The sequence below is a fragment of the Zingiber officinale genome, chromosome 2A, assembly GCF_018446385.1.
Source record: "Zingiber officinale cultivar Zhangliang chromosome 2A, Zo_v1.1, whole genome shotgun sequence".
Lineage (NCBI taxonomy): Eukaryota > Viridiplantae > Streptophyta > Magnoliopsida > Zingiberales > Zingiberaceae > Zingiber > Zingiber officinale.
This window is the reverse complement of record NC_055988.1, coordinates 35,206,266-35,350,444: the sequence shown is the minus strand read 5'-3', so window position 1 is coordinate 35,350,444 and position 144,179 is coordinate 35,206,266. Positions and strand designations below refer to the sequence as shown.

The following is a 144,179-nucleotide window of genomic DNA, read 5'->3' as shown; positions in this document are numbered from 1 at the left end:
GCCAAGAACAATATGAATGTAAAAACACTAGTTTGCTTGCCTTCTCGTCGACTGTTGATGAAGCAGCAACTTCACGGATGCCAACCACAGCAGCAACTGTTCAGTTGGAGACCCAGCCGAGGGAAGCTCACACGAAGCTTCAGTAATGGAGAGCTCAGCAAAGCTCAGATCGCAGGAGCAAGAAAAACTCCACTTCACTGCCTTCAACCTCGATTTATAACCTGAACCTGCGAAGAAGACAAAGAAGACACAGAAATCTAGCCGTTGTGACTCAACGGCTAGGCCTGGACCGATCAGGTTATGGCTTGATCGGTCCAGGAAATACCTGATCGGTCTGTGGACCGATCAGGCCCTAGGCTGATCGGTCCCCAGACCAATCCCAACTCTCACAGAGAGTTGGTTGCAGAGCCCTGATCGGTCTGTGGACTGATCAGGCCATAGGTGGATCGGTCCACAGATCGATCCCTCCTATTCCTTCTCCCAATCTGTTTGGTTACTGATCGGTCACCAGACCGATCAGATGATCCACAGTGAGAATCAGTGTATCACTGGATCGGTCAGCAGACCGATCCAGATACCCATAGTATCACTGGATCGATCAGCAGACCGATCCAATTTCCCAGCCTTAAACCCTAAAAGCCTTCCTGATCTAGCGAACGAGCTACCGAGCCCTCTCTGACCTAGTCCGGAGAACGAGCTACCGAGCCCTCTCCGACTTCCACGTCCGGTCCAGAGAACGAGCTACCGAGCCCTCTCTGACCTAGTCCGGAGAACGAGCTACTGAGCCCTCTCCGAATTCCACATCCGGTCCAGAGAACGAGCTACCGAGCCCTCTCTGACTTCTATGTCCGGTCCAGAGAACGAGCTACCGAGCCCTCTCTGACCTAGTCCGGAGAACGAGCTACCGAGCCCTCTCTGACCTACCATGCCAAGCTTCCATACTTGGACTTTTCCCGTGCCAAGCTCCCTGCTTGGACTTTTCCGTGCCAAGTCCCATACTTGGACTTTTCCCTTGCCAAGCTCCCTGCTTGGACTTTTCCGTGCCAAGTCTCCATACTTGGACTTTTCCGTGCCAAGTCTCCATACTTGGACTTTTCCCGTGCCAAGCTCCCTGCTTGGACCTTTCCGTGCCAAGTCTCCATACTTGGACTTTTCCCGAATCAGGTCAACTCAAGTTGGGTCAACCAGGTCAACCTTGACCAAAGGTTGCACCCACAATCCCCCAAGTTCCTATTCTTGTCAAACATCAAAATATAACTTCTCCATTCTTGTCAAACATCAAAATATACCTCGAGTCAGGTCAACTTGAGTCGGGTCACCCAGGTCAACCTTAACCTAAGGTTGCATCAACAATCTCCCCCTTTTTGATGTTTGACAAAAACCATAATCAAGTTAGGTTAACCCGATAACCTAACTTAGGTTTTCCAATAGTTCTCCAATGTTCTTCCTTGAATATTCTCTGAACATTCTCCCCAAACTCCAATGTTCTTCCTTGAACATTCTCTGGACATTCTCCCCTTTTTTGACACACGTCAAAAAGGAGTGAATCAAGGTCAAGAGTTTGTTTCTAATGAAAGTCTCATACCTTTCATTAAAACCCTTAATTTCCCCCTTGATACTAAAATCAACAATCAAGTTAGTGATAATCACATATCACTCATCCTCAGAAATCTTGACGAGTAAAAACTCCCCCTAAAAGTCAACTCCCCCTTGACCAATAGGTAAAACTCCCCCTAAAGGTCAACTCCTCCTTGACCAATAGGTAAAACTCCCCCTAAAGTTCAACTCCTCCTTGACCATTGCACCAACAATGTCTTGGAGAGTTTCAACCCTTTAGAAATCTAAAGCACCAACTTCCATAGCTGAAATTTCAGACAACAGTCGAAAATCAGCATTTTGGCACGCTCTGATCGGTCACCAGACCGATCAGGACTCCACTGGATCGGTCACCAGACCGATCCACACTTCCCTGGATCGGTCCAGTGACCGATCCAGACTTCCCTGGACCGATCAGAATCTTCTCTGATCGGTCCACAATTCTCTGATAAGAATTTCTGATTTTTCTCCCAAAATTCAGAAACCCCTAAAAAATTACAGAAAATTCCAAAAATTGTAAAATTTTGAGGATACATTCCTCATAACATATATTATCATGGAAAAATAGTTTTCTATGAAAATAACTCCCATTTTTAATCTTGATACAAAGTTCGAAATACTTTGAAATAGCTCAAGGTTAATCCATCTTTGTATCAACTTGCTCAATGATGAATGCTATCACTAGAAAAGCTTCATCAAGGTTTTTCAAATCAATTTTGAAATGATCTTAAACCATTCAATTTAGGACCACAATCTTAGGGCTAAATGTACATGACTTGTACACAAGTTTTCCCTATGATCCTCAAATTCGAATTAGGCTCATCTAGGTACAAGAACTATGCACCTTGATCCTAATATCTCACACATATCTAAGGTGTATCAAGCACATCCAAGTCAATTTTGATGTGAGATATGGGTTTAGGTCATCTTAAGCTTAGTTCTCATGCACTTTCTAAACAACAATTTGATCTCCATATCAAATTGTGTTTCTATCCTTAAATCAAATTAATTGATCATAAATGCAAGAGATGATGACATGACATAAAATAATATCATAAGTGGAAATATGTGCCAATGTCATGATGTCATGGAATAAAGTATGAAACTTAAATAAGGCATGACATATAACTAACCTAAGCATTATCATGACATTTCAAATGATAATAAATATGATGTCATGACATGGCATATGACAAACAATGTATGGCAAATAGCATATAAAGGTATAGAAAATACCTAATTCTAGCCTTAGTTGCCATTTTTGGTAATTTTGATCATTTTACCATAAATTCTATATTCCTAAGTGTAATAGACCTAAAATCATATACTAAAGATTTTTAGATCACTATGTGCCAATTAGATTGACCCTAGAAAACTCCTCAAATGTGGTTGGCACATCCTAATCACCTTAGGAATAATTGTTAATTTCATTTTCAAGGCTTGAACACACCTTGAAAATTCCTAAAATGCCACATTTTGCCATGAGTAGGTTAGCTACCTATCCAATTAAGGTTGGCACACCCTAAACCATCTAGCGTGAAGGAATCACGCTCCTAGGAACCCAATACCTATTTGAGCTCATTGGGTTCACTAAATATTCACTAAGGATGACTTCCCTAGCAACCCTCCTAATGACCCTCCTAGGCTTTAAAGCCTTGGTCATTTGGGACTCATCAAGATCAACTCTAGGGGTGACTCCCCTTGTGACCTTGGTGATGGTTTTCTTAGCCCTAGGTCTTGTTCCATAATCGAATGGAACATTATGGTAAGCGGGCTTGACCACTTGAGACTTAGGTTTGTGACCCAAACCTCTCATGTCCTTGGGCTTTGATTTTTGACCCTTAGACCCTAGAGTTGACTTCTCCAAATCTTAAGAGCCTTTTCTAAAGTGTCAAGTCTTGACCTCAAGACTTGATTTTCCTTCTTTAATACCTCAAGCTTTAATTTTTCATTTTTCTTTGAGGTATTCCTAGGCATATGTCTAGTTGTTTTAGGATTCCTATCTAGCTTTTCCTTAACCTTAGATGAGTTAACTCTAGGGTTGACATTTCTAGCATTGTCCTTATCTAGGCTAACATGTTTGGCACCTAAGCACATGTATCGGTTTCTATGGTTATCATGCTTATCATTATTGACAATTGCAATAAAACTACTAGCATGTGTCTTATTAGAATTGCAAGAATGTGCCTTAAAGGATACCTTAGGGTTTGCCTTAGCTCCCCCCATAGATGTGCTTGGTCTCTTATCCTTGTGAGGTTGCCTCCCCCTTGGACATTGACTCCTATAATGTCCCCTTTGCTTGCATTGGAAGCACACCACGTGCTCCTTGCCCTTGCATATCGGGACTTCGGCTTCCTTGACTTTTGGTGCCGGTGGAGTCTTCCTAATCCTCTTTGGACATTTACTTTTGTAATGCCCATATTCCCTACACTCAAAGCACATTATATGTAATTTACTTGAAATTAAGTTGCTTGAGTTACCTAGGGTTGAGGATGGATATAAGCTCTCTCCTTCATCCCTTCCGGAGGTAGAGGCTTCTTCTTCTTGCTCCAGTCTTGAAGAAGAACTCTCCTCCTCTTCTTCCTTAGATGTTGAGTAGCCCTCAACTTCTAATTCCATACCTCCATGATGTGAGCTACTTGGCTCACTTGACTCCTCTTCATGACTTGAATTGGAGCTCTCCTCATGGAACTTAGCCAGGTTGTTCCACAATTCCTTGGCATTGTTGTATCCACCTATCTTACACAAGATATCATTAGGTAATGAAAATTCAAAGATTTTCATTACCTCGTCGTTGATTATGGATTGGTGGATTTGTTCCTTCATCCACTTTTTCTTCTCGAGAGGTTCTCCTTCTTTATCCACCGGAGGAATAAAATCTACTTGTACACAATTCCAATATACTAGGTTAGTCATAAGAAAATACTTCATTCTTACCTTCCAATACGCGAAGTCGTCGCGATAGTAGAAAGGTGGAATCGTGACGACTTCTCCAAGTTGATCCATTCTCTAGCTCGTGCTCCCCCGAGTGTTAATCCGACGAAGAGCGACCTCGCTCTGATACCACTTGTTAGGACCTTCGGACGCGGCTAGAGAGGGGGGGTGTGAATAGCCGACCCCAAATTCACGTTTCTTCCTACAATTTTAGTTAGCGCAGCGGAAATAAAAGATAGAAACGAAACGGGAGAATATCAAACCTCAAACGCGACGATATAACGAGATTCGGAGATGATACTCCTACTCCTGGCGTGTCCGTAAGGTGGACGAATCCTATAATCCGTCGGTGGATGAGACCCCGGAAAACCGGCTAATAAAAACTCCTTCTGGGTGGAGAAACCTCGCCACAATTTCTCTTGCAACAGCAAGATTAGAGTACAAGAAATATAGCAAGAAGCCAAGAACAATATGAATGTAAAAACACTAGTTTGCTTGCCTTCTCGTCGACTGTTGATGAAGTAGCAACTTCACGGATGCCAACCACAGCAGCAACTGTTCAGTTGGAGACCCAGCCGAGGGAAGCTCACACGAAGCTTCAGTAATGGAGAGCTCAGCAAAGCTCAGATCGCAGGAGCAAGAAAAACTCCACTTCACTGCCTTCAACCTCGATTTATAACCTGAACCTGCGAAGAAGACAAAGAAGACATAGAAATCTAGCCGTTGTGACTCAACGGCTAGGCCTGGACCGATCAGGCCCTAGGCTGATCGGTCCCCAGACCGATCCCAACTCTCACAGAGAGTTGGTTGCAGAGCCCTGATCGGTCTGTGGACCGATCAGGCCATAGGTGGATCGGTCCACAGACCGATCCCTCCTATTCCTTCTCCCAATCTGTTTGGTTACTGATCGGTCACCAGACCGATCAGATGATCCACAGTGAGAATCAGTGTATCACTGGATCGGTCAGCAGACCGATCCAAATACCCATAGTATCACTGGATCGGTCAGCAGACCGATCCAATTTCCCAGCCTTAAACCCTAAAAGCCTTCCTGATCTAGAGAACGAGCTACCGAACCCTCTCTGACCTAGTCCGGAGAACGAGCTACCGAGCCCTCTCCGACTTCCACGTTCGGTCCAGAGAACGAGCTACCGAGCCCTCTCTGACCTAGTCCGGAGAACGAGATACCGAGCCCTCTCTGACTTCCATGTCCAGTCCAGAGAACGAGCTACCGAGCCCTCTCTGACCTAGTCCGGAGAACGAGCTACCGAGCCCTCTCTGACCTACCATACCAAGCTTCCATACTTGGACTTTTCCCGTGCCAAGGCTTGGACTTTTCCGTGTCAAGTCTCCATACTTGGACTTTTCCCGTGCCAAGCTCCCTGCTTGGACCTTTCTGTGCCAAGTCTCCATACTTGGACTTTTCCGTGCCAAGTCTCCATACTTGGACTTTTCCCGTGCCAAGCTCCCTGCTTGGACCTTTCCGTGCCAAGTCTCCATACTTGAACTTTTCCCGAATCAGGTCAACTCTAGTCGGGTCAACCAGGTCAACCTTAACCAAAGGTTGCACCCACAATCCCCCAAGTTCCTATTCTTGTCAAACATCAAAATATAACTACTCCATTCTTGTCAAACATCAAAATATACCTCGAGTCAGGTCAACTCGAGTCGGGTCACCCAGGTCAACCTTGACCAAGGTTGCACCAACATTTCTTGCCTAGTCGTGGCTAGGGCTTTCCTAGTTGAGTAAACAGCCTGCACACTTGGTTAACTTGTTAAATCACAACAAGACTTAACTTGAACCTTTGGCAACATCAAAACTTAGGTTTGATTCTGGTGCTACCTGCACTAATATTTTCTAGAATGTCAATTAGGGAGCCTCATCAGTTTTGTGAGATAGTTAATTTAAATTCAAATCTAAGGATTGATTTACATTTGAGTTAGACCAAGGTTTGACAGTTAGTCAATTAAATATTCATTTCAATAATTGACTTCCAGACTATGGCAAGGCACTAGGCCTTCTTGGGTATTGGATCATCAACCACTTCTAGACAAAGTCTTTTAAAAAAAATTAAATATTTAATTACCTTTCTGAAAATCTTAGGTCTAACTAGTCAAGTGTGAATCAAGCCTAAGTTCTTATCTACCCTAATCTAAGCATGAATAATGAAAAATAGTAAAGCAGACATCAAACAAATTTATCTAATGAATATGGTCTTTCTATTGGCTCTCTCTGAATCATAGGCTCGATAGGGTCTATCAAGGTAATAGATTTGACCCTTGGGGATCCAATATTGACTAAGTCCAACTTGATTAATCAAGTTAGACTTGGAGACCCATGCTTGGACTATTTTTCTATTTGTTCAGTTAACAAGTGATAAATAAGATCTAAACTTGTGGTTAGCCTTGTATCCAAGTCCAGATCGATTATATATGACTCTTTATTTTCCAAGAATCAAATCAAGATTCTTGGAACCCACAGTGAATTGTTCCAATATATCCTTCAATTCCTTGACTTGACTTTTCAGACTGAAATTTTCCTTCTCAAGCTTTTGGACTTGAGTTGAAGTTCCAGTCTGAACTGATTAAGTCAAGGAGCTTGGGTTAGTCACTTCCTTAAGGGTTGTTACCTCCTTTTGGAGTGACTTGACCCAAAGATTGGACTTAGCTAACTTTCTTGATAAGTAAAAAATTAAATTATGTGATCTAATTAGAGAGGTACTTACATTGGTTTGAGAACCTTCTGAACCAGATACAGATCCATGGCTTCTCTTGGACTCGGCTTCTGATTTTATCTCGGATTCGATGACTTGCTCTCGGGCTGGTAGTGGGAGGAAGCTAGTTTGTTCGTGGTCTTCGTCAGAGTCTTCGGATGATGATTCGTCCCATGTTACTTGTAGCGCCTTCTTTTTTCGTTGCTTCCTTGCTTCCTTCTGATTTGGATAGTTTACCTTGATGTGTCCCTTTTTGTTGCAACCATAGCAGGTGACTTCAAACTTCATTTTTGAGTTGGGACTTGGTTGCATCGTCTTTGCCTGGATCATCTTTTTGATCTTATGTTTTGAGAAACCCTTCTTTTTCTTGCATAATTTTCGTACAAGATTGACAAGCTCAATGGTAACTCCGCCCATGACGACCGGTCATGGCCGGTCCCAAGCTCGAATAAAGGAGGAGGGTTGTGTTAGGTTGCCAGCCACCATCAAAACTATGGCAAATATTCAATGAATGGATCCATTAAACTATTGTGCTAATGCTAGGTTGTTCCCCGAAAGGAACATGTTGCAAGGTCCGATTGTAACGTCTCAGCAAGGACCGCTACATCTATAGAACTTGGGTGTAGTGCTAAATATGCAAGAGTTCGCGTTACAGGGTTCGACTATATGTAACGCTCCGCCTCCTACTGACTAAGCTGTAAGGCCGGGGTTACATTATGCTAACTATTCTTGTGCGGAAAAGAAAAAGACTGAACTAATTAAAAGTCTCTACTAATTACTATGAACTCTGGAAATCATTCTCAGAGTACACTTCTGAAGTTATACATATGCTAAAGAAGGGAACTTAACTTCCTTTCGGTCAAAATCTGAATTTTGGCGCTTCTAGCTGAAATCAGACATTCCAATCGATCGGTTGATCGATTGGAGTTGTCTGATCGATCCACTGATCGATTCAACTCGCTACTGTACATGGGGTCAAATCTGGATCGATCGGCTGATCGATCCAATCTGGTCAATCGATCTAGAGATCGATTCAGAAGCTCTCTGTTCGTGGATTTTAAATTCCCAATCAATCAACTGATCGATCCATGGTCGATCAATCCGTTGATCGACTCATCAGCTCTCTGTACGCGACAGATCGCATTTCAATCGATCGGCTAATCGATCGAGGGTTCCTCAATCGATCAGCTGATCAATTCAATAGCATTCTGTGCACGGGGAGTTTCTCCCAATCGATCGGCTGATCGATTGGGATTCTGATTTCAGCATAAACCCACCTGAACTCATTCAAAACCTTCAGAAATCACTAAACCATGAAACAATACTACTAGACATGACTTTATACATATTTTACTATCTATCAGCAAGACAACTAACAGTCTACGCATGACATAATTCGTAGAATCACAATTCGTGATACTTAACATTCTAAGAGTGAAGAAAGTATCTAAAAATAGAAATTCAAAGTCTTTAAATGGGCTACTCCCCAAGGGTCTTTATTTTAGGTTCCTTCACACACACATCACATCGCATTGCCCTCCAGCCTCCGCTAATCCATCTTCCCTTTACCTTTATCTGCAGTATAAGGAAAATGAAACTATAAGCTTGGGAGCTTAGTAAGAAACCATCTACCTCACAAAACATGCATCTAATGAAATCATGCTTTCTTTTAAAATATGTTGTGCTAATAAACATGATGACAATCATATTAGAATACTGAAACATGACAGTCAACTACTAAACATAGCTAATTATGTATCAACAAGAAACTAAACTGATATATATAAGCTAAGCTAATTGTTATCAGCATAAGAACTAAACTGAAACTAAGCTGGAATCACCTATTTGTTTCGTGAAGTTCGAAAACTAAATTCATAAATAGGTAAAATTACTAAACATGTTGCTGATGGGTCCGGCAATTGTACTTGCTGTGCGCGCATCCCTAACTAGGCCCGAGGTAGCAAGTCCCGAATCTAGTAGGGTTACTAGGTTATCTAAACCTAGGGACGACTATGGGAGCCCAACCCAAGGACAACTGAAGTCCAGAACAGTGCCACTGATAAAGTAAAATATTGTTTATAACTGATTTATCATATCTTGTTTTTTATTAGATTATCTGAACCTAGAGCTAGGTTATCTGAACCTAGAGGCGACTGTGGGAGCCCACCCATTGGACCGTAGTCCCATATCACTGAAGCAAGGTTATGTACGCTATTTAAAATGCATCTAGGGCATTCAACTGAGCTATTAAAATGTCTATTGTATCATTTAACTATACTAGGCATTTTATCGAGCACTTGGTGTGCTCTAATTCTCCTTAACTGAAGGATCATGCGTAAGGCTGAACTAAAGAAACATAACAAACACGATTAACTACTTATACTGCAGGTGAGGGGTTACTTACATCCTGCACTAATTATTCTTACAATCCGATCGCTAGATTTCCGGAGACGATGATCGTTTCGTCGATCCTCTTGCGTCTACGCTTCCTTCTCGCGGAGGGAAGCGTCCTCGTGCCGGAATTATCGCCGGAAGGTGCTCCTACGACCCTAGGGATGGAACCCTAGGTTTCCTTGGGCTTGGCGTGAAGAGAGGGTGCGAGAGAGAGAGGTTCGGCGGTGAGGGTTTGAGGGTGAGGAGAAGTTGTCGTTAAAAATAAAATCTCCCACTTAAGTTCCCTATTTATATTAAGTGATAATTACACCCCAACTAAATCTTAAATATAATTGCTCTCCTTTCCTTTCAGCACACCCCTGCTGGGGCCACCTGGTTACTAAAGTCATCTATAAGGTGTAGAGTTCGCTAGGTCTCGGGTTCAATTCCCGCTTAGGCTATTTTACGTTTTTACTTAATTTTGCTACTTCTGCTTCTCCAAAAATTCCATAAAAATATTCTAAAATTCCAGAAAAATCATAGAATATTCTAAAATTACTTTGAGAATTTTCGGACATTACAATCCCCCATACCTTATAAAAAGTTCTTCCTCGAACTTAGAATAACTCTGGGTACTTCTGCCTCATACTAGCTTTTGTCTCCCAAGTTGCCTCTTCTGTTGTGTGATTTTGCCAAATAACTTTTACTAATGGTACCTCCTTATTCCGCAATTTCTTAACTGCTCGATCTATTATCTGAATAGGCTGACTGTCATAGCTGAGGTCTTCGCGAACTTGTACCGACTGAGGCTCAATCACCTGGGTGGCATCTGGGATATGCTTCTTCAGCATAGAGACATGAAACACATTGTGAATAGCTGACATATCCTGGGGTAGCTCTAGTTCATATGCTACCTTGCTAATTCTTCTAGTGATAAGGTATGGTCCCACATATCTGGGACTTAATTTGCCCTTCTTCCTAAAACGCATTACTCCTTTCATGGGAGCCACTCGGAGAAATACTGTATCCCCAACAGAAAACTCTAAGGGTCGACGCCGTGTATCAGCATAGATTTTCTGACGGCTCTGAGCTGTCTCTATCCTCTGCGGATCTGCTGTATAGCTGCCGTGGTATCTGCTACTAGATCTGTCTGAAGTTCTAGCTCTTTCTATTCACCACTCTCATACCAGCAGATTGGAGATCTACACCTCCGCCCATAGAGAGCCTCGTAGGGTGTCATGCCGATAGTGGCCTGATAGCTATTGTTGTATGCAAATTCTGCTAAACTCAGATATTTGCACCAACTTCCCTTGAAGTCTAGGGCACACGCTCGGAGCATATCCTCAAGTACCTTATTTACTCGCTTCGTCTGACCATCTGTCTGAGGATGGAAAGTTGTGCTAAATTTTAACTTGGTGTCCAATGCTGACTGTACACACTCCCAGAAGTGTGATGCGAATCTACTATCTCTGTCTGAAATGATGGTCCGTGGGACTCCATGCAGTCTGACGATCTCCTTGAGATACAACTGAGCTAGCTGCTCCATGGAGTAGGATATCCTGATAGCTAAGAAGTGGGTTGACTTAGTCAATCTATCGACTATTACCCAGATGGCATCAAAATCATTTGTGGTTCTGGGTAGTCCCACTATGAAATCCATGGAAATATCCTCCCACTTCCATTCTGGAATCTGAATAGGCTGCAGAATTCCTCCTGGTCTCTGGTGCTCTACCTTGACCCTCTGACAGGTCAGACAGGTACTGACATATCTAGCGATGTCTCTTTTCATCCCAGGCCACCAAAAACGTTTCTTTAGGTCTTGGTACATTTTGGTGGAACCAGGATGCATCGCATAAGGAGTCCTATGAGCCTCGTCTAGGATCCTCCTTCGTAGTTCCTCCTTATCTGGAACACATGATCTGTCACCAAAATACACTACCCCTCTATCGGACACTCTGAACTCTCCACTTTCTGATTCTGCTAACCCTTGCTTGATCTTCTGAATTTCAGAGTCCTGATCCTGAGCTGTCTGGATGTCATCAAGTAGGGTAGATGTTAAGGTCATAGTAGAGAGCTGCCCTACTATAAGTTCGAGACCAAACTCTGTAATTTCCTTTTGTAGGGGTGGTGACATGGCTGATAGGGATAATAAGGTAGCACTGGACTTCCTGCTAAGTGCGTCTGCCACCTTATTGGATTTTCCTGGGTGGTAGAGGATGTCTATATCGTAGTCTTTGACCAGCTCGATCCATCTGCGCTGTCGCATATTCAGATCCTTCTGTGTGAAGAAATACTTCAGACTTTGATGATCTGTATACACTCTGCACTGAGCTCCATACAAGTAGTGTCTCCAAATTTTGAGAGCGAACACAACTGCTGCAAGCTCAAGGTCATGAGTAGGGTAGTTCCTCTCATAGTCCTTGAGTTGTCTGGAGGCATAGGCGATCACCTTACCATTTTGCATCAGTACTGCTCCTAGTCCCAATTTAGAGGCGTCACTGTAGATATCGAAGCTGTCTGTGTTTTCTGGCAGAGTCAGAATGGGTGCACTAGTCAATCTTCTTTTGAGCTCCATGAAACTGTTCTCACAGTCCTCTGTCCACTGAAATTTTCTGTTCTTCCTAGTGAGAGCTGTCAGTGGGGAGGCTATCCTGGAGAAATCCTCTACAAATTTTCTGTAATAGCTTGCTAGTCCCAGAATGCTTCTGATTTCACTGGCGTTTTTAGGTCTCTTCCAGTTACTCACAGCTTCTATCTTACTGGGGTCTACCATGATACCATCCTTGGAGATGATGTGACCCAGAAAGGATACCTGATCGAGCCAGAATTCACATTTTGTGAACTTGGCGTATAGCTGGTTCTGCTGAAGGGTCTGCAATACTATCTTCAGGTGTTCTGCAGGTTCTTCCTGAGTTTTGAAATAAATAAGAATGTCGTCGATGAACACGATGACAAACTTATCTAAGTATTCTCTGAATACTCTGTTCATGAGGTCCATGAAGGTAGCTGGAGCATTTGTCACACCAAAGGGCATGACTACGAACTCATAATGTCCGTATCTGGTCCTGAAAGTCATTTTGGGTATATCACCTTCTTTGACTTTAACCTGGTGGTACCCCGATCTGAGATCTATTTTAGAGAACACTGCTGCTCCCTTTAGCTGATCGAACAGGTCATCTATCCTGGGAAGAGGATACCTGTTCTTAATCGTGACTTTATTTAGTGCTCGGTAGTCTATACACAGGTGCATGCTCCCGTCCTTCTTCTTCACAAACAATACCGGCGCTCCCCATGGTGAGTGACTAGAGCGTTTAAAGCCCTTGTCGAGTAGCTCCTGTAGTTGCTCTTGAAGTTCCTTCAGTTCTGCTGGAGCCATGCGATAGGGTGCTTTGGAGATGGGATTTGTACCGGGGATAAGTTCTATCTCAAATTCAATCTCCCTGTCTGGTGCTAGGCCTGGTAACTCCTCAGGGAAAACTGCTGGGTAGTCACATACAACTCGGACCTCCTCTATCTTTTGGTCCTTGTCCTGACTGGTACTGACTACATGTGCTAGGAACCCCGTACCTCCTGAATCCAATAGTTTCTGTGCTTTCAAAGCTGAGAGAAACTTCTTAGCCTTTCTCTTTGGTTCTCCTATGTACCCAAACTGTACTCCTGCTTCAGGTTGGAATGCAACTCTCTGTTTACGGCATTCTATGGAGGCACCGTATTAGATCAGAAAGTCCATTCCCAAGATGATATCGTAGTCAGTCATATCTAGCACTATCAGTTCACCAAAAAGCTCTCTATCTACTATAATGACTGGCACTGCTCGAAGCCAGTGCGTGGATGCCATGATTTCTCTTGACGATAGTGTTGTCAGAAATTGGCCACTGAGTACATCTGGAGGTATTACTAACTTTTCGACGAATGCCCTAAATATATAAGAATGGGTTGCCCCAGTATTGAATAAGACAGTTGCACTTTGCTGTAAAATACTAATCTGACCTGTAACAACTGTCGAGGCATTCGCTACGTCCTCTCTGGTGAGTGAGTAGATCCTCGCATTCGTCGTGGCTGAGGGGGCTTCTAGTCGGCCCTGACTGATGTGTGGACCATCTATAGCAGCCTGCATCTGATGTAATTGTGCTGGGTTACGTCCATACTGGATCGGCTGTGGTGTAGGGAGACTGGTCTTGTTCGGGCATTGCTTAGCCATATGCCCTTCCTGGCCACATTCGAAGCATCCTCGTGTGCCCTTGCGACAAACTCCAGGGTGGAATTTCCCACAAGTAGAGCACTTGGGATAGCTAGGTTGTTTACTAGCTGGTCCTCCTTTTGGGTAACTCCCTGATTTACATTTGTGACTGGAGTTCCCTTTCCAGTTAGAGCTGTGGCCCTGGTGTTTCTGAGTACCTGAGCCTCCTTGGCCTTTTGACTCTGAAAAGGCTTGCTTCTGCTGCTTGATGCTGTTCTGGTAGTGCTCAGTGATCAGAGCACTGCTTACTAGTTCTTCTGTAGTTTGTGGCCTATGAATGCCGCTAGCCACATTCATTGCTATTTCTGGCCTTAACATCTTGAGCATCAATCGGACTCGTTCTCTTTCAGTGATGACTAATTCAGGGCATAGACGAGCCAGTCTGTTGAATTTCTTTACGGCCTCCTCAACTAAAAGATTGCCCTGACGAAATTCAGTGAACTTGTCGTAGTGGCGGTTTGTAACCCGCATGTGAAAGAACTCCTCAAAGAATTCTCTCTTGAAGTCAGCCCATGTCATCTGGTTCATTGGGCGCTTCACTTTAATTCGCTCCCACCACATACGTGCGTCCCCTGTCAGGCAGAAAGAGGCACATTTCACTTTCTCATGTTTTGGCCAGTCTAGAAGCTCCATCGTACTCTCCAGTATTTTGAACCAGGCTTGGGCATCCCATGGTTCACTGGTGCCTGAGAAATTCTCTGGCTTGATTTTCTGCCACTGGATCAGGTAAGCTTCTCTCCTTGCCCCTGCTGCTGGGGCTGCAGGTTGGACTGGTGGAACCTCTATCACTACTGGGGTTGCTAGGTTAGGTTCTGGAGTGACAGTGGGAGTGTTCTGCTGATTAGCCCTTAGGGTGGCTATCTCCTATTGCTGTTCAGGTAGTTGCTTTTATAACTAAGCCACTACTGCTGCAAGGTCTGGGGGAGGCACTGAGCTGCCTACCTCTTGCTGGGGTTCAGTAGCTGGGCGTCCTCGTACCATTTTCTAGAGAAATAGAGGACATACATAACTAATACAATCATGTTTACATAACTACTATTATCTGGTTAGATGCTATCATATATAAACTAAACATGCTTTAGTTATCCATAAACATGAAAGCAAAAACATAAATAAAGTGAGAGGTATTCTTACTTGGAAGCTACAGGTTCAATGCTGATGTGTGCGTGAGGAAGTATGGAACTTGCTCTAATACCACTCTGTAACGCCCCGCCTCCTACTGACTAAGCTGTAAGGCCGGGGTTACATTATGCTAACTATTCTTGTGCGGAAAAGAAAAAGACTGAACTAATTAAAAGTCTCTACTAATTACTATGAACTATGGAAATCATTCTCAGAGTACACTTCTGAAGTTATACATATGCTAAAGAAGGGAACTTAACTTCCTTTCGGTCAAAATCTGAATTTTGGCACTTCTAGCTGAAATCAGACATTCCAATCGATCGACTGATCGATTGGAGTTGTCTGATCGATCCACTAATCGATTCAACTCGCTACTGTACATGGGGTCAAATCTGGATCGATCGGCTGATCAATCCAATCTGGTCAATCGATCCAGAGATCGATTCAGAAGCTCTCTGTTCGTGGGTTTTAAATTCCCAATCGATCGGCTGATCGATCCATGGCCGATCGATCCGCCGATCGACTCATCAGCTCTCTGTACGCGACAGATCGCGTTTCAATCGATCGATTGATTGATCGAGGGTTCCTCAATCGATCAGCTGATCGATTCAATAGCATTCTGTGCACGGGGAGTTTCTCCCAATCGATCGGCTGATTGATTGGGGTTCTGATTTCAGCAGAAACCCACCCGAACTCATTCAGAACCTTCAGAAATCACTAAACCATGAAACAATACTACTAGACATGACTTTATACATATTTTACTATCTATCAGCAAGACAACTAACAGTCTACGCATGACATAATTCGTAGAATCACAATTCGTGATACTTAACATTCTAAGAGTGAAGAAAGTATCTAAAAATAGAAATTCAAAGTCTTTAAATGGGCTACTCCCCAAGGGTCTTTATTCCAGGTTCCTTCACACATACATCACATCGCATTTTCCTCCAGCCTCCGCTAATCCATCTTCCCTTTACCTTTATCTGCAGTATAAGGAAAATGAAACTATAAGCTTGGGAGCTTAGTAAGAAACCATCTACCTCACAAAACATGCATCTAATGAAATCATGCTTTCTTTTAAAATATGTTGTGCTAATAAACATGATGAGAATCATATTAGAATACTGAAACATGACAGTCAACTACTAAACATAGCTAATTGTGTATCAACAAGAAACTAAACTGATATATATAAGCTAAGCTAATTGTTATCAGCATAAGAACTAAACTGAAACTAAGCTGGAATCACCTATTTGTTTCATGAAGTTCGAAAACTAAATTCATAAATAGGTAAAAATACTAAACATGTTGTTGATGGGTCCGACAACTGTACTTGCTGTGTGCGCATCCCTAACTAGGCCCGAGGTAGCAAGTCCCGAATCTAGTAGGGTTACTAGGTTATCTAAACCTAGGGACGACTATGGGAGCCCAACCCAAGGACAATTGAAGTCCAGTACAGTGCCACTGATAAAGTAAAATACTGTTTATAACTGATTTATCATATCTTATTTTTTATTAGGTTATATGAACCTAGAGCTAGGTTATCTGAACTTACAGGCGACTGTGGAAGCCCACCCATTGGACCGTAGCCCCATATCACTGAAGCAAGGTTATGTACGCTATTTAAAATGCATCTAGGGCATTCAACTGAGCTATTAAAATGCCTATTGTATCATTTAACTATAGTAGACATTTTATCGAGCACTTGGTGTGCTCTAATTCTCCTTACCTGAAGGATCATGCGTAAGGCTGAACTAAAGAAACATAACAAACATGATTAACTATTTATACTGCAGGTGAGGGGTTACTTACATCCTGCGCTAATTTTTCTTACAATCCGATCGCTAGATTTCTGGAGACGATGATCGTTTCGGCGATCCTCTTGCGTCTACGCTTCCTTCTCACGGAGGGAAGCATCCTCATGCCGGAATTGTCGCCGGAAGGTGCTCCTACGACCCTAGGGATGAAACCCTAGGTTTCCTTGGGCTTGGCGTGAAGAGAGGGTGCGGGAGAGAGAGGTTCGGCGGTGAGGGTTTGAGGGTGAGGAGAAGTTGTCGTTAAAAATAAAATCTCCCACTTAAATTCCCTATTTATATTAAGTGATAATTACACCCCAACTAAACCTTAAATATAATTGCTCTCCTTTCCTTTCAGCACACCCCTGCTGGGGCCACCTGGTTACTAAAGTCATCTATAAGGCGTAGAGTTCGCTAGGTCTCGGGTTCAATTCTCGCTTAGGCTATTTTGCGTTTTTACTTAATTTTGCTACTTCTGCTTCTCCAAAAATTCCATAAAAATATTCTAAAATTTCAGAAAAATCATAGAATATTCTAAAATTACTTTGAGAATTTTTGGACGTTACACTATAACATCTCAGCAAGGACCGCTACATCTCCATGAGAACTTTGGGTGTAGTGTTAAATAGGCAAGAGTTCTTACACCATAGGTTGGATAAGAACAAATATGATAGGAAAACTAATAATCTAATATTTAGAACATGGAACATAGGAACTCTCACTGGTAAATCAATTGAGGTAGTGCATATGATGATTAGGAGAAGAATTAATATTTTGTGTGTACAAGAGATAAAATGGGCAGGCGAGAAGGCAAAGATGATAGAGAACTTGAGGTTTAAATTATGATACACTGGAAAGAGTAAAGCAAGAAATGGAGTGGGTATTATTGTAGATAGTTTGTTAAAGGATGAAGTTGTAGGAGTAGTTAGAAAAGGGGATAGAATTATAACCCTTAAGATAATAGTGGTGAAAGAAACTATTGTTGGTGTAATTGACCCAAGTTTGATCGGTATGATCATAGTTTTGATGTGTGTGTCAAAGAGTTTAAGTTAGACTTTTATATGTGTTTGATATGTGTTTGAGTCTTACAGGACTTGGTGAAACACATGAGGAACTTGGTGCAGCTAAGATTGGAAAGCTCATCCAATGGCTCAGATCCTTGAGTCGGTGAAGGATAGTGTGGAAGAGATCTGAGGGACCGCCGGATGAGGAGCAATGGAGTGGAGCCGAGGGAAGTGGACTTCAAGGCAACGTGAAGGATGACACGGAGAGGAGTCGCGGGCTCGGGTGTAGCTAAGGGACGAAGGCCAAGGAAGAGGACTTTAAAGGTAACTCCGAAAAGGATGAGTGTGTGAGAATGTAATGGACCAGTCGACTGATCCAATTTCACAAAAAGCACAGAATGCTTCTGTGCTCATCGACTAAGGGGACCAATCGATTGGTCCCATGACCAGTCGACTGGTATATGGTCGTTGGCAGAAAATGGGTTCTGCAGAGAGCCGTTGGTTGTGTCTAACGGCTACATCAGTCAACTGGTGCATGGACCAATCGATTGATGTCAGGTTGAGTTGATTTGATGATCAACTCTCTCCACTTATAAAAGAGGAGCTTTGGGGCATGAAGGAGGTTACTCATGCTTGTTGAATAACTCCTAAGTCATTACCCAATGCTTCCAAGCCATACTCTTCTTCCTATTCTTAATCTCCATCTTGTAAAAGAAGAAGAGTGATTTGTGAGAGGTTATACTCCACCGAGAAGGAGTAAGCTCTAGTCGGAGATTGCCAGGGATTGATCCACCGAAGGATCAAGGGTTCATCCACCTCAAGGACACACCGTGGAGAAGGAGCAAGCAATCTCCGAACCACGTAAAGGAATTGTGTTAGCGTTTATATTCTTGCTTTGCTTTCATTGTTTTAGTTTTAGTATATTCTGCTTGCGCACTAACCTTGTAGAGAAGAAATCAATTTGGGGGTGACCTAGCTATCCAACCCCCCTTCTAGCCAGCCACCGATCTCTTACAAGTGGTATCAGAGTGAGGACACTCTTGATCGGACTAATCGCCAAGAAGAGCAACATCATCAAATGGTCGGCTCAAGCATTTATCCACCCAAATTTGAAGGAGATTTCTCTTGGTGGAAGAAAAGAATGGAAGTATTTTTCGATACCGATTTTGATATAATGCTAATCATGAGAAGTGCTTTTGAAGCACCTAAGGATGAACGCAATGAAACAATCGACATAACAAGATGGACCAAGAAGCAAAAGGAAGAGCATTTAGCAAACTCAAAGGCAATGCATCACCTACTAAATGTTATTCCCCAACAAGAAGTGACTAGGATTGGAAACTACACAAACGCCAAGGACTTGTGGGAGAAACTAGTGGAGCTTCATGAAGGAACATCGGAAGCAAAATTAGCAAGAAGAGACCTCCTTCGAACTCAACTCTCCAATATCAAGCTTGAAAAAGGAGAAAAGGTATCAATTTTGCATTCTAGAATTAAGGAAATTTTAAATGGACTAACAAGTGTAGGAGAGACACTTACAAATTGAGACATCATAATGGAATCCATCAATGCTTTCCCAAGAAACTCAACATGGAGCTCAATTGTAGACTCGTTCTATATTTTAAAGGACCTAGAGAAGAGCTCTCTAGATGAGTTCTTTTCAACAATGGAGTTTCATGAGACACGAGTTGAAGGGCTAGATGGAGAAAGATCAAGAAGAGTAGCCCTTGTGGCAAACAAAGGAAAGGGGAAGAAGAAGAAAGCTCCATCTCCATCATCTTCCGATTCCGAGGAGTCAAGTGCCTCAATGGATAGCGATCAAGAGGCATATATGATAAGGAAGATGAGAAAAGCATTTAAATCTTTTTCTACTAACAAATCACATGCTAGAAGAAGTTCAAGGGGCAAGAGTAGAAATAGGAAGGTCATTTGCTATAATTTCCAAGGAGAATGACACATGAGGGATGATTGTCCTCTCTTGAAGAAGAAAGAAGAAAAGAAGAAGGAAGAGAAGAAGAAGTCAAAAGAAAAGGGGAAGAAGGTTAAAAACCTAAAGGCTACATGGGATGATCCATCATCATCGGAGGAAGAAGAGCATCATGTGTCCCATTTTGCTCTAATGGGAATTGATGATGTAGCCTCCACCTCATCCGAACAAGAAGATGGAAGGAGCTCAAGTGAAGATGAAGAAGGGAACTCAAGTGAAGGGGGAGGTCAAACATCGGATTCGAACTTCTCGGTAAGTGAGGTACATAATCTTCCTCCCCATGTTTTAATTAAAATTATTACAAGTACAAATGATGATTTGTTTAAGGCTAAAAGGAAAAATAAGTCTTTAAAACATGATATTTGCATGCTTGAAGAAAAATTAGAATCCATGTGTTCTAAGGACAATGATATGCATGCTTCTTTTTTAAACTCAAATGATTTATATTTATTAGAAGAAAAGAAGGCCTTAAGGGAAAAGGTAGAATACCTTACTAATGCCCTTAGAAATTTTGAAATTGGCTCTAAAACCCTAAATATGATTATTGGGAGCCAAAGGATAAGTTTTAAGAAAAATGGATTAGGATATAATGAACCCAACAATGAAAAGATCTACCATTGTCTACTTGCTAGGGGGCAATCAAAAACCAAAACTATAGATAGAAAATGGACCCCCAAGGAATATTTGGTTAACCCAATTAGAAAGAATTTCTATTGGGTGCCAAAGTCAATCCTCAAGGGTTAGAGGATTTTGGGTTAGTCAACCATTGAAATCATAATTCAAATCTTTAAAAAATGGCTGACTTGAGACTTTAAGGGGGAACACTTAGCCTTGATAGAAATTCATGATCAAGAGGGCTAAATAGATGTTACCTTTATTTCATCTCACAATGACTTGCATTATTGTCCAAATATAAATGTGAGATGATAGGATGATATTTATAATTCACTTATGCTTATGGCATTTTGATGAGTTATGAAATGTATCAAATTTTTGAGTAATCATAGACAAATAATAGGGAAAGCAAATATTTAATTAATGGGCATCTTGCCCATAGATTATACTTGGATATTTCAAATGTTTTGAAAAAAATTCTATGTTTTATTTATAGTGAATAGTTATTTTGAAACATATGATTGCAAAACTGGAGTTAAAATTGATACATAACTTGCATGTTTTGTGATTTTTGAGATTTGGTCAAAATTTTAAAAATACTTTGACTTTTCATGAAAACATATTTTTCCTAGTTAAAATACATTTCAAGAAATATGTTATCAAAATTTCATGATTTTTTAAATTTTCTATAAGTTTTTAAGCATTTCTGAAGTTGGCTGTAAAAGGTTGAAATTTGATTTCAAAATGTACCAGTCGACTGCATCAGTTACCAGTCGACTGGTACCATCTTTCCAGCATATTGTTGTGTTCTTAAATCAAATTTTTTGTCAAAATTTGGTCATACTTGATGTCATATAGTGTATGATTGTGTGGTACAATTTTTTGATGGTGTCAAAGGGGGAGAAATGGGTAGATTTAAGTTAGAAACCTTTATTCCCATACTTGTGTGCAAAACTTGAAAATTAAGGAAGAGAACATATGTTTAGGGGGAGTTTGGTTTTATGCTTCATGCTTACATATTGCTTGTAATTTTCAAAGTTATTATTTGTGCCTAACTTAAACATATTGTCACACATCAAAAATGGAGAGATTGTTGGTGCAATCGACCCAAGTTTGATCAGTATGATCATGGTTTTGATGTGTGTGTCAAAGAGTTTAAGTTAGGCTTTCATTTGTATTTGATATGTGTTTGAGTCTTACAGGACTTGGTGAAACACATGAGGAACTTGGTGCGGATAAGATTGGAAAGCTCATCCAAGGGCTCAGATCCTTGAGTCGGTGAAGGATGGTGTGGAAGAGATCAGAGGGACCGCCGGACGAGGAGCAATGGAGTGGAGCCGAGGGAAGTGGACTTCAAGGCAACGTGAAGGATGACACGGAGAGGAGTCGCGGGCTCGGGTGTAGCTAAGGGACGAAGGCCAAGGAAGAGGACTTTAAAGGTAACTCCGAAAAGGATGAGTGTGTGAGAATGAAATGGACCAGTCGACTGATCCAATTTCACAAAAAGCACAGAATGCTTCTGTGCTCATCGACTAAGGGGACCAATCGATTGGTCCCATGACCAGTCGACTGGTATATGATCGTTGGCAGAAAATGGGTTCTGCAGAGAGCCGTTGGTTGTGTCTAACGGCTACATCAGTCAACTGGTGCATGGACCAATCGATTGATGTCAGGTTGAGTCGATTTGATGATCAACTCTCTCCACTTATAAAAGAGGAGCTTTGGGGCATGAAGGAGGTTACTCATGCTTGTTGAATAACTCCTAAGTCATTACCCAATGCTTCCAAGCCATACTCTTCTTCCTATTCTTAATCTCCATCTTGTAAAAGAAGAAGAGTGATTTGTGAGAGGTTATACTCCACCGAGAAGGAGTAAGCTCTAGTCGGAGATTGCCAGGGATTGATCCACCGAAGGATCAAGGGTTCGTCCACCTCAAGGGCACGCCATGGAGTAGGAGCAAGCAATCTCCGAACCACGTAAAGGAATTGTGTTAGCGTTTGTATTCTTGCTTTGCTTTCATTGTCTTAGTTTTAGTATATTCCGCTTGCGCACTAACCTTGTAGAGAAGAAATCGATTTGGGGATGACCTAGCTATCCAACCCCCTTCTAGCCAGCCACCGATCTCTTACAACTATGAACATAATTAGCGTATATGCACCACAGGTAAGATTAGATGAAGCTACCAAATCAAGGTTTTGGGAGGACTTAAATGAAATATTATAAAATATTCCACCAAATGAAATGATTTAAATAGGAGGTGATCTAAATGGACATGTCGGAGTGAAAAATGAGGAATATGTGAGAGTACATAGGAGTTATAGGTTTGGAACAGGGAATGAGGAAGGGAAAACTATATTAAATTTTGCGATAGTATATGACCTTATATTAGCTAGTACATTTTTTAAGAAAAGAGAAGAACACTTAGCCACATTCAAAAGTGGGAATAATAAATCGCAAATTGACTTTCTTATGGTTAGGAAGAAGGATAGAAAGATTTGTAAAGATTGCAAAGTCGTCCCTGGAGAAATCTTAACTACCCAACATAGGGTAGTAGTATTGGATATACGCCTCAAACATAGTATCAATAGAAAGAAAATATTTACGATTCCTAGAATTAAGTGGTGGAGGTTAAAGGATGGGAAGAAAAATATATGTAAGGAGAAGATAGAAGTAAAAGATTAGATGAAATATACAATAACTCTAATACAACATGGGATAAGATGGTATCAAAGTTGAAAATAGTAGCTAAGAGTGTACTCGGTGTGTCAAAGGGACATGCACTACTAAGTAAAGAATCTTGGTGGTGGAATGAGAAAGTATAAAAGAAAGTGAAGGAAAAACGAATAGCTTATATGGAATTATATATTTGTAAGAACGAGGAAAACTTAAAAAAAATATACAATAGCCAAGAAAGAAGCTAAGAAAGTAGTGAATGAAGCAAAAAATGAAACTTTTGAACGATTATATCAAAAATTGGATACAAAATAAGGGGAAAGAGACATTTATAGAATAGCTAAAGTGAGAGAAAGGAAAACAAGAGATCTTAGCAAAATAAAATGTATTAAAGATGAATGTAATAGGGTATTAGTAAACGATGGAGAAATAAAAGAGCGGTGGAAGAGGTATTTTCATCAATTTTTTAATGAAGGTTTAAGTGACCAACTTAACTTAGGTAATTTAAGTAGGTCAAATGAGCATAGAAATTTTAATTTTTATCGTAGAATTCAAACTTCAGAAGTAAAACAAACTTTAAATGAGATGCACAATGAAAAAGCCGTTGGACCAGATGATATTCCAATAGATGTATGGAAGTGCTTAGGGAAACAAGGTATTGAATGTCTTACAAAATTATTTAACATAATATTGAAAACGAAAAAAATGTCTGATTAATGGAGGATAAGTACTCTAGTTCCCTTATATAAGAACAAGGGAGACATACAAAATTATGCAAACTATAGGGGTATTAAACTAATGAGTCATATTATGAAACTTTGAGAAAAAGTAATAGAAAAAAAATTAAGGAAGGAGACCACAGTGACAGAAAATCAATTTTGGTTCATGCTTGGAAGGTCGACAATAGAAGCTATACATCTTCTTAGACAATTAATTGAAAAATATCGAGAGCGAAAACAAGATCTATACATAGTATTCATTGACTTAGAAAAAGTTTATAATAGAGCCCCAAGAGAAATTATATGGAGAATTTTAGAAAAGAGAGGTGTTAGCGTAACATATATTGAACTAATTAAGGATATGTATGAGGATGTAACGACCAGAGTAAAGACTTCAGGCGGAGTAACTGAAGCATTTCCAATAAAGATAGAGTAACATCAAGGATTAGCTCTAAGTCTCTATCTTTTTACATTAATTATAAACGAACTCACTGCGCACATTCAAGACACAATACCGTGGTGCATGTTGTTTGCAAATGATATTATTTTAGTAGATGAAACACATCAAGGAGTAAATGCTAAACTAGAATCTTAGAGGGAAACACTAGAAGGGAAAGGTTTTAAGCTTAGTAGACTAAAGATAGAATATATGGAATTTAAGTTTAGCAAGATTAGAAGTAATGGAACAATTGTTAAGATAGGAGAGGACGAGTTGCCTGGAATCGAGAGAATTAAATATTTAGGATCATTTTTGTAAAACAATGGAGGGATTGAGAGAGATGTCTTACATAGAATACAAGCAGGATGGGTAAAATGGAGGGGAGCGTCGAGTGTTTTATGTGACCGTAAAGTACCTCTTAAACTTAAAGGTAAGTTTTATAAAATCGCAGTTAGACCTGCTATGTTATATGGAGCTGAATGTTGGGCTATAACTTGAGCACATGTGCAGAAGATGAGAGTTGCAGAGATGAAGATATTAAGATGGATGTCTGGACATACGAGGATGGATAAAATAAGAAATGAGAGCATTAGAAAGAAAGTCGGAGTTGCATCTATTGAGGAAAAACTCCGAGAGACACGTTTAAGATGGTACGGACATATACTTAGACGTCCAATAAATCATCCAGTTAGACGATGTGAAACTATGATAAACATGCATATCAAATGAGGAAGAGGAACACCAAAAAAGACTTGGTTAGCAACAATAAATCAAGATAAAATTTATTTAAATATAGATGATAATATAATAGGAGATAAAGCTCAATGACATAAAAGGATTCATACAGTCGACCCCACCTAGTGGGAAAAGGCTTGGTTGTTGTTGTTGTTGTTATTGTATTAACAAGCTCGGTGGTGATTTCATCATCGTCTTCTAACTCTAATTCATCTTTGGACTTAGGTTTGGTTAGGCGCTTGACTTTTGATTCCTTTATTTTGTTTGTACCTGCGACAAAGGCAATACCTTTCTCGACCAAAGGTGTATTAGTATGTTCATGTAATTCAAATTCTGAAAATAATTCATCTATTCTAATTGTTGAAAGATCCTTGGATACTTTGTAAACATCTAGCATCGATGTCCACACGGTATTCCTCGAAAAAACATTTAGTGCATAACTGATTACGTCTCGATTCTCCACTTTATATCCAATCGCATGGAGTTCGTTCAGAAGATCTTGGACGTGAGCATGTAACTGGCTCACTGACTCACCTTCCTGTATTTTTATATTATATAATTTGTTTAATAGTATATCTCGTTTACTTACCTTCGTGTTGGAAGTACCCTCATGCAGCTCTCATCAATTTTTCCCACAGCTCCTTTGCACTTGAAAATGGGCAGACTTTGCTCAGTTCTTCTTTTGTCAGGACGCATTGTAGAGTACATGTCAACTTGGCGTTGGATTAGATCTTCTTCATCAAATTTGTGTCTCAGTTCTCGCATGATACTGGTTTTTCGGTGTCATCAAGTAGAAGTACCAGGCCGGTCTAGATGATCATCCACATCTCGACTTGCGTCTAGAGGTGGTACTCCATTTGACCCTTCTAATAGCCGAAGTCTTCGCTGGAAAATAGTGGAGGGCGTGCAGTGCTATACCCTTCTTGGTGGACCATTTAAGAAATAAATCTTGCACACAAAAAATAATGAAACTTGTTCCAAGACTTAGTCTTGGATTTATAATCCAGGAGATAAAGAAATTACTCGAGTAATATTTGCATAAATTTCAAGAAAAATACTAAAATAATAATAAAATATTATGATAAAATTTTGTAAAATGTACTATTTCACAACTTTTGACTAATGATGAAAAAATGAAAGTGAATTTTTTGAAAAAGCAATTTGGAAGGAAAATGAAAGGCGTAAAAATATTCTTTAAATAAACACGATATAAAATTTACTTTTTCAAAAAAAGACCCCCTGCTCGATTGGTGGTTTCACCAATTCAGAGCGGCCTAGTTTTGATACCAATTGCAGGATCGATACGTGCTAGAAGGGGTGAATAGCACCCGTGGCTTTTTCACTCGTTTCGGAAAACATAGAATAACACAGCGGAATAAAGAGAGAAAACAAAACTAACACCTTTGGTTTTACTTGATTTGGAGCATGTGACGACTCCTACTCCAAGGCCTGCAATCGTTGATCACTTACGTTAGGCAATCCACTATCAATTCATAAATTCTTTACAAATATACAAGTACAAGTATTGAAAAGAAAAAGTATACTGACAATAAATGATTAGTAGTTATTCGGTGATTGTCATAGCAGTGTCTAAGCGATGTTGAGTTGTTTCGGAGCAGCGCGCACATAAGATGATCGTTCTAAATGTGTTGTCCTGAAGCTGTTGGTCGACCCTCCTTTTATAGCCGAGCTATACCTGATCCAGATCCACTGATCTAGGGATCAATCTTTGACTCAATGTTGATCGGGCGACCGATCCAGGTGTTCAGTCAACTAAACCCTCTAAACCTATCCCGCTTCTCGCCCACATGCTTCTGCTCGGATAAGAGCCTTCGTTCGGTCGATCGATCCCACCATTCGGTCAACCGATCCTGCTGACCTCGTTGGCATATCTGATCTGATCCACCCGGCTCGACCACGTCGACGCCTATCCACCATTCGGTCGACTAAACCCTAGGTTCGGTCGATCGATTCTTCGGTCAAACCCGATCAGCTGGCTGGAAATCTACTCTGCTTGCTTGGAGGTTCGGTCGACCAATCCCCGGTTCGATTGACCGATCAAGGCTAAAACTTCAACCTGTAAAATGTTAGTTTCCCTGCAAAACAGAGTTAGACAAATAATAAATAATAAAGCAATATAACTTTTGACAGTCTTTGGACTGTCCGGTCCTGACTTTGAGTTTCGCTGAAACTCTAGGTCGGATCGACACTTACTGTTCCTTCTTCGGGGAACGCGTCCTCACCTACTCATCTAAGGAGAGTTATCTTTTGTCGGATTGGTCTTCCAGATCGACTGGACTTTTGCTCAGTGCCCGAGACTTCAGGATTTTCCCGCTGGACATCCAATCCCCGACCCGTCTAATCTTTCACCTGGTCCACGACCACCAGGATTTTCACCTAGAGTCCTCGACTCTAGGATTTTTCCTAAAGTACACGACCTGCCAAGACTTTCCAAAACCTAGGGTTGCCACCCCCTATGACCTAGGATTACCTCCCCCTGTGGTTTTCTACCTGCTTAGAATCCACTAGGACTTTTGCCTAAGTACACTTAGGACTTTCCTGCACACTTGGTTCAACACTTGTTAGATCACAAGACAACTCAACTTTGAACTCTTTGTCATTATCAAAACACATGTTCGATCGTCTGATGCTTCTTACACCAACACAACGTACAACAAGTCCGCAAAACAGTTGAGGATGCAGTTTCGACAAAGAAACTCAAAGTGAGTCTATGCCTCTACTATACTGATGGTATGAACATTAGCATCCTTAACATGCGTGGAGGGTCCTTGGTCAAGAACTGAGCCAGATTGAGTGTGATCAAGTAGAAGAGCATCTTCTACCGCCACCTCTTGAAGTTCAATCCAATGAACTTCTCTGGCTTTTTCCCATGGTTGATTGGCATAGTTTCAATCGGGGCGGAGGGAGTATTAATGTGTTGAGTCTGTTGCACCTTAACACTTTATTATATAATCATCTCAATAGAACACCAACTAGGTTATCATTCGAGAAAGCTCCACTCAATTCTATCAAAGGTCATACTCATGTCTAGTTTTAGGAGCGCATGACCGTTCTTCCTATGGCTATGATTCCTGATCCAATGCATACACTCAAACCTAATGATAACATTGTCAGGAAGGAGCCGACCATGGACAAAAGCACGTTGCAATTGATCAATAGCTAGACAAAGCATCCATCTGAAATGTTAATAATCACCCTTGAGATTATTTTGTAACTCGTGTTGCAAAGACTGATGGGCAGAAAATCTTTGGGAGTGTGAGGATTGTTCACCTTCGGGATCAGAGTTATAAGTGTTGAATTGATTGGAAACATTTTTAATGTTAAGAGAAGAGTGAAGTGATTTAGCCGTTCAATAAATATAAATCTAAAAACATAAATATATTAACAATATAATTAATTACTAAATAATCAATCAATTATAAAATTAATTATTATTATTAATTCAATTAATAAGTACGATTTAAAATTTTAAACCTTATCCTCTACTAGAATCCTTAAGGCTTACCAATCTATCAACCCTTCTCCTACGAGAAAAAAAAATGATAATTTCAATTAACCTTATTGACTATCTTTGAAGTGACTGGTCCGGTCTCACGAAAATTTCTCACCGGCCACCAGGATAAATCGGGAAGTGCATGCGACGGTCAACCCAGAAGCCCAGCATCCTTTGATTACGCCCCCCATTTGGAGAAAAAATTCCTGCAAATACGCCGTAGCTGAGGTTCGAACCGCGGGTACCTGGAAAATAACCTAGATATCCTACCACGACACCATGACCCCGGAGACACCCTTCTCCCATGAGAGAAATAGGAGTGTATGGTTTATTTGACTCAATGAATAGGTCAAATATATGTTAAGGAGTTGGTATGTATGCTAATGATAAAATTAGTTGTGTTTTTCCCTAATAACATTGTCATTTGCAACAGGGTAACCACCTTAGCTAAAATGGGTCAAGGTTCTTATTTGTTGTGACAATCTTGTCTCAAAAGATATTCTATTATTTTGTACGAAATTTCGACAGAGTTTCTTGTATATACAATTTATGTATTTCGATATAATAACATCAACAATCATATCATATGAAACAAACACATTAAAACCATCATATCATAAGTTCATGACCATTGATCATTAGGTCCCTATAAGATATCTAATTAATTAGAAGATGACAAATTTATTATAATCAGATTAAGAAAAAAAATGTTCACAGATTCATTTTTTTAAAATATTAATAAAAATCAAAGTCTAAAACAACGGCAAGATATATTTGTTAAAAACAAAATATAAGATTAAATATTATAAATTTATTACAGATTTGACGATGATGTTTACAGCTAACATATTTTTGCAGAATCAGATCTCTACATTTGATATCGTGCCATGAATAATATTAGTACAATGCAATAGATGACAAAACAGAGGCACACTTGAGAATCCCTCTTCATGGATGCATTGGTGATAATCAAACAGGTTCTGTAGGTCTCTTCTAGTTGCCTGACACGGCATCATCTTCTACCTGTGAATCAAGTATTTCAAGGATGTCGAAGAATCTAACCACTAATAAAACTCGCATAAGAAAATAAGTGTTGCATCAAGCCCCTGTGTGTCAAACACTCGAGAACTAAGTGCCATAATACTTTATGAAGTTGGTAAGATAAAATATGAATGTTGAATTTGTTTGCATGCATGTTTGCGCATGTGTATGCCATTTACGTGCATGCATGGATGCACATGTGTGTAAACGTACATGCATATGAATCAAGCATGTCAAATTAAGTGTGAATGAATTGAAGTTTTACCTTCATGCATGCAAGAACTTGATTAAACACTCAAGAAGCGAGCACAGTGGACTTGATAGGCTTGAAGAAGGAATGTTGAACTTGCGTGTACATGTGTGTTCTTTAAGCAAGTCAATGGGTAAAGGAAATACCTTCAAGTATCTCAAAGAATGAAAGGGTGGTTTAAACCAGCATGTAGACAGTCAATAGGATAGTAGTAATACTAACTGATAATATATAAACTTGGCAAAATAGAATCATGGTGTTAAATTCTCATGCGTGTGCTTACATGCATGCACGTGCACAAGTGCATGTACAAAGTACCTTCAAGCATGTCAAAGTGCGAAGAAAATACCCACACCTGCTTGTCAAACACTCAAAGGTACAGAAACACAAATGATATTAGATGAACTTGGTAAGACAGAAGCGTGAACATTGAACTCTCTTGTGCATGTGTGAGCAAGAAAGAATCACACTGCTTGTCAAAAACTCAGTAGAAAAACACAGTAATGTAACACAGAAAACAAGGTAGAATTTCCCACACCTGCTTGTTGGACGTTATATGAACTTGGTAGATAGACATTGGTGTGCATGCCCACCAGCATGTGAACGTATGTAATGCCAAAGACTCTCATGCACAAGAGTGTGTCCGACATAATGCGTAGAGCCTCTAACTTTGTCAAACACTAAACGAGGAATGCACAATAACATAAATGATACCATATGAACTTGGTAAGAAACAAGCATTATATTAATGATGAATTCTTGTGTAGGATTGCAAATGAAAGTCTGCATGTCTGTGAGTATGTCTTTCAACTTTCTTGTAGACTTGTAAGAAGTAATTAGCTACTAGAAAAATAGTGATTGTGTTAAACCATACTGGGCTACAATGGTCAGGACATATATTGCATGAAATTCATGCTTCTTTGTAAATGTAAGAACCATGCTATGATGCTATGGAGATGACATGGATAGCATGGCATTTTGCTTGGTTTGCTGCAATGTAAATTGACAATTTAGATCATGCGGAATATGATCTCCAAGATTCAATTTAGTACCTGAACAGAAGCTAGGAAATTCACTACAACTTTAGCCAGCTCTTCCTGATGTTTGGTGTAAAAATGGTTGGCACCTTCAATGATGTGCAGCTTGTGGTTGGGTATCACCTTTGCAAATTCATAGGCATCTTCTACAGGATTGATTTCATCAGCTGAACCATGAACTGTGAAGATCCTAAAATAAACAATGAAGCCACACTTACATGACAAATCTAAACAAATTAAGTTCCATTATATTGCTAAATAAGAATTGTATTGGTGAGCAATGAGGAAATTAAGGCAATTGGACAAACTTTCACTTGAGACTTTTTGGCTTCTTTTGGAATTTAACTATAATTATCTAATATGACATTGTAGTTTGGGTAACATGTGATTGAACCTGATCAACTTTAGTCTAGTCAATAATCTGACTTTAAGATTGTGATTCTTGGACCAGCAATATCAACTAATATCCTTTATCATGCATTGTACTATAAAAAGGGGGTAAAGGTAGTTCGTCTTGAGCAAACATAAAATTTGATTGCCTATGCTAATTTGCTAGATTGAGTTAATCTTACCAGATATTAATAGTTTTTATATGAAAGGTTATAAGTCCGTGTTGTCTTCAATGTCAAACCATACTTGTCCATGGCTGTATCTCTAGAAGTCAATACGTGATAATATAAATTGGCAAACTCTTCATTCAGAAATAAAAGCACTTGGCTGACTAACTAAAGTCTAATATAAGAAAGGTTTTGCTCCTTCAAACTAGACTTGACGACGGTTCGGAACCGACGGTCTGACAGTTCGGAATCGACGGTCCGACAGTTCGGAACCGACGGTCCGACGGTTTGACGGTTCAAAACCGTCCTAACAACCCTTAATTTTAACTGTCCAAGACAATTACGGTTGACGGTTCGAAACCGTCGGTTCGCTACAGTTCAAGATTATTATATTAAAAATTTTAAATTTTAAAATTTATTAAAAAAAAAAGGCTTATACTTATTTAAGTTGTCTACGTATCCCCTTAAAATATAGGGGAATCAAAACCCACGTAGTTCTTTTACATTTTTACTCTTTTACATTACGAAGTGGCGTTGTTACTCACTTTCATTTCCTGTTCCCGTTGTATTTGTTCCTTCGGTATTAAAATCTTCAACTTCATCATCTAAAAGTTACATTCCTTGAATTCTTTTCTCGACTCTAGTCCAATTCTCGAGTAATGTTTGAGCTTCCATGAGTTGGGAGACAAAGTAGATCACCTTTTCTCTAATATGTTGCCATCGGCACTGAACGTCTGCTCCACAGCAACAATTGACATTGGACAAGCTAAAATTTCTTTGGTGATCACGGAGAGAATGGGAAAGCTTTAATTTGAACCTTTTGTGACCACCACTTTACGATATCGAAATTTTTGTTATCTGTTTTAATAAAATCAAAAGAAGTCATAAATTAATTCTCAAGTTCCTGTGTAGAACTTGAGGATTTTTATAGACATTTTATCCATTCTTTTAATAAAAGTTATGATTTTGTAAGTTTTAAATTACTACTAGAAGTTTGTTGTGTTTCAGAAATATTAGGTTGTATTCCATATTTTACATAATATTAATTATAAATATCATATAAATAAATTATAATATTAATATTAACTTGGATCAGGAAAAGAAGAATCTTTAATTAAAATTAAAGTGTCATAATATAAAATTAACATTTCTTGTAAAACTTCTAATTTAAATCTAGGACCTAAAGTAAATACAATTAAATAAATTTCAATAATAACATAAAAATATTTTTTCCATTTAGTTTTTATAGCTATTATACAAGAAGATAAAGATTCGTTATTAATATGTTCATTTAAAACTAATACTATACTAGAAAAATTTTCTAAAATTAAATGAGCAATTGGATAATAAAGACTAGAAAGTTGTTCGGTTGCATCGTTAAATACTTTTAAAATTTCACAAATATTACTATAAATATTCCATTGTTGTGAAAATAGATATATATTAATATTAGTATTTTATGCAAAAAAATAAACATAATAATTGTTTATATTGAAATGATTATTGTAATAATTGATTTGTTGAATTTTAATGTGTTGGTACATCATGTGGAAATATTTTAGGTCTCATTCCATTAGTTTTACAATACCTACCCTATTGTTTTATTATAGATGGATGCCACCATAAATAAGAGATTATAGTTCTAATTGGTTTAATATGATTTTCTAAAATCTTTAATCCATCTTAAACATATAAATTTAAAACATGGCAAACACAACGAATATGAAAAAATAAATAACCAATAACAGGTTGACAAATAAATTTTAGTTTTTCTATACAAGTAGTATTAGAACTAGCATTATCTAATGATATTGAAAATATTTTATGAGTTACATATTCTTCTAAAATTAAATATAATAATTGTGCAATGTTATAAGCAGTATGTGATTCATTAAAAACTCTATAAATAAATAATCTTTTTTTTAGAAGTTCTAAGAGTTATTGATCTAATAGCAAGTCACACCCATATACAAATGTGTTTGCCGATGATCACTCTAAATATCGGAATATAAAGAAACTTTATTATTTAATTTACCATATTCATCAATTAAATTCTTTTGTCCTTATTTACTAATTTTTTAATTGTATGAGAAAGTATAGTCCTAGGAACACGTTTACCACATGGATTAAGAGATTCTTTAAAATAATCTTCAAGTGTACATAAAGATTCAAAACTAAAAGAAAGATATTCTACGGAAATAAATTTAACTAATGATTTTCTTAATTTATTATAAGAATATAAAAATAAATCTAAATCAGTACTACCGCTAGTTGAAGAAAATCTAGATAATTGTGTTTGAGAATTGTCAAGTCCATATTCCGTCGGGTACTTCATTCTACGTGTCATTTCAACGACCTATAGCACCCACAGGCTTGGAATTTGTAGGAAGTATTGCAGTGCTTAAATTTTGCATGCAATTCTCCTGACGGAAGAGTGACCTTCTCAAAATATTTAGTGAAAATAGAAGATTTTAAAGGAATTTCCCAAACATTAATTGCATCGGTACTTCCTTGTGTTTCAGGTGTTGGAAGGTGTTCGGTTTCATCATCGGTGAATTGAATGTTGGGGTCCTCATGTGGATTCACTATTTTCTTTCCCCTCTAAGATCAAGATAATGAACCTCCACGACCTTTCATTGTAGTTGAAAGTTGAAAATGAAAGTGTATAGAAATGGAGACTTGGAGTCAAAAAAGTGTAGAGAATGCAAAATTGAGAATAAAAATAGAGAAGATGTGTGTGAAAATGATGAAATGAACTTATAGAGTTTGGATAATAACAGACACTAATTTATAATCATTGATAAAAAAACAATTAAAATGATCTTAACCGTTGAAAAAAATATCCAAAAAAATCATTCCCATCCCCTCAACAGCTAGGAATCGCTAGTTAGTTCACTAGGAACTACCGGCTTCCAACGGCTAAAAAAAAGAAAAAAAAAATTGGAATCGACGGGCCGAACCGGCAGTTTGCTGATTTTGAGAGCCTAAAACCGTAACTAGCCCAGCAAGATGCCAAGCTAGTTATGGTTCGGCCTGACAACCCAGGTGATTGGACAACTGGCTTGTTAACCCGGTTATAGGCCCAGGTCGGGTCCAGGCCAGACCCGGCCCGAAGTCAGGGCCTACTTCAAACACTCTAAGCATCTAAGTGTGATGACTAAGGAAAAAACATTCACTCTGAGAGAATTTAGGTGCATGATTTGAGGTCCTCCTAAGAACAGGGTGCAACATGGCTAGTCAAACAAAAAACAAATTGCCAGAAAAGAAATGATGGCATAGAAGCATATATACTTTGAGTTCAACATTTGGAACCTATAGTACACATCAAGTTAACGTAGGGTTTGGTCTATAGTTTAAAAGCATGGTCAAATTAAGTTCACAATTCATGAAGTGCTAAACACCACAACAAAAAACACTGGTGGTGCATTTGTTAGTGCATCTGAAATGTTGGCTAAACTCTTGCAAGAATGAAGTCCATTTACCGAGGCTAAAGAAAAAAATGTGAACTTGATAAAATGTGCTTGATTACTTTAAGTGTGGAGCAAGAGGAAGTAGCAACCTGCACTTCTTATCAATTGAGAGGCATGCTGCATGCATATCAAAATTTAGTATGTCCATTAGACTTTGTTCAGTTACTCTGAATGCAAATTTACCTACAATATATTCAAATTGAAGTCAGTGTTAACAGCAAAACCAAGTAGAAAAAAAAAAACAGAGTTGAAGAAGAAAAACCTACCAAGTGTATGCTAGAAAGTTTATGAATATGTCATCATCTTTTATTAAGTGGTCCCTAGCATGTTACCTTAAAAGCAAACAATCATCTTCAAAAGTAACATGCTCACATTGAGATAGGAGATAAAGAGGATCATGTGTTCTCCTTTTAGCATATGGGATTGATTTTTTGGGTAGCAAATATCATTATCCTTTTAACTTTACACCAAACAAAAAATTCCTATAGTCGTTACCCTGGATCAGTAAGACAAACATGGGCTTCAATATACCATTAAATGACTGAAGTCCTACAACAACATATTTCAAATTATTATCAATTTCCACCGAGATTTGCATTATTCCTGAACTTACACATAAATATAAGATGAGCTGACTTTCTATTAGTATTCTCAAGGATGAGAAGTGGGAAGAGATAAAACCAGAACTTAGCTACATTCCAAAATTTGGGATGTCGTAAATGACCAAATTTAAACAATAATCATAAACAAGAATTAAATGACAAATTAAGAATGTGCTTACTCTTAAAAGTAATAATCAGTAACCTAACCAAAACTTTTATAGACCGTCTTCAGCTTACCATTTTTGTCCATAACATCAATGAAACCATCAATTTTAATTCTTTGAAGATAATCTTGGCCCAAGACATTTTCAATTCCTCTTTTAAAGTCAAAGCAGCCAGAAATATTTATGACTGTATGAGCATCTGCATACTTAGATGCATACAAGACCACCACAGATCCCCCTGTAAGAACCAATTCCACTTAGAGTCACACATAAACGTGTAAGGCATAACTGTTCTACATAAAACTATATATAAATTGATGCAAGAGTCGACTTCAGATTCTTCAGTAAAAAAGTTGAACAAGTAAATATCATTATGGATACTAGGAAGACAACATTGTGTCAATAAAATTCAACACGAAAGACATATATTAAAGCTTGACAATAGGTGAAAAACTAAAATAGACTTAATAGTCACATGTGCAACGAGCGTCTACCTTTACTATGACCAACAACAGCACTTGTTTCATAATCTTTCTCAGAAAAGTAGAGGAGTACAGAATGTAAATCATCAACTTCTTTCCATAAGTCGTCATACTCAGAGGTACCATCACTCTCACTGGAAATATAAATAACATCATCAGTATATGACCAAATCAATGTAAAATGGTTGCATGAATGTCATGAAAAGACACATGAGAATCTAGAGTAAGAAAGAAGTTTAGCATGGATCATAGTTGCCATCGAAAAAATTTTCCAGGATTGACAAGAAACGTGAAATCTTATAGTGGTTCATCTAGTTTTTTTGGAGCATAAGTAGAAGACTAAAGTATAACTTGTTGGTGCAATCGAATTCTAAGATTTTAATATCCGACAAATATGTTTAATGGAGTTTGATCAAAGGAAGTCCTAGTCGTGGCTAGGCAAAAGTGAGAAGTCCTAACTACGATTAGGTAAGGAAAGTCCTAGTTGCGGCTAGGTAAGGCAAATCTCGACAGATTGTGGAAGCCGGGTACAAGGATTCGATAGGTCTGGAGGACTTGATATCGAATCCCTAGTGGGCCGATCCGATGCTGAGTCCTGATGAGTGAAGTCAGATGGAGAAAACCCTAGAGAGAGGTAACACTAGATTCTAGTAAGTGAAGCAAGATGGAGAAAATCCTATGGGAAGGTAACCTTAGATAACGAGAAGTCTTAGAGGAGTGAACTCCAAGAAAAGTTGATCAGATGATTTTCGGTCGACCGCATGCAATCCACCGGACTAGCGGATATTGGTAAATCTAAGATTAGTTTCATCATAGTGTTTTGTATTACTATTATTGCTACTAGCTAATGTAGTATTGCAGGAAAAGTCTTAATGAATCAGGGATCAGAAATTGAGCAGAGAAAATCCAAACAGGTCTGGAGGACCCATGTTTGGCAGGTAGGTTGAGGTAAACAACTGGAGTGGAGCAACGGTGAGGTCATGTTTGGGAAGGAATAACCTTAGGTTGCTGATCCAACTGAAAAAATCGAGAAGATTTCCAAGTTGAGATCAAGACAGTTTTATTGTCAATTACTACTCATGCACATTATACTCATGCATCATATATTATCACTGTGCTAACTTTGTTTTGTAAGAGTATTTGTTTTAACTCTATTTTGCAAGAACTGAAGTTATCGGTCGACTGAACACCATGATAGGTCGACCGAACCAGGGTGTACAAACTAGAATCATTTCGAAGCAAAGTTTAATAAAGTAACTGATCAATCTACCGAACCAGCAAATTGGTCGACCGAACAAAGGGGAGTTGGCAAAGATCATATCGAGCCGAAGCAAACATGGAAGCCAAGTCGATTGGTCAATTGAACCCAGGGATCAGTTGACCGAACAATAAATACAGTTAATGGAGAATTAATGGCTAATCTCGACAAATAGGAAAACTGCAAAGATCAGTCGACTAATCAAGGGGATTAGTTGACCGAACAAAAACGCACTGTTTGGGAGGAGGTGAGAGAAGGGGAGGGAAGGGTAAAGAAGGGGAAGGGAAACTTGAAACCCTGTTTGAGAGGAAGTGATGTACGGAAAGGAAAGGTAAGGAAGGGTAAGCTTTAACCTTCTTTACCCATGAAACGAAAGAATTTCTTACACCCCAATTGGGGTGTAAGGAAGGGTAAGGGGAATTAAAAAAAATTTATGTTCCAATTTTATCCCTATTTTATTATATTAATTCCAAAAATTATTATTTTAGATATTCTTTGTGTCGTGACGAAAAACACTCACACCGCTAGACTCCCACCACCCGACGCTCGCACTCCGTCAATGTCGACACTGACTTTGACGCCGACTTCGATGCCGACTTCGATGTCGACTTCGATGTCAACTTCGATGCCGACGCCAATGCCGACGGTGACTTTAACGTTGACACTGACTTCGACGCCGACGCCGACTTTAACAAATGAGCTACAAATGTTTAAATGGCAAAGTCTTAACAAATAAATGTATGTAAGATGCACTAGGTTCTTGAACGCGTAAGTTTTTTAACAAAAGTGAGGGTAATTTTGTAACTTTATATATTTAACCTTCATTACCTTCACTTTCCTCCCAAACACAATAACACATGTTACGTTAATTAACCTCCCTCCCTCCCAAACAAGAAAAATATAAATACTTTACTTCCCCTCCCTTCCTCTCCCTTCCCCTTCCGTTAATGAACCTTCGCTCACCCCATCCAAACAGAGGGTAAATAATCATAAATGCGTGAAGATCAGATCTCGATGAATAAGGAAAGCAAGGGGTTCAAGGGGTTCAGTCGACTAATAGAAAGATCAGTCAACCAAACGGTTTATTGGTCGATCAAACAAGACTTATATAAGGGGTGCTCAAGGTCCAAGCCGAAGTAACTTTTCAATATGTTCTGAATCAGTTCTCTATTCTTGCTCCTCCTATTATGCGCATCATCTTCACGAGTAAGCTGCTACGTTGAGAAGTGCTGATGAGCTTCGCTTCTTACTCTTTGTCAGTATAATTTTAATTAGCTTACATCTTTTTAATTTAAAGAACATAGTTATGTGTTACTATCTTCTAGTTTCATTTGTACGAATTGCTTCTTTCCAAATGTTTCGGAAAGAAGAGTTATAGTGGATTATCCATCGGTGCGATCAAGGATCACGAGTCTTAGAGTAGGAGTCAACATAGGCTCCGAATCAAGTAATTGAACAAGTCTTATTATTTTTGCTGCACTCTTATTATTTTTATGACACAAAAGAAAAAAAGTTAACAAGAGATATTCACCCCCTCCCCCCTCTATCACTTTTTGATCCATCATAACTACTGAGAAGAGAATTAATAATTAATTAAATGTATATATCAGGTATTGAAATGAATAGACAAAATAGAAAATGATCAACTATAGTTTTTATCCTAGGAAAAGGATGATTATAAAATAAATAGAAAGCACCACTTTAAATTTATGATAGAATCAGGCACCCAACATCTTGACTTGTATCAGATATTCTTACAATTAGTCAAACCTCAAAAGTGAATGAGATATAGGATAAAACTCTACATATTGTTGATATGTTTAGCGAAGGTTTGGCAAAGGCCTAAGTTAGGTGATATTATTGTTGCTAATGTTGTGTGTCTAAGTGTGCACATGCAAGTTACTAGACATCGACATTACAAGTGCATAGATGAATGAAGACCAAATGGTCAAGGTTGGCCATACATTTGGAAAAGGAGATGCCTATATAGTGTTGGCAAATAAGGAAATCCAACAGGCCCAAAAGCAAGGCCTCCAAGTAGATGTAAGTTCTGATAGATTAAGGACAATTGGAAACTCAACATGTCGAAGATGACCAAATACCATATCTAGTAGATGAGAAGTTCTGATAGGTTAAACAATTAGATACTTGCAAATGAGAATTCTCGGTAGGTCACGGAAGCCCGAACAATAGATGAGAAGTCTCGATAGTTTAAGAACAATTGAACAGCTAGCAAATGAGAAGTTTGACAGGTCAACGACTTATATTCTTGCACACGAGAAGTCCAGAGGTAAAATCTCTTAGCATGTGAGTTGTAAGAGACTAAGAGTGACCTTTATTTAGTCATAGTGAAGAACTTTTACTTAGGTAAAGTCGTGAACAATGAATAGGTATTAGAGGTTGATGTGATGACTTAGTCGACTAATATGGTTAGTCGACTAGGAAGTCTAAAAGTAACTCATAATATTTCTTTTTTATCTTGAGCCGAGTTGAATGGATGAAAATGCCATTGATTAATGCCCAATTAGTCAACTAGATAGTTGACCATAGATGCATTTCTTGTGTCTACAATAGGCGACTACTCAAGATCAAAGAGTCTTCCACCATTGCTTTTAATGAATCTACTCGAATGTATCTCAAATACTCCCTTTGGGCAAGGACATAATGGAGGAAACAAGCAAGATAGGGAAAATAAATCCACTCATAGAAGGCACATCTCAAAAGGAGTAAAGGGCAAGTCAAAAAGTGAACCAAGCAAGAGGACAAGGGAGATAATCTAGAGAGATGACATAACAAAATAGGACTCACAAGACAAGTGCATTTCATCCAATTGAGCAAGTGGTGGGAGATACCTCCTACAGGATAAGAACTCGTTCTTTCATAAACATAAACTCTAGACTAGCAACAATCTCCCAAATTAAGCCAAAGAAAATAGATAAAGCATTACTTTGAGTCAGATTCAGTTGTAGCAACGTAAAAGTAATTATCTTAATTTAAGGGTAGTGTATAAGAGCTAATTGCAAGACTCGAAGATTGCTTATTTATTGACAGTTGTTGAGTTTCTAAGAATAAAATGGATAACAATGGATCCATAGATCAAACCAAGGGTAGACTAATGGCCCAAAGTTTCAACCAAGTAAAAGCATTTGATTACCACTAAGACTTATGTGTTGGTGCGGGGTCCACAACATTTAACCTAGAGTTGTGATGTATGACTAAGGTTAAAATTAGGTTAGTTGTGATCTGACCAATTGTGTCAAGTGTGCAAGTGCAGATTCCTTAACACGTGTTAAAGTCTTGACTGAGAATCAAACATGAGCTATGTCTTCTTTGAGACCAAGCAACAAATTCCTAGCCGGAGGCTAGGTGAGTCAAGTCCAAGTGATTAAAGATTGGTAGACACATTCCTAGCCAGAACCTAGGTGAATCAAGTCCAAGTGATTAAGGCTTGACAGACAAAGTCCTAGTTGGGTGCTAAGTGAAATAAGTTCAGGTGGAGTTAGCTAGTAGCTAAAAGCTTGGTAAACAAGTTCAAGCATGTGGAATCAGCTGAGAAATGATTGCTTAGCACAAGTCCAAGTGTGTGAAATCAGCTGAGAGCTAATAGCTTGGCAACCCAAACTAGATGGGTCAAAATCTAGTCAAGTGAGTGCGAGTAACTTTAAATTCTATATCCTACTCAATATGTGCAACCATTGCATGGAAGTATGTTCGACAGTTCTAAGCAATCAAATGGAGTCCGAGGGCGACTGGCTGGTAATAACTCTCAACTAAAGGATTTCAGAGGGTCCCAACTGGTCCAGGCGACTGTATAATACGAGTGATCGGAGGGTGTCCAGTTGACGAGAGAGCTTTGTTAACATTATCTTATGGATAAATGTTGTAGCCACATCAGCACTGATACAAGCGATCGAGAAGGCTCTAAGCGACAAAAGGAGTACTATAAAAGGAGCTTTGAGGCAAAGTTTGGAAATCTCTCAATCATTCATTCACACATTCTCTTGTTCTCATGCTCGTGCTCTTGTGCTCTCTCACCTTCAGAGTTGTGACACGCTACGACTTGTGCTTCATTTCTGATCAATAGCACCTAAAGTACATTCTCATTTCTGTTGTATTGCCTCATTTTATGATTGTGCTTAATTTTTATATTCTTTTTCCGTAAGGTTTCTCCACGTAAGAGAAATTTAAAAATAAGAATCATATTATTATTATTATTGTTGCATGTGTCTTTCTAGTTTGATTGATTAACTGCTTGTATGCTTAAACTATTAGTTAAATCTATTGCATGCTTATATTGCCTTGTCTTACTTGATTGAATAAGTCTAACTAATTTTTATTTTCTGTTGTGTTACTCTACCTGATCTAATTGGTTTTTACTATCTACTCATTTTAGAATTTGTAACGCTATTCAACCCCTCCCCCCCCGGCTCTAGCATCGAGTTCGATCCTACAATTTGGTATCATAGCGGGTTGAGATAATAGTACGCTAGGAAAGTCTGGTTGGGTGCATGTCTAGGCTGGGTAAATAGTACCCTATCTGATGCATCTACATCTAGTCAAGTAGAACTAGAAGAAGCTAACTCACCTCACTCTAAATCAGTTAGACCAAGACATTGTATTAAAGTTGATTTAGCTCTAGATTCTTAAGCTAGCTTTGTCTGAGTAAGTGGTCATTGTTCTGATATTCAAGAAGACCTATGTGTCTCACCATGACCTGGAAGCTAACTTTGGAAACTCTTGCTCGATTAGCCCAAAGCAAAACCTAAATCCAACATAGGGCGAACTTTGTGCTTTGAGTCAAGAACAAACAAACCAAATCAAACTCATATACTATCCTCAACCTTAATACAACTTGAAAAAAAATTCTTTGAGAAATGTTTTTGCAAGAAGAATTCAACACAACCTGTGCTCCTCTCTTCAATGACGACAATTTTTCTTATTGGAAGGGGAGAATGAAATAATGAACGACATTGAAAATTATCTTGTAATCAAAATAGGCTTTGAGTTGCCCACATATTCAGATGACACCCTAGTTCTTTTTGAAAATTGGTTAAGCGACAATAAAAGAAAGGCTCAAGTCAATAATAGAGTCATAACTACATTGCAATTGCAGGCTAACACAAGAATAGACCAAAGTTGACCAATTCAACTATGCTAAGCAACTCTGGAAAAAACTAATTGAACTACATGAAGACTCACGAACTTCTAAAAATGATATTATTAAGCCAGCTTCAAAATATTCAAATGAAAGAAGGCGAAATTCATAGTCGCTTTAAAGAAATACTAAACATTATTCACGCAATTGGTGAACAAGCCGACAATCGCAACTTGATCAGGTATGCATTTAAGGCATTTTCAAGGGTCATCTTGTGGGCATCAATGGTTGATGCATACAAAGTATCCAACGATCTATCTTCTATTAAATTAGATGAATTTTTTTTGTGATTTTAAACTTCATGAACAAACTAATCTTGATCAAAAAGAGAAGGATATAGTTTTAATTGCATGAAAATCTAAGCCAAAATCCAAACCAAAAGAAGAGATTGAATTAAAATCCAAGTCTGAATCAACATTTGACGAAGACAATCGCTCTTCAGAAGTCGCACACTTAGTTAAAAGGATGATCCAACAAAAAAAGTTCACTCGAAGATTCGTGAAAAAGGAAACTTCCAAGAAGGATCTAGTGAACGTTCAATGCTTTGAATACAAAAAGAAAGGGCACCTCAAAACCAATTGCCCTTTACTAGAAGAAAATGAGGGAAAACTTGAAAAGAAGAAGAAGAAAGCCCTAAAAGCAACTTGGGACAAATCATAATCTGAATAAGACTCACACCAACTTACTTTCACTAACGACAATCAAAGAAGATTTAAATTTAGAGTCTAAGTCAGAATACAGCTCAGAATTATACTCAAGTTAGGTCAGCGACTCAAACGAGTCAACTGATAACAAATCCAATTAGTGAAAAGTTATATGTTACTATTGCTTATTTGACTAAGACTAAATACAAGTCTAAAGTTAAGACTTTGCTTAAGGAGGTCAAAAACATTAAGGAAAGGACTAACTTAGACTCACTAACTTAGGTAAGTCATGTTGGAACCTCAACACAGGTGTCAAATCTTGAGGAAGTGAATTCTAATTTGAGAACCCAAGTAGTTAAAATCCATCTTGAGCAAGTTCACATTTGGATCTAAATATTTAAATATGATGATTGGGACTAAACTAGTTGTTTATAACAAAACTGGACTTGGGTTTAGTTCAAATTAAAATTATGTTTCTTACCTTACCTTAGTCAAAAGAGATGCTAGAAATAAGATTGTTTGAGTTCCTAAATCATACTTAATCAATCAAAATAACTGCTATTGGGTACCCAAATAATATATTTATGTGGTTAATGCTAATATTTGCTATGCTAACCCAATTGCTAAAATGAAATCTGTTAGAGCTCCAACTTAAGGGGAGCTATCTCTTTTAGACTAGGTTGATTCTAACTAAAGCATGTTTATTATTTTCAAATATGCCTTCAAAATTATAATATTTTATCTTCATAAGTATCTTGTTTTATTCAATTCATGCATAAATGGATTTAGACTAGGTCCTCTTGTAGACAGCATGTACCTATAGATTTGGGCAGTCAACAAGAAAATAACTTGCTTGTGTTTGAAAAATATAGAAAGGTGTGAGATTTTTAGAATTACAGCCTTTAATTCTATATGCTTATATTAGTGCATCAATACAAAATGGAGACTAAAAACTTTTCAAATTGATCGAGTTAAGCAATTTCCATATGTTAACAACTTAGTTTTTCATAAGATTAAGCTAGAAACTCTTGCTTAACTTGACTAACCGATTGTCAGCTTTTATCTTATAGATAGACAAGCTTGAAATCAAGTTGGACATTTCAAAAATGGTTTAAAAAATGTATTTGGATAAAAGCTTAGATATTCTCATAAAATGTCTTTCATCTCTTTTTAAGTTTCTTGTTAACTTGCTTTTGAAAATTTGACTTATGAACCTAAGGCAAGATTTAAGAACTTACGTAGAAAGTTAATAATCAAAAAGTCAACATCGTTGTTGGACGTCCGGACAGGGTTACAGGCGACCGATAACGAACCAGCCTACATTCAAATCTTGTTGACTAGGTTAGGTGAAAAATCCATACACGGTTGACCTTATCCCTACACAATCACTCGTATTCGAAAAGTCGAATTAATTACAGCGATAAAAATTAGGTATATAGTCGCCCGTAAAAATTAGGCATTCAACCGACTTCATTTTCGAGCCTTCTTCGAGCCCGTTCTTTACCCTCTTCGCAAGCTCGAGTTTCCCGACTTATTCACCATCCTGAGGTATATGTTTTGACTAATCTATTCCTTTCATTTAAGCATAATATTCCTTGCTTTCTTAGTGTGCTTAAATATTTTATTTAAATGTTTAAACCTAAACGTAGAGCGATCGAGGCTAGTACCTCTCAGCGTCCTTCGACTGACCACAGTTTTCCATTTGAGGACCATAGGATTAGACACAATCAGTATACCTACTTACCCATGCACACTAGATATTTATGTAGAATATTCTTTACTGACCACTGCGCTGATGTTATAGAGATTGTAGCCTATTAAGGTCTCTCCAGGCTTGTTTAAGTAGTAAACCTGCCTTTTACCAACTAAAAGCAACTCATAAATAAAAAAAATTATTTTGAGCCAAGTTGAATGGATGATAGTTCAATCAATTGATGCCCGATTAGTCGACTATGTAGTCAACTACAAATGAATTTCAAGTGTCTACAATAGGTGACCACTCAAGATCAAAGATGTTGGCGATCTAGTGTGGCCGGCTAGAAGGGCGGTTAGATAGACGGCGCCCCCAATAATTCACTTCCTATGTATTTGTTAGTTGCGTAGTGGAAATCTAATACTAAATACAAATACGAAAGTGAAACTAAAGATAAGGAAAGAAATGCAAACCACTAACACGACGATTTATATGGTTTGGAGATAATTTGCTCTTACTCCACGGCTATCCGTAAGGTGGGTGATCCCTCAATCCGTCGGTGGATTAATCCCCGGAAACTCCGGCTAGCTCACGTAGCTCCTTGTAGGTGGAGAAACCTCACAACAACTCTCACAAGAACACTTGAGACGCTAGGGCACAGGTAGACTACTAATAGGGGTTAACCACCTCTATTTCATCAACCTTAATCAAGCTTCCAAGCCTTGGTTATATAGGCCACGGGAATCGATTGGTGAAAGTGTCAGTCGACTACCCTCTGTAGAGATTCGACTGTTACAACCCAACGGCTCGATACCAGTCGACTGATAAAAGTACCAGTCGACTGCTCCATACTGGCCGAACGAACAGAAGCATTATGTTCGCTCCCAGTCAACTGCTCAGTCGACTATACCAGTCGACTGCCATTTACATCAATCGACTAGTACCCCGAGTACAGTCTCTCAGCACTCGAGCCCTCACCCTTACGACTCACTTGACTTTTCGTTGCAGTCTTAACCTCTTGCCTTCAAGCCTACTTCCTTTGGCTCTCGTCCCTCGGATGCACCCAAGCCCGCGGCTCATCCCAATGTCATCCTTCACGTATACCTCGAAGTCACTTCCTTCGACCCTTGTCCTTGCTGCATTGTCCACGGTCCCTCGGATGCTCCATCCTTAACCGGACCCGAAGCCATCAACCTGAGTCATATGTGTATCCTACAAACCTGCACAACTTAAATACACATATCAAATACAAGGGTTAACCTAACTTAAACCCTTTATCCAAACAACAAACACATGGTCGCACGAACCATTGGGATTGCTCTAACAATCTCCCCCTTTTTGATGTTTAGCAATACGTTTAAATTAGAGAAAACATAATAGCAAAACAATATGCTAATTCAGCTAGGAATTTCATGCAAAGGCATTTACGATTTTCCCAACTAAACATTACTTCTCCCCCTTTGCCTAATATCAAAAAGCTCCAACAATATCCCAATTGTTGAAACTTGATCACCAAAACTGACCCTAAACTCGTGTATTTATCCCCATGGATCTCATACATCTAAACGAGTTGACCTGGTCACTAACCAAGTGCTGAAAACAATTTCAGACTAGTATCAATAGACTGCCACAAGTATTAGTCGACTGCTCCTATCGAATTCAACACACTAAACCATTCTGTGTTCGAAATACACTGTTACCAGTCGATACTGTTTTCAGCCCAAATAGCATTCTGAACCTAACTTCAAAAATGCATAAAAAATTCCACAAGCATCTAAAAATTCCTAAATTTTGTGGAGAGATCTGTTATACCCATGTCTACCTTGGAAAAATATATTCAAAAATATATCTATCACCAATCCCAAGATTCACACAAACCCCAAAACTAGCTAAATGGTTCAATTGAACCATGACCTAAAGTCCTAGTTTTGGCTTCCTCTTTATGTATTTACCCATACTAAACCACAATGCATCCCTAGCATTAGTTTATATGACATCTATACATCCAAAATCAATTATCATGCAATATGACCCCAATGGTATATTTTCTTACATGAAACACACCCTTTGTGTCAATTCCCTAAGGTTGAGACTCAAATCCGTCTTCAAACCTTTTGGCATATTTCATGACCCAATCTAGACTCCCAAGTAAAATCCACTTGAGATCCATTTACCATGGATCTCAAATTGACTCTTAGAGCTCCCCCTAGAGCTCTTAGCCTTAGCCGCCTCCCTAGGTAACTCATTCACAATTGCTAGGCCACATCGGTGCACCTGCGGTGACACTTGACCTACAAATCTAACCTTCTTAACCTTGGACACCTTATCCTTGGTTAATTTCTTCTAACCATTAAATGGCGTTCCCTTGCCATTTATTGACTTCTCCTTGTTATAGTCATATGCAACCTAGCATAAGACTTTCCCTTAGCATTGGAGACATTAGATCGGTATCCCAAACCCGATCTATCATTGTTGGGTCTTTGACCACCCAACACCATACCTAAACCTTTAGACACAACATTGAATTTATCTAGGATTTTCTCTAATTGATCAAGCTTTTCCTTCAAAACTTGATTTTCCCTTTCTAGGTTCCTAACCCTAGAATTGACTTGTCCACATTGGACATTCCTAGACCTACCCTTCTTAGGCATGTGTCTCCCTTTCTTGCTATTGATGCCTAAGTTCTCTATTACCTTCTTCTCCTTAGGTAATGAGAGTTTAAATTGTCTAGGTCTATCATGCATAAATTTCCTAGGATTTTGATCTACATTAACCCTATTCCTATCATGATATTTAAATCTGAAATTTTACATGGGTAAATAATGGAAATTATTTCTAGCATACATGAGAGTATAAGAATTATAATTGCAATTCAAGTTAGGGTATACCTCTCTTACCCTTGAAGTTCCCCTTGACTTTTGCTTCTCTTCTTCTCTTCCCACTTCTTCAAATGTGCAAGCTTCTTAATCTCCCTTTTCTTGGGGCATTTGGTGTGGTAGTGACCCCGCTCACCACACGTGAAGCACACTGTGTGTCATTTCTTCTCCTTCTTCTTCTTGGCACCATCATTCTTACAACCCATATTAGTATCTAAAATAATTTGAGTAGGTTTAGGAGTTACCTCTTTCTTACCCATAGGACATCTACTCTTGTAGTATCCCTTTTCATTGCACTCAAAGTATATTATGTGATCCTTTGACTTCACTTCGGTGGAGGTGCTTGCTATGCTGGCTTCCAAGACTTCCTCTTCAATTGTCTTGGATTCTTCAACCCTTGAGGATGTAGATAATACCTCATCTTCCTTTTCCTCCTCAGATATTGAGCATGACTCAACTTCCGTTTGCTCCTCCTCTACTTGAGCAATTAAACTCATCTCCTTGGGTTCTTCTTCTTCTTGTGTAGGTTTAGGTTCTTCTCATAGAACCATCTTCACCTTCCTCCACAACTCGTGGGTGTTCTCATACTCACCTACACAACTCACAACATCATTAGGCAAAATATCAATTAAAATAGATATTATCTTTGAATTTGCCTTTGACCGTGATCGTTGCTCTTCCATCCAATATCTTGGTCGGAGTCTCTTCTCTTTCTTGTCTTTTGGGACTTCAAACGGCTCCTTGATCACTATCATAGTGTCCCAATCCTTGTCGAAGAAGACCTCCATCTTCATCATCCAAAATGTGATGTCCCCTAGGCTTCCTCCTTCATACTTTGGTTGTTCTATCAAGCCGGTCATCTTTTTGCTTCCTCGGTGATTAGTCCGAAGGACAGCATCCTTGCTCTGATACCACTTGTTGGCGATCTAGTGTGGCCGGCTAGAAAGGGGATTCGATAGACAGCACCCCCAATAATTTGCTTCCTACGTATTTGTTAGTTACGCAGCGGAAATCTAATACTAAATACAAATACAAAAGCTAAACTAAAGATAAGGAAAGAAATGCAAACCGCTAACATTTACGTGGTTCGAAGATAACTTGCTTCTACTCCACGGTTGTCCGTAAGGTGAACGATCCCTTAATCCGTCGGTGGATTAATGTAAAATACCGGAAATAGGCGGATATGAATAAGGGAATTTTCCGGAATTTTTTTGGATATTTTTCGGGAATTTTTCGGAGCTCGTACGGATAAGTTCACGGGGATAAAAACTGGGCCCGGAAAAGCTTGTTTAAGCTACCCGAATTAAGCGAGGAAAAGATTATATTTATATATCCTTTTCCTTTTTATTTCTTTATTTCTTTCCCTTTGCTTTTGTCGCCGAACCCGAGCCGTCCCCGCACCCTTTCCTTCTTCTCCCCGACGCCGCGCACCTTCTCCTTCGGTGCCCTAACCGCCGGCCACGGCGGTTCCTCCCCTTTATCTTCTCCTCTTCTCGGTGAAAGCCGATCGCCACCTCAGCCGACGACCTCAAACGCCGGTGCCTTAGCTTCTGCCCCGACGCCAGCGACGCCGGCCTTCTCCTTCCCGACGCTGTCTCCCCCTGCCCTAACTGCTCGAGGCAGTTCTTCTCTTCTCCTCTCCTCTGCCGCCACCACAGAGCTGACGCCGACCACAGAGGCCGAAGCTTTCCTCAGCCCTAGCGTCACTTTTCGCAACGCCGACCAAGGTTTGGCTACCCTATCTCCTCCTTTCTTCTGGTACAGCATTGCATACCTTTCCTTCCACTCGCGTCGTCCCGATTGCAATGGCCGACACTGGTCGGAAAGCCACCAATCACCTCACTGTGGTCACACCTGATGTGCTTTGCCTTCTCCACAGGGAAGACAGATTCAAGGATAGAGAGTTCGGTGCCTTGGCTGTTGGCCACAGGTTTTTGGTTCCAATCGGTTGTTATTGTCTACTGTCGAAGAGGAAACAGGTAGAAATATGATTTCCAATTTTTGTGCTTAGTGAGTTAATTGGTTATTGTGGTGTTTCTTGGTTTCCAACAGCAATTAACCTTTTGCTGGCAGCAACAAAACCTTGTGTGGATCAACAATCAAGGCTGTGGATTGAGGTAAGGTTTAGGGTTTTGAGCTTTGTGTAGATTGATTAGGTTTATGTTGGGAATTGGTAGATTGGATTAATTTTAGATTTTTAATCTAATGTTATGATTAGGGTTAAAGAACATTAATCCTAGTTAATTGTTGGATTTAATTTAGGAAGGTCGAGATTATGGTTTAGGGTTTTTCCCTAAATTATTCTTAAGGATTTTTATTTAGCTATTCGTTTAATTTGTAGCTAAATAAAAATGTATGTTTGATATCACAGGACTTTGACGCGAGACGAGTATCTCGGAGTCAGATTTGAACCATTTTATCGGAGGCGGGTACTTTTGACTTATGTCATTTGATATGCTTAGTAATTAAATTAACATGTTGCATTACTTGTGTTTCTTATCTGTTTCGGTTAATCACTACCCAAATCTTACATGCTTGATTGATTGATTGGTTTTGCATCTCAGGTATATTTTACCTGTTTATACATGCTTATAGGGGTAGTGATATGCCATGCTTGACCATATTCAGGACCTAGGTTTTATACCTTCTGTATACCTTTGGATTGTTTTGGATTCGTTGACCTATGATGCATTTTTATATATATGTGGATTAGGTCAGGATATTCTTGTGGTTAGTGCCATGCACCATTTGCATGATTGCATGCTGAGCGATAGTCCGCTCCATTATTGTTGAGCACATCGCCAGTTACATGGATCTGCACACACCACCACTCATGGGTTAGTGGTCGATTCAGGCTGAGTGTGTTGCAGCAGGGACTCTGTTAGGCACCGTTGGTCCGCTCATGGGTAGTGTGATACAACGTGTTATCCGACAGGGATTCCTCCCCGTCTTTGAGTACCGGGAGTTGAGAGCATTGCGCTCCCCCATCTATGATTTGGGGTAGGAGGATAGGTGTACTCGACAACATCCCGCCCACTCACTCATCGGAGTAGTGACGACAGAGTGCACGGTTGTCACCCTACCCACTCGGCCTCACTTTTGTATGAGATGATTGACGTGGTGACCGGGACGCATCATTGGCATCATATACATGATGCATTTATTGCTTGTGTTTGTGTTTGTGTTTATATGCATATTGTTTGGATACCTATGTTTGACATGCATGTGATTTCCTTATCCCCTGACTGTTTGACATTATACTCGGGACTGGTTAGTACAAGATTCTCCTGCTTATTTCAGATGCATTCTTATCTTTCTTATCGGAGTCCGCATGATTAGTGCTAGGTGTTGTTTCTTTACTTTGCATATCAATTGTACTTTGAGTGTTGGACTCACCCGCCTCCATTGTTGTTATTTTCAGGTTGATGCTGTCAGGAGTTCCATCGCTAGTCCCCATCGCACTAGTCCTCTGTTGGTTTTTGAGTTGTTGTTTCATTTTAGCTTTTCGCTATCAGACTTTGTTTTAGTTTTGTTTTGGGCTTACATATGGATATTGTATGGAATCTTTCCGTTGGATGGACTTTTAGTATGATTTGGATTTACTCTACTACATGCCTGCCTGGACGGCAGAAGAGGTAAGAAAAATCGGATTTGGGCTTTACGAGTGTAGTTGAGTAGGGTTGATTTCGAGTCAGAGTATTACTATGTTGTTTATTTTATTAACTGCGTGGTTGTGACAGCCAGAGGCTGAATACATATATAAACTGCGTGGTGATTGATTTTATTTACTGTTATTATTCCAGCCGCCTGTGGCTGAGGTATTTGTGAGATGTAGAAAAGTTTCAGATTGTCCACCGTACAGGGGAGATGCTGCCGAAATTTTCTCGGACAGGGACTCTTCTGGGGGCGTGACAATTTAGTGGTATCAGAGCACAGTTATACGATCTTTTGTTTTCGTATTTTGGATGTTTGGGATAACCTGATACCAATTTATTTACTTGGTATCAGAGCGCCAAGTTTGGCGATACTTGTTGGATTTTTGTATTATGGATTTTCGGGATTTATCTGATACCAATTTATTTGGTATCAGAGCGGGTTATGATACCTGCTTTTGGTGTTCTGGAGATTTATCGGATACCTGTTGTTGGTATTCTGGATATTTGGGTTAGCCAGGTTTGCGAGTCAAACTGGGCATTATCGGATTTTCGATATGGTTATGTTTCGGATTTCCGTTTCGGATTTATTTGGATTTCCGGCGATATGTACGTTCGGAATTTTGAGGTCAAATTGGGGACTGGACAGCGACGGAACATCTCCAGACGGCAAATAGGTATGTTGTTATTTTATGTTGGTTATATTGGTATTGATATCTGTAATTTAATTTAACAGATATGAGACGATCTACTCGTATTGCTGCGAGGACGACGACCACGTGCGAGGACCACGGGATCTCTGGATATGCCAGAGATGCCCACTGTTAGTGAGCCTGTCAGTCAGGGACAGACTCAGGATGCAGCGGGAGCATCGGGCTCTCAAATCCCGATAGCTCCTGTAGAGATACCTACTTTGGCCACACCGACGGTATCCACGCCTACCCTGTTTACAGTACCATCAGGGGTACCATTGGTGTACCCGACATCTGCTCCAGCGCAGCCTACGACGTATTCAGTGCCACCACCACTTGGATCTACAGTGTATCCTATACCAGTGGCACCTGTACCCCCAGTGCCTACAGTAGCAGCAGCTGCTCCACATCCGGTACCTTTTCCTACCGTACCTCCAGTTGCCACCACTTTTGTTCCCCAGGCAGTACCACCGACGGCTTATGCTCCGGTATATACAGCAGCACCGGGAGTTCCTCCTCCGGTTTATTCCGCGGTACCACCTGTAGTATCAGCTCCAGTGTTTCCGCCAGCTCCTACAGCTCACTGATATTGTCGCTGCACGAGCTAGGATTCCAGCACTGGCTGAGTCGATAAAGACTCGTTTCACTCTTTTCCGCGGGGATCTCGATCCGAGTATGGCTCTGTCATGGATAGAGACTATGGAGCAGACATTCTTCTATATGGCTTGCTCCTAGTGGGAGAAAGCAGAGCTGGCTGCTTACCATTTACGGGATGAAGCTAATGCCTGGTGGGTTACTCAGCGTTCTATTATTGGTGAGCGCAACGTCACATGAACCAGGTTCAGAGAGGCTTTTGAGAGCCGTTTCTTTCCACTGTCCTATCAAATGTCTCGCCGACGGGATTTTATGAGTCTGAGGCAGAATAATCGCTCAGTGACCGAGTATAATACTGAATTCCTCCGGTTGGCTCAGTTTTGTCCAGAGTTAGTTGCGGAGGACATAACTCGCATGATGCAGTTTATACAGGGATTGGATGGTTATCTGCATGTACAGCTTGCCGGATTAGGGATTTCATCTTACTCTGATGCATTGAATCGAGCTTTGATGATAGAGTTAGCTCGGCAGACAGCATATCCGGGCAGGAAAAGGAAGCATACGGGTCAGACTTCAGGGCAGGTCCAGCAGACACAGGCGACAGGACAGCCTCAGAGTAGTCATAGACGGTCAGGTCAGGGTTCTTCTGGGGCGTCTCGTAGGCCTTAGAAATCAGGGCGGTCTTCTTCAGGACGTTCCCGATTTTCTCAGCAAAACCGGCAACCACCTTCCAGTGATACACATTGTTTCAGATGTGGATCCAGAGATCACCTCACCTCAGCTTGCTCTCTGGGACAGTCAGTTTGCTTTTATTGCAAACTGCCGGGGCACCAGAGCCGAGATTGTCAGCTGAAGGCTCAACACACGGCTTCCGGAGGGTCAGGTCAGAGGGGACAGTCTAGTCAGTCAGGGGCATATCGAGGAGGGCAGAAAGCCCAATCTTCACAGCGTCAGCAGGGAGCAGCTCCCTCCGCAGCAGCATTTGGCATGCTTGGACAGGAGTACTCCAGTGCTTCTGTAGCACCCCAGAGTTTTGCTCCAGGACCTTATTATCCGACTCAGGGGCAGTATCAGACTCAGTCCCAGCCAGCTGCACAGTATCAGTCAGCTTCTGCCCAGCCGCAGCAGCCGCAGCAGCCGCTGGCAGCATTACCACCTCCTCCTCCGCCAGAGACTGGTCGTGTTCATGCGATTACCAGAGAGGATGCTCAGCGGGCCGACGGATCCGTTTTCCGCGGTACGATTTCCATTTATGCATTTACTGCTGATATTTTGATTGATACTGGTAGTTCGCATTCTTTTATATCCCGTACCTTTATGCGGGAGATTGGTAGATTACCTACGGTTAGGGTTGACTGTCTCCCTACCGTCCGGTGATACTTTAGACGTCACCCAGGAGATCAGAGGTTGCCCGTTAGACTTTGGCAACATGATACTTACGGTAGATCTTCTAGTATTGGAGATGGTCGAGTTTGATATCATTCTTGGTATGGATTGGCTATCAGTATATCATGCTACCGTTGATTGCCAGACGAGGGTGGTCACCTTTCGGCCTCCGAACCAACCCTCGTGGAGTTTCACTGGCATCAGAGACGACGGCATCTCGATTATTTCGGCGATTCAGGCGCAGAAGCTGCTGTCTCACGGCTGTCATGGTTTTTTGTTATCGTTGATCAGTACTGAGGACAGTAGTAGTTCGCAGCTCTCCGACGTTCCTGTTGTCCGGGAGTACCGAGATGTATTTCCAGAGGAGCTGCCAGGTTTGCCTCCCAGAAGGCCAGTGGAGTTCGCTATTGAGCTGATTCCGGGAACCGCGCCGACATCGAAAGCTCCGTATCGTATGGCACCAAAAGAGTTGAACGAGCTGAAGGTTCAACTCCAGGAGCTTTTAGACAGGGGATTTATTCGCCCTAGTGTTTCACCATGGGGTTCTCCAGTTCTGTTTGTCAAGAAAAAGGATGGTACCATGAGGTTATGTATTGACTACAGGCAGCTGAATTCAGTGACCGTCAGAAATAAATATCCATTACCACGGATTGAGGATTTGTTTGATCAGCTCAGAGGTACTTCAGTGTATTCTAAGATTGATCTGCGATCCGGATATCATCAGTTGAGAGTCAGAGATTCTGATATCCAGAAGACAGCTTTCCGTACCAGATACGGTCATTATGAGTTTTTGGTAATGCCATTTGGGCTTACCAATGCTCCAGCGGTGTTTATGGACTTGATGAACCGCATCTTTCTGGAGTATCTGGATCAGTTTGTTATCGTTTTCATTGATGACATATTGGTCTACTCTCGTTCAGAGGAGGAGCATGCACAGCATCTTCGCACAGTCTTGGAGATTCTTCGACGACATCAGCTGTACGCGAAGTTCAGCAAGTGTGCATTCTGGCTATCCTCAGTTGGGTTTCTGGGACACGTGGTTTCTAGCAGAGGTATTTCAGTTGATCCTCAGAAGATCGAGGCTGTCACCAGTTGGGAGCAGCCGAAGTCAGTTCAGGAGATCCGCAGTTTTCTGGGATTGGCCGGATATTACCGACGTTTTGTCGAGGGATTCTCGCGTATTGCTATGCCGCTGACACGTCTTACCCGGAAAGGCGTGAAGTTCATATGGTCCGAGGATTGCGAGACCAGCTTTCAGGAGCTGAAGCGGAGATTAGTGTCGGCTCCAGTTTTGGTTTTACCTTCTGGAGATGACGGTTTTGTACTCTACACCGACGCGTCTCTTCAGGGTTTGGGCGCTGTTTTGATGCAGCACGGCAGAGTAGTCTCTTATGCTTCTCGTCAGCTGAAGGAGCATGAGAAGAACTACCCAGTTCATGACCTGGAGTTAGCTGCCATCATCTTTGCTCTGAAGCTATGGCGACATCATTTATATGGTATCACATTTGAGATTCTCACTGATCATAAGAGTCTCAAATACATTTTCACTCAGAAGGAGCTTAATCTCCGACAGAGGAGATGGATGGAGTTCCTGAAGGACTACGATTGTACCATTAGCTACCACCCGGGAAAAGCTAATGTGGTTGCAGATGCACTCAGCAGGAAGTCCAGAGGGACTTTGGCTTGCCACCGGGCTTCAGTCAGAGTTTTCTGAGTTAGATCTTGAGGAGCAGGAACCGACAGAGCAGGGTATTCTTACCATGGTTGCTCACCGTCGATCGTGACGAGGATCCGAGAGGCACAGGCCAATGATCAGCATTGGAAGCCAGATAGCTTCCGGGCAGCAGATCGAGTTTACACGAGACGAGGAGGGTATTATATTCTTCCGAGGCGATTATCGCACTCGGCCTCATCCGGTCTTACAGGAGCTACTTCAGGAGGCACATCGTTCTCGATTTGCGATCCATCCAGGCGGGACCCGTATGTATCGAGACTTGAGACGTTCCTATTGGTGGAACGGTATGAAGAAAGACATCGCGGATTTCGTAGCTAGATGTCTTGTTTGTCAGCAGGTGAAGGCTGAACACCAGAGACCTGCAGGATTACTTCAGCGGATTCCTATTCCTGAGTGGAAGTGGGATCACATTACCATGGACTTTGTGGTAGGGTTACCGAGGACACGACGAGGCCATGACGCGATTTGGGTAATCGTTGATCGATTAACCAAATCAGCGCACTTCTTAGCGATCCGGAGGATTGATTCCCTGGATCGATTGGCAGATCTGTATTGCCGGGAGATCATCAGACTACATGGTGTTCCGTTGAGTATCATTTCGGATAGAGATCCACGGTTCACGTCTCGTTTCTGGCAGAGTCTGCAGCAGGCCTTAGGCACACAGCTCCGTTTCAGTACAGCTTTCCATCCACAGACAGATGGACAGTCAGAGCGGACCATTCAGACTTTAGAGGACCTGCTGAGGTCATGTGTTATGGATTTCGGAGGCAGTTGGGAGGACCATCTGCCGTTGGTAGAGTTTGTCTACAACAACAGCTTCCATTCGGCTATCCAGATGGCACCGTTTGAGGCGTTGTATGGTAGACCTTGTCGGACACCCGTCCTTTGGGATGAGGTTGGAGAGGCCCAGCTGTTGGGACCTCAGAGAGCTCAGCAGGACGCAGAGTTAGTCCGTACTATCAGAAGGAGGATGTCAGAGGCACAGGACCGCCAGAAGAGTTATGCAGATCGGAGACGTAGACCACTAGAGTTCTCTGTTGGCGACCATGTATTTCTACGAGTTTCACCCACGAAAGGGGTGAAGAGATTTGGCCTCAGAGGTAAGCTAGCTCCGCGGTACATTGGTCCCTTCGAGATCTTGGAGAGGATCGGAGCAGTAGCTTACCGACTGGCACTACCACCGTTCCTGTCAGGAGTGCACGATGTATTTCATGTATCCATGCTGAGGAGATATGTACCCGATCCGACGCATGTGCTGGCAGATATCCCAGTTCCAGTTCAGCCTGACATTACCTATGAGGAGGTTCCGGTACGGATTCTCGACCGGAAGGAGCGTCAGTTGCGGAACAAGACCATCCGGCTGGTTAAAGTCGGATGGCAGCATCATTCGGACAAGGAGGCTACTTGGGAGCTCGAGGACACTATCCGAGCTCGATATCCCCATCTTTTCACTTGAGGTATGTGAGTTTATTTACCGTTCAGCATTTATTATTATTATCTGTTATTAGTACTTGCTGATGGTAGATACTGAAATTTGGGGACCAAATTTTTATTAGTGGGGGAGAATGTAAAATACCGGAAATAGACGGATATGAATAAGGGAATTTTCCGAAATTTTTTTGGATATTTTTCGAGAATTTTTCGGAGCTCATACGGATAAGTTCACGGGGATAAAAACTGGGCCCGGAAAAGCTTGTTTAAGCTACCCGAATTAAGCGAGGAAAAGATTATATTTATATATCCTTTTCCTTTTTATTTCTTTATTTCTTTCCCTTTGCTTTTGTCGCCGAACCCGAGCCGTCCCCGCACCCTTTCCTTCTTCTCCCCGACGCCGCGCACCTTCTCCTTCGGTGCCCTAACCGCCGGCCACGGCGGTTCCTCCCCTTTATCTTCTCCTCTTCTCGGTGAAAGTCGATCGCCACCTCAGCCGACGACCTCAAACGCCGGTGCCTTAGCTTCTGCCCCGACGCCAGCGACGCCGACCTTCTCCTTCCCGACGCTGTCTCCCCCTGCCCTAACTGCTCGAGGCAGTTCTTCTCTTCTCCTCTCCTCTGCCGCCACCACAGAGCCGACGCCGACCATAGAGCCGACGCCGACCACAGAGGCCGAAGCTTTCCTCAGCCCTAGCATCACTTTTCGCGACGCCGGCCAAGGTTTGGCTACCCTATCTCCTCCTTTCTTCTGGTACAGCATTGCATACCTTTCCTTCCACTCGCGTCGTCCCGATTGCAACGGCCGACACTGGTCGGAAAGACGCCGATCACCTCACTGTGGTCACACCTGATGTGCTTTGCCTTCTCCACAGGGAAGACAGATTCAAGGATAGAGAGTTCGGTGCCTTGGCTGTTAGGTTTTTGGTTCCAATCGGTTGTTATTGTCTACTGTCGAAGAGGAAACAGGTAGAAATATGATTTCCAATTTTTGTGCTTAGTGAGTTAATTGGTTATTGTGGTGTTTCTTGGTTTCCAACAGCAATTAACCTTTTGCTGGCAGCAACAAAACCTTGTGTGGATCAACAATCAAGGCTGTGGATTGAGGTAAGGTTTAGGGTTTTGAGCTTTGTGTAGATTGATTAGGTTTATGTTGGGAATTGGTAGATTGGATTAATTTTAGATTTTTAATCTAATGTTATGATTAGGGTTAAAGAAAATTAATCCTAGTTAATTGTTGGATTTAATTTAGGAAGGTCGAGATTATGGTTTAGGGTTTTTCCCTAAATTATTCTTAAGGATTTTTATTTAGCTATTCGTTTAATTTGTAGCTAAATAAAAATGTATGTTTGATATCACAGGACTTTGACGCGAGACGAGTATCTCGGAGTCAGATTTGGACCATTTTATCGGAGGCGGGTACTTTTGACTTATGTCATTTGATATGCTTAGTAATTAAATTAACATGTTGCATTACTTGTGTTTCTTATCTGTTTCGGTTAATCACTACCCAAATCTTACATGCTTGATTGATTGATTGGTTTTGCATCTCAGGTATATTTTACCTGTTTATACATGCTTATAGGGGTAGTGATATGCCATGCTTGACCATATTCAGGACCTAGGTTTTATACCTTCTGTATACCTTTGGATTGTTTTGGATTCGTTGACCTATGATGCATTTTTATATATATGTGGATTAGGTCAGGATATTCTTGTGGTTAGTGTCATGCACCATTTGCATGATTGCATGCTGAGCGATAGTCCGCCCATTATTGTTGAGCACATCGCCGGTACATGGATCTGCACACCACCACTCATGGGTTAGTGGTCGATTCAGCCAGTGTGCAGCAGGACTCTGTTAGGCACCGCTGGTCCGCTCATGGGTAGTGTGACACAACGTGTTATCCGCCAGGCTTCCTCCCGTCTTTGTACCGGGAGTTGAGAGCATTGCGCGCCCCCATCTATGATTTGGGGTAGGAGGATAGGTGTATCTCGACAGATCCCGTCCACTCGGTCACTCATCGAGTAGTGACGACAGAGTGCACGGTTGTCAGCCCTACCCACTCGGCCTCACTTTTGTATGAGATGATCGATGGCGTCAGGGTGACCAGACGCATCATTGGCATCATATGCATGCATTTATTGCTTGTGTTTGTGTTTCCTGTATTTATACGCATATTGTTTCGATACCTATGTTTGACATGCATACAAGATTTCCTTATCCCTGACTGTTTGACCTTATACTCAGGACTGGGTACAGTATTCTCCTGCTTATTTCAGATGCATTCTTATCTTTCTTATCGAGAAGGTACGCATGATTAGTGCTAGGTGTTGTTTCTTTACTTTGTATATCAATTGTACCGCTAAGTGTTGGACTCACCCGCCTCCATTGTTGTTATTTTCAGGTTGATGCTGTCAGGAGTTCCAGTCGCTAGTCCCCACTGCACGTAGTGCTACTCCGCTGCTGGTTTTTGAGTTGTTGTTTCATTTTAGCTTTTCGCTATCAGACTTTGTTTTAGTTTTGTTTTGGACTTACATATGGATATTGTATGGAATCTTTCCGTTGGATGGACTTTTAGTATGATTTGGATTTACTCTACTACATGCCTGCCTGGACGGCAGAAGAGGTAAGAAAAATCGGATTTGGGCTTTATGAGTGTAGTTGAGTAGGGTTGATTTCGAGTCAGAGTATTACTATGTTGTTTATTTTATTAACTGCGTGGTTATGACAGCCAGAGGCTGAATACATATATAAACTGCGTGGTGATTGATTTTTATTTACTGTTATTATTCCAGCCGCCTGTGGCTGAGGTATTTGTGAGATGTAGAAAAGTTTCAGATTGTCCACCATACAGGGGAGATGCTGCCGAAATTTTCTCGGACAGGGACTCCTCTGGGGCGTGACAATTAATCTCCGAAAACTTTGGCTAGCTCGCGTAGCTCCTTGTGGGTGGAAAAATCTCACCACAACTCTCACAAGAACACTTGAGACGCTAGGGCACAGGTAGACTACTAATAGGGGTTAACCACCTCTATTTTATCAACCTTAACTAAGCTTCCAAGCCTTGGTTATATAGGTCACAGGTTGGAAAACCCTGTCTACTAGTCGACTGCCCTCTGTGGATATTCGACCATTACAACCCAACGGCTCGATACCAGTCGACTGGTGAAAGTACCAGTCGACTACTCTACACTGGCTGTTCGCTCCCAATCGACTGCCCAGTCGACTATACCAGTCGACTGCCATTTACATCAGTCCGGTACAGTCTCTCAGCACTCGAACCCTCGCCCTTACAACTCACTTGACTTTTCGTTGCAGCCTTGACCTCTTGCCTTCAAGCTTACTTCCTTTGGCTCTCGTCCCTCAGATGCATCCAAGCCCACGGATCGTCCCAATGTCATCCTTCATGTATGTCTCAAAGTCACTTCCCTTGGCCCTTATCCTTGCTGCATTGTCCACGGTCCCTCGGATGCTCCATCCTTCACCGGACTCGAAGTCATCAACCTGAGGCATATGTGTATCCTGCAAACCTGCACAACTCAAATACACATATCAAATATAAGGGTGAACCTAACTTAAACCCTTTGCTCAAATACCAAAACACATGATCGCACAAACTATTGAGATTGCTCCGACAAAAGGGTCTTCCACTGTTGCTTTTAATGAATCTACTCGACTGTATCTCAAATACTCCCTTTGGGCAAGGACATAATGGAGGAAACAAGCAAGATAGGGAAAAGAAATCCACTCATTGAAGGCGCATCTCAAAGGGAGTAGAGGGCGAGTCAAAAAGTGAACCAAGCAAGAGGATAACGGAGATAATCTAGAGACACAACTTAACAAAATCGTAGGGGTGTCAAAAATGAACCCGACCCGACGACCTAACCCGAGTCGACCCGAAAAAAATCGGGTTCGGGTTGGGCATTTTCGGGTTCGGGTTGGAGGGTTGGAGAGTAAAAGAGTCTCGGGTTGGGTCGGGTTGGGTTCGGGTTGACCCGGGTTGACTTAAATATAGGGTTTTATGGGTTTTTTTGGGTTAAATCAAATTTTATTTTAAAAATTTAGATGTTTTTATGTATATTAATATCATGTTTGTATGATAATGATGGAATATTGAGATAAAAGTGAAGAATTATAGGGAAAATAGTCCAAAAAAGTCATTTTGAATCGGATTTTTGGGTTATATGGGTCGGGTTCGGGTTGATCGGGTTGGTCGGGTTCGGGTTCAGGTTGAGGTGTTTTGGGTTGAACTCGGGTTCGGGTTGGGTTAAAAAAAAAAAAAACTCAACCCGACCCACCCGAATTGACACCCCTACAAAATCGGACTCACAAGACAAGTGCATTTCATCCAATTAAGCAAGTGGTGGGAGATATCTCCCATGAGATAAGAGCTCATTCTTTCATAAACATAAACTCTCGACTAGCAGCTATCTCCCTAATTACGCCAAAGATAATAGATAAGGCATTACTCGAGTCAGATTTAATTGTAGCAATGCAAGAGGAATTAGCTCAATTTGAGAGTAGTGTGTGAGAGCTAATTGCAAGACTCAAAGATTGCTTAATTATTGACACTTTTTGGGGTTCTAGGAATAAAATGGATGAAAACAGATCCATAGATCATACCAAGGCTAGACTAATGGCCCAAAGTTGCAACCAAGTAGAAGGATTGGATTACGACAAGACTTATGCACTCGTGGCTTGTTTATAATACATCTAAATGTTTTTAGCTTTTGCATGATTTAGAATCTTTTTTTAGTTTGCCAATAAATGTTTTTAAAAAAAATTATTAAAGAAGAGCTTTATGTTGAACAACCTCCTAGTTTAGAGCATTTTATCTTTCTAAAACAAATTTCAAGTTGAAAAAGGCATTAGGTTTTTTGAAACAAATGCTAGAATGAAAGATTATATAATTTCCTTATTTTAAAAGATTTTAGACAAGGTAGAGTCAATCTAAAATTATAAAAATAATATTTTCATTGCTCAAGTTTATGTAGATATTATAATTTTTGACTCTACTAACAAAAAGTTTTTCAATGAGTTCCCCGCCCATGGAGAGTGAGTTTGAGATGAACCTTACAGAAAAACTTAATTTCTTGGGACTTTAAATCAAACAAACCATGTAAGGAATTTATGCCCACCAAGATAATTGTAGTAAAGACATCATGTTTGGAATGGATAGCGCTAAGGAGTTGACAACATCGATGGAGAATTTCACGTATTTTAGAAGTTTAATTGGAAGTTTTCTCTATCTCATGGCCAATCTGCTCAACATACTCTTTGCCCTATGTTTATGTGCAAGGTTCCAATCCTTACCTAAATAATCTCATCTAGTGATCGATAAGAGAATCCAAAGGTGTTCCATGAGAACTCTTATCATGAGTCTTTGTTATCCAATGATCGGTTCACTAAATCTAGTAGGCTACAACAACTTCACCTATGCAAGTTATATGAAAAGCGCAAGTGGAGATTATCAATTTCTTAGCTCTTCTTTTATAAGTTGGAGTAAGCAAAAGCAACATCGCATCGTATTATCTTTGACCAAGACTGAGTATGTGGCTATGGGAGCATTACTTGGACTAAGACAGAGAATGTGGCTAGAGGTTTAAGTTAGATTCATATTATTGTTACTGTATTGTATGTCAAGTGTAAGGTCTGACTCTTTTAAAAGAAAAAAATTTAAAGGGGGAACATTATAATAAACTTTTTTTTGGGGGGGGAGCTAAATCGCTATTAACCAACTAATAGACTTATGGGCTCAGCCCAAATTGTTAAGGAGTGGACCCAACCCTAGGGTTTAGTTGCTTATAAGAGGAGCAGTGGAAATAAAAAAAAAAAGAAACAAAGAGGAGAGGGAGAAGTCTCAGCGGCAAGAAAGAAAGGGAGAGAGAGAAGTCTCGGCGGCAAGAAAGAAAGGGAGAGGGAGAGATCACGGCGGCAAGCAAGAAGAGGAGAGAAGAATTTGACCTTGAAGGAAGAACGTGTTGGAACCCCGTGGTAGTTTTGATGTGATCAACCAAGTCAGGTTAGGTCCTGTTAGTATTTGATCTCTGTTTCTAAGTGTGCAAGAGCTTAGGAGCACAGGAAGTTGAGCGGAAGACGCAGTTAACAAGAAGGATGGCACGGGAAGAGAGTCGACAGGCTCGGTGCATCCAAGGGCGAGATGCTGCGGAAGAGTACACCGGCTGATGAGAAGGACACGCACGGCGGTCTGAGGGACGAGAAGCCAGGGAGGAAGTCTACTCGAGGAAAAGGTCGAAAAATGGATTCGGGTGAACCCTATTTTGGTTGGTCAAAATCACCCAAGCGATTGGAGCAGTAAGAGACCCAAAAGGGAGCTGCGGAGCTGCTGGAGGCGCCCTCAAAGGAGTTAAAGGCGCCTCTGTGTCTTTTAGTAGGAAGGCACTTTCAACCCACCAAGGAAGGCGCCTTCGACCAAGCAAATATTGTCGTTGTCAAAGGATAAAACTTTATTCTTTTGCGCCTTGCTGGAGGTTCCTTCCAGCCTATTGGAGACGCCTTCCAGCCCCGGATAAGATTTTTCATGGGCTATAAAAAGACCCCTGATCTAGGAAATAAACATTACCTCCAGTATTAATTTCCTAGCAACTGTCTAAGCAATTAATGAGTGTAAGAGGCTTCTCCGCCTTCACCGAAAGAGATCTTTTAGAGTTTTTTCATTGTCCTTGGATTAACAACCACCTAGGTTGTAACCAAATAAATCTTGTGCCTCGTTTTTTTAGTTGTTAATTTAATTTACTACTATTGTTGCTTTTAATTAGAGTTGAAAGAACGGGAAGGGTGTTGTTTTTGTTGATAGGCAATTCATTCCCCCTCTTGCCGGCCACCAACGGTCCAATAGAACGAGGCCTAAGGAACTCCCCCATCGTTGCTTCTCGTCATCACCCGCGCTAACACCAAGCCTCCGAGCACAAAGACACCTCTTAAACCATTTCTTTCTATGCCATTCAGATTAAATTACTCACGCTTTAATATTTTTGCATAAGAAATCTTGAGGTTTAGTTTTTAGTTAACCCTTATACTAATTTCCCTATGTTCTTTGGAATTATATGCATGTTTTGGATGGTTATTTGAGGTTCTGTGTAGCATATTTTGAGGGGTGTTTAAGGGTGGTGCGTAGCAGATTTTTGGATGGTTGTTTGATGTTGTGTGCATCAGATTTCAAGGGGTGTTTGAGGGTGGTGCGTAGTAGATTTTTGGATGGTTGTTTGAGGTGGTGTGCAATAGATTTCAAGGGGTGTTTGAGGGTGGTGCGTAGCAAATTTTTAGATGGTTGTTTGAAGTTGTGTGCAGCAAATTTTGAGGGGTGTTTGAGGGTGGTGCATAGTAGATTTTTGGATGGTTGTTTGAGGTTCTGTGTAGTAGATTTCAAGGGGTGTTTGAGGGTGGTGCGTAGCATAATTTTGGATGGTTGTTCAAAGTTGTGTGTAGCAGATTTTGAGGAGTGCTTGAGGATTGTGCGTAGAAGATTTTTGATGGTTAATTGGGGTTGAGTGTAGCATATTTTTGATGATCATTTGAGGTTTGTGTGCAACGGGGTTTAAGGGGTATTGAAGGGTGTGCGTGCAGCAAATTTTTTACGGTTATTTGAGGTTTATGTGCAGCAGGTTTCGATGAATAATTAGCCACCTTACGTCCGATGAAGTTTAGGAGTCATGGCAGCGCCATGGGTAATCACAACACAAAATAAAATTTAAAAAAAAAAGAGTATTTTAAATGTTTGTTTAGTTTCATGTAGTTTAATGGTATAAATGTTTATTGAGCTTTATGTAGATTAATAATATGTATGTTATTGGACTTTTTGTAGAGTAATAATGTGCATGTTTATTGAGCTTTATAAAGTTTAATGATATAAATGTTTATTAGGCTTTATGTAGTTTAATAAGATATGCTAAAGTTATGATGTATGTTTATCTTAATGGAAAGGATGAAAAAAAAAAAGATAATATTGATGAGGATTAATGGAAAATTTGCGAGGGTCAAGGTCCCAGAGGGACCCCGTTTATGGGACAAGACCCCAGAGGGACCCCAATACCAAATTTCTATATTTGGCCATAGCCTAGTGACGAGAGTTGCTGACGCTCCACCACTTGATGCTATAGTTATACAGATTGATCAATCGAATAAAGGATAAAGGATATATGATATACCACCACCCAAGAATGATATATTGTAACACCCTTAAATTTTCTCTATTGCAAAAGAGTAAAAAGAAATAGAAGAAGAGAAAAGAAATACAAATAATAGATTTAAAAATGGCCTTGGACAGGATTGAACCCAAGACCTGTTATTTAAGATTAGTTGAAGTTGTCATTAGGGTGGTGGTAAAGCATCACATTGGCAATAGGAAATAATTGATTATAAGTAGATTTTTGGGTAAAGAGATGCTTCAACTTCCACTTAGTATAAAAGGGGATGGATGAGATCAAAACCTAGATTTCATCCCCCTCTTTTCCTCTCTAGCCAAATTCTTCCTCTCCCTCCTTGCAAGTTCGGCCAAGAACCCTAGGGCTTCAAGTTCGCTCGGGGAAAGCTATCTTGGAGATTGAAGCGTATAAGGGAGGTTGTCTTCTCTACATCTAGAATAGTAGGATCTAGCGAAAGAATGTAAGTACTGCTCATCTGCAGTATGAGTTGTTACGATTATGCATGTGAAAACTTCCTTGTGGTAGTTTTAGTATAATTTCTGCATGCTAAAGAAAAAACATGCTATGATATGTTTTATACATGTTATGAAGATACATGTTATGATATGTGAGATGCCCCCCCCCAAGTTTCAGGAATTAAAAGCATATGAGTACTTTGATATGCTTCCCATTAAGTTTTTGGGACTAAGAAGCATAATCAAGTGCCCTAAGATGCTTCCCTATAAGTGTGGGGGATTAAGTGCACATAAGGTGTTTGTCGAAATGATAAACAAGTGCAATTATAAGAAAGTAATAAGTAAAAGAATGTATTTTACTTTTAATTGGCATGTACTGGACACAAGGTCCATGGGTGAGCTCCCAAAGCGCCCCTAGGCCCCTAGATCGCCTAGTAGTACCTTAATAGGTTCGGGACTAGCTACCTTGGACTTTATTAAGGATGCGCGCAAAGTGGTACAATGCCGGGCCCAAAGCAAGTTGACTATTATTTTCACTAGTATGTAATATAAAGTTTTCAAAACTTATTGATTTGGTTAAGTGAAAACATAGTTGAGTTGAGAACTAGCATTAGAGAGTGCAGTGTTTGATCTCTATAGCATAGCAAGTTTTATGTTTTCCCTTGCATGTTGATGTTACGAGCATGGTTTTAAGTGGATGTTTTGCATGATCAACTGATTTAAAAATGCATGTCATATACATATTCCCGAGATATGGGTTTTAGCATGATTGATTGTTAAATGCATGTTTTGTGTTTCCACAAACAGTTTGAAAAATATGTACTCTTCTTAATGCATTATTTTGTGAGTAGATGGTACTTACTAAGTATTTGGCTTATAGTTTGCATTTCCTTATACTGCAGATAAAGGTAAAGGAAAGCTCGAGAAAGAGAAGGCGACAGGGGCAGTGCTTGGTGGTGTGTGTGTGACGGAACCGTGGAAGAAGATCCTGGAACTTGTTAGTGCAAAGAAATGTGTTAAACCGAGTTTTAGTGTGTACTTTCCTACCTCTTGACTATGCAAGTAATGCCACTAAGAATTTCTTATGATGAATTGTCAGTTTGGTAGTAATTAGTATGTCAAAAACTCTCCATCAAGTGAGGGGATTGTGTAGTAGCCAAGGATGAGTAAAAAGGAGAGATTGAGCCTTTTGGGGTGCAAGGTGTGACCCCCACACGGCCCATAACACGGTCGTGTGGAGTCACACGGCCCCAACTCTCTCCCTCTCGGCCCTAGTTGCACGGTCATGTGCTACACACGACCATGCGAAGCTTAGCTTCTGAAAATGTTGCACGGTCGTGTGCCACACACGGCCATGTAAGGCTTAGCCTCTGGAAAGGTTGCACGGCCATATGCCACACACGACCATGAAATGCTTAGTCTCTGGAAATGTCACACGGTCGTGTGACCTGCACACGGCCATGCCCTTCTTCCCCTTGGGTAAGGCTACACGGTCGTGTGCCTCACACGACTATGTCCTTTCCCTTCTCGGGTAAGGTTACCCAGTTGTGTGTGCCACACGACCGAGGCACTCTAAAAGCTCCAGACTCCATTAAGGACTTGTGTTGGCTCAAAATAGCACCCTATCACTCAGAACAAGTATGGAGTGGACCTCCCAATAGGAGCAAGTAAGGAGTAGACCTCCCAATCTTCCCATAGGAAGATGAATATGATAAAAAAAAAAAAAAAGTAACGTCCATGCCCTAAGTTAAGGTTTCAGAAAGGCGGTCGTTACATATATGATAAATGCTAAAGGATAATGCTATATAATATGATGATTTTAAAGGATACGTGAAATGTTGGATGATACTCAAAGTGTGACGCTTCATGGTAGATGCCTATATTTCTGTTTACTTGTTCTTTGACAAGAAATTTCAAGTAAAGGTAGATTTAATGATGCATGTGATTGTTTATGGAATTTTTGCTATTGTGGTTTACTAGATTTGGTTTTGTGGTAGGTGAAGAAACTGATGACATTAGAGACTCAGACCCTTGATCAGACTGGGCTAGTGTAATCCCGGGGAGGCGAGGACCTTACAATTCTGCAATAAGAATAAATAAACAGTGATTATGATTTAGAAAAAATAAAATAGTATTGAATTCAAACTTCTAAGATGTTTGACTGGTTTAGAAACCTTTCTCTTTTTTTTTGGTACTCGTAATGGGTTTGAATGTAAGGGTATGGTTTATCAATTGCAGCCGATTTTTCTTATTTCATTGGAATTTTATATGGTACAAAAAAAAATTAGGGTTGTTTCATCAAGTATGCAGGTTACTTAACATTAACATCACATGTGCAAGTGCAATGGATGAAATCAAAGTGGGTTGAGATTAAAACCACACATTTATCAAAAAAGGAAATTTGATATATGACTGTAGATCACATGGGTCAAGGTAAGAAACTCCAACATGTGTTGGTAGATGGGGAATACGTAGAGGCAGGGTCGGCCCTGAGACGTCACCGGGGGTGACGGCCAAGGGCCCTCGATTTTTAGGGGGCCCCAAATTTGACATGCATATATAATATATATTATATATAATTAGATTGTTTTAATAAAAACTAAAAAAAATTATTGGATTATTTTAATAAAGGTCCAAATATATATGGTTGAATTGTTTTAATAAAGGTCCAAAAAATATATTTTCTATTAAAATTTAAGAAAAAAATCTAAAAAATAATAGAAAGAAAAAAAGAATGAAGGTAAACGATCATTTTTTCTCTTTCCAAGATTTTATTTTTTGTACAACTCTTTCTTCATTAATTTGTCTGCAAAAGTCCAAAGAGTAAAATATATATCCTGAACGCTAATTGCGTCCTTTTTTCTCCTTTGAGTCTCTTCTAATTAAATCAGAAAAGTTTATTCTCCAATTGAAATTTTAGTTTCATCAATATCATCATTAATCAATATATAAACTTACAACATAAGTTACCTACTTATCTATATTTTTTCTTATTGTCAATATTCAATATTAAATTTTAATATTGTATTGGAGCCAATATTTTATGATTTTTTTTACATATTTGAAAGAGTTAAAATAAATCATCCCAATTTTAATTATCATAGAATATATTATATCGATTGCTTCAAGTATAAACCAGGTTTTATTGTTCTTCAACTATTATTTTCACTAGGCTTTATTGTTCTTCAACTATTATTTTCACTGCTTGTGTTTGTTTCATTGTTAGCTTTGTTGTTGGTTTTGTGTGTTTTATTTTTACATTTGAAATTTGTTGTACAAACATATTTTCAAATAAATATCAATCTTGGAGACAAAAAAGAAACCAAAGAAAAAGAGTGAAATAGATTATTAAAACTCACAAAGATGTTCTTTGTAAGTTTTTTAAAGCATTTTCAATTGATGAATTACAAGAAGAAAGTCAAGAAGAAATAAATGATCATACAACAAATGAGCAGCAATTGAGTAATCAAGAAGAACTAAATGATAATGCAATCAATGAGCGGGAAGAATTGAAAGAAAATGATGATCATAATCATGCAACGAATGAGCAGGAAGAATTGAGAGATGATGATAATGATTTGAATATAAATGGCTTGACAATTTTATATAGTAAAAATGAGGTGTTAGAAAAATTTGATTTTGAAAACCTTATTAATGATTTTGTTTCTCAAAATACTGGAAGATATAGATTTTTTCAATGAAACTTAGGAAACATATTTTATACAGTGTTGTACTTTTTGAAAAATCTTGAAAAATATATTTTGTATGAAGTTTATCATATTTTAAATGAAATATTTTAATTTTCAAGTTTTTCTATTAAACTATATTCAAATTGTACGTTAGTATAATTTTTTTTTCTTCCCTTTTCTCTTTTCGCCCAAGGACCCCGAAAAGTCAAGGCGGGCCTTGCGTAGAGGCCTTATACCAGATGTAAAGTCCCAGTAGATTGAGGACAATTAGATACATGGAAACGACAAGTCCTCATAGGTCGAGGACAACAAGATATATATATAGAAGAAGTCTTAGCAAGTAAAGGACGACCGAATACTTGTAGATAAAAAGTCTTGATAGGTTTAGAACAACTGGATATCTACGCACAAGAAGTCTCAGAGGTAAGATTTCTTGGCATATGAGTTATGAGAGACTGGAGATAAGATCTCTTCAACATGAGGCTAAGAGAGACTTATATTTTGGGAGTTAGGTAGATCTTTTATGTAAGTGAAGGCTTGACCAAGGAACAAGTGTTTTAACGTCAAAGTTCATAATTCAGTCGACTACGAATGGTCATATACGATTGACACGGTTAGTCAACTAGAAAATTGATTAAAGATAGACTGCTTGCAAACATAAATGTTCAATTTAGAGAGTTGATTAATGCCTTATTAGTTGACTAAGCCATTTAGAGTTGAGTAGACTAATGCCTTATTAGTTGACAAAGCGGTCAACCAGATATGCATTTCTTATGAATAGAAAGTTCTTAATGGAACATTGAGTCAACTAAATCATAAATTAGTCAATTGATGACAGGTTAGTCAACTACCTAGTCAACTAAGCCTCTATTCTAAGCAAATAGAATATTTTTGCTTATGATAGAGTTGATTGGGCAGTCAACTAAAGCCAAGTTAGTTGACTGCTAAGTCGTTTGAATTAATTTTGAATTCAAAATATTATATGGTGGGAGCCTATCTAGAGTGAGTTGACTCACTAGTCTAGAGTCAATTGAGACAAGTTAAGTTGAATGAGTTGAATGATAAGAATGAATCACTTTATTACATTAAGATTACCCAAGAGTTAAGTGTGCGAGCTTATCTGGAAGAGTCAACTAATACATGTTAGAGTCCACTAGCATGGACTATAGTCTAGTGTAAAGGTTTTGAGTTGGCTAATTTCAATAGCTGGTCTTATGTAAATCAAGCTCTAGTGTACAAACTACTTAAATTAGTCCACTGATATTAATGTAGAGCAGTTGTTGGAGCTTCTCCATACCCATTTGGAGAGCTATAAAAGGGGAGGCAAGGGTAGCTGGAATGATAACATTCTTCCAACAATTCTATTGTGGCAAATTGTTTTTGCTCTTCCCACTTCAATTATTGTATTTACTTTTTATTGTCTTGCTTTTATTTTCGAACTTAAGGTCTTTACCTATAAACTCCATAGTTTTACAAATTTTTTTACTATACTTTATTTGATATTCATTGCAAAAGATTTCTTTGCCTCCAAAAGAAGGTTTTTGAGAAACAGAAAGTGGTTTTCGAGGGTTGTCTCACTTTATGGTACCTACCTATGATTTCCTTCTTACCTTTTGCAAATCTAATATGAAATAATATTTTCAATATTTCCTCTCCAATATTGTTGGTGTGTTAATGTTAATTTCACTTGTCCATCTCCCACTATGCCTCAGGGAAAGAATATTTACTAAAACTTGATTTGCTTCTAGATTGAGAAGGAATGGATAATTGAATCCTAGCCACACTCCACTACTATCCATAGATTCACCTGGAACATCTACATGCTTCCACAAAGAAATTATGCAACTTGATCCTCTTTACAAACTATAAATGGCTAACTGAAGTCATTAAGATACCACATATGCAATATCTTTTCTTGAACAAAAATATTTTTGATATATGATATGATAAAATTCAGAGGGATAATACAAAACATACCCATTTCCTGAAAAATCAAAGCGAACCACACTGATATCTTTACTTGTTATTGCATCACTAAGGTTAAGTATTATTTCATGATCCTGGAAAATGCATTTCCAAAAGTCAGATGAAACATATCGGCAAATTAATCTCAAATGACTCACAAGCTTAGTGAAGTCTCAATTAAGGAAACATATGAAAAGTGTATGGTCTCTGATCAATACAGACATTTTTAATAACCAGAAAAGCTAAAGAATAATAAACAACCATGATGTTTTATCACACTACTTGATAAAATAAAAAAGTTAGACAGATAAGAACATAAACCTAAGCTGAAATTAGCTTTCAGATCAAGCACATGCCATCATTTAAAAATATACCTATCTGCATTTCCAGGCTAGAAATTAATTTGAGTTCACTACTTTGGTTCACCTACACCCATGCTATCAGCTTCAGCGAAAATTAAATCATTACTAAATGAAACTATCCTGAATAGTATTGAGCGTAGAGTTATATTAACTAGGAAAGTTTCCCAGAACAGTCAAAAATAACTTGGCCCAAATGGAGCACCACAAAAGACCCTTAAATTTTGGATTAACACAAAGGACCCTAATATTTTGGACAATTTCTAGATGCACTCTAAAAATAGAATCTACCTCAGTGCTACACTAAACAAATAGATATGGAATCTAAAAGCAACTCAAAGTTCTTACATGATTTTCTGAATTAACTTGATGGAAAGTTATATATATAAGAAGACTAAAATCGACTAAAGAGACATGAAATCTATCAGAACATCTCACCTTTGTACATCCAAAACCATGGCACAGTATGACAAGCTTCTTCGATCCAGTTTCATGTAGCACGGCAACAAGCTTCTCACCATAGTTGTTTGTAATTACAAATCTTTGTTGAGGTACAGCTATGGCAACGGTGATATGCAAAAATTCAGAACATGGCTTATTATTACACACATTTTGAAACCAGAGTACAGCTCTAGAGAATGTAAAACTAAAGAATTAAATTGTATTAAATCTAAACACACTGCAAGCTTCCAAGTAACTAAAAAAACAACCGATAAGTTTCTAAATTTACCAAACAACGCACCTAAGTTTCTGAATTTATCAAAAAACGCATGATACTGTGGTATTTATCAAAGGGTACAAGTACACTTCCCGTTTTTCCCTCCTAACAATCTAACTTCTTTTGTTGTTTTTTTTTTCTCTACCATTTTTCTCTCTCTTCTCTTTCCTCTCTCCTATGCATGCAACTGTAAGATCAAAACGCGCTAGAGGGGGAGGGGTGAATAATACTCGTGGCTTTCATGTTCGTTTAAAAACAATCATGTAAAGAGTAAATGCAGCGGAAAAGAAATAAAGAAGGAAAACAGAAAGCCAATCTGACACCTTTGGTTTTTACTTGGTTCGGAGCATGTGACGACTCCTACTCCAAGACTTGCGATCGCTGATCACTTTCATTGGACAATCACTATGATTTCAGAAAATCTTTACAAATAGCAGAATTACAAGTGCAGTAACTTAATTACAATAAACCGACAACGACGGTGTTGAAATTGTGAGCTTTTAGTTGTCGGAGTAGCATTATGGCTTCGTCAGATCGTCTTTGGAGCAACACACAAGAGAGTAGTCGTGAAATCAAGTCTATTCAAGCATCTGCTCGAGGACTTGTTTTATAGAGTGCTGAAGGCGCCTTCAACCTCATTGAAGGCACCTCCAGTAATGCAACTTATCCCCTTCACATCGGAGACGTTAACTTCCGTAATCTGTGAGCTTTATCCCTTTGAAGGCACCTTCAATCTCATGGAAGGCGTCTTCCATCCAGTGTGCCTTCAGGCGCATGGAATTGCCTTCAGGCGCATGGAAGGCACCTACACACCTCTCCGCCCAAGCCTTCGGCCAAGCCACCCGAGGCGCCTCCAACCGCCCCGAAGGCGGCTTAAATACTATTCATCCAAGCTTGTTTTGTGCTTTTCACTCCCTGCAAGTCATGTTAGTCCAAAATACAAAACATACACTGCAAGACAAAGTTAGCGCAATAAAATATGATTGATAAAGTTACTTGACAGTCTCCGGACTATCCGATTCTGACTTTTGGATTTTTCGAAAATCCTAGGTCAAACCGATACCTATTATTCCCTCAACGGGGAACGCATCCTTATCTACTCCTCTCAGGAGAAATTACCTTTTGTCAGATCTATCCTTCAAATCGTCTGGACTTTTGCTCAGCGTCTGAGACTTTAGGACTTCATGCTAAACGTCTGTTCCACAACCCATCCAGTCTTCCACCTAGTTAGTGTCCGCGACCCTAGGATTTTCACCTAAAGTCCTCTACTCTAGGATTTCGCCCAAAGTCCTCCCCGCCAAGACTTCGCCCAGTCCCCCAGACTAGGACTCATTGTCTAACCGTAGCTAGGACTTTGCACTTGCCTAACCGTAGAAGGACTTTCCATCTGCCTAGCCTAAACTAGAACTTTCCTGCACACTTCAACTTGTTAGATAACAAGACAGCTTAACTTTGAACCCTTTGCATAATAAAAACTTAGGTTCGATGGCCTACCCACCCACGATTCCACCAATGCCCCACAGACATCTCTGACCGAGTCGGAGGTGTCCGGCGACACCGGAGGCGTCTGGCGACTCTTCCGGCGTCCATAACGCTTTAAGTGCAACCAGAAACGTCGCGTCGTGAACCTCCAGTGCCCGCTACAGTTCAGGCGCTCATCAACACTTCTGGCAGCACCGGAAGCATCTGGCGATGCTGCCCATGTTGTCTCGCGATGACAAGCGCGTGTGATTCCTTCTAGCACGCGTGATTCCTCTAGCGCGTGAAGCATGACGCAACGAAATCGTCGCTAGTTTGGTGTCGATTTCGGTGCGTCGGCGGAATGGTAAGTTTCGTCCATTTCGCCTAGCACGAAACGAAATTTGAAACCATGCATGCAACTTCTCTTATTTTTCCTCTCCTCTCTTCTCTTTCTTCTCTTTTTTGGATGCATGCGTAACATATGGATAACATTTTATAAGGTCTAGTTGATTTTTTATAACATTTTAATACATTTAGAGAAGTCAAAATAAACAATGGATAGCATACTCAGAAATCGACAGAAATTGAAATGGGTGTAATCGGAGCTCTCTAGGTCCATCAGTGGATTTCAGTCAAAAACCACTGATGCACCTAAAGATCTCAGATTGCACCCATTTCAGTTCCTGTGGATTTCTGGGACTGCAAGGAGTTCAAATATGTTATTCATTGTTTATTTCGACTTCTCGGAAGTGTTAAAATGTAATAAAGAAGAATCGATAAAAATCTTCACATTGGGCCTGATATGGAATCATATCAAGCCTAATATGGGCCTAATATGAAATCATCTTAGACCCAACGTGGGCTTGATATGGAATGATATTAGGTCCAACATGAAGATTTTTGCCAATTCTTCCTTATTACATATTAACACCTCTGAGAAGCGGAAATAAATAATGGATAGCATATTTGAACTCTTTGCAACCCCAGAAATCCATAGGAACTGAAATGGATGCAATCTGAGATCTTTAGGTCTATCAGTGGATTTTAACTGAAACTCACTAATAGATCTAGAGAGCTCTGATTGCACTCATTTCAGTTCCTGTAGATTTATGAGGTTGCAAGGAGTTCAAATATGCTATCATTATTTATTTCAACTTTTTAAAGGTTTTAAAATGTAATAAAGAAGAATCGCTAAAAACCTCCACGTTGGGCCTGATATGGAATCATATCAGGCCTAACATGGGTTTGATATCATTCCATATCGAGTCCACGTTGAACCTAATATGATTCCATATCAGGCTCAACATGGAGATTTTTGTCAATTCATGGAAATTCTAGCTTAAGTCAATGAAGAATTCAGCTCAGACACATGTGTCATTTAGCATTGAAATAATTAGGGATCGAATTCAAGCTGTTGGTGGTCAGAAAATACAATAGAAATTCATACACTACTGATTCATCAATTTTTACTCTCGTTCTATTTTGAATTGGTGTGACAGATGGCACTTGTTCCCTAAGCTTCTTGAGGGTTACATTTACTTCACATAGGTAAAGAGCCAAAATATAGTATATTAACACAAACAGCAACTCCCTCCATTCACTTTTCTGAAGTATCATTTCTGAAATAAATCCCAGCAGAATTCCTTAGATGAATCCAAATGCCTTTAAGACAATAAAGAGTGAGTTCATTGGAATGATAGAATAGAAAATGATATTGCAAGATAGGAGCTCAATTTGGATTAGCTACTGTATAGGACTATTTTATGAAGGCTTGGCACAAAACCGTTTAAACATGATACAATGACTTTGTGTTGTTGTTCTACCACATGAGCTGAAATAATATGTTGAGATGGTTGTTGCCTATGTTTTAGACAATTTGGTGATTCAATCCCAGAGAATTGTGAAACAACTTACTTGCTTTCAACAACCTTTGAGATAGGAACTGCAAACCCCACAACAACAATAAGATTTCTGCACAATTCCAATTCTATTTTTCAGAATTGTCCATCTTCTGTTCTTGAAAATTCTCTAAGCATATCCACAATACATTCTCTAGGACCAACTTACAAAACTTAAACTCAAACCTTCACTCCTACTCCATCACAATATCAATTTGTTATGACCTCTAATCCTTGTAATAAATTCCCCATGTTTTTATTTCTCTTTTTTTTAACACTGCCTCAAAGATCAAATGGAAAACTCCATGAACCTTAAGCATATGCACTCCTTCCCCACACTTTAAAATATAATAAAGAAGAATCGATAAAAACCTCTGTTGGATCGAGAAGCGCTAGAGGGGGTGAATAGCGCTCGTGGTTATTTCGTTCGATTTAAACCGTGTCGAGTAAATGCGCAGCGGAAAATAAAAGAAAACACAACACACGCAAACACGGGCTATTTACTTGGTTCGGAGCCTGTGGCGACTCCTACTCCAAGGTCCGTGATCGTTGATCGCTTTCTGTGGGCAACACCTATAAGCTCGAATAACGGTTACAGAATTATTACAATCTATTAAACTGAAAGAGTATACCGACAACAAGAATGAGCAATTTCGAAGCTACGGGTCGTCGGGATCTCGTTGTAGCACTTCGGGATCGTCTTGTTAGCAGCTTGTAGAAGAAAGATCGCTTGGGAGAAGATATTTTTGACTGCTGGTTGAAACCCCCTTATAAATTAAAGGGACTTCAAGGCGCCTCCAACCCAAGGTTTTATCCCGACTCAGCCGCTGTCGATCAGGCCTTGACCGCTGCTCGTTATCCACCTGAAGGCACCTTCAACGTCACTCCAAGGCGCCTCCAAGCCACAGTCCAAGGCGCCTCCAGCTCCTCTGGACAGCTAGCTTCTGCTTGCACCCGAGGCGCCTCCAAGCTCCATGGAGGCGCCTCGGACACTGTTCATCCGAGGTGAAGTGTGTTCTTTTGTCCCTGCACAATGTGTTAGTCCACACAATACACATTTACCCTGCAAGACAAGGTTAGCACACATAAATATGATAAGAAAGGTGTTTGACAGTCTCTAGACTGTCCGGGTCTGACTTCAGATTCCCAACTGGAAGTCCTAGTTTGACTCGACGCCTACTGTTCCCTCTGCGGGGAACGCGTCCTCACCTACTCCTCTCTGGAGAGTTACCTGTTGCCAGTGTGATCCTCCAGATCAACTGGACTTTTGCTCAGTGCTCGATGCTTCCGAACTTTCTGCTGGACGCCCGCTCCCCGACCAGTCCAGTCTTTCACCTGGTTCGCGACACCAGGACTTTCCACCTAGAGTTACCACCCCCTAGGATTTTTGCCTGAAGACCTCGACTCACCAAGACTTTCCGCATAGGGTTACCACCCCCTATGACCTAGGGTTACCACCCCCTAGGTTTTTCCACCTATCTAACCGCAGATAGGACTTTTGCCTAAGTACACTTAGGACTTTCCTGCAAGCTTATTCAAACCGTTAGATCACAACATAACCTTAACTTTGAATCCTTTGTCATTATCAAAACACTGGTTCGATCGTGGGATGCTTCCCGCACCAACAATCTCCCCCTTTTTGATTATGGCAACTTAAATTCAAAAGTTAAGTAAAACAGACCTAAGTAAATTAATGTATCAATAAACATAAGCAAACTTTTTAAGTAAAAAGTTCAAGTAAGAACGTAAGCAAGCTAAATGTTTAAGGTTCCCCCTTAATAAGAGCTCTCCTTTTTCTTATCCTTAATTTGAATTTATCCTACTCTCCCCCTTTGCCATATATCAAAAAAAAACTTTTGTAGGGAAAAGACAAGATGAAAGGATTAAGTTTTAAAACCAATAAATTACATTTTTAACAAAGAAGGTTATACTTTTAAGACAACATTTTAAAACAACTTGTAAGTGAAATTTTACACACGAAGTTGTAAAAATATTTCTTTAGTTTTGAACCGAAAGATAGCTAAATTGACATTTCTTTAGTTTTGAACAACTCCTTTTACTTAGCAAAAATTTGTGCAAATTGAGGGTAAATTTTGAAAAATTGAAACAAATGATTTTCGAGAGGCAAGTTTTGAAAATAGTAAGCTTAAGTTTTGTAATGAAAAAAAAGCTTTGTTGAAAAAATATTTTGTTAAATTGTTAAAGCCTTTTAAAAGACATTGATTTCGAAAAGCTTTTCGAAAAAAAATAGGTGACCTTGAGACTTTTTGTAAAATGTTTGAATAGAACATTTTGCAAGGAATTTTTTTGAAAAAATAAAATATCTTTTGATTTTACCTAGTTAATTTTAAAGATGGCTAAATAAGTCATAAAATATTTAGACGAATAAAGAATTTTAAATTAAAGGCAAAGTAGGAGGAGTAATTTAAGAATCTAATGTCCAAGCATGAGTTAATTTAAGAACCTAATCCAATTTCCTTTAGGGAGGTATCAGAGCCCTAAGGTGCAAGCATGAGTCAACTTGAAATTTTAATATCTTTAACCAACTGTCTAACCTTTAGATACTGGCTGAATACTTAGAGGGCAACAATTTTCACTTGGTTAGTCAAGTTAAGTTAGTAATCCAGTTAGATTTTACTAAGGTTGGATCACTTAACTTGATTAATGTAAAATTAGTTTTTAATGTCCAGACTCACTATGATACACAGAAATAAGCATTCTGGAGTCCAGGATGTACCCTATGCATCTCACGTTGTTCTAAGTTTCTTTCAAACACAAACAAGTTATACTTAGTGTGTTTGTGAGATGCTCTGACTAAAATCTAGGGGAGCATGATATCTAAGGGGAAGATCCTAGGCTAAGTCCAAATTTTGAAAAAACTAATAAGATTGGGATTTTGAAAACATTGTTTTTCCTAGAATTTTAAAGACATTTTTAAACTGAGTTAATTTAGAACAACAAGTAAAATTTTAAAAGTAGAGGTAAGAGACGAGTTTGAAAAATCAAAAATCTATTCTACCCAACACATTATTATTTGCCTTCTAAGTGTACTGAACTCAAGTTTAGATAAGAGTTTTGTAAAATTGTCAGCTAGGTTTGATTTGGACTCAACATGGTTGAGTACAATTTCACCCTTCGCTACATGATCCCTTACAAAATGGTGTTTTACCTCTATGTGTTTGGTCCTAGAGTGGTGAATTGGATTTTTGGTTAGATTAATTGAACTTATATTATCAATTAAAATTTTTGTATTTTATATTCTAGTTGATAGTCTTTTAGTGTATGCATCATCCACAAAAGTTGAGAAGCACATTCTCCTAGGGCTATGTATTCAGCTTCAGTAGTGGATAAAGCAATGCAGTATTGCTTTCTGCTTGACCAACTTACTAGGCACTGACCTAGAATTTGGCAGCTACCACTTGAACTTTTTCTATCTAGTTTGCACCCGGTATAGTCTGAATCAGAATAGCCAAAAAGGTCAAAGGTGCAAGTTCTAGGGTACCAGAGTCCTACATTTAGGGTGCCCGTAATGTACCTAAGTATTCTTTTAGCATATGTTAGATGTAACTCTTTTGCACAGGATTGGTATCTTGTGCACATACCTACTACAAATAGTATATCGGGTCGACTTGCAGTTAGGTAGAGTAAGCTACCTATTACACTTCTATAGTGTTTTGGATCTACTGGTTTTCCTTCAGGGTCAGAATCAATGTTGATATTAGTTGCCATTGGTGTATTTATAATTTTTGAATTTTTCATGCCAAATTTTTTAATTAGTTTCTTAGCATATTTAATTTGATAAATATAAATTCCATCTTTAGTTTGTTTAATTTGTAAACCTAAGAAAAAATTGAGTTCCCCTACTAAACTCATTTCAAATTCATTTTCCATTAATTTAACAAATTATTTTAAAAGTTTAGTGTTGGTTGAGCCAAAAATTATATCATCAACATAGATTTGGGCTATAAAGATGTCTTTCTCTAAGGTTTTGACAAATAAGGTCTGATCTATTTGTCCTTGGTTAAAGCCCTTAGATATTAGGTAATTAGATAATCGTTCATACCATGCCCTAGGTGCTTGTTTTAGTCCATATAAGGTCTTTTTCAGTCTAAATACATGGTTTGGGTTGTCTACGTCCTCAAATCTGGGGGGTTGGTTGACATATACCTCTTCCTTAATGAACTTATTTAAGAAGGCTGATTTGACATCCATTTGGTATAACCTAAATCCTTTATGTGCTGCATAGGCCAACAACATCCTAATGGATTCAAGTCTAGCTACTGATGCATAGGTTTCGTCATAGTCTAAACCTTCAACCTGGCTAAACCCTTTGACTACTATTCTGGCCTTATTTCTTACTATATTACCCTGATCATCCAATTTGTTCCTAAATACCCATTTGGTGTCAATTATGGACTTATCTAAGGATTTAGGTACAAGTTCCCAGACTTTGTTTCTATCAAATTGGGCTAACTCTTCCTGCATAGCAATGATCCAGTCTGGGTCAAGTAGAGCTTCTTCTATAGTCTTAGGCTCAATTTTAGAAATAAATGCAATCTGACTCAGGTTTCTATAAGAAGCTCTGGTTCTAACTCCTAGGTTTGGGTTACCCAAAATTTGGTCAGGTAGGTGAGAAGTACTTATTCTGGTTGGTCTTATACTTGAGTCAGTAGTTGGTTCCTCTGGTCTAGTGTTAGGTTGAATTTCTTCATCTTCTATAATTCTTGGGTTAATGTCAACATTTTCATTTATATTAGGTAGGTTATTTTCTTCATCAAAGATTACATTAGTTGTTTCTTCAACTTTTAGGGTATTTTGGTTATAGACTCTATAAGCCCTACTGGTTGTGGAGTACCCTAAGAATATTCCTTGGACTGATTTGGGTGTAAATTTTCCTAAGTAATCTTTGGTGTTTAAAATATAAACTTTACATCCAAATACTTTTAGATAGTTTAAGTTAAGAATTTTTTTATAGTATATTTCATACGGGGTTTTATTGTGTAATTTGTTAATTAAAATTCTACTTTGAATGTAGTTTACTGTATTTATTGTTTCAGCCCAGAATTGATGATTTAAGTCATACTCGTTTAACATGGTTCTAGCTGCTTCTTGTAGTGTTCTATTTTTCAGTTCCACTAGACCGTTCTGTTGGGGGGTTCTAGGACATGAAAATTCATGTTTGTATCCATTAATATTGTAAAATTGGGTAAACCTATGATTTTCAAATTCACCCCCATGATCACTCCTTATTCTTTTAATTTTGGTATCTTTTTCATTTTCTATTAACTTACAAAAGTTATTAAAAGCTTCAAAGGTTTCATCTTTTATTTTTAAAAATTTTACCCAAGTGTACCTAGAGTAATCGTCAATTATTACTAAGAAGTACTGATTCTTGCTTAGTGACTTGGCTCCATGTGAGTCAAATAGGTCTAAATGTAGGAGCTCAAGTAAGAAGTCAGTTCTATCTTGGTTGGTTGACTTGTGAGTTGATTTGGTTTGCTTACCTTGTTGGCAAGCCTGGCAAATTATATTTTCAAGGTTCTTTAATTTGGGTAGCCCTCTAACTAAGTCATTTTGACTTATTTTTGAAATAAATTTGACATGGGTGTGTCCCAGTCTTCTGTGCCACAGGTTGGTTTCCTCTTGTTGTGTCAAGAGACACTTTATTGAGGATATGGGCAGGTCAATTGTGTAGATGTTATTTTTCCTATGTCCCTTAAGTATGACTTCAGGGTTATCAATATTTTTAACTAAACACCCAGAGTTATTAAAAATAACTAAGAAGTCACTATCACACAATTGACTTATACTCAATAAATTAAAGTTAAAATTTTCAACTAATAAAATGTTTCGAATAATGAAATCAGAATTAAGTTCGATATTAACTTTTCCGATTACCTTAAGTTTACCATTATTGCCGAATGCAACTGATCCTAGGTTCTTGTATTTGAGCTTAGTGAACTTCATCCTATCTCCAGTCATATGTCTGGAGCATCCACTATCCAACATCCATTGATCCAATTCCTACACATAAGGTATCTGAATTGGATTTTTTTAATGGATCAAAAAATAATTTGATTGAGATAAGCTCCTTAATTTTCCATCTCACCCAATCTAGGTTTTAGTGATCATTTATTCCTATGAGTGATTATGAGATGGTTAAAATATTAAGTTAATTAATTTTTAAAAATATTAAGTTAATTAAATTTTGAAAAATATTAAGTTAATTAAATTTGAAAAATATTTAAGTTAATTAAATTTGAAAAATATTTAAGTTAAAAATATTAAGTTAATTAATTTGAAAAATATTTAAGTTAATTAAATTTGAAAAATATTTAAGTTAATTAGATTTGAAAAATATTTAAGTTAAAAATATTAAGTTAATTAAATTTGAAAAAAAAATTAAGTTAATTGAATTTGAAAAATATTAAGTTAATTAAATTTGAAAAAATATTTAAGTTAATTGAATTTAAAAAATATTAAGTTAATTTGAATTTGAAAAATATTTAAGTTAATTAAATTTGAAAAATATTTAAGTTAATTAAATTTTATTTAATTTAATTTTAATTTTAATTTAATTTTAATTTTAATTTTAATTTAATTTTAATTTTAATTTTAATTTTATTTTAATTTTGATCTTAGTCATCTCACCCGATCTAGATTTTTTCAATTAGAGGATCCTATAATTTTGTGAGATGAATTGGTTTTATTATAGAATTTGGTTTAATTTTGTGTTAGATTCAGGTTTAGCTTTGGGCTCAACAAATAAACATTCTTTGGATAAACTTCTGGGTTATGGTGAGTCACTTGGATATCATTAAAGTAACCATACCTTCGAGGTTTTTCAAATAGTCCTATCCACTGAACTTAGTACAAAACCTTGGTCTAACTAGTTAGGATCCATAAAGGGTAGCTTCAGTCAGTTCCACTTAGCCAAATGCACCAGGTCGAAGCCATATCTTCCTAGACATGCATAGACTAAGCTTTCCTAACGTACTATCATCCAATACTTCACCAGTACCGTGGGTCAAGTTAAACTTAGTCCTTTTTTATTCTAACCATAATTACCCTGCCGGGTAGGTTGCGTTTGGTTACCCTGTCGGGTAGATTCCTTTTGGAGATGTCAGCAATTCTGGAGCCTCCATTATTTATTTTCCTTTTAACTTATTTTTAAAGTTTTAATTTTGAATTATATGCCTTTAAATTTATTTGTTAAGATAGTTTTTATTTAATTATTTAATAATTAAAATAATTTTTCTTTTTGCTCCCCCTGGACCATAGCCTCGATAAGTTTTATCAAGGTAATGTACTTGATCCTTGGGGACCCAATATTGACCAAGCCCAACTTGATTGACCAAGTTGGACTTGGGTAGCCATGCTTGGACTAGTTTACTATTTGGTTTGTTGACTAAGGATAGATAAGATCGATATTTCCTTTTGGATTTAAAACCTAGTCCAGTTCTATTGTAAACAGCTCTTTGAGTCCCAAGAATTAGGTCAAGGTTATTGGATCCCAAAGAAAATCGTTCTAGGGTCTTCTCCAAATCCTTGACCTGAGTTTTCATACTATAATTTTCTTCCTCAAGCTTTTGGACTTGAGTTGAATTTTCAGTCTGAACTGGTTCAGGCAAGGTTTTGGAGTTAGTCACTTCTTTAAGGATCGTTATTTCCTTTAGAAGTGATTTGACCCTAATGTTTGATTTTGCTAATTTGTGTAATAAATAATTCACTAAATTATTTAATCAAGGAATACTTACAGAGGGATCGGGCCCTTCGGAAACGGAAACGGATACGGATCCATGGCTTCTTTCCGATTCAGCTTCTGATTCGCTCTCGCTCTCGGACACGTTGATTTGATCCCGAGCCATCAGCGCGAGGAGGCTCGTCTAGTTGAGCTCGTCGTCGGTGTCTTCTTCTGAAGATTCCTCAAAAGTTGCTTTCAGCACCTTTTCTTTTTCTGCTTCTTCGCTTCCTTTGATTTGGGCAGTTGGCCTTGATGTGCCCCTTCTGGTTGCACCCGTAGAAGATCACCTCAAACTTAACTTTTGAACTAGGTTGAACCTCCTTGGATTGTACTGCCTTCTTTAGGACTCTCTTGTTGAAGTCCTTCTTCTTCTTATAGAGCTTCTTCACAAGGTTCACAAGTTCTGTTGTTAGTTCGTCGTCTTCATCGTCTGAGTCGGGTTCTTCTTCAGATTCTGGTTCTGTTCTTCGTCGTGATCTCGGTTCGCGAGTTCTACTGGTACCTGCAAGCAAAGCTACACCTTTCTCGATTGGTTGCGCATTAATCTGCTCATGAAGTTGGAATTCAGAAAACAACTCGTCTAGTCTAATGGAAGATAAATCCTTGGAGACTTTGTAAGCATCTACCATTGATGCCCACAATGTACTCCTCGGAAATGCGTTGAGAGTGTACCTTATGATGTCTCTGTTCTCGACCTTTTGCCTGATCGCGTGGAGGGAGTTGAGAATATCTTGAATCCGTGCGTGGAGTTGACTTGCTGTCTCTCCTTCCTGCATTTTTAGATTATATAATTTATTAAGTAACAGATCTCTTTTTCTTACCTTGGTGTCATAGGTACCCTCGTGGAGTTCAATCAGCTTCTCTCATAGCTCTTTTGCGCTGGAGAATGGTCCGACTCTGTTGATCCGGCGGTAAGAATGGGGGATCCACTTCCTGAAGGGTCTCAGCTTGAGGACAGATGGAGGGCTGACTAAGCGGTTAATGGCCGCGCCGAGCAGCTGAGTAGGTCCGAGCGGAACCAAAGATAACCCAGCCAGGCTTGGGTTTCCGACGCCAAGGCAGGAGGATTGGATGGCCGAGCGGGGCGTCTGCCCGGCTGGAACCGAGGGGCCGAGCGGGTGGTCCGTTCGGCCAGGATAAGGGCGAGGATACAAAGGTTAGCCGAGCGGCCTATTCGTTCGGCTCAAGATATGGGATGTCAGCAGAGGCATGTCTAATGATTATGCCGTACACAGGATTTCACGATAGAAGATTTTGCCGTCACATCATAGAGAGGTTGATACAGTATCGGTATGGCCTCATGAATGCCCTTCTGACAGACCCATACCTGGGTATGGTCGAAAGCAGGAGATTGCTTCGATTGGCGCGCCCAGGCTTCTTGGAGAGGTCTATATAAGGTCTCCATTTCTTCACCGGAGGTACGCGAGTCTTCATTCTGCAGCCACCTTCTTCATCCATTCCTCGCCTGACTTGAGCGTCGGAGGGCCGTCGCCGACGTTCGTGATGAGTTTGTATCTGTTACTGAGAAGTTAATGGATGAATTGGCACAATGCTACAATGTGCTCCCCCAACTTGATATTAATAACACTATAGACCACCGCCCCGAAGGGGACGAAAAATGGTTTTTAGAGAACGAGAAGACGGTTACGCTCACGAGAAGAACTCGACGCTCCGGTCGAGATGAGGGCCGACTTGTGGAGTTAAAACAAAAGCATCAGCCGAGCGGCCGGAGCAACAAGCAACATCTGCGTCGGGTGGCCGAGCGGACGCACCTCAAGCCACCGTTGCATTCCATCGGGCCTTATTCCGCACTCCTGAAGCCGAACCAGCTCGGAGAGATAGAGGATCTTCTTCCGACGAAATGCCTAGGCGAGACGCCAAAAAGGAAAACCCCGAGCGGACTCATCTCCCGAGCGGATCAATCGCCAATTTTTGAGGCTATTCTACGAGACCCTCCGCCTAAACATTACGCGCCCGCGATCGGCGAGTACAATGGAACAACAGACCGGATGATCATCCGGTAAATTCGATAACATACGCTCCATCAATATACAGATGGAGTAAAGTCTCAGGTCTTTCTTACAACTCTCTGGATCGGCTCAGCGGTGGTTTCGGAGGTCACGGACGGATCCATCACTAGCTTCAAGGACTTCCAACAGCCTTCCTCCACCACTTCGCCAGCAGTAGAAGACAAGTGTCAACTTGTTCGCCATCAAGCAAGAGCCGAGAGAATCGCTTGAGCTACAGTGATTCAACCAAGTGGCGATGGATATTCCAACGGCCACATCGGAGACGATGATGAATGCCTTCACGCAAGGCCTTGTGGACGGGGACTTCTTGTCGCTCATCCAAAGCCGCCCAAGATTATGATCATATGCAAGGCCAATGAATATATCAACGTGGAGGAAGCGCAGGCAGGAAGAAAGAAACACCAACCGAACGGGCTCCTCCTGCCGAGCGGAGACCTGGCCAGCTCATCAACCGCCAAGAGGACCGAGGGTCAAGCAATCCGATCCCCCATGCCAGCACGTACAAGAGGTAGTTGCCGCTGCCCAAGCCAAAGAAGAGATGGACCCTATGTTCTGCTCCTTCCACCGGACGGATACGCACAACACGAGGGATTGTCAAGTCTTCCTTCGTGGCTAATCCTGTTCCTGGAATGCCGAACGCGGTCTCCTCCCATCGACGTAAGACAAAGGACCCATGAAGCCGACCGGACATGCACCGAGAGGCGTCATCAGCACGCCCGATCGGCACCGATCTCCAAGACAGGAGAATCGACGGGCGTCCAGAGAACGGTCCCGACCGTCCGCCGAAGAGGAGAATAGAAGCAACATCGCCCAAGGCGAGATCAGCGTTATTGGGTGGGCCGACCGAGGAGATTCCAACCGAGCCAGAAGGCGGCGTCCGGCACCATGATCCACGCAATCGGTTGTAGCCAAGAGCGGCAAGTGGACCGGAAATCATTTTCGGCCGGAGACTTAGAAGGAGTAGAAGTGCCCCATGACGACGCTCCGCTCATCAAAGCGGTAATAGCAAATTATACTATTCATCGATATTTGTTGACACAGGAGCTCGGTCAACATTATATTCAAGAAGGCGTTCGATCAGCAAATTGATCGAGCAGAGCCGCCCATGATAACGCCGCTCACGGGTTCATGGGTAACGGCGGCCGAACAAATACTGGCTATCTCACTAGGAGAAGAGCCTTGAGGAGGAGATAACAAACTTCGTGGTGGTGGACTCTCCCTCATCATATAACGTCATTTTGGGACGACCGACGCTCAGCGAGTTCCGGGCGGTTGTCTCCACCTTCCACCAGAAGATCAAATTCCCCGTGGAGGATAGAGTAGGAGAAGTACGTGGAGACCAGCTAGCAGCTCAGCGGTGTTATATAGAGATGATCCGAGCAGAAGCCTGTTCCGCTCGGAAAGCGCCCCGGATCGAGGTGCACGCCATAACCGAGAAACCTCCTGCTTTAATTTATGATGAAAAGGAGGAAGTTCAGATCCATCCGACCCGATCGGAGAACACGACTTTTATCGCCTCTGATCTGGAGGAGGAGCAGAAGGAGGAGCTGATCCAATGCCTCCAACGAAATCATGATGTCTTCGTCTGGTCGACACATGAGTTGCCCGGAATTTCCCCGAGCATAGCGCAGCATGAGTTGCATGTCCGACCGGACGCTCGTCCAGTGAAGCAGAGGAAAAGGGATTTCAGTGCCGAGCAGAATGCAATCATCCGGGCGGAAGTAGAGAAACTTCTGGAGGCCGGCCATATACGCGAAGTGCAGTTCCCGAGCTGGCTAGTAGTAAAAGCCGGGCGGCAAGTGGAGAGTCTGTATCGACTTTCGGGACTTAAACAAAGCATGCCCCAAAGATTTTTATCCCCTGCCCCGGATAGATCAGCTGGTGGATTCTACAGCCGGCTGCGAATTAATTTGTATGCTTGACGCCTACCAAGGCTATCATCAAGTGCCGCTTGCCCGGGAAGATCAAGAAAAAGTAAGCTTCGTAACGGCCGACGGCACATATTGCTACAATGTGATGCCGTTCGGATTGAAGAATGCCGGGGCCACCTATCAACGCTTGATGAATAAAGTGTTCAAGGAGCAGATCGGGCGGAATCTGGAAGTTTATGTGGACGACATTCTTATCAAGTCCGCCCGAGCGGCCGATCTCTTCAAGGACATGGAAGAAACCTTCCGAACTCTGCGCAAATATGGAGTCAAGCTGAATCCTCAAAAGTGCCTGTTCGGAGCAAAAGGAGGGTGTTTCTTGGGGTACATAGTGACCGAGCGGGGAATTGAAGCCAATCCCAGCAAGGTGAAAGCTCTGCAAGACATGCCGCCTCCAAGGAATACAAGGGAAGTGCAACGGTTGACCGGTCGGATAACTGCTTTGTCCAGATTCATCTCCAAAACCGCCGACCGGAGCCTACCATTCTTCAAGATCCTGCGCAAGGCTACTAAGTTCCAGTGGGATGAAGAATGTGACCTAGCATTCGAAGAATTGAAGACATATCTAAATTCTCTGCCTGTACTTGCCAAGCCGATCGGGGATGAGTCACTTTATATGTATCTGTCGTCAACTGAACATGCTGTAGGCTCAGCACTTGTGAGGGCGAGCGGCGAAGAGCAACCGGTGTATTTTCTAAGTCACATTTTAAAAGATGCTGAGTCTCGTTACACCGGGCTCGAGAAGTTGGCCTTTGCTTTGGTTCTAGCCGCTCGGCGCCTTCGACCATATTTCTTGGCTCACACCATCATCGTCCGGACCAACAGTCCACTAGGAAGAGTGCTGTTGAATCCAGAAGCGTCCGGACGGCTCATCAAGTGGACGACAAAACTGAGTGAATTTGACATCCAATACCAGCCCCGCTTGGCGATCAAAGCGCAATCCTTGGCTGATTTTGTGACCGAAGTGCAGAGGCCAGAGCCGGAAGCTCTGTGGAGAATATATGTGGATGGGTCTTCCACTCGGTAAGGGATTGGAATATTGCTCTCACCTCAAGAAGAAAAGATGCACCTATCCGTCCTGCGGACTACAAAGCCACCAACAATGAAGCGGAGTATGAGGCCCTCATAGCCGGATTGCAGGCAGCACGGCATGTAGGAGCCAGTCGGGTGACACTCTATTCGGATTCACTACGCTCAAAGAACTTTCCGCACCTTTGAAATCAGCTGCTCGCTTAAGCTCTCAAGCCTTTGAAAAACTCAAAACTACTTTCCGAGAGGTCCTTATTCAAAAGATTCCCCGAACGGAGAACCAGGTAGCCGATGACTTGGCCAAACTAGCAAGTTCTATAGTGCCGGTCACCATTCAGCAACCAATTGAAAAAGTACTGCTGGTAGCGCACGTCGACCGGATGGAAAGCCTCACGTTTCCAAGCGACTGGAGGACACCCATCATAGAGTTCCTCCACTCGGGAGCCACACCGGCCGATCGGGATGAAGCCCAGCTGCTCAGGAGGAGGGCCGGTCGGTTCACACTCATAGGTGATCAGCTCTACAAGAAGGCTTTCTCTCGCCCGTTGTTGAAGTGTGTGAGCTCGGAAGACTCGGCTTACATTCTCCAAGAAGTACATCAAGGATCGTGTGGAGGGCATCCGGGCGGACGATCATTAGCTAAGAAGATCCTGCTAGCTGGATACTTTTGGCCAACCTTACAGATAGACGCCGCTCGGACAGTATCTACATGCCTTTCGTGCCATAAGTATCACAACTTCTCCCACCGACCGGCGGAGGAGATGAAGGCATCAACCGTCTCATGTCCGTTCGATCAATGGGGAATGGATATCGTGGGTCCATTTCCGATGGCGACCGGGCAGAGGAAATTTTTGCTGGTGGCGGTCGATTATTTCTCCAAGTGGGTGGAAGCCGAGCCACTAGCCAGGATCACCGAACAGATGGTCAAAAAATTCATATGGCAACACATCATCTGTAGGTTCGGTATCCCTCGCCGATTGGTTTCCGACAATGGGCGGCAATTCACAGAGAAGGTGCTAGAAGATTGGTGCAAAAGCTATGGCATTGAGCAACACTTCACGTCCGTGGCTTACCCCCAAAGCAACGGTCAAGCCGAAGTAGCCAACCGGGAAATTCTCCGTATGCTGCGCGCTCGGCTCGACCACGTGGGAGGAAGTTGGCCGGATGAAGTGCCGGGCGTTTTATGGGCCATCCGGACGACTCCTAAGGAGGCGACGGGCGTCACACCTTTTCATCTGGTGTACGGCGGCGAAGCAGTCATCCCGGTTGAAGTTGGCGTCGAGTCCGTCCGGGTCCAATTGTACGATGAAGGCAACGCCGAGCGGAGGAACATGGAGCTGGATTTGGTTGATGAGGAGCGGGCCAAGGCAGTCGTACGGCTGATGGCGTACCGTCAACGGATGAAGCAAAACTACAACCGGCGCGTCATTCCCCGATCCTTCCAAGTCGGCGACCTCGTCTGGAAGAAAATCAAGCCGGTCGGCGACGTTGGCAAACTTGAAGCTCCGTGGGCAGGCCCCTTCAAAATCATCAAAAAGCTCCGCTCGGGCGCATATTATTTGGAGGATGAGGACGGGCGACAACTAGATAGACCGTGGAGCGCGAACCACCTCCAGCCTTACCGGGTGGGGTAAAAGGTGTGCCAATGTAAACCATCCTGTGTACTTTTTTCGACTGAATACTTGAAATGCAGAAATGAAAAATCAAGAGAACAAATATAAGGCATCGTCAACGAGGAACGAAGGCCCCACGTCGGCAGGCCGGAGGTAAATGGGTCGAGCCGAGCGCTCGAAGATCGAAGACCCAGTACCTTCCGGACGAAGGTAAATTATCCGAGCCAAAATGCTCGACGAAGCAGACCCTGAGCCGTTCGGCCAGGAGTACGTTCTCCAAGCTGTGAAAGGGGCATATGGATTATCCGAGCCAAGCGCCCGAATAGTAAAGGCCTCCCAGCTGACTGGATTCGCAAGCAAATGACCCGGCCGTTCGGCCGGGCACAAAGACAGTTCAAGCGCGAGATAAGTTATGAAGGCCAAGGTCGCTCGACCTGGTAAGGAGTTAGCCTTGAAGCCCGTCTAGCCCAGACGTTAAACCGTAGAGCTGCGCCGACCGGCTATAAAAACCGATTGGAAAACCGACGAGCACCGTCGTTAAAGATCGAGAGCCGCGCCGATCGGCTATAAATATCCGCGCCGACGAGTTCCGTCGTTAAAAATCGAGAGACGAGCCAGCGTCTATAAAAACCGAGCGGAAAACCGACGAGCACCGTCGTTAAAGATCGAGAGCCGCGCCGATCGGCTATAAATATCCGCGCCGACGAGCTCCGTCGTTAAAAATCGAGAGACGAGCCGGCGTCTATAAATCCCCGAGCGGAAGACCGACGAGCCCCGTCGTTAAAAATCGAGAGACGAGCCGGCGTCTATAAACCCTCCGATCGGGAGACCGACGAGCTCCGTCGTTAAAAATCGAGAGACGAGCCGGCGTCTATAAATCCCCGAGCGGAAGACCGACGAGCCCCGTCGTTAAAAATCGAGAGCCGCGCCGACCGGCTATAAATATTCGCGCCAACGAGCTCCGTCGTTAAAAATCGAGAGACGAGCCGGCGTCTATAAATCCCCGAGCGGAAGACCGACGAGCCCCGTCGTTAAAAATCGAGAGGCGCGCCGACCGGCTATAAATATCCGCGCCGACGAGCTCCGTCGTTAAAGATCGAAAGACGAGCCGGCGTCTATAAACCCTCCGATCGGGAGACCGACGAGCACTGTCATTAAAGATCGAGAGCCGCGCCGATCGGCTATAAACATCCGCGCCGACGAGCACCGTCGTAAAAGATCGAGAGATTGATTAAGGCCGATCGGCCGTCGGTTTGCCAACACTTCGCATTCACTGAAGGCAAACAGTATAGCCAAGCGCTAAACGATTTTGAGGAAACAAGTCAATTGATTAACCCGATCGGTCGTTTAGTAGGAAACAAGGGGAGTCCAACTGATTCTACGAATAAGCAGCAACACACTAAAAAGAGACAATGAAGGGCAAATAAAAAGTACAAGCAAAGGAACATAAGGAGGCCGAACGGCACGTACAAAAGATTTTTTGCATCCGCTGAGCGGATGAAATACATAGCACTCGAAAGAACTCACCTCACTCCGGGTCTTCAAAATTAAAAAAGGCGTCCGGGATATCATCAATCATGGCGGCCAGGTCGGAGGAGGGAATATGCATTCCCGAAGGAAGGTGGCCACCCTTCTTCAAATACGCCATGGTGACCTTGACCGCCTCGGCGAAAGTTGAGGAGACGTTGTCGCCGAATTTTGCGCCGAACCGTTCCGAGCGGAGATATTCTTGGTGCGCTGCTGCTAAGCGACTCGGCTCTCCCTCCTTATATTTTTTAAGTACCGCCCGGGAGGCAGTTAAGGAATCTTGGACTGCCTTCAAGTCCATCTCAGCTTTTGTACGTTCAGCCGAACGGACCTCCCGCTCGGCGTTTAGCTGGGCCTCCAGATCCTTGGATCGCTGATCTAGCGCACGGACATCTACTTTCATCTTGTCCAGATCAGCTATCGCTCGCTTCTTCCGGGCAGTAGCGTGTTTGGCATCCGCTTCGCGCTTCTTGATTTGGCCCTCTAGCCGAGCCACCTCTGTAGACAGGTCGGCAGCCTTTTTCTGTTCGGCCTCGAGGGTTTGTTTCTCCCGCTCGGCCGATGGACCCCCCGATACTTGGAGTTTTTCCAGGAGATCCTCCAGCTCGGCTAGCCGATGGCTAGTGGCGATTTGCTCAGCCCAGCGCTGTAAGGGAAATAATAAAATCAGGAATCAAACAATAGCATGGCACAGGCAGAAAGATGAATTTACCTGAGTGGCCTGCTGCATGTTGTTATCGCCGAGCTGCTTAGGCGTCATGAGGGCCACTTGAATCTGGGCATCCTCGAAGAGCTTGGCGAGCGGACCAGTCAGGGTTATTTCATGGACGGGGCTTGATGGCCGATCGGCGGACAATAAATATTCCTTCGATGGGAATCGGAGGGTAGTCTTGATGGTAGGGTGGCCGGTCGGCACTTCCTCGGCCGCACTCGCCTTGCCCGAGGACTCCCCTATGGTGGAGGTTTCGCCCAACCGTCGTAAGCGACGGCGAGTTCGTGGAGGAGAACCAGAGGGCTGTGCGGTGGGCGAGGCCGCTGGAGTCCCGATATGCGACGGCGTGCGATCCGGCGAAGCCACCCCGATCGGTGCCTATGGTCCGCCCTCTTGGGTCGGCGGAAGGCTGGAGTCTCTGTGACGTTTTCGCCGAACTTCCAGTGGGGGATCCTCGACCTGGGGGACCCCTAGCTCGGCTGGGGCAGAGGAAACAGGGTCCGCCTCAACTTCCGTTGAAGCGGATGGGGTAACTTCTGTTTCAGGAGCGGACTGCGTCCCCCCCTCTCCGGTAGCTGCCGAGCGGCTGGGAATAAGACCCCGCTCGGCAAGCTCTCTTTTGGTGGCCGCTTCAATTTCTACGGCCTTCAACTTCAGATGAGCGGTAGCTTTAGAGCGCCACATGACTTCAGCTGCAATAGAAGAAATTAAAATCAGTTAGACAAAAAAAGGCGAGGAGAGTAAAAAGTCCTTACTCATGCGGTAGGGGAGATTGGCCCGAACGGGAGATAATCCGAAAATATACAACACCCCCTTGAGAAGCAACTGGTCGATCTTGTACCGCTGACCGGACAACCAGTTCGCTGCATGAAGGTATGCCGGGTTGCTTCTGAATTTGCCGAGCTCCGGCTGGGTCGGCACGGCGGTAAGTTGGATGTAGAAGAAAAATTCCTTCCAGTGCTTGTTGGAGGTCGGCATATTATCAAAAAATTTAAAGCCTATTCTACTCTGGAAAATGAAAGTGCCCAACTCGGATTGTTTGGGGTAGAAGAAGAAGTGGAATATTTTGGGGTCAAGTGGGATATTATGCAGCTTAAAGAGGACAACCACCCCGTTCAGCAACCTAAAGGAGTTCGGCACAAGTTGGCCGAGCGGGATGCGGAAATAATTACAAACCTCCAAAATGAACGGATGGGTAGGAAATCTAAGGCCGCCCTGGAATTGGTCTAGAAAAAAGCAAATGGTGCCGATCGGCGGGTTATGGGGCCGATCGGACGGGCCGGCTATAATTATTTCGTGGTCATCAGGAATCCCATACGTCCGAACAAGACGCCGAGCGCCCTCTTCATCAAACCGAATCTCCATGGTCATATACCAGGGGCCATGAACAGCAAGAGCGGGCTCAGAGGAGCTTGTCATCTCGGAGAAGCAATAAGATAGCAAGAAACAAGAGGAACGGGAACGAAAGAGGCAAAACGAGTTGGGAAAACCTTGTAAACGAAGGGAGAAGACTCACTGAGAAGGAAACGGGCGGAAAGGATCACCGGTGGGATGGTAGCCGCCGGAAAATAGGAACTGGATCGTCGGAGGTCGCAGCAGAAGAAGAGGCGGAAGGACAACGCACAAGCAAGCATGCGGCGAAGGAAGTAGGCGGAGGCTTTATACGGCTGAGGCTGGTCGACCTCCGCCGTCGGATGCAGGTCACGAGAGACGAGGTCATCATCTAACCGTCCATTTCAAAGTAATTGGCGTCCCATCGTATGAATCATCACCGCCGCACAAGAAGAGCCACGTGGCGCTCTGTCACCAGGCGCAATTAAGGCGCCCATACCGCGCATGCTTCTGTTTAATGAAGAGGATTTGCGTGATTTTCGAGAAGATTTAGGCAAGCCAACATCTACGTTGAGCGACAAGACAACCAAAACGAAGAGCCGAGCGAGCCGAGCGGCTGAATTTGGCAGAAGGGCCGAACGGCCCCAGGGATATTATAAGCGACGGAAAGGCGACGACCGCCCGCTCGGACACATAGTCCAGTCAGTCGGACTCACTGCCTCCTTCGACTAGACTTGAAGGGGAGGCAAGTGATCCGGCGGTAAGAATGGGGGATCCACTTCTTGAAGGGTCTCAGCTTGAGGACAGATGGAGGGCTGACTAAGCGGTTAATGGCCGCGCCGAGCAGTTGAGTAGGTCCGAGCGGAACCAAAGATAACCCAGCCAGGCTTAGGTTTCCGACGCCAAGGCAGGAGGATTGGATGGCCGAGCGAGGCGTCTGCCCGGCTGGAACCGAGGGGCCGAGCGGGTGGTCCGTTCGGCCAGGATAAGGGCGAGGATACAAAGGTTAGCCGAGCGGCCTATTCGTTCGGCTCGAGATATGGGATGTCAGCAGAGGCATGTCTAATGATTATGCCGTACACAGGATTTCACGATAGAAGATTTTGCCGTCACATCATGGAGAGGTTGATACAGTATCGGTATGGCCTCATGAATGCCCTTCTGACAGACCCATACCTGGGTATGGTCGAAAGCAGGAGATTACTTCGATTGGCGCGCCCAGGCTTCTTGGAGAGGTCTATATAAGGTCTCCATTTCTTCACCGGAGGTACGCGAGTCTTCATTCTGCAGCCACCTTCTTCATCCATTCCTCGCCTGACTTGAGCGTCGGAGGGCCGTCGCCGGGACACCCCCCCGGCTCGGTTTTGTTGCAGGTTCGCCGGAGCACTCGAGGATCCAGCAGGGAGCGCCACGTCCCCAGCGTTCGTTGACCCCTGGTTCGGACAGGATCATCTGTTGAGCTCCTCCTTGGTCAGACCACACTGGAGTATGCAGGTTGCCTTTGCGTTCGCCTCTACTTTCTTTATTAAGGATGCATCATAGTTCTGGTATGATACTAATTTTCTTGAGCCGTCAAGTGGGAGTTCAAGGTCTGTCTTGGTGATCATCCAGACTTTGAACTGGGTTTGCAAGTACGCCTCCATCCGACCCTTCCAGTACCTGAAATCGTCTCCGGTGAAGAGCGGTGGTCGAGCGGTGCTATAACCTTCTTGAAGTGTCATTTTAAAACCTGTACACACACAAAAAATCTATTCCAAGACTAGGTCTTAGATTAGTAGTGCGTGATGTATAAAAAATAAAAACGAACTCGAGTGGTGTTGCACTAACTTTGAGCAAAAATCGATTCGAGCGAGAAATAGATCGGAATATAGTAATTATACTAATTTCGGTCGACTCCGAAAAAACTGAAAATACCACGAAAAAATTGCTAGATTGGTGGTTGCACCAAATCGAAGCGACTCCGCTCTGATACCAATTGTTGGATCGAGAAGCGCTAGAGGGAGGTGAATAACGCTCGTGGCTATTTCATTCGATTTAAACTGTGTCGAGTAAATACGCAGCGGAAAATAAAAGAAAACACAACACATGCAAACACAGGTTGTTTACTTGGTTCGAAGCCTGTGGCCACTCCTACTCCAAGGCCCGCGATCGTTGATCGCTTTCTATGGGCAACACCTATAAGCTCGAATAACGGTTACAGAATTATTACAATCTATTAAACTGAAAGAGTATACCGACAACAAGAATGAGCAATTTCGAAGCTTCGGGTCGTCGGGATATCGTTGCAGCACTTCGGGATCGTCTTGTTAGCAGCTTGTAGCAGAAAGATCTCTTGGGAGAAGATATTTTTGACTGCTGGTTGAACCCCCCTTATAAAGGGTCTTCAAGACGCCTCCATTAAGCTCCAAGGCGCCTCCAACCCAAGGTTTTATCCCGACTCAGCCGTTGTCGATCAAGCCTTGATCGCTGCTCGTTATCCACCTGAAGGCGCCTTCAACGCCACTCCAAGGCGCCTCCAAGCCGCGGTCCAAGACGCCTTCAGTCCCCATGAAGGTGCCTCCAGCTCCTCTGAACAGCTGGCTTCGGCTTGCACCCGAGGCGCCTCCAAGCTCCATGGAGGCGCCTCGGACACTATTCATCCGAGGTGAAGTGTGTTCTTTTGTCCCTGCACAATGTGTTAGTCCACACAATACACATTTACCCTGCAAGACAAGGTTAACACACATAACTATGATAAGAAATGTGTTTGACAGTCTCTAGACTGTCCGGGTCTGACTTCAGATTCCCAACCGAAAATCCTAGGTCGACTCGACGCCTACTGTTCCCTCTGCGGGGAACGCGTCCTCACCTACTCCTCTCAGGAGAGTTACCTATTGCCAGTGTGATCCTCCAGATCAACTGGACTTTTGCTCAGTGCTCGATGCTTCCGAACTTTCTGCTGGACGTCCGCTCCCCGACCCGTCCAGTCTTTCACCTGGTTCGCGACACCAGGACTTTCCACCTAGAGTTACCACCCCCTAGGATTCTTTCCTGAAGACCTCGACTCACCAAGACTTTCCGCATAGGGTTACCACCCCCTATGACCTAGGGTTACCACCCCCTAGGTTTTTCCACCTGCCTAACCGCAGATAGGACTTTTGTCTAAGTACACTTAGGACTTTCTTGCAAGCTTATTCAAACCGTTAGATCACAACATAACCTTAACTTTGAATCCTTTGTCATTATCAAAACACTGGTTCGATTGTGGGATGCTTCCCGCACCAACAACCTTCACGTTGGGCCAGATATGAAATCATATTAGGCCCGCGTTGGGTCTTATATGATTCCATGTCATGCCCAATGTGGAGGTTTTCAGTAATTCTTCTTTATTACATTTTAAAACCTCTGAAAAATTGAAATAAACAATGGATAGCATATTTGAACTCTTTGAAACCTTAAAAATTCATAGGAACTGAAATGTGCAATCGGAGCTCTATAAGTCCATTAGTGGGTTTCAGTTAAAATCCACTTATGGACTAAAACCCACTGATGGACTTAGAGATCTTAGATTACACCCATTTCAATTCCTGAGGATTTTTGTGGTCTCAAGGAGTTCAAACAATTCATTATTTATTTCAATTTTTCGGAGGTTTAAAAATGTAATAAAGAATAATCACTAAAAACCTCCACATTATGCCTGATATGGAATCATATCAGGCTCTATTATTTATTTCAACTTCTCAGAGGTGTTAACATGTAACAAGGAAGAATCGTCAAAAATCTCCACATTAGACCTGATATAGAATCATATCAAGCCCAACGTAGAAATTTTTGTTGATTCTTCCTTATTGCATTTTAACACTTTCAAGAATTCGAAATAAATAATTGATAATATATTTAAACTCCTTGCAATCCTAGAAATCCACAGTAATTGAAATAGGTGCAATCTAAGATCTTTAGGTCTATTAGTGAGTTTTGATCAAAATCTACCGATGGGCGTAGAGAGCTCCGATTGTATCCATTTAAACTCCTATGGATTTCTGAGATGACAAAGAGTTCGAATATGTTATTTATTGTTTATTTCGACTTCTTTAAATGTATTAAAATGCTATAAAAAAATCAAATAAATCGTATAACATGTTATCTATATGTTATGCATGCAAAAAGAGAAGAAAGAGAAGAGAGGAGAGAAAAAATAAGAGAATTGCATGCATAAGAGAGAAGAAAGAGAAGAGAGAAAAAATAGTAGAGAAAAAAATAGTAGAAAAAAGTCAATTATTAAAAGGGTAAAATAGGAAGTGCAGTTGAAAAGATGTATTTTTGGTAAATACTAAAGTAACATATATTTTTTGATAAATTCAAAACCTTAGGTGCACTATTTGGTAAATGGCAAAAGAAATAAAAGCATATTAAAGACCACAACATGAGTCAACTCTGGCTGAGAAGATGACTCAACTCCGTGTTGGATTCAGCTAAGAAGCTCAAAGGACTTCAAATAGCTCCTAGTAATATACTCACAGGAAGCATCATGGGAGTGGATCGATTCGGCCATCGTCGAGACAGTGAATTCCGAAACTGAACGAAGATAGAAATTCCTCGCCGTCTCAAGCTTTCATCACTCGCAATTGGCGGACACCTGTAACTCAACTCTATCCTCCAACACAAACGCCCACTTTATTGTAATTTCGGACCACGCAATTTCGGACCACTCACTCGCAATTGGCGGACACCCGTAGCTCAACTCTATCCTCCAACACAATCGCCCACTTTATTGTAATTTCGGACCACGCAATTAGACGGAAATTCCTCGCCGTCTCAAGTCTTCATCACTCGCAATTGGCGGACGCGTATCCCTCCAAACACAAAGCAAGCAATTAAAAAAAAAAATAATTTTTTTAAATAACGAATTTCTTAAATACCCACTTTTATCCCTCACTTTTATCCCTTTATTTTACATTTTACCAAATAACGAATTTCTTAAATACCTTGCATTATAACCCTAAATTATTTTTTAAAAAAAAAAAATTTGGTAACTTCAACTGAACCAAACTAAATTAAAAAAAACTTATTATTTTATCAAACACTTTTATTTAATAAAAGTTATTAATGATATTTTTTTATGTTAAAATGATGGTGGTCAAACTTTGTTAGTAAAAATTGTTCTGCAAGTACAATAGTCACAGATTCGATGAAATAGTCAATTGATGAAAGATAGCAATCGATTGAAATCAGTCTGACAATAACATTATAAAAGAGAGTTTCGAGAAACTTTGGCTATGCATTTCCTACAATCAAAAAGTAATCCTAAGCAACATGATAGCATCTAAAATAAAATTTTTCTATTTGTAGTTTTGTATTGCTTATATTTGTTGCAAAAAATAGATTGTACGAGGCTTCTTTGTTTCCAAAAAGTATCTAAAAAGAAAAGATTTAGCTGTGGCAGTTTGTTAGGACTAAGCTTTGGATGTACCCTTGGGAGATTGTGAACCAATTAAAATCTCGGTATTATACTTGTGGTGTTGATTTTTTCAAGTTTCCACTACTCAATCTATCAACTTGAAAGGTGTTATTCATTCCCTCTAACTTGCATCGATCCCAACAACTATATCATTGAAAAGTATCAAACATACAAACATAGCTACTTTTACCATAAAGATAAAATAGGATTACAAATCATTAATGGCATTGATACGCTATTAAAGATCAACTGTGAAAATAAAATTGGAAAGTTATATTTCAAAAACAATTGTAGCTCATCGAAGTCTAAACACATCAAAATTAAATTTTTGAAGGTTACAAAAAAAAAAGTTTAGAGTGGTCAAATATTAATTGAGCATACTAACACATATTCTATGATAGCAAATCCACTCACTAATGGGATGCAACCAAAGGTGTTTCATAAGCATGTGAATCATATGAGGTTCTTTTGGATGATAGGAGTTTGTACTCGATGTTTTATGCTCTATATTGGTTAACACATGTATATTTTAGTTTATTATACATACTAAGGTATAATGATACATGTGAATTGTTTTTTGACACTTTGAAATAATTGTATCATGATTTACTATTACAATTTGACATATATTTGTAAATATGTAAATTCTCTTTTGAATCATAAAATATAAATCATAGTTTACTACTACGGTTTAACATAAAGTATTTGTAAATATGATATTAGATTCTTTCGAGTCATAAAGATAACTACTTGAGGATAGATACATGTAGACCATATTTCATGTAATTTTTATGCTACGCATACGCATCCATATCATATCTATGTCATTAATAATATCAATATTGTAATTATTGATTGAGTTTGTTAGAAGTGTGATAACTATGATCACTTTAGTTCTATATGGATGAACTTAATAAACTAGATTATTTTAAGATATATTGTTACCATTCAATGATATTATTGAGCTCAACTAATGATATTTATCCCTGTATTATATGCGGAATCACATGTAGATAAAGTGAGAGATTATTTAATTTTATTTCACCATTTGGTGTGCTTACATGTTAAGGTTATAACACCTCCCCTCGGATGGGTCTAGTGGCTAGCACATGAGGTGTTGCCATCAATGAGGTCTGGGGTTCGAATCTCAGCAAAATCGAGATAAATGTCTCTCTTATGTGCTAGTCACTATTCCAAAGGCTAGTAGCCGCTCGTGATTTACCTCCTCCGTGTTGGCCCTGGGACGGGTCGGCGGGGGCGCTGGGGGTGAGCGTATTCACCTTTTGCCATCAATGTTAAGGTTATAACACACGATATGACCATTAAGGGTTAAACCCAATAAAATAATTTAATGAATGTTTAGATTTGATTTAATAGATGTGGATTATGTGGGTAGAAACCTATTACTCTACTTCCTGTTATTATTGATGGGTTGATAACGAAAACAAGCTTTTAAGCTATATAAAGAGTTACGGTCCTTGTAGGATTATTAGAATTGACTCTTCTTGTCATTCCAACTAGAGATAAGATTATGACTATCGTCACCCTAACCCCTATGGAAGATTAATCCCAGAGCATTTTCTCTTCTTAATCTTAAAGTTGATCCAGCGACATTATGATGATGATAATGTCTTTAGACTTAAGTCAAGAGTTATAGATTATTTGCTTCTGCATATATAATTTTGATTTTTACAAATTGTTATATAAATCTATGATAAAATCTTGTGTTAAAATTGTTTGATTCTTTTATAATTCATATGCAGTAGCACAATTTATGTTATAAAAATGCCTTCGATTTTCATCAAAATTAATAGATGGATTTAATAATTTTAAAAAAATTAGGATCATTTTTATTTATGATTTTTTTAAAATTTATTTTTTTTCTAAATTTATAAAATCTATATTATTTTAATCTCTATTTTTTAAAAAAAATTATATTATACCTATATACTTTTATATTTTTAGTAGTATTTTAATTTTAAAACATTTATAACAAAAATTATAGTGCATTCTTTCTATTACCATTTAAAAATTTATATATTTTAAATAATTTGTAAATGTTATTTTAATTTTAGGTGTTCCGACTACGTATCTACGTGGTAAACACATAGCGAATTATTCTTTCATCTTTTGTTTTTCTTATATTTCTTGTGTCTAGGTTTCATGTGACTAATCCTAAAGATAAATGACCACCTTCTTGGTTTGTTTATCGGATAAATCTGAAATATAACTTGTATATTTCTCTAAGTATTTTTACCATTGCATCACACCCATGGTAGCTCTAAAGGGTTTTTTCTTAATTCACTTATCTAAACTTTTAGTTAGCAATGATATGTACTAAGATTCTGCTTTGGATGTTCTTCATAGGGTCCAGTTGATTCCTGAAAGATAGATTTATTACAAGAGATCAAATTTTGATGAGCACATGCCCTCGAAAACAAACTTCTCCCACCATCAAACTACTTTATAATCAATTATAAATTGACCTCGTCATTTATCTTTTTATATAATCTTAATCTTAGGATGGACGGTAATTAAAAAACATATGAGAGGAGCGTAAACTTTTGATACAATAGGATATCCTGCTTTTGATTAATGTGCTACTTTTGCTGGACTTTAAGAACTCTTTAAATTACTCCACTTTAAAATCATACGTATCGGATCACACGGACATTAAAACGAAGAACAGTAGTTGAGAGAATGTAGCAACTTGATGGATAAAGCAAAAGCTAAAAATCTGCTTAAATACAATAGAAACAATATCATACAAAAATGACACTGAAAAATTAATAAAAAAATGTTCACAGATTCATTTTTTTTAAATATTAATAAAAATTAAAATCTAAAACAACGGCAAAATATATTTGTTAAAAACAAAATATAAGATTAAATATTATAAATTTATTACAAATTTGACGATGATGTTTACCGCTAACATATTTTTGCAGAATCAGATCTCTACATTTGATATCGTGTGATGAATAATATCATTACAATACAATAGATGACAAAACAGACACACTTGAGAATCCCTCTTCATGGATGCATTGGTGATAATCAAACTGGTTCTGTAGGTCTCTTCTAGTTGCCTGACACGGCTTCATCTTCTACCTGTGAAGTATTTCAAGGATGTCGAAGAATCTAACCACTAATAAAACTCGCATAAGAAAATAAGTGTTGCATCAAACCCCTGTTTGTCAAACACGCAAGAACTAAGTGCAATAACATAAGTGATACTTTATGAACTTGGTAAGATAAAATGTGAATGTTGAATTTATTTGTGTGCATGCATGCACATGTGTGTCATTTGTGTGCATGCATGCACATGTGTGTAAACGGACATGCATATTGATACGGATTATAATGAATGAATATAGGAGATGACGTGACAGTAAAAGTCAATAGAGGACATCTTCCCATCTGACTTTGATTAGTTGCCCAGCGCTAAGGCTCACCGAATTGGCCTGGTTGGATTCCAAGCCGTGCGAAAAAAAGCCGACCAGCCCTTAAGCCGATCGACTATAAGGGATTTAGTGTTTTACCCTTTGAACTAAAGAGACCGCGTCACTCAATAGTCAATTGAATTTAAGGACGACCGCCCTTACAGGCCGGCCGAAATGACCGACACACCTCACATTCAACCAACCATAGACCTGGTCGAAAGAAGGGTCAAACTCCTTACTTTGTATGAGCCTTTCTACATATGTCTGGTCGACCTGATCACCGATCAGCTCTATGGGTATCTATTCAATAATAGAACCGGACGGATTCATATGACTTCATACTCATCTCTTATATGTACAAGTATAAGATAGCTTTATAAATCTGGTCAAAATGTCAAGGGCACTTTACATACAAGGTATTATATACCAGCCGAACAAAGGATCGACCGGACCTAAGGCACTTTGGCTTAAAATACAGACCGAACCTCTCAAAGCACAATTTCATTTCTCCAAAAGCCCATTGTACGTCGGGTCGGACAAAGGACCGACCGAGCCTAAGATGCTTATCTTCATATTGTTGTCCGGACGAATCTATAACACGCACAGGTTACTAGATGGATTCCCAGTACGCCCAAGGCACCATATTATTTACTGAACAAATTTCTACATAGTCTTTCATACATAACAAGGCATCTTAATGCAAGGACATGCATAAAGATGACCGACCTCAAAGGTCGACCTCAACATAGGTCTCCAGGGCAATATTTAAGCTAGCCGCTTTCTCAAGTACAACTTTCGTCAGTCATTGAGCCTCTTGGAGCTAAGTTTCTAGCCCACTCATCCACTCAGAGGAGGGTACAGGGGCAGCCTTGGAAATTTGTTACTTTAACAACTCATTTTCCCGCGCCAGGGAGTACAATTATTGTGCGACGCTCATCCCGATCGCCCAACGCTAGAAGAAAAGACAAACAGCGTTTGAAACATCCAATGTGGGAAATGGTATATTAAAATACTTTACCTTGGTCTGTTCATAAGCGTATTCATCTGCTAACTCCATAGGAGTTAGCTCGCTGAGCTAGTTTCCAGCGTCCCCCTAGGCCTTTGTTAAACAACCCCTTAGAAGTATCTGACTGATAGTGGCGGTTGGAGGAGAAGTTATGGCCTAGGTGGACGACATATCAAAAGCGGTCGAAAATTGATGGGTCGTCTCAGCACGGCAAAGGTCGAAGGGGTCTTCACACGGGGAGACACGAAGAAGTCAAGGTCTATTGACTCATCTAGCAGGGAAATAACCTCCTGTACTCGAGCTAGATTCAGCATTAGGCTAGCAGACAGGGTCCGCTCAAAAATTTTCACTTGTACCTCCTCCCAGACGGGCTCTTCCCGGGCAGGAGATACTTGAGTGGAGGGTGCCTCACTGAAGGGTATTTCAACGGAGGGTGCTCATCCTTCAAGGACTTGGCCATGGATAAGCTTATGCCTTTTGCGTCCCTTTTGAGGGGTGGCCTCCCCCTCCGAAGGAGAACCTTCAAACACTAGAACTGGAGCGGAAGGTAATTCCCCATAGGTAGCGGCCACGCTAAACTCAGCCGTAAGACTGTCGGATGCCCCACCGGAAGGGACGATCGGATGTAAACCCCACTCGGTCAATAGTTCTCATCCCTTAGCCGGAGATCTTCCTCCTCCAGATCAATTTCCTCGTCAACCAGAGATGTAAAAATGGCATTCACTGCATAAAACAAAAAATATCTTAGTCAGTAATAATGCACTGATCGAGTTACTGAAACTTACCGAGAGAGCCGGGAAACTTCTTTCAAATAGGGCTTAAGCCAAACAAATATAGAGGGCTTTCACGTAACCATATGTGGATTTTGAAGCATCGACCGCTCAGTTTGGTGAAGTATGAGATAAAAGAGGGGTCACGCTTATAATTCCCTAAGTTAGGAAGGGGAGGAAGGGAAGATTGCCATGCAGTTGGCCAAGTGGCGAGCTCAGGCATTTCAAGGAAAAAGAAACGCGACTTCCATCCCTTGTTCGAAGAGGACATGTCTTCAAAGAAAACTGATTTCGGGCGGGATTAAAAAAGGAACACCCCTAGTTCCGATTTTTTGGGATAAGAAAATAGAAAGAAATTTCAGGAGGTCGGGGGAATACTGTATAGACGAAATAACATGAACGTGCCACACAAGCCACGAATGCCATTCGGAGTGAATTGTTGCAAAGGGATGTTGAAATAGCGACTCGGCTCCAACAAGAATGGGGAAAATGAAGACCAGCTGCTAACTGATCTTTAAAGAAGGTGATGTGGTTAGCAGAAGGATGATGAGGATGGGCGTTGGAGGTGGGGATGATGATATGATAATTCTTAGGGATTTCATATCGAGAACAGATGTATGTTTTATGAGCAGTGGCAAAATCCGAATGGGTTAGAGTGTACCGGGAGGCGAAAGATTCTTGTGCCATGAGAAAATGCAGAAAGGGCTAAGAACGAACGGCTTACTAATCGCTTAAGACGGGGGGAAGAAGAAAACTGTGAACGAGAGGTCGCCAGAAAGGAGATCGGAGAAGACGAAGGGCAGAGTGCTGAGAAGATGGGTTGTTTAGCGTTTTTATGAGGTATAACTTAATTATGGCCATTGGATTAAAACGGCATGCCCCTAGAGAATCGTTGATTTGCAAGGAGAAATGTGTCGTTGAGTCGTACGAAGAGACGTGCGTGAGAGGCCGTTTCAGAGAATGAAGAGGAGTGTCACGTGGCATTCACTCATAAATAGGCATTTATGATGGAGGCGGCAATCAAATCATTCTTTTGTCTAAACATCTCTCCGCGCATCCTCAGTAATCTCTCCTAGACAATTAGCCACTGACAAGCAATTTTTGAAAAAAAAAAAATACTATTAAGTGCCTAAGGCGCGAAGGAGCATGTGATCTTCCTGACGACCCTAGTAAAAGGGACGAGCGGGCGGAAATTGGGCTTGGGTCCAGTCAATCAATTACACCTCCTTCGACTAGACTTAAAGGGGAGACTAGTAATATGAGTTATAATGAGTGGACCCAGGAGATGACGTGGCGATCAAAGTCAAAGGGACATGGCGGTCAAAGTCAATGGAGAAGGACATCTCCCCATCTGATGTTAATTGGTTGCCCGACGCAAAGGCTCGCTGAATCGGCCTGGTCGGATTCCAAGCCGTGCGAAAAAAAAGTCGACCGACCCTTAAGTCGGTTGGCTATAAAGGATTTAGTGCTTTACCCTTAAACTAAAGCGACAACGTTACTCAATAGTTGATCGAGTTTAAGAACGACCGCCCTTACAGGCCTGCCGGAATGACCGACCCACCTCACATTCTACCAGCCATAGACTTGGTTGAAGGGAGGGTCAAACTTCTTACTCTGTATGAGCCTTTCTACATACGCCCAGTCGACCTGATAACTAGTCAGCCCTATGGGTATCTGTTCAATAATAGAATCGGATGAGTTCATATGACTCCATATCCATCTCTTCTATGCATAAGTATCAGATAGCTTTATAAATTCGGTCAACATGCCAAGGGCACTTTACATACAAGGTATTATATACCGGTTAGACAAAGGGTCGACCGAACCTAAGGCACTTTGGCTCAAAATACCGACCGAACCTCTCAAAGCACAATTTCATTTCTCCAGAAGCCCATTATACGTCTTGTTGGACAAAGGACCGATCGGGCCTAAGACGCTTATCTTCATATTGCTACTTAGATGGATCTATAACAGACACAAGTTACCAGATGGATTCCCGGTACACCCAAGGCACCATATTATTTCCCGAACGGATTTCTACATAGCTTTCCATACATAACAAGGCATCTTAATGCAAGGGCATGCATAAAGATGGTCGGCCTGGACATACTCAGTCGACAGCATAATCAAAGAATCCTAACAACCTGTCAGAATAACAAATATATATCAAAGAATATTCTTCTGGAAATTTCTTCAGGGACCATCATGTCTCCACTGACCATTTATAACAACATATTTCTTCAGAAATCCCAACAATAACAGATAGCATAAAAGAAGTATACATGTGGGTAAAGGAAAGATTCCTCTGATGATTATTACACATTATCTAGGATGTATATTTTCCTTTACCTAACAAACTCTGACACACTATGTCACCTCATGATTGCATAGGTTATGTGAGGTGATATATAAAGGGGGAGTCCTCTCCGGGGCAAAGGTACGTTCTTTGGACTTCTGCAACATACTCTCACGCACGTTCTCTACTATTTTTCATTCACTCGTCTGGACTAGTAGTAATTTGGGTGTCTGAAAGCCTTCGCCAAGGACTCCCTCTGGTTTCTAGGTGCTAACATTTTGTTGATTTGTCTTCGTGTGCACAGGATTGAAAGGAATTTTCAGTGGAGTAAGGAGTCATCTATCAGTCAACCATCAAGCCACCGTGCCCAGTGCGTCATCTCTATAGTTTTCAAACAAGATCACATATGAATCAAGCATGTCAAAGGTTGAATGAAGTACCTTCAAGCATGCAAGAACTTGATTAAACACTCAAGAAGCGAGCACAGTGAACTTGATAGGTTTGAAGAATGAATGTTGAACTTACGTGTACATGTGTGTTCTTTAAGCAAGTCAATGGGTAAAGGAAATACCTTCAAGTATCTCAAAGAATGCAAGGGTGGTTTAAACCAGCATATAGACACTCAATAGGATAGCAGTAATACAACTGATAATATACAAACTTGGCAATATAGAATCATGGTGTTAAATTCTCATGCGTGTGCATACATGCATGCACGTGCACAAGTGCTTGTGCAAAAGAGGTACCTTGCATACATGCATGCACGTGCACAAGTGCGTGTGCAAAGGAGGTAGCTTCAAGCATGTCAAAGTGTGAAGAAAATAACCACACCTGCTTGTCAAACACTCAAGGTACGCAACACAAATGATATTAGATGAACTTGGTAAGACAGAAGCGTGAACATTGAACTCTCTTGTGCATGTGTGAGCAAGAAAGAATGGAGCTTCTCACACTGCTTGTCAAAGACTCAATAGAAAAACACAGTAATGTATTTATGTGTTTGTATAAATGTTGAACTCTCATGCATCTAAACAAGGTGGAATTTCCCACACCTGCTTGTTGGACGTTATATGAACTTGGTAGATAGGCATTGTGTGTGCATAGCCACCACCGTGTGAATGTATGTAATGCCAAAGACACTCGTGCACGAGAGTGTGTCCGACATAATGCGTAGAGCCTCTAACTTTGTCAAACACTCACGAGGAATGCACAATAACATAAATGATACCATATGAACTTGGTAATAAACAAGCATGAATGATGAATTCTTGTGTAGACTTGTAAATGAAAGTCTGAAAGTCTGAATGTCTGTGAGTATGTCTTTCAACTTTCTAGTAGACTTGTAAAAAGTAATTAGCTACTAGAAAAATAGTCAAGACATATATTGCATGAAATTCATGTTTCTTTGTAAATGTAAGAACCATGCTATGATACTATGGAGATGAGATGGATTCCGTGGATCTTTCTTGGTTTGCTGCAATGTAAATTGACAATTTAGATCATGTGGAATATGGTCTCCAAGAATCAATTTAGTACCTGAACAGAAGCTAGGAAATTCACTACAACTTTAGCCAGATCTTCCTGATGTTTGGTGTAGCAATGGTCGGCACCTTCAATGATGTGCAGCTTGTGGTTGGGTATCAGCTTTGCAATTTCATAGGCATCTTCTACAGGAATGATTTCATCAGCTGAACCATGAACTGTGAAGATCCTAAAATAAACAATGAAGCCAAACTTGCATGACAAATCTAAACAAAAATAAGTTCCATTGCTAAATAAGAATTGTATCGGTGAGCTATGAGAAAGGCATTTAAGACAATTGGATAAACTTTATCACTTAAGAGTTTTTGGCTTCTTTTGGAGTTTAACTATAATTATCTAATATGACATTGTAGTTTAGCTAGCATGTGATTGAACCAGATCAACTTTAGCCTAGTCAATTGATGCGGCGATAAGGAGGAACCTCCCTAGCACGAGTCAATTGCCACGGTATAGGTCAAAGTCAAGTGGTTAACACCAGAGCTTGAGCAAGGCACGGTCGCACGAGGGAAGTGGGTGCATCGGCCGATTGGTGGAATCACTATCCGATCGGCCATCTAAGTAAACTATTATCTGGCCAGCGGGCCAGGATCCTAAGCCGAGCGGGCAGGAGCCTGAGCCGATCGGGCAGTCCGTCCGGCTCGGGGTGTGGCATTGGCTTTGTACTCATCACGAACCGATAGAAGAAAAGACAGTTAATAAGGGGCAGAAAAGGCAAAGAAGAATACTCTATCTGCCATTAAATGCGCAGAAGCCAAGACAAAGATGTCTTCTGTAGGTAATCAATATCATTAAATAGAGGAAGACGAAATGTCACTAAGAAAGGTATAAAAGGACCTGCCAAGTCTGAGGAATGGGCAAGAAAAATAAGTCTAAGTCTTTACCATTTTCCATTCTTCTTCCTCTCTGTTTCTAACTTGAGCGTCTGAGGACCAACGCCAGGGACTCGTTCCCTGGTTTTGGTTTTGTTTTGCAGAAAGGAGCGAGATTCTCATCCAGTTAGCGGAGCCGCCACCTTCCCGACTTTCCAACTTCATTCCTTCGGACAAGATCATTTTGGCGCAGTTTGCGGGAATCATTCCTGCATCCGAACGAGAAGATGGAAGACACTGGACGATTCGCAACAGTAACGCTGACACAAGAGGAACTTGACGCGCTGATATAAGCCCGAGCGGCAAAGATAGTGGAGCAACAACAAGAGTTGGCCAATCGTCAAGTACAGGAACCTGCAGCCTCAATAGCAGGACGGCATGCCGAACAACTCTTCACTCGGGAACTAAACAATATGTCGATCGGCACCTATAGGGAAGCCCCTAATGCGCCGGCCCAATTATAGACTCCAACAGAGAAGGGCCGAGTGGATAAAGATCGAGGGTCATCCTTTGATGAGGCACCCGTTCGAGACACAAGAAACAGGAAACTCAGGGAGGACGACTCATCCGAACGGGTTAATCAACAATTTTCAGAGAGAATTCTGAATGACCCTCTGCCAAAGCACTACACCTCACTAACGATTGGGGAATATAATGGGACAACCGACCCCGACAACCACCTGGCCAAGTTTGACAACGCGGCCATGCTGCATCAATACATGGACGGAGTAAAATGCCGAGTCTTTCTTACCACGTTATCTGGATCGGCACAACGCTAGTTCAAACGTTTGCCGAGCGGTGCAATTCACAGCGACCTTCCTCCATCACTTCGCTAGCAGTTGCTGCCACCAGAAGACGAGCGTGAATCTGTTTCATTGAAGCAAGGACCTCGAGAGGCCTTAAGGACATATATCCAACATTTCAATCAGGTGGCGATGGACATCCCGGCTGTCTCCTCGGATGTATTGGTAAACGCTATCACACAGGGGCTCACTGAAGGAGAATTTTTTCGGTCACTTATTCGGAGGCCGCCAAAGGACTTTGGCCATCTACAGAAAAGAGCCAATGAATACATCAATGTAGAAGAAGCTCAGGCAGCCAAGAAAAGAGAGACCCCCGCTGAACCAGCGGTGGCATTCGAGTGGCGTCAGCCGAGTAGCAATCAGCCCCCTAAAGGACCCCGATCAGGAGGAACTCAACAACAGCACGAACCTAGGACGCATACCGTATAGCACGTTGGGGACGGATGGCTGAAGGTCTCCAAGGGTAAAATATGAACGTCGATGTTTTGCTCTTTCCATCAATCAGCAACTCATAATGCCCAGGACTGCTACCCCTGTCTTCATCAGCGGTCGAACGGCGACCTTAAACCTCTGTCGTCATCGGTCGAACGGTGACCTTAAACCCTTGTCTTCATCAGCGGTCGAGCGGCGACCTTAAACCCCTATCTTCACTAACGGTCGAGCGACAACCTTAAACTCCTGTCGTCATCAGCGGTCGAGCAGCGACCTTAAACCCATGTCGTCATCAGTGGTCGAGCGACGACCTTAAACCCCTGTCTTCATCAACCGTCAAGCGGCGACCTTAAACCCCTGTCGTCATCAGTGGTCGAGCGGTGACCTTAAACCCAGGTCTACGTTATTAAGCAACGCTATTAAATTGTCAAGCGATAACCTTAAAATCGGAACTAATTAATCGGCTAAGAAAATAGATAAGTCGTTGTCAATCGGAAGAACACAAAGCCACACTTCAGTTTGCGCGACAACAATTTATCTCAATACAAATCGAAAACAGTCAGAAAGTAACGGAAAAGTCATGGTTCGCCGGGCGGACTGTCATTCATTGATACTTCAAAAAATTACAGAAGCACAAGTCGGCTCACTCGAGATAATCTAAAACATCATCGGGCATGACTCAGTCAGCTTGTCTCGACTAATGACCTTGCTTGTCAGGGCGGAGGGGAGGTAGCCGCCTTCCTTCAATTGATCAAGCGTCCCATCGATAGCAAGGTTGAATAGACGGAGTACCCGATCGGCGACCTTGTCATTAAAAGCGTCCGAGCGGATGTAGGCATGTTTCATGAGTTCGAACCTGGACGACCCAGCTCCCTGATAAGTATCTAGAGTCGCTCGGGAAGCCTGCAGCTCTTCCTTCAACTTAGCCAGCTCTTCATCTTTAACATCGAGTCGGGCCTTTAATGCAGTCTGGTCGGCCAATCATCCATCTCGTTCAGCCTTCAATGTGTCCTCAGCCTCCTTTAAGTTTTAGGCCAACACCCGGGACTCCTTATTTTTGATCTCCAAGTCCTCAATGGCCCGGAGCTTCCTGGTGTTGACCAAATTGAGCTTGGATTCGAAGGAGCTGACATGTTTATCTAGCCGAACCAATTGAGCAGCCTGCTCAGAGCCTTTGTTCTTCTCCTCCTCCAGCCGCTCGGAACTCTTACTCAGATAGGCTCTTAATTGAGCCAGCTCGGCGTTCAGTTGTTCCAACTGCGCCTGAGAAGCCGCTGTCTGGGCGTGCAACTGTTTGACTTCTTCCTCTAAAAAAGCAAGCCGCGGACACATGGCTAGCCTCTCTACCCAATAATGCGAGAAAGATAAAAAGAATTTTTAGGAGCCGAGCGGCGACAGATAATAACATATAAAATACTTACCCTAGTGGACATCTGGGTATGGCTATTGCCGAGTGCCCCCGGAGGCATGACTGTCGCACAAGCTCGAGCGTCGTCCCATATCTGTGCTAGCGGTCCCCGGATGATTATTTGATGTTCCGGGGCTCGGGATTCAACGTTGTCAGTATCACGCCACTCATCCGTGGGCAAATGAATGATCGTTGTTATGTGGCACTGGCCACTCGGAGCAGACGGGGCAAAGGCTGCTCTGCCAACAGACTGAGGCGTTGACGCCAGCTGGATATAAGACTTCTGAGTCTTTGGCTATCGAGGCAATACGAAGGCGACCGGCGGTGCACAGATTGTTCCTTCGAGCAACCCGGATAGAGACGGCGTCTGATCAAATGAAAGCGAAGTATGTGGGACGGCAGTCGCCTGCTCAGGCACAGGAGTGGAGGTTTCAGCCCGCTCGGGTGAAGGGCGCGGACTGGTCCTTGTGGGAGTCTATGTAGCTGAGGCAGTAGATCAGGCGGCAATCTCTGCCCGTCGTCTCTTTCAGTTTATCAATGGCTCCCTAGAAGAAGCCAATTCCGAGGCCTAGGCAACTATAATTACCGGAAGGCGCTCGGGCGGAGGACTCATGGCGATAGTCGTTTCACCACCAACCGTACGGCTGGCCACTCCATCACTCCCTTAGGCTGGCCCCAATGCTCTCTCCGAGCGGATCTTCTTGAGAGTCGACCAGCTACAAGCCACGGCTTTCAAACTCGGCCACGGCCGCAACATTGATTTCTGCGTCCGCGAGTTTAGATTTCTCGGCCAGACGTGCTCGCAACATGACTTGAGCTACAAAAGAAAAAGAAAAATCAGTTAGATTTAAAAGTTAGACAAAGTAGGAACAAACCTAGGCTGAATGGAAGCCTTGTGTGGATTGGACTCAAGCCGAACACGTAGAGAACGCCCTCCAGTAGCAGCTTGTGGATATGGTATTTCTGACCGGCCAAGCTGGAAGTCGCATTGAGATAATCCAAGCAGCTCTTGTATTTCTTGAGCTCGGGAGGGTTCGGCACCTCTAGCTGTCACCTAGTTGGAAAGTCCTATCGCTTGGGAAAGCGAACAAAAAAGTAGTAGTTCTTCCAATGCTTGTTGGAGGACGGCATCTTATCGAAGAAAATAAGGCCCACTCAAGCTGGAAAAAGAAAAGTCTCCGGCTCAGAGAATTTGGGATAATAGAAATAGTGGAAGAGTCGAGGAGTAAGAGGTATGCCGTGCAGACAGAATAGAACGACGACCCCACATAGTAGCCAACAGGAATTCGACACTAGTTGATGTAAAGAAATACGTAAATATTTACAAAAGGGTGGATCGGGAACCACAGACCGGCTGTAAATTGATCCCTAAAGAAGCAAACGAAACCCAAAGGTGGCTTGTTCGGGCGGTCGAAAGCCGAGGGAAGGCCGATTTGACAATCAAAGGGAATTTCAAAAGCATCTCTCAAACTTTCAGTATCGCCTCCGTCGAACCTGGACTCAAGGGATGTGTACCATAGCCCAGGGACGAAGGCAGGAGATTGTGAGGAGCTTGCCATCGGAAATAAAAGTCGACGAGAAAACAAAGAAGTTCGGCTGAGAGAAAAGACGCTACGAACACTGAACAGATTCGATTGAAGGGAAGTGAAAGTTTACTAGGGAGATTGTTAAGATTACCGGAGAAGACGCAGAACGCGATGGCGTTGAGATGCTCACTGACGAAGACGAAGACGCAAGGTGAGGGAAACGGCGAAGCACGCGAGTTTATAAACCTCGCGACCGATCGACCTCAATCGTCCGATCCAATGTTACGAAAACCTAGAAGCAGATCCATCCATTGATTTTGAAACGGCGCACGTCTCGGGACAAGCGGATATCCGTCTGTCACATCGAGCGTGCAGCGGCAGTAATAGACACGTGTCATTGGGTCATCGGAAGCATTTAATGAACTTAATTAAAAAGGCATGGCGGCGTACTCGGCCATAATTATCACGGATTTGCACAGTCTTCGAGAAATTTGGATAACGTCAGCTTAGACCGCGCTCGCCCGAGGGGAAGAGAATTTACCAAATGTTGCTGCTCATCTTCTTGATCGGTGCAAGGAACGAGCCAAGGATGGAACTCTACACCGGCAGAACGAAGTCGTGTGGCGTCGGCTAGCAGATCGATCAGTGATAGCAGACCAAGAATAGTCCGATCGGACCTTGGAACATTCAAGCCGAACGGGCCTCCGATTCATCAAAGAAACATCTTGTCTAGTCAGTCGGACTTGCAGCCTCCTTCGACCAGAGCTTGAGCAAGGCACGGTCGCACGAGGGAAGTGGGCACATCGGTCGATCGATGGAATCACTGTCCGATTGGCTATCTGAGTAAACTATTATCTGGCCCAGCGGGCCAGGATCCTAAGCCGAGCGGGCAGGAGCCCAAACAGATCGGGCAGTCCGTCCGGCTCGGGGTGTGGCGTTGGCTTTGTACTCATAACGAGCCAATAGAAGAATAGACAGTTAATAAGGGGAAGAAAAGGCAAAGAAGAACACTCTATCTGTCATTAAATGCGCAGAAGCCAAGACAAAGATGTCTTCTGTAGGTAATCAATATCATTAAATAGAGGAAGACGAAATGTCACTAAGAAAGGTATAAAAGGGTCTGCCAGGTATGAGGAATGGGCAAAAAAAATAAGTCCGAGTCTTTACCATTTTCCATTCTTCTTCCTCTCTGTTTCTAACTTGAGCGTCGGAGGACCAACGCCAAGAACCCCTTCCCTGGTTTTGGTTTTGTTTTGCAGAAAGGAGCGAGATTCTCATCCAGTCAACGGAGTCGCCACCTTCCCAGCTTTCCAGCTTCATTCCTTCGGACAGGATCATCAATAATCTGACTTTAAGAGTGATTCTAGGACCAGTAATATCAACTAATATCCTTTATTATGCATTGTACTATAAAGGGGGTAAAGGTAGTTTATCTTGAGAAAACATAAAAGATGATTGGCTTGGCTAATTTGCAAGATTGAGTAAATCTAACCAGATATTATTAGTTTTTATATGAAAGGTTACAAGTCCTTTCTTCAATGTCAAACCAGCGAATAAAATATCATTTCGTGCCGCCCGACACAGACGATTTTTACCGTTCCGCCAGGAGACGAAATCGGCACGTCACGGACGATCGTCTCAAGCAGTAAGGATGCGTCCTCGGACGCTTCCGGTGTCGTCGGAGGCGTCCTGGGACGCTTAAAGCGTCTCAGGCGCCGGAGGCGTCGCGATGCGATGTTTCTAGCGCCGCCGGAAATGTCATGGGACGCTTCCGGTGCCGCCGAAAGCGTTACCAGATGCTTCTAGTGCCACTGGAGGCTTCGCCAGACACCTCCGACACCGTCGGAGGCGTCCGCGGGGCGTCGGAGGCGTCCGCGTGGCGTCGAAGGCTTCGCGGGCGCGCGCACGGGCGTTGGGGCGTTTAGGTTTAGGGTACTGTACAAAATTAATATTCCAATTTAAATAAATCAAACAATTCCTAACTTAAGTGTAATATTTGAAAGAGGCTTTCATTAACTCTAATTAAATTATCCCAATAAAAATAAAAAATATATTTTAAATTTTAAAAAAATAATAAATTTTATTAAATAATATTCTGCTATTATTTTTAATGTTTTAAATTTTATTTAAAAATTCTAAAAAAAAAATTTAAAAACTAATTTTTTTTTTAAATTCTAAAAAAAATTTTAAAAAATTATAAAAATTCTAATAAATCAAATTTATATTCTGATTTTTTTAAATTATTTTGTATTTATTTACTATTTTAATGTTTAATTAATATTCTAATTTCTTACTATTTTAAATATATATTATTTAAATTATTAATTAATTAAATAAATAAATAGTTAATTTATATAATTATTATATATAAAATAATATTTTTATTAATTTATATAATTATGATTATTTAATCTGAACATTGGAGAACTGTAAAAGTTAACTAAGCAAAATATTACAAGAACCAATGCTTCCATCTGATTCACATCACTTCTTTTAGTGTTAGTAAGGTAGCATACTATGATGTATCAATTTTAATTCGAGTTTGATAGATCAATTTTCTATTAAAAATATATATTTAATTATTTTTTCTAACAATATTAAGTTGTTTAATAATAGAGAACTTATATAAAATCAATATATAACTTATTTTTAAATTATACATAATAAATATATTTATCTAATAATTACTATATATATATCGAAATTGTATCAGCACGGCACGATACAATACTGAAACTATATCATTCTGGTCTGGAACATCGGCACGGGTAGAGATTTTAAACCTTGGTCAAACTATACTTGTCCATGGCTCTATCTCAAGAAGTCAATAAGTGATAATATAAATTGGCAAACTCTTGATTCAGAAATAAAAGCACTTGCCTAAATAAAGTCTAATAAGAAAGGTTCTGCTCCTTCAAACACTCTAAGCCTCTAGGTGAGATGACCAAGGAAAAACACTCACCCAGAGGGAATTTAGGTGCCTGATTTGAGCTCCTCCTAATAACATTACTAGTTAACACAGATTGCCTAAAAAAACAAAAAAAAAAATGCAACATGGCTGGTCAAACAAAAAACAAATGGTCAGAAAAGAATTGATGGCATATAAGCATATATACTTTGAGTTCAACATTTGGAATTTATAGTACACATCAAGTTAACGTAGGGTTTGGTCTATAGATTAAAAGCATGGTCAAATTAAGTTCACAACTCATGAAGTGCTAAACACCACAACAGAAAACAGTGGTGATGCATTTGTTAGTCCATCTTAAATGTTGGCTAAACTCATGCAAGAATGAAGTCCATTTACTGAGGCTAAAGAATAAAATGTTAACTTGATAAAATGTGTTTGATTACTTAAGTGTGGAGCAAGAGGAAGCAGCAACCTGCACTTCTTATCAATTGAGAGGCATGCTGCATGCATATCAATATTTAGTCTGTCCATTAGACTTTGTTCAGTTACTCTGAATGCAAATTTACCTGCAATATATTCAAATTGAAGTCAGTGTTAACAGCAAAACCAAGTAGAAAAAAAAACAAAGGGATGAAGAAGAAAAACCTACCAAGTGTATGCTAGAAAGTCTTTGAATATCATCATCTTTTATTAAGTGGTCCCTAGAATGTAACCTTAAAAGCAAAAAAAAATCATCTTCAAAAGAAACATGCTCATATTGAGATAGGAGTAAGGAGGATCATGTTTCTCCTTTTAGCATATGGGATTGATTTTTTGTGTAACAAATTTCATTATCCTTTTAACTTACACCAAAAAATAATTTCCTATGGCCGTTACCCTGGATCAGTAAGACAAACACGAGATTCAATATACTGTTTAATGACTGAAGTCCTACAAGAACATATTTCAAATTATTAACAATTTCCACTGAGATTTACACTATTCCTGAACTTACACATAAAGATGAGTTGTCATTCTATTAGTATTCTCAATGATGAGAAGTGGGAAGAGACAAAACCAGAACAACTTAATTGAGCTACATTCCAAAATTTAGGATATTGTAAATGACCAAATTTAAACAATAATCATAAACAAGAATTAACTGACAAAGAATGTGCACACTCTTAAAAGTAACAATCAGTAACCTAACCAAAATTTTTATAGACCATCTTCAGCTTACCATTTTTGTCCATAACATCAATGAAACCATCAATTTTAATTCTTTGAAGATAATCTTCGCCCAAGACATTTTCAATTCCTCTTTTTAAGTCAAAGCGTCCAGAAAGATTTATGACTGTATGAGCATCTGCATACTTAGATGCATATAAGAGCACCACATCTCCCCCTGTAAGTACCAATTCCAGTTAGAATCAGACATAAACTTGTAAGGCATAATTGCTCTACATGAAACTATATATAAATTGATGCAAAAGTCAACTCCAGATTCTTCAGCGAAAAAGTTGAACAAGTAAATATCATTATGGATACAAGGAGGACGACAACATGTCAACAAAATTCAACACAAAAGACATATATTAAAGCTTGGCAATAGGTGAAAATCTAAAATAGACTTAATAGTCGCATGTGCAACGAGCATCTACCTTTACTATGACCAACAACAGCACTTGTTTCATAATCTTTCTCAGAAAAGTAGAGGAGTACAGAATGTAAATCTTCAACTTCTTTCCAGTAGTTGCCATACTCAAAGGTACCCTCACTGTCACTGAAAATATAAATAGCATCATCAGTATGTGACCAAATCAATATAAAATGGTTGCATGAATGTCATGAAAAGACACATGAGAATCTAGAGTAAGACAGAAGTTTAGCATGGATCATAGCGTCCATCAAAAAAAAATTCCCACAATTGACAAGAAACCTGAATCTTATAGTGGTTCAGCTAGTTTATTTGGAGCATAAGTAGAAGACTAAAGTATAAGTACTGAGAAGAGAATGAATAATTAATTATATGTATATATTAGGTACTGAGATGAATAGACAAAATAGAAAATGACCAACTGTAGTTTTTATCATAGGAAAAAGATGATTATAAAATAAATAGAAAGCATCACTTCAAATTTATGATAGAATCAAGTGCCCAACATCTTGACTTGTATCAGATAATCTTACACATAGTCAAGCCTCAAAAGTGGATGGGATTCATTCAAGATAAACTCTATTGGTGCAATCATGCCTCAAGCGGTTGAGTCCACATATTGTTGATATGTTTAGCAAAGGATGGCGCAATCAAACACCAAGTGGTCGAGTCTGCCCATATGGTTTTAACATGTTTGGCAAAGGCCTAAGTTAGGTTATATTTGTAGTATCGAGATCAAGTTAGAGGGAGGGTGAATAGGGTTAAAAAAAATTTGCAATAAAAATAATGAGCAGATAGTAACTAAATTAATCAAAGTTAGAACAGTGGTAATAAAAAATTAAGTTTGACTAATTTTATCAAGTAAGACAAAGGCAGTTATAACAACTAGCAATTAAGCATGCAAATTTGACTAAACCAGCCAAAAGTATACACTCGGCAGTTTAAAAATATTGATTTTTATTTCCATTTCTCCTAGGTGGAGAAACTTTTACAAAAAAAGAATATAAAATTAGGCACAATAAAAAGATTAAGGCAAACACTTAAACAAATAGAAATTATTACTCTAAGTGTTGCTGATCATAAGTGAAGTGTGTGTCACAGCGTGTTGCAGCACGTAAAGCTAATAGAGCATTCAGAGTACTAAACAGAACTAGATGGTTGAGAAAGAGATATATTGAAAGCTCTACCTTGAAGCTCCTTATATAGTACTCTTCCCGTCAATCGTAGCCCTCCCGGTCACCTGTACAAGTGTTGACATAGCTACAACTTCTATCCGTAAGATAATGTTAACAAAGCTTCCCGGTCGCCCATGTACCTCCCAGTCCCCTGGGTAGAGATCAAACTCCATCTTGACCACCGTATTCGAGTTGCTAATAATGTTGTTTCCGAGTCACTTTAAAGTTGCTCGATCGCCAGTATACCCGGTCGACTAGACCCTTCGAAATTCCTTTGTCGAGAGTTATCACCCGTCAATCGCCTTCGGACTCCATCAGTTGCCTAGAACTAAGGATGCAAATGAGCCAAGCCACTCATGAGCCGCTCACGAGCGGCTCGGTCAAAACTCAATTCGAGGTTGAAGTTGACCGAGCTCGAGCTAAGCTCAAGCTAGCTTGATTAGAAATCAAGCCGAGCTCGAGCCTAATTATTACCGGCTCAGTGGCTCATCGAGCCAAATGAGTCAGTAATAATATATATTTTTATAATATATATATATTAATTTATTTCTTAAAAAATAATAAAAATTCGAGCTCGAGCCCATAATAAAATATCAAGCTCGAGATCAACTCTATAGGCTCGAGCGAGCTCGAACTCGAGTCGAGCCAGTATAAATCGAATTGAGCCGAGCTTGAGCCAAGGCTGGCTCAAGCTCGATTTGGCTCGTTTACAGCCCTACTTGAAACCATCTAACATGTTTTCCTGCACTTGTTACATGTAATGAGTATGATAGAAAATATAAAGTTACTCGCACTTACTTAACTAGATTAACCTATCTAGTTCGGTTTTACCAAGTAATCAACCTCCAGTTAATTCCACACACTTGGAGTTATGTCAAGCAATCAACCTCCAGCTGATTCCACACACTTGGATTTTTTGCCAAGCAATCTGCCTCTAGCTGATTCTACTAACTTGGTCTTGAGTCACGTAGCACCCAACTACGAAATTGTCTATCAAACCTTAATCACTTGGACTTCATTCACGTAACCTCCAGCTAGAAATTTGTCTACCAAGACTTAATTACTTGGACTTGATTCACCTAGTTTCCAGCTAGGAATTTGTTTACTTGGTCCAAACCAAGACTTAGCTCATGCCTGATTCCCAACCAGGACTTAGATCCTAGTTCACAACTAATACTTTAACACGTGTCAAGTATCTTGTACCTACAAACTTGATACAAGATTACAATTAACCTAATTTTAACCTTAGTCATATATCAAAACCTTAAGTTACATGTTGTGCACCCTGCACTAACAATCTCCCTATTTTTGATAATATGAAAATTAAGTTAAAGTTAGTTAAATAATCAAAAAAATGAAATTTTGAATTGTCTATTCAATGAAAAATAGAAATAGTGCAGTCATACAAGAATATAACAAATAAATAGCATCCCCTTAATTATTGCTCTCCCTTAATGAGATAAGGAATAAAAGATGGGAAGTAATAATTTAAAAACAATTGTTAACAAATTTCAAAGTCAACCTTTTAACCCTTCTCCCCCTTTTTCATATATCAAAATGGGTTAATCAGATAATTTAAGCAAGATGTAAAGATGATTGCAATTTAGATCAAGTTATTCAGACAAATTATATAAATCAAGCTAAGGATAACAACTCAAATGTAAACCAAAATAAGTAATTAAGATAAAGACAAGTCAAGCATAAACATAAAAGAAAATATAAGTCTAGATCCACAATGAACGAAAGTAGTGACAATCATGTACTACAAACCCAAGCATAGCAAAAAAAAAAAGTTAGAACTGAATCCACAAATCATATAACATGAGTCTAATCAGAAGAGGAGGGAGGGGGATGATGCTGGTAATGGATACGCATCATGGCCATCATCTCTCATAGATGGGCCCGCATGCCAGTGACAACTCCCTCGAGGCTGGTCATTCTATCCTCTACCGTCGGTGGAGGAGAAGGAGCTGGAAGTTCAGCTGGTACTTGGTCATTCTCAAGTATGGCCATGATATCATCAATGTATGGAGATTTGGGTGTTGCATGCCTTCCATCCTTCCATACCAAGGTGTTCTCTCCGAGGACCATCTTAGCTAGGGTAAAATTCCTAAGTCCTATGGTATCAAATTCGGTCAAAGGAGAAAGAAAACCCTGAGTAATGTCAACTCCTAATGACGAGAAAATACGAGTCAAGATGTGGCAGCAAGGCATATGGACTCGTCGACTAGTAGATATGCTCGAGTGATAGATGACAGATCTGAAAAGTAGGCTAAAGCTAATATCAAGTCTCTGTCTGATGGCATATAGAAGGAATGAATGGCATGGCCTTACAATCGCAAGGTCGTGAGTGTTGATGGGTAAGATGCACATGGTCACGACCTTGTAAAGAACATAGTCAACAATGTTGAGTGAGCTAAAGTTGATGATGGTCGACGTCCGCTCGCCACCAAAGAGATAGGTGTAAATGAGATCTAGGGTGATTTTTGAGTGAGGCTCGAGAAAGACAAGTGTAGGGCATGGAAAATAGTACGAGGTGGAGGAAGAGGGACGCAGCTGAAACTGCTCCTGGATCATGTCAAGCATAAAAAAGATGTCCTTTCCTCCGACTTTAGTCGTGAATGCAAAGTTGTTCACCTTAACCAAGTTGTTAAAAAACTCGGCACAGAGGTCAACGTTTATTGTCGAATCACAGTAACCAAGGGAAGATAGACCATAGTAGTCTACAATCTCCATGATGTCCGGACAGTGGGGGGTGAAGAATGTCCTACTCAAATATCATGTATGCATGGGCGAGCAGGTATGCCTGGCGAATCTACGTCTAAGGTCCTCAGACGGGAACTTAGGTTCATCAGAAGGGTCTTGTCAGGAACTATCCTTGGTCCTACATTTTTTTCTAACATTGAATGCAACAACACTATAACAAAATAAGAGTAAAGAAATGCTTTGAGTAAATAGATAAAAGATTAAGTTAAAGGATCGTTACCCAGGCAAGATAATGAGGAAGTAGACTCTGTCTCGAGATGAGGATCAAAAATGGAATCAAAAATATACCGAAACTGAGTTTGAGGGAAGAAAAGGAGAGGAATTGGATGAGTTACGGTGCAGTATACTTGTTCTGGCTTAGCTTTTGTATATTGGATAATTAGCTTTTTCCATAGCTCTTTTGCATCTTTGAATGGTCCAATCTTCTCAACTTGAGGGTAAGTCAACCCGTATAGAATCATGTTTATTGCTTTTGCATTTGACTGAGTTGTTTGTTTCATGTTACTTGTCCAAGACTCAAACTTGCACAACTTACCTTCCATGTCTCCTGGCAAATTTGTTCCATTTTCGATACTTTTCCCATTATGAGTTGTCTTTAAGAATATCTTCCAACTTTCTCCTCCAATTGACAAAACTTTTGCCATCAAAGAGAGGAGGAGGGTTGTGTCGAATCCTTCCTGCAAAAACATATTTGCAAACAAGTATTTATTCAAGTTGTATTAAGATTTAGGATAGGATATGTGCTTGGTTTGGGTTTGGTATGGTTGTAGTTAGGGTTTAGATTTGGGTATAGACTAGACTCGAATTATTAATCAATTAATTATTTGTCCCTGATTTTGATTCTGAGCACAAATTTCGACCTAGGTTAGATTCAAGTTTTGCTTTAGGCAAATTTAACAAGAGTTTCAAAAATTAGCTTCCAAGCTATGGCGAGATATAAGGTCTTCTTGAATATCAGAGCAACGACTACTTCAAAACAAAAACTTTTTAAGAATCAGGAGCTAAAATAACTTTAATACAAAGCCTTGGACTAACTGGTTAGAGTGAAGTGAGATAACTTCCACTAGTTCCACTTGACTAGAGGCATTAGGTAAGGAAACTCAGCCTAGACATGCAACTATCCGAGTTTTGCTAGTTTCTATCAGCTCAACCTGCTCTGATACCAAATTGTAGGATTGAGATCGAGCTAGAGGGAGGGATGAATAGCGTTAAGAATTTTTGCAATAAAAATCAATGAGTAGATAGTAACTAAATTAATTAGAGTTAACACAGTGGAAATAATAAATTAACTTTGACTAATTTTATCAAGTAAGATGGACAATTATAACAGCTAGTAGTTAAGCATGCAAATTTGACTAACCCAACTAGAAGTATACACATGCAGTAGTTTAAAAATATTGATTCTTATTTTAAATTTCTCCTAGGTGGCGAAAACTTTATAGAAAAAGAATCTAAAAATTAAGAACAATAAAAAGATTAAGACAAACACTTAAAACAAACAGAAATTGTTACTTTAGGTGTTGCTGATCAGAAGTGAAGCATGTGTCGCAGCGTGCCACAGCACAGAAAGCGAATAGAGCACTAGACAGATTGAGAAAGGGATGAATTGAAAGTTATGCCTTGAAGCTCCTAATATAGTATTATCCCGGTCACTTATATAAGTGCTGGCGTGGCTGCAACTTCTATCCGTAAGATAACGTTAACGAAACTTTCCGGTCGCCCGTGTACCTCTCGGTTGCCTGGGTAGAGGTCAAACTTCATCTCGATTGTCGTATTCAGGTTGCTGATAATGTTGCCTCCAAGTCGCCTGAAAGCTTATCGGTCGCCCGTTTACTCGATCGCCTTGACCCATACGGTCGCCTAGACCCTCCGAAATCCCTTTGTTGAGAGGTATCACTAGTCAGTCACCTCCCGACTCCATCAGGTTGCCTAGAACCGTCTAGCATGCTTTCCTACAGTTGTTAAACATAATGAGCATGATAGAAAATATAAAATTACTCGCGCTTACTTGACTAGATTAACCCGTCTAATTCAGTTTTGCCAAGCAATCAGCCTTCAGCTAAATCCACACACACAGACTTTTTGCCAAGCAATCAGCTTCCAGTTGATTCCACTCACTTGGACGGACTTGAGTCACCTAGCACCCAGCTAGGAATTTATCTGCCAAAGCTTAATCACTAGAACTTGATTCACCTATCCTCTAGCTAGAAATTTGTCTTCCAAGTCTTAATTACTTGGACTTGATTCACCTAGCTTCTAGCTAGGAATTTGTCTGCTTGGCCCAAACCAAGACTTAGCTAATGCATTATTCTCAATCAGGACTTAGATCATTGTCTCGTTCACAACCAGGACTTTAACACGTGTCAAGTATCGTGCACCTACAAACTTGACACTGGTTAGATCACAACTAACCTAACTTTAACCTTAGTCACATATCAAAACCTTGGGTTACATGTTGTGCACCCTGCACCAACAATATTATTGTTGCTAATGTTGTGTGTCAACTGTGCATGTTCAAGTTACTGGACATCGACAGGTGAACAGATAAATGAAGACCAAATGGTTGAGGTTGACCATACATTTGGAAAAGGAGAAGCCTATCTAGTGTTGGCAATAAGGAAACTGTTGAAATTGGAAAGTATTTTGGTAGAGCTCTTGAGGAGAAATAGATAGTTTTTCTTGATTCTTAAACTTTTGATTACAAAGCCTTTATATAGACTTGAAAGAAACTTAGGGGGCAAGTAACCTAGCAACTTAGGGGGCAAGTAACCTTAGAAACTTAGGGGGCAAGTAACCTTAGTGATGAGTAAACTTAAGTGATAACACATTAACTTTAACACTCCCCCTTAATGTGTTGTCGGATTCCAAGTTTGGCTCGGAGCTGTTGAAATCTTTCTCTCGGAAGTACTTTTGTGAAGATGTCAGATAATTGCTCCTCAGATCGACAGAACTCAAGTTGAATTTCTTTATCTTCAATTGCCTGTCGAATGAAATGATGCTTGAGTGCTATATGTCGAGTTCGGTTGTGGTGAACTGGGTTCTTAGCCATAGCGATTGCAGATTTGTTGTCGCAGTGTAGCACGGTTCCTTCAATCTGATGGTGACCGAGATCAGCCAAGATTTTTCGAAGCCAAATTGCTTGTGAAGTGGCTACTGATGCTGAGATGTACTCGGCTTCCGCAGACGATTGTGCAACACTTTGTTGTTTCTTGGATACCCATGAGAATATTGCTGAACCAAAGGAGAAACAGTACCCCGAAGTGCTTTTCATGTCATCTAAGGATCCACCAAGATCACTGTCACAATATCCGACAAGATTAAGTGCGTGATTCTTCTGAAAGCTTAGACCGAGGTCAGTTGTCCCTTGAACATATCGTAAGACCCGCTTTGCTGCACCGAGATGAAAATGGCTCGGACTCTGCATAAATCTTGAAAGTAGACTTGCAGCATACATGAGATCAGGTCTAGTTGCTGTGAGATATAACAAATTACCAATGAGGCTACGGTAATAAGTGACATCCGCTGCTTTTCCTCCATCTTCCTTTTTCAATTTCTCCCCCATAATGAGTGGTGTAGAGACAGGATTGCATCCCAGCATGTTGAATTTCTTCAGAATCTTTTCTGCATATATCTTTTGGCAGATAAAGATTGTCTCTTCTTCTTGGTAGATCTCCATGCCCAAGAAATGTCGAAGTAGACCCATATCGCTCATTTCATACTTTTGAAACAAGACTCCGTTTGAAGCATGGAGTGGTAGAAGACCATCTTTGAACTCTTCGATCATCTTCTCGTTGCTTCCAGTCAAAATTAGGTCATCAACATAAAGAGTGACTATAAGAACATCATTACCTTGCTGCTTGACATACAAAGTTGGTTCACTCTTGCTCTTTTCGAATTTTGTTCGGTTGAAATAGTTGTCGATCTCACTGTACCAAGCGCGAGGAGATTGTTTAAGTCCATATAGCGCTTTCTTAAGTTTGTAGACTTTCTCTTCTTTTCCTTTGATGATGAAACCCTGAGGTTGATCTACATACACTTCTTCCTTCAATTCACCATTGAGAAATGCTGACTTGACATCAAGCTGATAAAGTTTCCACCCTTTGCTGGCGGCGAATGCAATTATAGCTCGGATTGTGTCTAGCCGAGCTACTGGGGCAAACGTCTCCCCGTAGTCAATTCCAGGCTGTTGAGAATATCCTTTGGCCACAAGTCTTGCTTTGTGTTTTTGAATGGATCCGTCTGGGTTGTGCTTTACTTTGTAGATCCATTTAACACCTATAACTTCTTTGTCTCTCGGTTTATCGACGAGTGCCATGTCTGATTTTTTCAATTACACGAACTTCCTCCTCCATCGCTTTTTCCATGGTTCTTCTTTAATTGCTTCAGAAAGTTCTCAGGCTCAATTGAGCAATAATTGCATGTAGCATATATATCGCTCAATGATCTGTACCTTTTTGGGGTTGCGCTTGGGGATGAGGAGTTTGATGAAGTTGGATCAGTTGAGCTTTCTTCGTTGGGTTGAGATGAGCTTGAATCTGGTGTGCTTGGTTCAATTTCATCTTCTTTGTCAAGACTGATCAGAATGTCTTTCTTTTCAACTTTGTTTTCTTCCCAATTCCATAAAGCATTTTCATCAACTTGAACATCTCGGCTAATAATAACTTGACTCAGATGTAGGTTAAATGGTCTATAACCTTTGCTCATGGTGCTGTAGCCGACAAAAATACATCTTTCGCTAGATTCGTCAAGTTTGCTTCGTTTCTGTTTTGGAATTTGAGAATAGCAAATGCTTCCGAATACCTTGAGATGGTTCACCGATGGTCTTCTACCACTCCATGCTTCAAACGGAGTCTTGTTTGGTATGGCCGTGGTTGGACATCGATTGGATAAGTAAACGGCTGTGTAGACTGCTTCAGCCCAGAAGATTTTGGGTAAACCTTTCTCGTGCATCATTGATTTTGCCATTTCAACGATTGTCTGGTTTTTCCTCTCGGTAACACCATTTTGTTGAGGGGTGTACCTTACCGTTAGTTGCCTTTCTACTCCTTCATCTTCACAAAAATTGTGAAATTCTTTAGAAGTGTATTCTTTGCCTCTGTCACTTCTTAAGGTTTTGATGAAGCATCCACTCTGTTTTTCGACGAGACTCTTAAACTTCTTGAATATCATGAATACTTCGGACTTCCGCCTCATGAAATAGACCCAAGTCATACGAGTGTGATCGTCGATGAAAAGAATGAAATACCTATTCTGAGCATGAGAAAGGGTGTCCATCGGCCCGCAGACGTCGGTGTGGATAAGTTCCAACTTTTCTTTAGCTCTCCATGATACTCCTTTTGGGAAAGGTAATCGATGTTGCTTTCCAAACGCGCATCCTTCGCATACATGTTGCTTTCCTTCTATGTGAGGAAGTCCTTGCACCATACTCTTGCCAGATAACTCTTTGAGGCTTTGTAAATTGAGATGACCGAGTCGTCGATGCCATAAGGTTGATGTCAGGTAGTCCGAGGTAGAAGCTTGATGAGCTTTTAGGTCGGCATAATTGATGTTGAGAGCGAAGCTTCGATTGACCATTTTGATCTTTGTGAACACCTTTGACTTATCTCTCCTGTCAAATATAACACATTCATTGTTATCGAAGCAGAGCTTGTACCCATTTTCCACCAATTGTCCGAGGCTGAGTAAATTTTGACTCAAGCTCGGCACACACAAGACATTGTTGATGCAACTCGGTCCTTCCTTCGTCTCGATGGCGATTTTCCCAAGTCCTTTTGACTTTGTTTGCTCTCCGTTTCCAAACTGAACAGGAGCATTGATGCTAATGTCGAGTTCAGAGAAAATTTCTGAGATCGGCGTCATATGGTTGCTACATCCGCTGTCCAGCAACCTTTTTCCTCGCTCCTTGTTGGTGGCCGTGTGACATACATAGAATGTTCCATGTGTCTCCTCAGCTGTTTGATTTTCTCCAACCTGATTTGCCTGATAAGTGTTCCTATTTCGGCAATCTTTGGCGAGGTGACCAAATCGATTGCATATTTTGCATCTCGATTGACCTTTGAACCAACAGTCCTTCTCGGAGTGATTTGGCTTATTGCAATTGCTGCAATTCGATGAGTTGTCTTTTCCTTTTCCTTTTGAGATACGTCCACCTCGTCCTCTTGATTTCCATCCAAATCGTGATTGGCCTTCTCGTTCGTTGTTACCAATTTTGAGCTTTGATTGGAATGCACCCTCTATTGGCTTCTCAGAATGTCTGGACAATCTTTGCTCGAACGATTTTAGGGACGCCATCACTTCTTGAACGGTGAGTGTTGTTAGGTCCTTTGTTTCTTCAATGACGGCAATAATGGGATCATATTTCTCAGGAAGACAGATGAGAATTTTGCGTACCAGCCTTTGATCTGTAATATCTTCACCATGAGATTTCATTATATTGACCAGATCAAAGATTCTGGTTGAGAATTCCATGAGTGTTTCTTTCTCCTGCATCTTGGCATTTTCGAAATCCTTGAGTAGTGATTGGAGCTTAATCGCTCTTACTTTCACATCTCCTTGAAATTCGCTCTGCAAGATCTCCCACGCATCTTTAGCCGTGTTGGCTCGCATGATTCTGGGAAATATAGCCTTAGTGACTGCTCTTTGAAGGATTGAGAGAGCACTTGCGTCGGCTTGTCGAGACTTCTCTAATTTCTTCAGACCGGCCTCATTGAGGGCAGTGGCTTCCTCGGGCTCTTGTACTCCATTCTCCACAATCTCCCATTGGTTAAGAGATCGAAAGATGGTCTTCATCTTCACGTACCAGAAATCATAGTCTTCGCCATTAAACTCTGGAATGAGATGGTTGATGTTTGTTAAACTCGAGCTGGCCATGGATTTGGATTGGTAGAACCTGGACGCTCTGATACCAACTGTTGAAATTGGAAAGTATTTTGGTAGAGCTCTTGAGGAGAAATAGATAGTTTTTCTTGATTCTTAAACTTTTGATTACAAAGCCTTTATATAGACTTGAAAGAAACTTAGGGGGCAAGTAACCTAGCAACTTAGGGGGCAAGTAACCTTAGAAACTTAGGGGGCAAGTAACCTTAGTGATGAGTAAACTTAAGTGATAACACATTAACTTTAACAGAAATCCAAAAGGCCCAAAAGCAAGGTCTCCTAGTAGATGTAAGTTTCGATAGATCAAGGATAATTGGAAATCAAACAGACAAAAAAGTTTCAATAATTGAAGATGACCAAATACGATATCTGTCTGGCATATGAGAAGTCTTGATAGGTTAAGAACGATTAGATACTTGTACATGAGAAGTCCCAATAGGTAATGGAAGCCCAAACATCATATGATAAGTCTCGATATGTTGATAACTACTAACCAGCTAGCAAATGAGAAGTTCTGATAGGTCAAGAACTTATATTCTTGCACATGAGAAGTCATAGAGGTAAAATCTCTTAGCATGTGAGCGGTAAGAGACTAAGAATGACCTCTATTTAGGCATAGTGAAGAATTTTTACTTAGGTGAAGTCTTGAACAAGGAATAGGTATTCGAGGTTAATGTGATGACTCAATCAACTAATATGGTTTAGTCGACTAGGAAGTCAACTGTCAATTGAAAGCAACTCATAAATAAAAAAAATATTTTGAGCCGAGTTGAATGGTTAATAGTTCAATCGATTGGTGTCCGATTAGTCGACTAGGTAGTCGACCATAGATGCATCTCTGGTGTCTACAATAGGCAACTACTCAAGATCAAAGAGTCTTCCACCATTGCTTTTAATGAATCTACTCGAATGTATCTCAAATACTCCCCGTGGACAAGGACATAATGGAGGAAACAAGCAAGATAGGTAAAAGAAATCCACTCATAGAAGGCACATCTCAAGGGACGTAAAGCGCGAGTCAAAATCTGAACCAAGCAAGAGGACAAGGGAGATAATCTAGAGAGACAACTTAACAAAATAGGACTCACAAGGTAAGTGCATTTCATCCAATTGAGCAGGTCGTGGGAGATATCTCCTACGGGATAAGAACACATTCTTTCATCAAGATAAATTCTCAATTAACTGCTATCTTCCAAATTAAGCCAAAGATAATAGATAAGGCATTACTTGAGTCAGATTCATTGTAGCAATGCAAGAAGAATTAGCTCAATTTGAGAGTAGTGTATGAGAACTAATTGCAAGACTCAAAAATTGCTTAATTATTGACACTTGTTGTCTTTCTAGGAATAAAATAGATGAAAATGGATCCATAGATCAAACCAAGGCTAGATTAATGGCCCAAAATTTCAACCAAGTAGAAGCATTGGATTACTACAAGACTTATGCACCCGTGGCTTGTTTACAATACATCTAAATGCTTTTATCTTTTGCATGGTTTAAAAGCTTTTTTTAGTTTACCAATGGATGTTTTTCAAAAAAAAAATATCAAAGAAGAGCTTTATGTTGAACAACCTCCTAGTTTAGAGCATTTTATCTTTCTAAAACACGTTTCAAGTTGAAAAAGACATTAGATTTTTTGATACAAGTGCTAGAATGAAAGATTATCTAATTTCCTTAATTTAAAAGATTTTGGACAAGGTAGAGTCAATCTAAAACTATAAAAATAATATTTTCATTGCTCAAGTTTATGTAGATGTCATAATTTTTGACTCTACTAACAAAAAGTTTTTGAATGAGTTCCCCACCCATGGAGAGTGAGTTTTAGATGAACCTTGTAGAAAAACTCAACTTCTTGGGACTTTAAATTAAACAAACCAAGGAATTTATGTCCACCAAGATAAGTGCGCTAAAGACATCATGTTTGGAATGGATAGCGCTAAGGAGTAGACAACATCGATAGAGAATTCCACGTATTTTAGAAGTTTAATTGGAAGCTTTCTCTATCTCATGGACAATCTACTCAACATACTTTTCGCCCTAAGTTTATGTGCAAGGTTCCAATCCTCTCCTAAAGAATCTCATTTAGTGATCGATAAGAGAATCCAGAGGTGTTCCATGAGAACTCTTATCATGAGTCTTTGTTATCCAATGACTAGTTCACTAAATCTAGTAGGCTACACCGACTTCACCTATGCAAGTTAGATACGAAAAGCGCAAGTGGAGGTTGTCAATTTCTTAGCTATTCTTTTATAAGTTGGAGTAAGCGAAAGCAACATCGCATCGTATTATCTTTGACCAAGACCGAGTATGTGGCTATGGGAGAATTATCTTGGACTAAGACAGAGTATGCGGCTAGAGGTTTAAGTTAGATTCATATTATTGTTACTATATTGTATGTCAGGTATGCAAGTTACTTAACATTGACATCACATGTGCAATGGATGAAATCAAAGTGGGTTGAGATTAACAACCACACATTTACCAAAAAAGGAAAGTTGGCATACGACTGTAGATCAAATGGGTCGAGGCAAGAAAGTCCAACATGTGTTGATAGATGAGGAATACCTAGAGGCCTTATACCAGATGTAAATTCCCAATAGATTGAGAACGATTAGATACATGCAAACAACAAGTCCTCATAGGTCGAGGACAATGAGATATATACATAGAAGAACTCTTAGTAGATAAAGGACGACTGAATACTTGCAGATGAAAAGTCTTGATAGGTCTAGGACAACTAGATACCTATGCACAAGAAGTCGTGTATTTTGGGTGTTAGGTAGATCCTTTACGTAAGCGAAGGCTTGACCAAGGAACAAGTGTTTTAACATCAAATTTGATAACTCAGTCGATTATTAATGGTCATATATAATCGACATGGTTAGTCAACTAGAAAATTGATTAAAGATAGACTGCTTGCAAACAAAAATGTTCAATTTAGAGTTGAGTTGACAAATGCCTTATTAGTTGACTAAGCCATTTAGAGTTGAGTCGACCAATGGCTTATTAGTTGACTAAGTAGTCAACCAGATATGCATTTCTTAAGAATAGAAAGTTCTTATTCCATTGAGTCAACTAAATCATAAATTAGTCAACTGATGACAAGTTAGCCTGCCTAGTCAACTAAGCCTCTATTCTAAGCAAATAGAATATTTTTGCTTGTGATAGAGTTGATTGGGCAGTCAACTAAAGCCAAGTTAGTTGACTGCTAAGTCGTTTGAATTAATTTTGAATTCAAAATATTTTATCATTGTATGGGAGCTTATCTAGAGTGACTTGACTCACTAGTCTAGAGTCAATTGATACAAGTTAAGTTGAATGAGTCGAATGATAAGAATGAATCACTTGACTACATTAAGATTACCCAGGAGTTAAGTGCGAGCTTATCTTGAAGAGTCGACTAATACATGTCAGAGTGCACTAGCATGGCTAATTACAATAGCTGGTTTTATGTAAATCAAACTCTAGTGTACTAACGATTTAAATTAGTCAACTGATATTAATGTAGAGAAGTTGTTGGAGCTTATCTATACCCATTTGGAGAGCTATAAAAGGGGAGGCAAGGGTAGCTCGAATGATAACATTCTTCCAACAATTCTATTGTGGCAAATTGTTCTTGCTCTTCCCACTTCTTCAATTATTGTATTTACTTTTTATTGTCTTGCTTTTATTTTTGAACTTAAGGTCTTTACCTCTAAACTCCATAGTTTTTCAAATTTTTTTACCATACTTTATTTGATGTTCATTGCAAAAGATTTTTTTGCCTCCAAAAGAAGGTTTTTCAGAAAGAGAAAGTTAGTGGTTTTCAAGGGTTGTCTCACCTTATATGGTGCCTACCTATGATTTCTTTCTTACCTCTTGCAAATCTAATATGAAATAATATTTTAATATTTCCTCTCCAATATTATTTGTGTGTTAATGTTAATATCACTTTTCCATCTCCCACTATGCTAGAACCATGGAAAGAATATTTACTAAAACCTGCATTGCTTCTAGATTGAGAAGGAATGGATAGTTGAATCCTAGCCTCACTCCACTACTATCCATAGATTCACTTGGAACATCTACATGCTTCCACAAAGAAATCTTTTGGAATACATTTTGTCACCGGACTTGTAATTAACAACAATGATTATGCAACTTAATCCTCTTTACAAACTAAAAATGGTTAACTGAAGTCATTAAGATACCACATATTGAATATCTTTTCTTGAACAAAAAAATATTTTGGATATATGAAATGACAAAATTCAGAGGGATAATACAAAGCATACCCATTTCCTGAAAAATCAAAGCGAACCACACTGATATCTTTACTTGTTATTGCATCACTAAGGTTAAGTACTATTTGATCATCCTGGAAAATGCATTTCCAAAAGTCAGACGAAACATATCGGCAAATTAATCTCAAACGACTCACAAGCTTAGTGAAGTCTCAATTAAGGAAACATATGAAAAGTGTTGGTCTCTGATCAATACAGACATTGTTAATAACCAGAAAAACTAAAGAATAATAAACAACCATGATGTTTTAGCACACTACTTGATAAAATAAAAAAAGTCAGACAGATAAGAACATAAATCTAAGCTGAAATTAGCTTTCAGATCAAGCACATGCCATCATTTAAAAATATACCTATTTGCATTTCTAGACTAGAAATTAATTTGAGTTCACTACTTTGGTTCACCAACACCCATGCTATCAGCTTCAGCGAAAATTAAATCATTACTAAATGAAACTATCCTGAATAGTATTGAGCGTAGAGTTATATTAACTAGGAAAGTTTCCCAGAACAGTCAAAAATAACTTGGCCAAGAGGAGCACCACAAAAGACCCTTATATTTTGGATTAACCAAAGAACCCTAATATTTTGGACAATTTCTATCTGCAATCTAAAAATAGAATCTACCTCAGTGCTACATTAAACAAATAGACATGAAATCTAAAAGCAACTCAAAGTTCTTACATGATTTTCTGAATTAACTTGATGTTAAGTTATATATAAGAAGACTAAAGAGACATGAAATCTATCAGAACATCTCACCTTTGTAGCTCTAAAACCATGGCACAGTATAACAAGCTTCTTCGATCCAGTTTCATGCAGCACGGCGACAAGCTTCTCACCATAGTTGTTTGTAATTACAAATCTTTGTTGAGGTACAGCTATGACAACAGTGATATGCAAAAATTCAGAACATGGCTTATTATTACACATATTTTGAAACCAAGAGTACAGCTTTAGAGAATGTAAAACTAAAGAATTAAAATGTTCCAAATCTAAACATACTGCAAGCTTCCAAGCAACTAAAAAAAGCAACCGATAAAAGAAATAAAAGCATATAAAAGATCGCAACATCGAGTCCACTCTGGCTGAGAAGATGAATCGACTCCGTGTTGGATTCATGTAAGGAGCTCAAAGGATTTCAAATAGTTCCTAATAATATACTCACAGGAGGCATCGTGGGAGTGGATCGATTCGGCCATCGTCGAGCGAGTGAATTCCGAAACTGAACGAAGACGGAAATTCTTCGCCGTCTCAAGCTTTCATCACTCGCAATTGGCGGACGCCTGCAGGTCAACTCTATCCTCGAACGTAAACGCCCCCTCTTATCCATCGATTTGGATGCTCTTATTGTAATTTCGGACCACTGTAATAAAATTGCAACCCAAAAACAAGAATGATTACGCTCTTCCGTGGCCCCCACGCTAGAGGCATGCGTCTGCCGGTAAATTGTAATTTCAGATCACTGTGGCACTTAGACTTCAAATATCCAAACGCAAATCAAGCAATATATTTTACATTTTACCAAATAACGAATTTTTTAAAAAAAAATACCTTGCTTTGTAACCCTAAATTAATTTTTAAAAAAACATTTTTTTAACTTTAACAACTGAACCAAACTAAATAAAAAAATAATAATAATTTAATTATTTTATCAAACACTTGCATTCAATAAAAGTTATTAATGATATTTTTATGTTAAAATAATGGTGGTCAAACTTAGTCGATAACAGTCGTTCTACAAATACAACAACTAAATTCTATAGAGTAATTAATTGATAGAAACTAGTAATTGACTAAAATCAACCCAATGACGATATAATAAAAAAGTGTTTCGAGAAAGTTTGACTATGTTGGTTCTTGAAGATTTGGAGATGAAATATTATTGCATTTTCTACCATCAAAAAGTAATCCAGAGCAACAAGAAAACATCTAAAACAAAATTTTCGTAAAGTTATTTTACCTTCATTTCTATTTTATCTGTGTATTGCTTATATTTGTTGCAAGAAATAAGTTGTAAGAGGTTTCTCTGCTTCTAAAAAGTATATAAAAAAAGAAGGTTTAGTAGTCGCAGTTCGTTAGGACTAAGTCTTGGACGTAGCAAACCCTGGGAGGTTGTGAGCAAAGTAAAATCTTAGTATTGTACTTGTGGTGTCCATTTGTTTCAAGTTTTCGCTACATAATCTATTGACGCGAAGGGTGTATCTAGATCGCACCAGTCCCAACAACTATATCACTAAAAAGTATCAAACATACAGGAATAGCTACTAATCTCTTTCGAAAGCTGAGTCGAATGGTAGAACTCGGTGATAAGGAGGCTAACAAAAGGAAGACTTTGACTTGTAAGAGAAAAAGGGGGGTTGGGAAGATGTCCACGGGCTCTGAACCTTCGAGCGAGTCAAGGAGAGGAGAGTGAGAGTCACCTAGGGTACCACAGACCTGTGCACACACAAATGATCACACGGGAGCGTTAAAGCCCAAAAATCAGAAAAGAGATCCTTGGCATAGGCCCTCCGACGTTCAAGTCAGAACAGGCGCAAAATGAAAGAGAAGGAAAATGAACAATAGTAGATGTGTGCGTATGTGCATGTACCTGGCCACCGGAGAGGACCTTCCTTTTTATACTGCCTCTCGTGACCTCCGGAATTATGAGGTGTCAAAGAATGTTGGATGTCAGAGGATGTCGGATGATGGATGAAGCACGACGGACTCCTATTGGTTAGAGGAAGGTTCCACCTCACACGTGTGTCAAAGCCTTGGAATATTCTCTAGCGGATAGCCATTATTATCTGATAAGTGATTGGGATTCTCTGACCATGTTATCTACCAGGGCTTCTAAACGGAATCCTTCTAGACGCCTAGAGTTCGAGATCCTGGAGCTGCTCCGGGTGCTCAGGATGCCTTCGCTGAGCAGCAGGGTGCTTGGCAGGCGCCCTCATGGTTCGGGGGCCCAAAGTTGCTCTAAGCACTCGGACAGCCAAAAATTGATCTTCACAATGAGCTAGAGCAGGATGATTGGCGAACCAACATCACGGTCCGGACACTCGAGGGTGGTCTAGGCATCAGGAGATGGATAACTTCTACCAAATCGAGTTTTGATGAGAGCACACCACGTCAACCCTATGAGGGTGCCCGGGGGAAGTTCCAAGCACCTAGAGTGGGCTATAAAAGGAAGATTCAACCAGCACCTCAAATACAACATTTCGAACAAGTTTCTCTCCTGCGCACTGCTCCAGAAATGACTTGACGATGTCCAACACTGCTCTGAAAACCAAAGTCAAGAATCTTTAAATCTGTAGTTATCGGTAACCTTTAAATATTTGTATCTATATGTAATTCAAATATTCTTGTAATATTTGAACTAATAGTGGATTGCCCAATGAAAGCGATTGACGATCGTGGGTCTTAGAATAAGTACAAAATATCGAACAAATAATAATAAAATAGTAATTAAATAATAAGGTTTAATGGGCTAATAGCCTTAACGGAATTTTTAGAAATTTACTGGAATTTTCTAGAAATTTTTCAGAGCTCGTATGACATAGGTTAAGGGGATAAGTATCGGGCCTAGGGAAAGTCTATTTAAGGAACCCAATTTAAGTAGGAATTGATTAAGGAAATAACTTAACTTTAATTAAACTAACACTAAGTTATAAAAGGAAACCTAAGTTCCCTAAATTGATTAATCGATTCCGGTTATTAATCCTTACCCGTGCCCTATTCTTCCTCCTTGTCGCCGAACTCCACCACCTCCCTGTGCCCTAACTCACAACGCCGACTCCTCTCTTCCCTCTCCTCCTCACGTGATCTCTTCTCCCCAACGCCGACGCCTGATAACGATGTCTGTCACACTCGTAAATCAAATTAGCAATTAATATTTCATGAACTCCTTATCTACACAATCATGTTGTAGTAACGAGCCCAGGATCGAACCTCGAGGAACAAACGGTAGGATGTAATCTAGGATTGTCATTTTATTCCTATTTTTGGGGTTTTTAACATGAAAATGGGGGTTTAAGCTTGAATCTAAATCTAACAAAAGTAAAGCACAGCGAATAAGAAATTAATCTAAAGCAAGAGTAAAACCTAACTATGTGCCAATGATCAAACCATAATGCATTGTCACGCTACATTATAATTAAACCATCAACACACTTAAACTAAATATGAAATAATGAAATGCAATTAAATCTGGTTTACAACACCAATTAAAACCCTAGCTTGAACTTAACAACCTAACAATTAAACGAGCACCAAATAAGACTTAAACTAAGCTTTAACAAGGTAATGAAATGCTAAACTACTACTAAAAACATAACAACATCAAAATAAATCTGTGCCAAGCTACAAAAGAGGAATAAAAGGAACTAAAATGGTAAACCAATCCAATCTCACAATTAATCCATACAAACTACACACTCTTGCCCTCACACAAGAGTGCCAAAGTCGAGAACACCCAACTCTGGACCTCAATGGAGCATCTCAGCTGCATCTCAGTTCAAGGTATGCTCAACTACGCCGGCGGACCACCTTTGACGAGCTAGAACAACCCTAAACCCCACAAATGGCCCGAAATCTGAAAATCTGGTCTCGGAATCTGGAATGAAGTTGCGGATGATGGTATGCTGTCGGATGGAGCTCAACAACACCGGAGGACCACTGCCGAACGTTGCTAAATGGAATCGGAGCTCAGATTTGGAGGAACACCTCCAAATCTAGCGAAAACAGAGGCTTGCCAAGATAAGAATTCCGCCGGAGAGAACACCCGCCAATGGCTCCAGATGATCGGGATGAAGCTGCCGAGAAGCTCTCCACCGAGGTTGAAGCGTGAGAGAATGATCGGAGAAAGGAAAGGGGTCGGAATCCACCGGTGGCGCTCGCGCGATGCAGGACTACGCGGAGGAGTCGACGAAGCCACGCATACACTGTAGCTTCTCTTTTGAATCTGATCCAGATCTGAGCGGACGGCTGTGAGCGATTTGGAGCTTGATCAACGGTGAAAAGTCGCATAAAATCTGATCCGGAGGTACTGATCTTGATCTAGGGTCTGGATCTACTCTCCCTTAGGTCGGATCGACCAAATCTTCACTGGATGATTCAGATCTATCCAATCTATGATGAACGACCCATAATACTCTGAAGCTTGATCTTCTCGTTTCAACTCCGATTTGAGCACAAATTCAGTACAAATAGATCCAAATCTAAGATTCTTTGATGCCTACAAAATAAGAATCAAATATTAGCATCAAATAACACAAAAATATAATAATTTGTAATTAGGTCCAAAATATATACAATGCATAAAATGTGATGTAACCATGATTTAAACCTATGAAATCAACATCAAACCATGCATATATGAATCAAAATAATACAGTAAAATCATGGTTATCAATGCCTCACCGAAGCTTCATCTGCGTCGCCCACAACCGCACCGCCGAATCTTTCCTTTCTTCTCTATTTCTTCTTCGTTGAGCTAGCGTTGTCAACCCCTGTTGTCTCTCCATTGTCGGCACTTGTGCACCGTCGATCACCACCACCACAGCTCGTGAGCACTCGGCCACACGTGGGTAGTGGTAGCTGGAGTTGCGAGCAGCAAGGACCCCCCCCCCCCTTCGCTGTGTAGCTAGTTAGCTACTCAACACCTATCCACTCGGTCACTTGGTAGTAGTGGCGGCTTTTGAGTGGTACAGTTGTCATTGATCCGACCTCTCGACCATATAGGGGTCATGGTGCAGAGAGGTGGGTGGGGTGACTATCCGTGCATACGTTGTTATTATACTTGCTTTGGCTGCTGCTGTTTGCATATGTTGTTGTTGCTTACTTATACTGATGTTGCTAGTTTATGCTACTGTTGCTTACTTATGCTGATATGCTTATATATGTTGAGATATATATCTATTGTGTGTGTTTAGACTAACTTACCTATTGGTAATATGTATATACCTCACATGTTACCCTTGTAGTTATGAGTAGCTCTATAACAGAGTTGTTCTACTCCTGATTTTACTAGCCTAGGATATGGTTACAGGTACGAACATTTATTGTGATTTTATTTTAGTGTCTGCTATCTTTTCCTTATAAGACTGTATTCCTTTTGACATTCTCTATTTGTTTATTTTGTTCATGCACTATCTTACCTTTACCCGCTGAGTTCCAATACTCACCACCTCGCAAATTGGTTTTCTTCCGCCAGGTAACAGATACATGAATTATGGATGCTTGGAGAGTCCCGACTGCCGGTCCCACTTCCCAAATCATATATGAGGACATTTATCAGTTTTATTTCCGCTTTACTTGTATTTTTAGTTTTCAACAGTTTTAGTATTGTATGAATTTGTTTGTGTTTGGAGTTTGATTCGTGGTGTTTTGCTATCGTGATCTGGTGGTTGTGTAAGCCTAGTTGGCTAGTATACTTTAGTTGTGGATTGTGAGTTTTCTCTTCGTTTTTCCGTTGTGCTTTTAATACAGTCATGTGGGCTGAATATTAACTGCGTGGTTGTTTTATTGATTTATGTCCAGCCAGGCAGGCTGTGTTATATAAACTGCGTGGTTATGTGTGTTTCAGCCGTGTAGGTTGATGAATATGTTATATTCTTGTTTGTGTATGTATATTGCTTTATATTGTCACCAGTACAAGGGAGGTGTTGTCCGATTTTCGATTGGACACTCTTACTCTCGGGGCGTGACAATAAGAGTCGTCAAAGGCTCCGAACTAAGTAAAAATAAACTTGTTAGCATTATTTTTACTTCTGTTCTTTATTGATTTCACTGCATTTTCTCGATTGATTTTAAATGAACGTGAAAGCCACGAGCGTTATTCACCCCCTAACGCAATGATCTTACACTGGCGAGAAGGTTTCATTATACTCAATACCATATTTTTTACGACAATCTTTCACCACCAATCTTGCTTTGTAGGTAATTATATTACTATCCATGTCGATTTTCTTCTTGAAAATTTACTTTCACCCAATAGGTGTAACATACTACTAATTCAATAATAAGTGTTATTAAAGTAATAACCTTATATAATAGAATTTTTTGAGAATTTTTATAAATTTTTCAGGATTTAAACGGAGGTCGTATGTCAAGTTTTAAAGGGTAGAATTATTGGGCTTAGAGAAAGCCTGTTTAGAAAATCAATTTAGTGAGAGTTGATTGAGGAATTAACTTAGTGTTTAATTGATTTAATAATTAACCTAATATAAATGTGCGCTGACGCCTTCTTCTCCTGATTTCCTCTTTCTCTACCATCTCCACCTAACGCCACCCTCTCCCATCTCTCGATCTTGCTACGCCGCCTGATCTCCCCTATCTTGGTTGCGAACACCAGGAGCTCGCCGAAAGTCAAGCGCCTGAATACACTGTTTGTCTGTGCCCTACCTTCGATCCACCGCCTAACACCACAAGTGGATCGCGTCGACGTCCTATGAGCCACCACCGACCGAGCTTCTTTGCTCCTTCCCCCAAATCCTGATTCTTTGCCTGGCCTCGTCGCCATTCCTTTCGATTGATCCATGCAGAAGCATCTGTCGTCGGGTGTTGTTGTCGATGGAGAAAAAGGATCGACGCAAGGGGGCTAGGGCTAGCTTTCCCTCTCACATGCGGACCCGAGCGACACCCCTTCCACCAAAGAGCAATGCCTCCTTACTCCTCTCTATCATGAGACATATGACATCGTTGATTGCTGCACCAGCTGAGGCGTAGCCGACAGTTGTCACTCTTCTAGCCATGAGAAGGTATGGTGTGCCCTTCCTATCTTCGCTCTATTTCCTGTCCAACTGCCGACCATTTTGATCTCCTGATCAGCATGATTGGTTTCAGGTCCAAGGCTACAACATCTACAACCTTGCTGAGTTCCCGACCACCACATTAGAAGGAGACAAGGGTTGAATTGGAGTACTGGATTTGGAGATCTACAACTCCACCTTGCTCTGACCACTGTTCTCGATAGCAAGCATCTCCAACTGTGAGTCAACAGTGGAGTCTTTGGAATTGGGTGAGTTATGGAGGTAATTTCATATATGAACTAGATTTGATTCTAGTTGTGGAATGGTTAGTGTTCTGATTCTATTTAGTTGTGATATGTTGCTTGAGTGGATTTAGTTGGTGATGGGTTGGATTTATATGATTTCTTATTGGCAGTATTGAATGGATTGTAATTAAGGATTCATGGATAAAAGTAATTAAAGCTAATCATTAATTAAGGATAATTAATGATTGATTTGAATAGGATTTTTCCTATGGATTTGGATCCTTGGGTTTAGCTAATTGTTGCTTATCTGATTAGCTAAACTATACAATATATGATTTGTAGGATGTTGATTCGAGATGAGCGTCTCGATGTGGGATTGATTTATCACGATCGACAGATAAAGACCGGTACTTCTTACCTTGATTCTTTAGTACTTTGACCTTAGTGCATGACCTATATTTGGATAGTTGTTGTATTTACGTTGACTCCACTCATATTTTTCCTAAGCTTAATACTTATCCACTCGATCTTTGAGCTGATCATTTTGATGGTCTATACAGTCTCTCGTTGTCATCCATGATATTTAGCAGATACTAGATACCATGTTTACTTATTTTGATTGTTGTCTATTCATGTACCTGATTGAGTATGTTGGTTTACTATAACATACCTGATTTTTGTTTATATATATGATGATTGTTGCATCTTGCACATCATATCATTGCATGTATACCAGCGACTATGTCTCTCTTGTGGTTGAGTGAGTTGTTGGTCAGCGCCGCACACTCGGCCACTCATGGGTAGTGGTAGCTGGAGCAGATGTCGCTTGTCCTGTCATACCCCCACTCGGTCACTCATGGGTAGTGGTAGCTGGAGTTGCGAGCAGCAGAGATCCCATTGCTACGTAGCTAGTTAGATACTAATGTTAGAGTGTATACTAAAAGTCTAGCTTTTGTAAACATTTATTGAAATAAAAGAATCACATTGGTCAAATGTCTATATTTATTTATTGAATATAGTTGTTCAATTAATTTATAAAGTAGATAACATTGTGTGTGGTGTCACACACAGAAGATCATGTTGTCAGCTCTTTATAAATTATAAACAGTTGCTCACGACTAAGATGGAAAGGAACAAACCATTGGTATAGTCGTAGTGTAATTAGGTATTAGTTTATCTTGACTAATAAATTACACTAGTACACTCAAAGTGTATTGAGTAGGATCATTTTAGGTAAGTTATTTTTATACTGACTTAATAAAAAAACTAGACCTTAGTTATTATAGAAGTATGTACTCTTAATCCTAATATGATAACAAGCACATATATTTAGTATTTATTTCTTTAACTTATCAAAGGGTGAGATTTAGCTTGATAAATCAATAGACCCGATAAGTTGGGAAATGATATTACTTATAGTGTGTGTTGTTAATTATAAAAGGAAACTGTATCCTAATTATCTAGGTTAAGAATGCCCCCAAGAGGAGCTCATAAGGATTGTCATGTTAAACTCTGTAGGTGGACTTAGTCCGACATGACAATGAGGTTGAGTGGTACTACTCTTGGACTTAGATATTAATTAAGTGAGTTGTCAGTAACTTACTTAATTAGTGGACATTCGTTATCTTAAACACAGAGAGACTAACATGTTGGTGCAATATCCTTTAGGTCAAGGTTGACTGAGTTGACCAAGCTTGGGTCTTGGTCATCGTTTCGATGTTTGACAATACATGTAGACACATGGACAATGCAGGTGCAGTTGTTCATGTGGGGAGATTCTGATCAGGGATTGATCAGTGTGATTGAAGGAGAGTCAAGTAGGTCAAGAGTGACCGGATACCTGACTAGGAAGTCCTAACTGGTATGTTAGGCAGCAGAAGTGAAAGTCCTGGTGAGTGAAGCCAGGCAGAAGGAAAGCCCTAGTGAGTGAAGCTAGGCAGGTGAAAGTCCTGGTGAGTGAAGCCAGGTGAAAGTCCTAGTGAGTGAAGCTAGGCAGATTGGAAAGCCCTAGTGAGTGAAGCTAGGCAGGTGAAAGTCCTGGTGAGTGAAGCCAGGTGAAAGTCCTAGTGAGTGAAGCTAGGCAGATTGGAAATCCTGGTGAGTGAAGCCAGGTGAAAGTCCTAGTGAGTGAAGCTAGGCAGAAGGAAATCCTGGTGAGTGAAGCCAGGTGAAAGTCCTGGTGAGTGAAGCCAGGCAAGGGAAAATCCAGATATCTGGATCAAGGATGATCAGACATCTGGTGGAAGTCCAAGTAGGACAAGAGAGTGACCGGATACTTGGCACGACGAGTAAAGTCCAAGTGGGTCAAAGGGATTGACCAGACACTTGGTGGGAAGTCCTAGCAGGTCAAAGGAGTGACCAGATGCTAGGCATGATGTATCAACAGGTCAAGGTTGACCGGATGTTGGTTTGAGAGGCTTGGGACTTGGTTTTGGGCAAAAACCAAGTCTTTGGATCGATCGATGGATCGATCCGGCCTTTTGAGCAGAGAGCCTCTGGATCGATTCGTGGATCGATCCGGATGTCCAAATCGATCGGTGGATCGATTGGGACGCTGTTGATTGCGCGATAAGCGCTGGATCGATCCGTGGATCGATCCGGCGTTCGAGCAGGCGCTCGGATCGATCCGTGGATCGATCAAAGCCTCCGATCGATTGGGAATATTGAATCGATCGGGATCCAGATGCGTCGTATTTGAAATTGCGACGTGCGTTGGCTGCGCAAAGACTCTTCACCGATTCACTCCGGATCTCTGTGACTTCTCCACGGCCTTGCAAGCTTCGGATCGCTTGAGTTCTTGAAGGATCTTGGAAGGTTTCCAAGTCAAGAGGCGGATCAAAGTCAAGAAGAGAAGCTAGGGTTAGGGTTTGTACTCATTGTAAGCTTGTAAGCTTGTATTTCTTGTATCCTTTCCCTCTCTTCGTGTACTGAGTCTTGTAGGGCTTCTCCGCCCTTGGTAGTTACCATAAAGGAGAGTTTTATTAGTGGAGGGTGCGTGCGTAGGTGTGGATCCTTGGACTAGTCACCTCTTGTGAGGTGGATACCAAGTAAACCAACCTTGTTAGCGTTGTGTGATTTGTTTCTTTGTATTTCCGCTGCACATCTTTGAAGGAACAAGCAACGCCAAGCACCGAGCGAACGCGACGAGCTATTCACCCCCCTCTAGCTACTTTTGGTCCTAACAAGTGGTATCAGAGCGAGGCCGCTCTT

General features: G+C 40.6%; 2 protein-coding genes across 7 annotated transcripts; both read right to left on the bottom strand.

Moving 5' to 3' along the window:
• Positions 1–29,203: 29,203 nt before the first annotated feature.
• On the bottom strand, positions 29,204–98,528 carry LOC122041023 (2-hydroxy-6-oxo-6-(2'-aminophenyl)hexa-2,4-dienoic acid hydrolase-like). Of its 3 annotated transcripts, none has more exons than XM_042600550.1 (9): positions 98,310–98,528; positions 72,259–72,377; positions 71,474–71,556; positions 36,080–36,201; positions 35,659–35,823; positions 34,879–35,002; positions 30,808–30,982; positions 30,294–30,435; positions 29,204–29,487 (listed from the first exon to the last, which is right to left on the bottom strand). In XM_042600550.1, the coding sequence occupies exons 1-9, from the start codon at positions 98,341–98,343 to the stop codon at positions 29,477–29,479; spliced, it is 975 nt and encodes a 324-aa protein (XP_042456484.1). In that variant the 5' UTR covers positions 98,344–98,528; the 3' UTR covers positions 29,204–29,476. The 3 variants fall into 3 exon arrangements, with proteins under 3 accessions (XP_042456484.1, XP_042456485.1, XP_042456486.1); XM_042600551.1 differs by having other exon boundaries at positions 34,909–35,002; positions 98,310–98,525; XM_042600552.1 differs by lacking the exon at positions 30,294–30,435 and having other exon boundaries at positions 98,310–98,525.
• Positions 98,529–102,112: 3,584 nt separating this feature from the next.
• Positions 102,113–134,337, bottom strand: LOC122041021. 4 transcript variants are annotated; one of them, XM_042600548.1, is made up of 8 exons: positions 134,160–134,336; positions 133,754–133,872; positions 132,983–133,065; positions 117,896–118,017; positions 117,475–117,639; positions 116,728–116,821; positions 108,301–108,475; positions 102,113–102,360 (listed from the first exon to the last, which is right to left on the bottom strand). In XM_042600548.1, the coding sequence occupies exons 1-8, from the start codon at positions 134,191–134,193 to the stop codon at positions 102,331–102,333; spliced, it is 822 nt and encodes a 273-aa protein (XP_042456482.1). In that variant the 5' UTR covers positions 134,194–134,336; the 3' UTR covers positions 102,113–102,330. The 4 variants fall into 4 exon arrangements, with proteins under 4 accessions (XP_042456482.1, XP_042456480.1, XP_042456481.1 ...); XM_042600546.1 differs by lacking the exon at positions 102,113–102,360 and adding an exon at positions 107,816–107,959 and having other exon boundaries at positions 134,160–134,337; XM_042600547.1 differs by lacking the exon at positions 102,113–102,360 and adding an exon at positions 108,122–108,238 and having other exon boundaries at positions 134,160–134,337.
• Between the last annotated feature and the right edge of the window lie 9,842 nt (positions 134,338–144,179).

What these genes read in the sequence shown, in the direction of transcription:
- LOC122041023 (XM_042600550.1), bottom strand. Translation starts at nt 98,343, where the DNA reads ATGGCCGAATCGATCCACTCCCATGATGCTTCCT. An exon ending in ATGGTTTTGGATGTACAAAG is followed by an intron (nt 71,557 to 72,258) that starts GTGAGATGTTCT and finishes TGCATTTTCCAG; the next exon opens with GATCATGAAATAATACTTAA. An exon ending in ATTTCCTAGCTTCTGTTCAG is followed by an intron (nt 30,436 to 30,807) that starts GTACTAAATTGA and finishes TTCCTCGTTTAG; the next exon opens with TGTTTGACAAAGTTAGAGGC.
- LOC122041021 (XM_042600546.1), bottom strand. Translation starts at nt 134,193, where the DNA reads ATGGCCGAATCGATCCACTCCCACGATGCCTCCT. An exon ending in TGTTGTTGGTCATAGTAAAG is followed by an intron (nt 117,640 to 117,895) that starts GTAGATGCTCGT and finishes TGGTACTTACAG; the next exon opens with GGGGAGATGTGGTGCTCTTA. An exon ending in TCAATTGATAAGAAGTGCAG is followed by an intron (nt 108,476 to 116,727) that starts GTTGCTGCTTCC and finishes TGTTTATTTTAG; the next exon opens with GATCTTCACAGTTCATGGTT.